The 124,120-nt window shown below is 43.9% G+C and overlaps 1 protein-coding gene across 1 annotated transcript; it reads right to left on the minus strand.

The window, feature by feature from the left end:
• Nucleotides 1-52,640: 52,640 nt before the first annotated feature.
• On the minus strand, nucleotides 52,641-100,083 carry LOC137527417 (transforming growth factor beta activator LRRC32-like). The gene is made up of 3 exons (XM_068247928.1): nucleotides 100,022-100,083; nucleotides 65,807-65,967; nucleotides 52,641-55,604 (listed from the first exon to the last, which is right to left on the minus strand). The coding sequence occupies exons 2-3, from the start codon at nucleotides 65,942-65,944 to the stop codon at nucleotides 53,613-53,615; spliced, it is 2,130 nt and encodes a 709-aa protein (XP_068104029.1). The 5' UTR covers nucleotides 65,945-65,967; nucleotides 100,022-100,083; the 3' UTR covers nucleotides 52,641-53,612.
• Between the last annotated feature and the right edge of the window lie 24,037 nt (nucleotides 100,084-124,120).

Raw genomic sequence — 124,120 nt, forward strand, 5'->3', positions numbered from 1 at the left:
AGGAGTCGGGGCCCCCCGTGGGAAAAAATCAATAAAAAAAAAATATATATTAAAAAAAAAAAAATACTTAATGGGCCCCTGAAGAAAACGGAACTTCAGGGGCCCTCGTGCGGCGTCACGGCCTGCACGACCGTATGTCCGCCACTGAGTAGGATATCTAGACAAATTCACATTTCTCTTGTCCATTAATCCAACCAGGTAGTTCAAATTTAGGCAGTATGATATTTTTAACATATATATCTATCTAATTGCTCTACCAAATGTGAGAATCTGCTCAGCTTTTTGACCACTGTTCAGGTCTGCATTCTGCAGGTCTCTTTAAGAGAGACTTTTTGTCAGTATTGCAGCTTGCTGCTGAGGAATTTGCATACATTCGTTATGCAAATCCCCTACCTGCCTCCTGTGATGACTGGCAGTATAAAGGTTGGGATTACCCACAGTCCTTTGCTGGTCATTCCTTCAGGGTTTGTAGTAAACACTCCTAGAGAGTGTCAGCCATGCTACTTCTTGTTGAAGTTATCTTAGAGTAATTCTGGGGACTGCACTAGGCAGTTTCTTTAGTGCCGTTAGGATTGCTTATCTGTTTGTTTGTCTGTTGCGACTGTCCTGTCCCAGCGGTGGTCGATAGGAAGTCGTTCTGTGTGTCTGGGTGCTAACCGGAACAGCGGTTGTTACTGGTAGCCCCTTCTGATCTGTCTTCCCTGGATCGCACTCGCCTTGCGCTAGTGCTGTGGATCCTTCTGTTCTGTCTACCTGGATCACACTCGCCTTGAGCTGGTGCTGTGGATCCTTCTGATCTGTGTTTCTGCTTGGATCACACTTGCTCTGACGGAAGAGCGGTGGATCCTTTCTGCCTAGTTCCTGTTTCACGTTTGTCTGTCTTGTCTGATACGAACGCTTGCTGTAGGCTCGGTGAGGTAACCGTTAAGCAAGCGCTCGCGTTCTCTGTTTCGTGTTTGTCTGTCTTTGGTTAGTTAGGCGTGCTTGTCTCTGTTGTGTGTAACACGCGGAGACCGCGCACGAACGCGTGCACTGTTGCGAATGAGTGCGGTGTTCGCTTTGAGCTAGCGTTTGTTATTTTCCTTATCTTTCTCTTTGTATGATTTGCTGTGTCTTTGCTACCCTGGTGCTCTGTCCTGCTCAGTCTTGTGTCGCTATTGGCAATCGCCATTCTTGCGATTGCGTTCCCTACTTCGTTTCCGCCGTTGTGTGTTCGCCGTTGCTGGGTGGCGACTTGTTTGGTGGGCACACATTGGTTCTGTCCCTTTGCTCTGTTCCCTGTGGGCTATCCAGCCCTGCCTGATTGTACCTTGTCCTGGATCTGTACAATTCCCATTTGGCATCTGTGGCTGTGCAGCGGCTGTGTTCGCCTGCACTCCACAGCGCCATCTGCCGGTGGGAATTGCCCTCTGCGGGTGCATAGCACCTAGCCTGGGTGTCCTCAATTATACACTTGTGGAGGAAATCCGCCGCGTCAGCGCACGTCTGGTGCGCTGACCACGGAGACGATTCCACAATCGTTACACCAAAGTAGTCCGGGTATAATTCCTCGACAAAGTATAATACTTAGACATGACACCGGTATTCCATGACAATGGTATCTAGAAGGAACGTATTTGCTGCAGTTATACAATATAGTAGCCGCTGCAATATCAGAGATTATGCGCAATAATAGCATGTAGTGTGTTCTGTAATTGCCATTATGCTTAACCAACCTATTACCAATTTTACTGGATTGCTGTAAGCAGGAGTTGGTAAAACTTCTAGCCACTGCAGAGAGTGGAATGCATCTGCAGCATCATTTTGAAGCCGAGGCCACATACAGCGGTGTGCTGGGTGAAACAGAGAGCAGCAGAGGCTATGTGCTGAAGGTGCAACACTGCTTGCCATTGTGTCATACTGAAATAGGGCGGTCACTCATAAAAGTAAAGTGTTTGGGGGCATCTTATTGTGGCTGCAATATACTGCTGTGTGTTTGTTGAAGCGGCCCGCAGCAGCGGTTATGTGCTATAGCCACAGCACTGTGTGCAGACCTACAGAGGCACAGCTGTGTGCAGGACTGAAGCACTCTGGTTGGTCTCCGTTCAGCTGGGTGCCAAAAGAAGTCAGGACACCTTCCTGCTGTTCCATAGCAGTAATGTGTTAGTAATGTGTTATGGTGTCATCTTCTTGCAGCTGCAGTGAACCGCAAAGTCCTCGGGTGCCAGCTATAAGTCACAGAACACAGACAGCGTAGTTAGGTGAAGCGGCCACGCTGCTTGCCGTAGCTGTAATGGGGGGGGGGGGGGAGATTGTATACTAAATAGTTAATAAGTCCTCCCCTTACGAAAAAAAAAAAGTTAAACTATGACAAGGAAACTATACTATGATGATGATCAGATCAGAAATTTCTATTACCACTGTTTGGCTGATAAAAATTGTTCTAAACCAGTGATGGCGAACCTTTCAGTTGCCGAGTGCCCAAACTGTGACCCAAAATCCACTTATTTGTCACAGAGTGCCAACATGGCAATATATACTGATTACTGCGATTTTAGTAAAAAAAAAAATAAAAAAAAAGAACGAAACATTAAAAGCCACTCTACATTTAAAATCCAGCAATTACCCCTATGTATGAAATGCAGAAATTTCCCCCCTATAAAAAAATGAAGCAATTAGCAACCCCCCCCCCCACACACATATATATATATATATATATATCAATCACTGTCACAAATGATATACAGCAATTACCCCACCTTCAAATGTGGAATCGGCCCTACAAATGAATTGCAGAAATTAACCTGCATTTAAAATGCATCGATCAACTCACAAAGGGCACTAAGGCAGAGCACCAAGACCCATGTTTTTTGCGCGCCGCGGCAAAAACATGGACATGGCCATGCAGCAGGACAGTGGGCATGCTCATGGGTGGGTCCAAATGTACATGAACCTAGCAGTGGTGTAACTTAAATATCATAAATAGGCAGCATTTCACATAAATAGGCAAAGTCCCCTCACCTGGCTTCTGTCTTGTCCTCAGCTGACTGGCCTGGGTGCTGTGGTCAGTGGGCATTTATGATGTACTGGGTTGGTGGAGATGCTATGATGCTGGGCTGCCTGGCTGACAATGATGCTGTGCTGGCCTGGCTGGCGGTGATGGTGTGCGGTCCTGGCTGGCGGTGATGCTGTGCTGGCCTGGCTGGCGGTGATGCTTTGCTCGCATGGCTGGCTGTGATGCTGTACTGGCCTGGCTGGTGATGATGCCGTGCTGACTGGTGGTAATGTTGACGCCTTGCTGGCGGTGTTGAGGCATGGCTGGCGGTGATGCTGTGCTGGCATGGCTGGTGATGATGCCGTGCTGACTGGTGGTAATGTTGACGCCTTGCTGGTGGTGTTGAGGCATGGCTGGCGGTGATGCTGTGCTGGCATGGCTGGTGAGGATGCTGTGCTGGCATGGCTGGTGATGATGCCGTGCTGACTGGTGGTAATGTTGACGCCTTGCTGGCGGTGTTGAGGCATGGCTGTCGGTGATGCTGTGCTGGACTGGCAGGTGGTGATGTTGAGGCCTGGCTAGTGGTGATGCTGTGCTGGCCTAGCTTGTGGTGATGATGATTTGGTGTTACTGGCCTGCCAGGTGGAGATGCTGGCCTGGTTGATGGTGATGCTGAGCTGGCAGGGTTGCTGGCTGTGCTGTGGCGTCTCCACTGTTTCCATGGCTGCGCACATATACAAGTGTGGCTTGCAGGGGGGGTGCCTCACTCCTCCCTCACTGTCTGCCTGGCTTCATTTGATCCCCGACTGGGCTATGAGCATCTGTATCTCTGCACCCTGCACGCCACATTTCTCTTCTCGTATACATGCCTGCACAATGAAAACTGCGCAGTGGTGTCTCCCAACAATCTGGGCACCTAAGCAGCAGGACAATAATTAGTTGGGTGACAGATTACCCCCTCTTTGGACAGTACACAGATTACCTCTGCCGCTCCCCAGGGACAGTTAAAGTAAACCCGAGATAATAAAAGTTAAAAAAATATATATACATACCTGGGTCTTCCTCCAGCCCCCTTCAGGCTGCCTGGTCCCTCGAGGCTACACTGACTGATCTGGGCGGCATTGGAAGATGTCAAGGGACCAGTCAGCCTGAAGGGGGCTGCCGGAGGAAGCCCCAGGTATGTATATATATTTTTTTAATTTTGTCATCTCAAGTACCCTTTAAAAACTAATTGGCCAACAGATTAAAAAAAAAAAAAACAGACACACACACCTCTGACCCCAATCCCCCCCTTCCTGCACCCCACAGAGAGGGTAGAAAAACACATGCAGACCTCTTAATCCCCTCCCCCCTCAGAGACAATAGAAAAACACACACGTACCTCTGACACCCCCCTCCCCCCCCCACAGAGACAGAAGAAAAACACACACACAAACACACACCTACCTCTGACCCCCTACCCTCCTGCTTCCCACAGTGACAGTAGTAAAACACACACACATACCTCTGCTCCCCGATCCTCCCACACCCCACAACAATAGTAGTAAAATACACACACCTACTTATGACCCCCCACCCCCTGCACCCCACAGTGACAGTAGTAAAACACACGCACATACACCTACCTCTGACCTCCCACCCTCCTGCACCCCACAGTCACAGCAGTAAGACACACACACACCTACTTATGACCTCCGCCTCCCTCCTGCATGCCACAGTCATAGTAGTAAGACAGACGCACTCCTACTTATGACCTCCGCCACCCTCCTGCACCCCACAGTAACAGTAGTAAGACACACACACCTACCTATGACCTCCTGCTTCCCACAGTGACAGTAATAAAACACACGCGTGCACACACACACACCTCTGACCTCCCGCCCCCCACAGTCACAGTAGTAAGACACACACACACACCTACTTATGACCTCCCCCACCTGCACCCCACAGTGACTGTAGTAAAACACATGCGCGCACACACACCTCTGATCCCCACCATCCTGCACCTCACAGTGACAGTAGAAAAACGTGTGTGTGCACACACACCCCTCCCCCCCTACTGCACCCTACAGCAACAATAGAAAAACATGAACACATACCTCTGACCCCCCTCCAATATCCCACCTGCAGGTTGTGATGTAGTCATAAAAAAGCAGAACTGCAAGGGGGTGGTGCTGAGCAGTGCACGGAAGATCTGTGCACAGCTACTCCTCAAGTCGCGACCCAGAGAGGAAAGCCAACAAGAACAAAGGGAGGGGTGCGGATGGAGCTGTGCAAAAGGATCTCCTTACACAGATGCTCCACTCCCTCACCTCAGGCACACGGCGCCATGCGACCTTTCCGGATCAGCGGTGGTGGCGGAAACAGCAGGCGTGCCCACAGAGACGGCTTCACGTGCCGCCTCGGGTAGGCATGCCATAGGTTCCATAGGTTCGCCCACACTGTTCTAAACTATGCTAAAGCAATAGTTCCTGAGATGACAAAGACCACTTTTGCGGCCTCGATTGCTGCAATATTTACTTGAGGATGTTGCATTAGCGATTTCAAAGACAACTTCTCATGCCTCTGATATTGGTATATTTTGTTACAAACAATTACGTTAATAATGCTGTCAAGCTAACCTTAACTACTTTAACCTCCTTGCCGGTCTAAAAAATCCGGCAAGGAGGCAGCGTGGAACTTTTTTTTAATTTTTATTTTTTTTAAATTATGTAGCGAGCCCAGGGCTCGCTACATGGTAGCCGCTTCGACGATCAGAGTATGCAGGAAATCCCGTTGAGAACGGGATTTCCTGCAGGGCTTCCCCGGTCGCCATGGCGACGGGGCGGGATGACGTCACCGACGTCATGGACGTCACAGGGAATCCCAGGCCACCCCTCAGCGCTGCCTGGCACTAATTGGCCAGGCTACGCAAGGGGTCTGGAGGGGGGGCGGCGCGACATTGCGGATAGCGGCGGATTGGCGGCGAGCGGCGGCGATTAGCAAAGTGCTAGCTGCTTGTAACAAAAAAAAAATTATGCAAATCGGCCCAGCAGGGCCTGAGAAATCCCCCTGCGCAGGTTACCCCGAGCTGAGCTCGGGATAACTGGCAAGGAGGTTAAAACCGCCTCACGCCAATGGGCGTGACCGCGGCGGCAGCCCCAGGACCGCCTAACGTGCACTTTGCAGGAGATCGCGCGCAGGCTGCGTGCACATCTCCTGCTCGGGGGCAGAGCTTTCCCCCCCCCCCCCCCCCGTCTTCACTCTCCGAGCGGCAATCGGGGCTCACATCATGTACAGTGCTGCAATCAGCAGCAGCACTGTACTGGGGACAGCCGTGTGACACGGCTGTCCCCTCCATGGTGTCAGGAGTGATTAGTTGTCATAGGCTGAAGCCTATGACAACCGATCACAGGGATTGGCTGGCAGGAGGAGGGAGGGCAGGGATACAAATTAAATAAATAAATAGATAAAAACATTTAACCACTTCCCAACTGAGGGGTTTTACCCCTTGACCACCAGAGCAATTTTCACCTTTCAGTGCTCCTTCCATTCATTCGTCTATAACTTTATTATTACTTATCGCAATGAAATTAACTATATCTTGTTTTTTTCGCCACCAATTAGGCTTTTTTTAGGTGGGACATTATGCCAATAATTATTTTATTTTAAATGTGTTTTAATGGGAAAATAGGAAAAAATGTATTATTTTTCAGTTTTCGGCCTTTATAGTTTTCAAATAATGCATGCTACTGTAATTAAAACCCATGAAATGTATTTGCCCATTTGTGCCGGTTATAAAACTGTTTAAATTATGTCCCTAGCACAATGTTTGGCGCCAATACTTTACTTGGAAATAAAGGTGCATTTTTTTCAGTTTTGCGTCCATCCCTAATTACAAGCCCATAGTTTATAAAGTAACAGTGGTATACCCTCTTGACATAAATATTTAAAAATGTCAGTCCCTAAGGTAACTATTTATGGGGGAGTGTGGGAGGTAAGGAGTTAATTTTTTGTGTAAAACGAATTTATTTGTATGTAAAAATGCTTTAGGGTGTAGTTTTACTATTTGGCCACAAGATGGCAACAGTAACTTCCTTCCGGACGCTTGCAGGAAGTACTAGGAGGCTGAGAAAGTTTTTTTTTTCACAATGATCGCGCTGCTTAGCGGAGAAGCAGCGGTTTCATTGCGGTTCTTAGGTCAACGAATGGGAATGTATTTTCCCGTTCATTGATCTCCGGGCGAGCAGCCGGCGGTGTGTTTACGAGTGGGAGTGCGCGCTAGAGCGAGCAGGAGCGCGGGCAGAGGCGGGAGCGCGGAAAGTATGGATTTCTCCGTCCCTGGGGGTGAAAGGATGGAAAAAGGGACGGAGAAATTTGTACGCGTGGGGGTAAAGTGGTTAAAAAACACGCATATAAATATTTACATTAAAAAAATAAACATCTGGGGGGCCATCAGACCCCACCAACAGAAAGCTCTGTTGGTGAGTGGAATCACTCCTGTGCTGTGTTGTGTGGCCCTGCAGCTTGGCCTTAAAGCTGCCGTGGCCATTTTAGCAATTAGCCTGGTCTTTAGGGGGGTTTACCACTGTGGTCATCAAGTGGTTAAAGAAACTTTGTAACAAAAAAAAAAAGTGCACCTGTGGGGTACTTACCTTGGGAGAAGGAAGCCTCTGATGTTATTGAGGCTTTCCCTGTCCTCCTCCGCCCCACGGTGGTCTCGCTGGGCCCCTCTGAAGCCACAGCTGACAATTTATCAAGCAGTGGTGCAGGCGCAGTAGTGCCTGCAATATTCACCTCCTCCGGTTCCAGTGTAGGCGCAGTAGCGGCTCCCAAATGGTCTAAGGCGGAAATAGCCGATCCCAATCGGGTCCGCTCTACTGCGCAGGCGACTTCCACTATACACATTTTAAGCTATATTTCTGCCGTCTATTATTCTAAACAGATTTCAGTCACAGTATTAGAGCCAGTGAAGATTGTTTCTGTATGCTGGATCTGCTGGACACAGTCCTCCATAGTAATGCCCACAGTGAGAACTGTTCTCTGTAAATGTCATTTTCTTTACATAAAACAAGAAAAAAAAAAGCCTTTGTATTGCTATTTTCTAGTAATTACTGGAAATATATGTGGCATTTAGAATTTTAGTTAACCTTGATAGTTGTCTTAATATGTAGTTGCAATTAACTTTTGTTAATTAACAATAAAATTCCCTTTTAAGGTACATGTCAATTCAGAAAAAGAAGGTTAACAGAATTTCAGAAAAATAATGTGATCATAATCATTATCAGCAACACCCTGCACCATAATTTTGTGACACTTTGGATCCCAGATGCACTGTTTTGTAGCCACTGGTAAGAATGCCTTAAGAGCTGTGCCTCCTCCTATGTACTGCTCCGGGATATGTCTAGCTTGTAGCCGAATCCACTTTTACTGATTATGTTATGTTTTGCGGTGAAGCTTAACGCTGTAGTGCAGCAGAGATAAAGATTTTAATTTTGCAAATTGCACCCACAAGAACACTGGAGATAGATGCGCCGCAGTTGGCTACATTGTAGCCAAACTATGGCTTGTTTATTGCCCAGCTGCAGGGAGTCTTGCTGTAACCAGTAGTCCTCCAGGGATCACCTACATTCCTCCTGCAATGGCAAGAAGCTCTGTGGCTTCGGCAAATAACAGCCGCTAATTCGGGCTGCTTCATCCAGCACAGAACTCTGCATGTGCCCTTGTGGTTCTCTGCAGCGGCTACGAGTGTTCCCCATTGCCGCCTTACAGCACAGCAAGACTAAGCCACAGTACACCACCCATTTATGGCAGCTACAGCAAGCTGCTCTGCAGCTTTAGAACATAGCTGCTGATGCGGCCGCTCTGCACAAAATGCTATGCGTGCTATACTACTTCAAGTGACCGGCGGAGGGCCTTACAGCTGATTTAATTCAATACAATAATTAAGTAAAAATGTCGCCATGTGATAAATGTCAGAATGTAAATGAGTGAGAGGAAAGATTTTACAATGGGCAAACATTGACAAAAACATTTATAAATTATTATTGTAAAAATTAGGCACTTTTTTCATTATATTATTTTCACGGCAGTTCCTCCTTAACTGCTAAGGTCCCATTTACACTTAATCAGTTACTCTCAGTTATAACTGAAAGAATAACTGATTTCCAAAGTAATGCCCATGTTTCCCAATGGCTCAGTTCACACTAAACACATTTTAACTGAAAGATTTTTCATAATGCACTGCTATGGAGAAAAAACAACAACACCACCACCACGTACCAACTGATTAAGTGTAAATGGGGGCCTAAGGGTGAGTGAAAGATTTCTGCAGGACACAACAGCAGCACACATGCCAGCAGGAAGTCCTAACTTCTTTGGCGCCCAGATGAACGGAGACCAGCTGGAGTGCTTCAGTTCTGCGGCTATAGCACATAACCACTGCTGCGGCCCGCTTCAACCAGCACATGATGCAGCGACTAATAGTTGCCCACTCATGCTTGCTTACAGCTATCAGGATACCATATTTCAGTAGGACATAAAACTAGCACACTGCCTGCTTATTTTTGCTACAGCTTCAGTACATAGCCGCTGCTGCGGGCGCCTGATCCATTTGCCCTCAGTCTGCTCAGTCATGCCGCTCCAGTCATGCGTAACAAGAGTGTCTGGAGGATGCCCCAAAGACAAGGGTGTAGAAACAGCAAACGCAGCAGTGTTTAAAGGACACTAAAACCAGTTCACTGAAATCTCACTGAATAGTGAAATTTGCTATATCGTCGAAGGTTTCTGAAGTACAGGCAGTCCTCGGTTAACGAACGAGATAGGGACTGTAGGTCCATTCTTAACCTGAATCCGTTCTTAAGTCAGAACGCTGTGCTATCTTTGCCTCCCATGTGCCCCCCTTTGGCTCCAGTGCCCCCCTATGTGCCTCTCTGTCTTCCCCTGTGCCTGATTGTCCCCTTCAGTGCACATTTGTCCCCCATCTGTGCACCTCTATGTCTCCACCTCTTATTTGTTCCCCTGTGCCTCCTATTGTACCCTCTGTTCCTCTGTACCTCCCCCCCCGTGCCTCCATTTTGACCCCCCTATGCCTCTTTCCCCCTCACTCTCCCTAAGGACTCACCTTCCAGCCCAAGTCCAACGCTGTCTGTCCTCTGCTCTCCGCCTTCCAATAGCCGCGTATAGCACCGCTAGATGCAGCATCGCACTGCTTCCTGTATGTCATGTGACATACAGGAAGCTGTATGTCACGTGACATACAGGAAGCGAATGGATGCTGCATCTAGCGGTGCTGTACGCGACTATTGGGAGCAGGAGGTGGAGAGCGGTCAACAGACAGAGTTGGAGTCGGTTCGGAGGTGAGTCCAACACTGCTGGGGACATGCGCCGGCACTCGGGGGAAGTTTGAAGCCGCCTCTTCAAACTTACCCCATGCGAAAATGACAACATCGCGACGGGATCGGGCCGATCATATGTCGGGCATACGTAACCCGAGGACTACCTGCATTACCTTGCGGAGAATAACTGCTCAAGGCTATGGCTGTAGTCACTGCCTGCAAGCAGCAGGGAATGCTGCTTTTAACTCTTTCCTTCATTTCTGAATGCTGCATGCCATCCTAATGACATGGAAAGTTTGATTCACAAAATAAACTTTTACTTTGATCACCAGGATTTGCCAATTGCAGTGGCCATTTTGGTTGTATGGCTACACTGGACCATCTATGATCACTCTTCCTATGCCAAGGCTACAATCTGCAATCGGCCCTGGAGACTCATGCCCAACACGTACCGATGTCTGGAATACCTTCTTGAGACTCCTGTACCTTTAAAAAAAATTCCTTGAAATCACTGACGCGGGCAAGCTGGTAAATATACAGAGGCTTGCCTCCTGACGGATCTGTGGGAAAAACTCAGCTCTCCCACTATTGTAAAGACTGATGTGGACAGCTACATAAAGTATTTCATAGGTTGCAAAGTTTTTGACAGTCCCTAAACTTCAGGAGGGCTGCCTGCTGCTTGTGTGAGAGGCTGGCAGGGACAGGAGACACATTACAGGCAAATAGCCTCTGTGTGATGTGGGACTGTCTGCAATACAGATATGCTCTCTGCTCTATCTCAGTCTCTCCACTCCTCCTCTCTGCCTCATTCACCCTTGTTTCCCCCCTTCCCCTAGTGCTGGCTGGATGTATCCGTGCTGCCATGAATTGCACCTTTGGGATAAAAAGTGTGTCTTCTGATCAGAACATTAAATGTGGATATATGTTTGCTTTCTATGCTGTGTTGTAAAGTTAGGTGTTAAAAGGCCCAGCACAACTGCAAGGGTTTTTTTTTATCTATTCATTGCTGAAGATACTATTTAGATGGCAGTATTGGTATTCCTTCCTTTAGGACTCATTCACACTATGTGCGGTGAGTCATCATGACAGACAGCACCACACATAATGCCTGCAATGCAGGTAGCATGAAAGTCTATAGACTTTCATGTTACCATTCACACTACAGTTTGCGTTATCGTGTTCTGCGTTTTAACTTAGCCGGGAACATCATCGCACACGACGTATGCATTGTCATGCATTTTTTTTTTATAGAATGGAAGCTGCCGACCTATGCGATTTAGCACATTGCAATGCATGTATGAAATTGCGTTCATGCATGCGTTGCCTTGTGTGAATAAGCCCTTTGTATCACTTTGAAAGTTTTATATAAGCGCGACATTTTGTGGAGGAGAGACACAATGTAAGTCAGCTTAGGTGGCAGATAATAAAAGTTGTGGTTTTCCCGGAGGGAAAATCCCATAGGAATACCCTTTTGAGACGGGAAGCTTTTTGGATGGAGCTGTTGGGAACTCAATCACCCAATGGCCTTAACGAAGACTTCAGTCTGAGATGTTTCCTTTAACAGGTATGCTGTTCTTCCCATTAAGAAAGGGTTAATTAAGTATTAAGCAATGTGCCCGCCCCCCATTGCTATGGGTGTGGTGAGAAGTGTGATGTCTATATATGTTGTGTGTTGAGTCAGAAGTTTTGAGCACTTGATAAAGGGCCAACGCCCGAAACGTCGTGCTGTCTGTATGCTGTATACATTTCTGGCAATAAATATGGATTTGATATAACATCCAAAAAGGGTAGAGTCTTATGGGAATTGTGAAGCAATTTTGAATACTAGCTGTTCCTTTTACAGAGTAACAGGTCTTTTGGTGCCAAATTCTTTTGTCCCTTTTCAAGCCTTGGAACTGATGTACTGATCTATTTACTGACAATATACAGTATGTACCCTTCTACTGGAATTGGTTTGTGAGAATTGAAATTTGTTTCTATCCTCTGAATTGATATGTAGCTTATTTACAGATGCTAATGTTATTATTATTTAATATTTATATAGCGTCAACATCTTCCACAGATGCGTATATCCCTGCATCATATGGTTATCGCTTGCGCTATGTGACACTATATGGCAAATTCCACTGAATTGTCCAAACTAAGTCTATCTCCCGTTACGCTCTCGGGGAGTTCCAGCGCTGTCCACCACTCAAATTTGCTGCTTCCAGAAGCCCTCAGAAACACTCGTGTCCTTGAGTACTTCTAAAGCTAGGCAGCTCTGTAATACACCAGCGCACTTTTGTGCATGGGCAGTATGGAGCCACCTGTATTTGGAAGCACTCGGAGACATAGGTGCTTCTGGATCTTTCAGGAATCCCCCCCCCCTTAAAAATCCTGCGTTTGCCTCTGCATATAGCACTTCATAAGCAATGCATAAGACCCGCAACCGAGCGTAAATGCCAGAGCCAGTAATAAATGAATAATGGGAGTTTATTAACAAAGGCCTCGTGCACAGCAGTAAAAATACATGCAACAATATCCAGGTATAAATACAAGATAATAACCCTGCAGGCTATTATATATTATTTTTTGCGAGACAAACTAGGCTTTCTTTGGGCAGTACTTTTTGCTAAGAATTATTTTATTATATATGCATTTTACAGGGAAGAAGAAGAGAAAAATTGCAAAAATTCATCATTTCTTAGCTTTCAGCCATTGTAGTTTAAAAAAAAAAAGTGCTATTGTAGGTAAATCAGTCACATTTTATTTGGCCATTTGGCCCGGTTATTACAACAATTAAATTGCGTCCCTAGTACAATGTATGGCGATAACATTTTATTTGGAAACAAAGGTGTATTTTTTTCAGTATAGTTTTTTTTTATACTATGAACATAATTATAAGCTTTTCTTTACAAAAGCAACATTAATATACCGACATAACATACATATTTAAAAAGTCCCTAAGGTAACTATTTATGTAGGGTTTTTTAATGTTGTAATTTAAAAAAAAAATGTTTTACAAGTTTTATTTTGGTAACTATGGGTTAGGGGTGGAAGGGGTTAAATAACAGTAAATATTTATAATAAATGTTTGAATGTAAAAGTGTCTTAGTCTCCTCCATATGATCTGCCATTCAATTCACAGCCCCAGAAACCCATGCAGAGCCATATAACAGGTGCAAAAATAGCCTACCACCATGGTCTGATTTTAAGGTAATCACTGAAAAAGACATCTTGGATATCCTCTCAAACCTTCGCCAGACTACCTGCGATCTGGCCCCTGGCCCCACTAAGTTCATGTTGAAATGCCCTGAACTATTTACACCGGTATTTCACAAAATAGTCAACGGTTCCTTACAAGAAGGGTGGTTTCCCTCTACTCTGAAAGAAGCAATCGTCAGGCCACTACTCTAGAAACCCTCCTTAGACCCAGATGCTCTAAACAGCTACAGACCTGTCTCAAACCTCCCCTTTCTGGGAAAAGTTATTGAAAAGGCTGTCTACCTCCAACTTGAAGCCAGGCTCTCCAGAAACAACATCCTTGACCCTCTTCAATCTGGCTTCAGGAAATATCACAGCTGTGAAACAGCCCTCACCCAGATTTGCAATGATCTGCTCATTGCAAGAGACAAAGGTCAATGTTCCATCCTGATTTTGTTTGATCTCTCAGCAGCTTTTGACACAGTCGATCATGAAATCTTGCTCATCAGGCTACAAGAGTACTGTGGCATAGATGGCATTGTTCTCCGGTGGTTCGACTCCTTCCTGGCTGGCAGAACACAAAGGATAGCCTTAGGGCCCTTCCTCTCCAACCCTGTACCACTGAAATACGGTGTACCTCAGGGTGCAATATTATCCCCTTTACTTTTCACCATATACATGCTGCCACTTGGAGAAATCATACAAAAACCTGGCCTGACATATCATTGCTATGCTGATGACACCCAGCTATATTTGTCATTCAAACCTGGCGTCACAGATCCTACTCCAAAAATAAACGCATGCTTAGCTGAGCTTCAGGAGTGGATGAATAATAATTAGCTAAAACTTAATGCTGACAAAACTGAGGTTCTTGTTATCGAGAGCCAGGGCTCAACAGCAAAGCAGCCCCAGTCTCAACCAACACCGCTAAGGATAGGGAGCTCAGACCTGAACAACTCAGACTGTGTGCGCAGCCTGGGAGTACTGATTGATGGGAAATTAAGCTTCAGGAATCAAATCTCAGCTGTTGTGAAACATTCCTTCTTTCACCTTAGGAATATTACAAGGATTAAACACCTAATTCCTTCAGAGGATCTTCCAACCCTAGTTCATGCCTTCGTCACATCAAGGTTAGACTACTGCAACGTCCTGTACACAGGCCTGCATAAGACAGACTTACGCCGCCTGCAATCAGTACAAAATGCCGCCGCAAGGCTGTTAACGAGCCAACCCTGCCATTGCCACATAACACCAACCCTGTGCTTACTCCACTGGCTACCGATAAAATGGAGAATTCTGTTTAAGATTGGCTTGATGACATTCAAATCCTTGCACAATCTGGGCCCTGGATACCTGAAGGACTTGTTGCAACTGCATCACACCCCCCACAATCTTAGATCAAAAGGACGTAACACCTTGGTCACCCCCAGAGTCCACCTCAAAACCTTTGAAGACAGAGCCTTTTGTCATGCTGCCCCTACACTTTGGAATTTCCTGCCACACCCAATCAGGACAGCTCTATCCTTGGAAGCAGGGGCGTCTCTAGCCATTTTGTCACTCCAGGCAAGAAAACCTGTGGTGCCCCCCCCCACCTCCCCCGTGTAGTGCCCCCCTGATGAAAATAATCGTAATGCAGCAATGTTTCACCATGAGATAAAAGTAATGCGGCAATCTTCCACCAGAAAATAATCATAACGCAGCAATGATTCACTTAAAATAATCGTAATGCGGCAATCTTTTACCAGAAAATAACCATAACGCAGCAATGATTAACCATAAAATAATCATAACGCAGCAATGATTCACCATAAAATAATTATAACGTAGCAATGATTCACCGTAAAATAATTATAACGCAGCATTGATTCACGATAAAATAATCGTAATGTTGCCAGCTTTCACCAGGAAATAATCATAATGTGTCCAGCGTTCACCAGGAAATATTCATAATGCGGCAGCGTTCAGCAGAAAATAATCATAATGTGGCCAGCGTTCACCAGGAAATAATCATAATGCGGCAGCGTTCACCAGGAAATAATCGTAATGCGGCAGCGTTCCCCAGGAAATAATCGTAATGTGGCCAGCGTTCCCCAGGAAATAATCGTAATGTGGCCAGCGTTCCCCAGGAAATAATCGTAATGTGGCCAGCGTTGCCCAGGAAATAATCGTAATATGGCCAGCGTTCCCTAGGAAATAATCGTAATGTGGCCAGCGTTCCCTAGGAAATAATCATAATGCGGCAGCGTTCACCAGGAAATAATCGTAATGCGGCAGCGTTCCCCAGGAAATAATCGTAATGTGGCCTGCGTTCTCCAGGAAATAATCGTAATGTGGCAGCGTTCCCCAGGAAATAATCGTAATGTGGCCTGCATTCCCCAGGAAATAATCGTAATGTGGCAGCGTTCCCCAGGAAATAATCATAAGGTGGCCAGCGTTCCCCAGGAAATAATCGTAATGTGGCCTGCATTCCCCAGAAAATAATCGTAATGTGGCAGCGTTCCCCAGGAAATAATCATAATGTGGCAGCGTTCACCAGGAAATAATCGTAATGCGGCAGCGCTCACCAGGAAATAATCATAAGGTGGCCAGCGTTCCCCAGGAAATAATCATAATGTGGCCAGCGTTCCCCAGGAAATAATCATAATGCGGCAGCGTTCACCAGGAAATAATCATAATGCGGCAGCATTCACCAGGAAATAATCGTAATGTGGCCAGCGTTCCCCAGGAAATAATCGTAATGTGGCCATCGTTCCCCAGGAAATAATCGTAATGTGGCCAGCATTCCCCAGGAAATAATCCTAACGTGGCAAGCGTTCCCCAGGAAATAATCATAGTGTGGCCAGGGGAGGTGGGGGCGGAAATCAGGGCCAGCCAGGGGGGCATATAAAAAAATTATCAAGACAAGAACAGCAGAGGGCACTCACTGTGAGGTGTCGCCTCTGCAGATAGCTTGTGTAGAGAGCACCTGTTGGTCCGTGTGGTGCGTCACTCACAGTGCCTTCAAGCACATGTGAGAGGCGGGGGGCTGAGTTAGGGGTGGCGCCGACGTGCAAACTAACTAGCGTGCGGCGATCGCATGCTCTGCACAGAGAGGGAGAGGGAGAGGGGGCGGGGACAGGGGGTGGACCAGTAGGCGGCGGCACCGCACATATAAACTAACGTGCGTGCTGCTCGCTCTGAAAGGAGGAGAGGAAGGGGGCGGACCAGTAGGCGGCGCCGGGCACAGGCTGAGCTGCCTGTCACAGCCGGCGCCGACCTGGGTGAAAGAAAAATAAATAAATAAACACGCTCAGAGCGGCGAGAGAGCGCCCACTTCCACCAACGGCGCCATAGGCAAAAATTTATAGTTGCCTAGTGACTCAGACGCCCCTGCTTGGAAGCATTTAAGTCTAAACTGAAAACCTACCTCTTCAGTCTGGCATTCATTAACATCCGACTATCTCCTCTAACACAATCCAGCCTGCAACCCTGTATTAATCTGAGACACAACTATGCGCTTTGAGTCCTATGGGAGAAAAGCGCTTTACAAATGTTATTGTATTGTATTGTATTGTATTATGGTATATTGGGATGTATTTGGTTGTATTTTACCTTTTGGCCACAAGATGGCACTACACTTAGGTCACTTTCTACTGTTTACAGCAGATAGGAAGGAAACTGTATTCCTTGGGGTTATGAATGAGAGATGCTCTCTTCCATTCATAACGGCACGGGGATCAGGGCTGAGAATAGATTATTCTCATGCTCTGATTACAGAAAAACGGGGATGCGGCGGAAATGGCGCTGGAATCGCACTTCGCAGCGGTAAGTAAACAGTGCGTATATATACGCCCCTGATCTGCTAGAGGTAAACACAGAGGCCTTCTCAAAAAATTAGCATATTGTGATAAAGTTCATTTTCTGTAATGTACTGATAAACATTAGACTTTCATATATTTTAGATTCAAATACACACAACTGAAGTAGTTCAAGCCTTTTATTGTTTTAATTTTGATGATTTTGGCATACAGCTCATGAAAACCCAAATTTCCTATCTCAAAAAATTAGCATATTTCATCCGACCAATAAAAGAAAAGTGTTTTTAAAACAAAAAAAGTCAACCTTCAAATAATCATGTTCAGTTATGCACTCAATACTTGGTCGGGAATCCTTTTTCAGAAATGACTGCTTCAATGCGGCGTGGCATGGAGGCAATCAGCCTGTGGCACTGCTCAGGTGTTATGGAGGCCCAGGATGCTTCGATAGCAGCTTTAAGCTCATCCAGAGTGTTGGGTCTTGCGTCTCTCAACTTTCTCTTCACAATATCCCCCAGATGCTCTATGGAGTTCAGGTCAGGAGAGTTGGCAGGCCAATTGAGCACAGTAATACCATGGTCAGTAAACCATTTACCAGTGGTTTTGGCACTGTAAGCAGGTGCCAGGTCATGCTGAAAAATGAAATCTTCATCTCCATAACGCTTTTCAGCAGATGGAAGCATGAACCCACTTTTGAACCAGAAACAGCGGCAGAAGCACCTGACCTGGGCTACAGAGAAGCAGCACTGGACTGTTGCTCAGTGGTCCAAAGTACTTTTTTCGGATGAAAGCAACTTTTACATGTCATTCAGAAATCAAGGTGCCAGAGTCTGGAGGAAGACTGGGGAGAGGGAAATGCCAAAATACCTGAAGTCCAGTGTCAAGTACCCACAGTCAATGATGGTCTGGGGTGCCATGTCAGCTGCTGGTGTTGGTCCACTGTGTTTTATCAAGGGCAGGGTCAATGCAGCTAGCTATCAGGAGATTGTGGAGCACTTCATGCTTCCATATGCTGAAAAGCTTTATGGAGATGAAGATTTCATTTTTCAGCACGACCTGGCACCTGCTCACAGTGCCAAAACCACTGGTAAATGGTTTACTGACCATGGTTTTACTGTGCTCAATTGGCCTGCCAACTCTCCTGACCTGAACCCCATAGAGAATCTGTGGGATATTGTGAAGAGAAAGTTGAGAGACGCAAGACCCAACACTCTGGATGAGCTTAAAGCCGCTATCGAAGCATCCTGGGCCTCCATAACACATGAGCAGTGCCACAGGCTGATTGCCTCCATGCCACGCCGCATTGAAGCAGTCATTTCTGAAAAAGGATCCCCGACCAAGTATTGAGTGCATAACTGAACATGATTATTTGAAGGTTGACTTTTTTTGTTTTAAAAACACTTTTCTTTTATTGGTCGGATGAAATATGCTAATTTTTTGAGATAGGAAATGTGGGTTTTCATGAGCTGTATGCCAAAATCATCAATATTAAAACAATAAAAGGCTTGAACTACTTCAGTTGTGTGTATTTGAATCTAAATTATATGAAAGTCTAATGTTTATGAGTACATTACAGAAAATAATGAACTTTTTCACAATATGCTAATTTTTTTAGAAGACCCTGTATATGTAGCAGAAATCTGGAACTGGTTAATATATACAAAAGATATTTACAGATATATACACAAGACAATTCGCAGGACACAAGGAACAGGCTAACAGATAGTCATAAACCAGATCAAGCCATACAATTTAGTCGCTTTGGCTTGTTTTTTTTCAGACCCCATGGTGGAGGGCCGAAGGTTCTTGCTAGAGCCGCAGACACCCCCCCCCCCCCCCCACAGGAAAAAAATGCAATTAAAGGACAATTAGATTGGCAGCACTTTCCACAAGATGCAATTTAAGGTTTTGGTGAAGTTTTGTGGCAAACCATGAGGCGCCGCACCGAAAAATGGGTGTGGCCATGGACAAGAGTGTGGGTGTGGCCACGGGTGGAGACAAATTTACATGAACTTAGCAATGTGGGACATTAGATTAGGACAGTGGTGGCGAACCTTTTGGAGGCCGAGTGCCCAAACTGCAACCCAAAAGTCACTTATCTATCGCACAGTGGCAACAGCAATTTAAACTACATACAAACGTTTTAACTCATACATGAACATTATGGAAAATCCAAGTTGAAAATAAACTGTGAAGATAAACAATTTCATCCATCCTACTCCTGAAAAATGTCTTGTTTTTTTTAGAACCTCCCAGTTTTATTTTCCATTTTAAAAAGCTAAAAAAGTAGGTTTAATGCTATTGTCTCATGATGATGATTCAGCTTTTCCATAGTCTCGCAGTTCGCAATCATGTGACCCCCAACAAGACAAATTCAGCAATCATGAAGCCCCCAACAAATCAGGAGGCCCCCAACAAGACAAATTCAGCAATCATGAGACCCCCAACAAGACACATTCAGCAATCATGATGCCCCCAACAAGACAAATTTAGCAATCATGAGGCCCCCAACAAATCATGAGGCCCCCAACAAGACAAATTCAGCAATCATGAGGCCCCCAACACGACAAATTCAGCAGTCATGAGGCACATAAATAGACAACATTTCACATAAATAAGCAGAATGCCCCTTTAATATGGTAGACACCTCTCACCTGGCTTCTAAATTCTCCTCTACTGGCTGCTGTGCCTGGCTGGCCTGGCAATAGTGTTTTGGGCCGGATTGGGGATGATGTGTGGGCTGAAATGCCTTGCGGTGGTGCTGTGGCCGGGCTGGCGGTGATGCTGTGGTGTGGCCGGATTAGATAGTGACAGGTGCCCCCCCAGTTAGTGACAGGTGTCCCCCCCTCAGCTGAGGTAGTGACAGGTGCCCCCCCCGTTAGATAGTGACAGGTGCCCCCCCCCCCCCAGTTAGATAGAGACAGGTCCCCCCTCCCCTCAGCTGAGGTAGTGACAGGTGCCCCCCCATCTAGATAGTGACAGTTGCCCACCCAGTTAGATAGTGACAGGTGCCCCCCAGTTAGATAGTGACAGGTGCCCCCCTAGTTGAGGTAGTGACATGTGCCCCCTAGTTGAGGTAGTGACAGGTGCCCCCCCAGTTAGATAGTGACAGACAGGTGCCACCCCAGCTAGATAGTGACAGGTGCCCACCCAGTTATATAGTGACAGGTGTCCACCCAGCTAGATAGTGACAGGTGTCCCCCCAGCTAGATAGTGACAGATGCCCCCCCAGCTAGATAGTGACAGGTGCCCCCCCAGCTAGATAGTGACAGGTGTCCCCCCAGCTAGATAGTGACAGGTGTCCCCCCAGCTAGATAGTGACAGGTTCCTCCACCAGTTAGATAGCGAGGTGTCCAGTGCCTCGCCCGTTACCTCTCTCTCCTGTGTCCCCGCTGCCGCACAGCTCAGACCTCACAGATCGTGGCGACTGAAGCAAGCAGAGTGCGCATGGCACCTGCGCGGCTGAACGTCACATGCGGAATTGATTAATGATGTCACTTCCGCATGTGACGTACTTGTGTATGCGGGTACCATGCACACTCGGTTTACCTCAATCGCCACGATCTGTGAGGTCTGAGCTGTGGGGCAGCGGCAGCAGGGACACAGGAGAGGCCACTATAAGAGGGAGCAGGCATGGCGCCCATAGCGCAAGCCATGCCTGCATCTCAGGGAGACGAGCGGGCCGCAGCAGGCGGGCCGCCAGTTGGACAGCGCTGTATCCTATGTAGGTACAGGGTTGATTATAATGAGGTGACCTATGTTATGAGGGTTCTGCACTGGGGAGAGGGGCGGAATCATATGGTACAGTGGCGTAGCTGAGGAGCTTTGGGCCCTGATGGAAGTTTTACATTGGGGCCCCCCAAGCACTCTATACATAATTGATATGGCGCACCAAAACCTGCCAATTGCAACTACAGTATCAAAGGTGCAAGAAGGCAATGAGGAGCAGCTTGATTACCACTATTCAAAGTATCTATAGATGTAGTTATTATGAGCACAGGACCAATAGAGAGCTAATACTGCAGTTGCGGGAGAGCCCTACGGGGCCCTGATGCGGTCACAAACTCTGCATCCCCTATTGCTACGCCCCTGATACGGTACATAAGGATAACAAATAAGGGGTAGGTGGGAAGCGATTTTATGGTAATTCTCCTATTCTGAAGGTGAGAAAAACTTTGTTCCCAGTATTGAATTACAACATACCTATTCATTAATAATATTTATTTATCTATCTCACTTGTTCATGTAATATGGTGTAGTGGGCATCGAAATAATGCAAGGATCAAACCGTATGAACAAAGGCATCCTGTTTTGGGATGGGCATAACTTATACAGGGGAAGAGGTCATTGCACGGATCGATAGGCCCACAATTTAATAAGGTATCAAACTACACATAGGGGTGACCGTAATATAGAGGATAAAACCACCCCGATTATGTAGGAGGCATCTGTGCATAGATGTCCTCAAATAATCTTCCATGTAAGAAGGAGACTATGTGGGTTCTGGATGTGTTCAACTCACCTTGGTACAAGGCAGGATCAGTGAGCACAATTTCAAGCTGGGGAAATTAAATGTACATTAATGTTGGGGTCATAGATAATAGATTGTATTCACAAAATGGGACTTTGACTAATTAAACTATAAGGGAGGGGCTAGGAAGTGTTTACATTTAATTTGTGAAAATTAAGGATAATGCAATGGGAATGTGGTACTTATTCTGATGGCTTGATATGTTGATGAAAAATGTGTGTACTCTAGCTCAGGCAGGCTGGACCTGCAAACTTGTTATTAATATGAATATGGCATCTACCGTAATATGATTACCTGGCCAACTGATGAAATAGTGACTACTCACTACAATTGGGTTAGACAGCGCCTGCTCGTTTATTTTTTAATTTATTTGATTTCTTTTATCTGTATAATTTTATTTTATTCTACCAATGTGAATTGTATTATGCATATTGTTAGTTGAATGTGAAATGTTACGAATACTGTGTCCCTAATAGCAGACCATGAGATGGTTAAATGAGGAATGTAGCTTTCAAAATGTATAAGAGAATCTGATGGAGGTATGATATGCTGGATAATCTATAAACATTGAGCTACTGACAGCTCTGTCTGTTATAAATATATGCGGAAAAAACCAATCCAATAGCAGCATTAGAAACTGGGCAATCGCATTCGGGAGCATATGTAAATAGAGATGCAAGGTCCGCCCCGCTGCCTGGCAGCGGCATAAGACAGTATATGTAAAGCATCCTTGCATTCCTATGGCAACGTGGAGGGAGGAACCAATGGTATGGGGAGGTAGTGCAGGCAGGCCCTATAAAGAGAGACTGATGCACTGGCGACGTCAGCCCCTGATGAGTCCGCAGGATGAAATTCACACGGTTGGATCCAGTGCATCTGACGTTACCACGGAAGTACCAGGAAGCGTGAGTGGTGACAGGATGCCAAGACCACAGCGCATTAGCAGACATTGCTAGGCATTATCTGAGAAGCTTGATAACATCCATCATATGTGAGTACGCTAGATAGAGCAGGAAGCCATTGATGTTTTTATGTAGTACACTATGATCGATTTTAGGTTTTATATTTGCATACTCAAGTTAACTGAAAGACTGGACTTTAGCAAAAGTGACTAGGTTGCTGTGTGGTTTCATACACTTTAGACCCACCTGACTGTGAGGTGGCCAACATCTGGGGAGCCTGTACATAATAGGGGGTGTGTAGTGCTCGATGCACTTACTTGATGTCAGGTGTGGATCACTAAATCACTGGGTGGTGTGTCCGTTATGTATTGTGACAACAGTAATGCACTGTGCAGTATTCTCTTTTAGGATAATCTCAGGACGAGTGGAGAGCACTGACAGCTGGAACATTGACAGTGAACACACACTGTGGAGCTCAGTTGGAAGTGACTGTGTAGTTAATTGTTTAAGTGGCAGGGTCAGTTTTTTTATTTTAATCAATAAATGGATGACCTGAATTTAAAAAAAAAAAAAAAAAGATGATTAGTAATTTCCTGTACCCAGTAGAACTGAAGATGTTACTCCGTAGGAGTGATTAAACATCCATTTGAAGTCATTTTATTGGTTAGATAATGTTCCTGCACTGAAAATGACAGATTTATGTCTGCTCAGGGTTACAGCAGATTCATGTTTTTTTCCACTGGCCAAACATCTTCGTATGGCATAACCACCTTCTCTTCTTCCTCTCAACTCCTGTCATACATTATAGAAAAGCGAGTCCTATTATCTCCTGGCAACGCAATCTTATAACTTGTCTATATCGTCCCCCCAGATCTTCTTAGGAAAGGGTGTTCTTCCTCCTTATGTTTGTATTTTTTGTTTGTTGAACTCTTTTTCAACCCAACAAACTGCTTAACTATGTTATTTTTCTGGAGTTTGTAATTTGCTTCCTTTTTTAATTTAATGTATGCCCCTCCAATTTATATAGGTTTTTTAAATGTAAAGAATGTGAATAATTCAGAACCATAAAGTTCCTATAAGGACAATTGTGTATAGAAATAATGATTTACTTGAATTCTTTATGCATGTTTACAACTTACTTAGAACCTCAAACATTCCAGGCATTCACAGATTGAACTGCAACCAACAAATGCGGGCAGAAACCAGCAAATATTACACTTCCTCTGAGATTCTGTGTGTCCAGCCCCCAGGGTTGCACCAGCTGCCAGAATTCACTTTGTAAACCGCTGTTTAGCTTACTTAGAACAAGATGCTGAATTTGGCTTAAAAATCAGACCTTTTATAATAACTGATTTCTGGGTCTAAGACAATAAGTGTCGCCTCTTCTTTTTTTGTAGCATTACACATACATAAAATATGTCTTTTGAGAAATCTGAGTAATAAGCCCCAAAGTATAAGGTTTTTCATTGAAAACAGTGTCTGGTTTCACACACACACACACACACACACACACACACACACACACACACACACACACACACACACACACACACACACACACACACACACACACACACACACTGAAATTTCATTAATAGGTATAGCACCATGGTCAGTGTGTTTTGCATACCTTTTCATATCAAAGACATACTGGGCCTGATCCATTTCACTTTTTCTCCAATTTTTCTCAAGATTTCTCCTAGAACAACATTTTTTATTTTTCTGTTTAAAATTACTTCTCAGCATTCTGCAATTTAAAAAGTAAAAAATAGAGGAGTGATGGCAAATCCGACAAATTCCTCAAATCTTGAGAGAGATTTGGGATTCATGGATTTGACTCTCGACGTAATTTTGGCAATTCGAATCCAACGATTCCCGACCCTGCAGCATAGCGATGTTCAGTCCCCGTGCCTTACAAGGGTGATGTTGTCCCCACACCTAACGAGACAGACTGAGCCGCCAGAAAGATACACCCGCTTGCACTGTTGCCTGAGCCTCTTAAGATGCTGCCAAAAGTGGAGAGATCACCACAGTCCACAGACAGAGCAAGAGACCCGCTGACGCTGTTGCCTGAGCCTCACAAGCTGCCAAATGTGGAGAGAGAGACCACCACAGCCCAAATATATATTAACAGGGCCGGACTTACAGGGCATTGTAGGCGTGTGCCTGCAGGCTCCTGATAATGGAAAGGCGGCTAACTCCCCTCCCCAAGTGCCTCCCTCGCCTATGCAGAGTCCCAACTGGTGTGTAAATGAGAGGTTACTCACCCGGGTCTCAGCATCCCACTGACCACATCTCCCTTTAGTTGTGGGTACCTCTAACTACCTAATACTTGCAAAAAGGTCACAGACACAGAACATTTATATCGTGGACTCAAAGCGCCAGAGCTGCAGCCACTAGGATGCGCTCTATAGGCAGAAGCAGTGTTAGGGAGACTTGCCCAGTGTCTTCTACTGAATAGGTGCTGGCTTACTGACCAGGTAAAGCCAAGATTTGAACCCAGGTCTCCTGTGTCAGAGGTCAGAGGGCGGTGTGCTGGGCGTGACTGTTACATAATGTAAGACGTGTCATCGCTGAAGTAGCCTATGGGCAGTGTGCCTATGGTAGTGGCTGGATAGTGTACTGGTCAAGGGTACCGCCTCTGACATAGGAGACCAGGGTTTGAATCCTGGATGGGATAGCATATGAAACATATTTAACCACTTAGCAACTTCTGCCACGCTTTTCTACGTCCTTATTTACAAACACCTATAAACACATATAAATATTTGGTTCTGCTGTCTATTTTTAGAAAACTGAGTACGTATAGCACCATCTTGTGGCCAAAAAGTAAAACTACTTCCAAATACACCATTATTCATTTACCATAGGAACATTAAGCACATTTTCATTATTTTTGAAACTCCTTCACCCCTCACCCAAAATAAAATATTATCGCCATACTTTGTACTAGGGACACAAGTTAAACATTGTAAAAACCGGGACAAATTGGCAAATAAAATGTGTCTGTTTTATCTACAATAGCACAATTTATTTTTAAACTACAATGGCTGAAAGCTGAGAAATGGTGATTTTTTTCATTTTTTTCTTCTTCTTCCCTGTCAAATCATTATAAAATAATATAATTCTTAGCATAAAGTACTGCCCAAAGAAAGCCTAGTTTTTCCCGTAAAAAATAATGTATAGATCATTTCAGTGTTATAATTAGTGATAAAGTTATTACCGAATGAATGGGAAGAGCTTTTGAAGGGGAATAAACCTGTGGTAGAGAAGTGGTTAAATAAATAAAACATGAGAAACATGAAACATGCGGTAGCATGTGTGTAAGCTCTAGTGCGGCCCTACGCATGTCTGACTGTAGGGACCTTCATGTCTGACTGTGGGGACCATGTCCTTCTCTTTGAAATCTTCTTTTGAAATGTCATGTTTTTGTTTAAACTTTTTTTTTTTTTTTTGAGGGGGGGGGGGGGGGGGTGTTCCAGTGCAAACAAAATAAGTAAACATGACACTAATAAGGCATTTGTACTTGCAACAATTTTCTGGGAGAAGTGTTTCATTTTCTGACATAAATGCAAGAGTGCGAAACAAACTAATGGGATACTGTTCAAGAGAGCAAAATACTTGTTCAGCTTTTCCCTCATGTGACAAGGACTTGCTGTTCCTTTACTACGGCCCATACTGCTACACCTACTGCAACTGAAGGAGTGGCAGTGAAATTCATATGCAGCATGATAGAGCAGCCTTTTGGTGATACCACGCACTGACCCAGAGTTTCTTCAGATAGGGATATCGCTAACACTGGATCGGGTGAGATCTTTCCACATTATTGATTAGGCCCAAATTTGCATAACAGGAGCCTATAAGCACAGAGGTCCTGGCTTTGCCCTCCATGAACCTACAAATACACTGACCCGAACCGCAAGTGTGCTGGCTGTCACTTCTCCCTTATTTCCCTTGGCAGTCATAGGTAGCTTCTGGTGCCCCTTATTATTAAATAGCCAGAGCTATTATCATTATTAAGTAGCTAGAGGTGCCCCAAGTGGTGGCTGAATAGTGTAATGGTTAAGGGCTCTCCCTCCCTTCCTCCTGAGGAATTTTAAACGTTTTAGTACCTTTTATCCTGCTGGCGCCTCTGTTCACTCTTATATTACCAATATCCACCCCTGGTGGAGGGGTCGATCCCCATCTCTTTTTTCCTGATCTACAGAGAGCAATTTTTAATCCTGAGTGAGGACAGATCTAATCTCCTCACCTGCCTGTACAGTGGTTACCTAGGAGGTAACCCACTTTTGTTGAGTATATACACTTTTCAACTCCAACATATTGTTTTGCTTACTACACTATATTGGGCTCTCTGTGTCCCCACTTTTGTTTACCCTCCAGTAGACCTGAACGGTTCGCCGGCGAACTTCCGAGGGTTCGCAATCGCTGAGAACCGCAAACTTTTCCGGAAGTTCGGTTCGCCCCCATAATGCACCATTAGGGTCAACTTTGACCCTCTACATCACAGTCAGCAGGTACAATGTAGCCAATCAGGCTACACTCCCTCATGGAGCCACTCTCCCCTTATAAAAGGCAGGCATCACCGGCCATTTTACTCACTCGTGTGCCTGCAGTAAACAGAGAAGGGACAGCTGCTGCTGCTGCAGACTCTCATAGGGAAAGATTAGTTAGGCTCTTGTAGGCTTGTTAGCTTGCTCCTTGCTGATTCTTATTGCTAAAATGGCACCCCACAACGGCTCTTTTGAGAGCTAATCTTGTTCTTTTGATCTATTTCTTTGTGTGTGCGTGTCCCACTGACACTTGTGTTGCAAAGACAGCCTTGATAATTTATACTGTGTGTGTGTGCCACTGCCAGGCCCAGCACATTCAGTGACTACCTGTGTGTGTGACAGGTGCACATTGTAATACCCAGTACTGCATATACCTACCTACCTGTTCACATTGCACCCACCTACCTACGTGAGCTGAGCGCACACAGTGTCACTGTGCCTGTCCGCTACCTGTCTGTGTGTGACAGGTGCACATTGTAATACCCATCACTGCATATACCTACCTACCTGTTGTTCACAGTGCACCCGCCTACCTACGTAAGTTGAGCGAACGCAGTGTCACTGTGCCTGTCCGCTACTTGTCTGTGTGTGACAGGTGCACATTGTAATACCAATCGCTGCATATACTTACACCTAGCTACGTGAGTTGAGCGCATGCAGTGTCACCAGGGCCGGGACGACATATAGGCAGAAGAGGCCCCGGCCTCTGAGCGGCAGGTCATCAGGTCAGGATAGGGCGCTTTCAAAGGGATTTCATAGTCATGTCCCTGACTGTCCCCAGAGTAGCTCATAGTATAATCCCTACCATTCCGCCTCTGACCTTGAGCGGTTCCTGCTCCTCTGCCCACAGCTGCCAGGTGTCTGTGAAGGAAATCTTTGAGCGGAAGAAGCCAATGTCTGCCAGTCACCCCCTTGCTCGGCGTCTGACAGCTGGCGTGGCAGAACTGTTAGCTCGCCAGCTATTACCATACAAGCTGGTGGACTCTGAGGCCTTCTGTAAATTTGTGGCCATTGGGACACCGCAGTGGAAGATACCAGGCCACAATTATTTTTCTAAAAAGGCGATACCCAAACTGTACCGTGAAGTTGAAAGGCAAGTGGTGTCATCTCTGGCACACAGCGTTGGGTCAAGGGTCCACCTGACAATGGATGCCTGGTCTGCCAAGCATGGTCAGGTACATAACTTACACAGCCCATTGGGTCAAACTGGTGACCGATGAGAAGCAGGGAGTACGTGGTTGTGCAGCGGATCAACTTGTGACACCTCCACGGCTTGTAGGCAGGCCTCCTGCCACCTCCTCTCCTCCTGCTACATCTTCTTCTCTGTTGTCATCCTCCTCCTCCTTGGCTGAGTGGCAGTTCAACTCTACTGGTGCTGCGATCTCCTCTCCAGCTACACAGCCCCATCTCCCCAGGGCCTATGATGCATGCCAGGTACGACGGTGTCACGCCATATTAGACATGTCTTGCCTCAAAGCGGAGCGCCACACTGGACCAGCTCTCCTGGCTGCTCTTAAACAGGTGAATCAGTGGCTGACCCTGCACCAGCTGGAGATCGGCAACGTGGTGTGTGACAACGGCAGCAATCTCCTTTCCGCTTTGAATTTGGGAAAGCTGACACATGTACAATGCATGGCACATGTGCTGAATCTAGTCATTCAAAGATTTGTGTCAAAGTACCCAGGCTTAGAGGACGTCCTGAAGCAGGCCAGGAAGTTGTGTGGGCATTTCAGGCGGTCTTACACGGCCATGGCACGCTTTACGGACATTCAGCTGAGAAACAACTTGCCAGTGAGACGCTTGATATGTGATAGCCCGACTCGCTGGAATTTGATCCTGGTCATGTTCTCTCGCCTGCTAGAACAGGAGAAAGCCATCTCCCAGTACCTCTACAATTTTAGTAGAAGGACACAATCTGGGGAGATGAAGATGTTTTGCCCCCTGAACTGGACACTGATGCGAAATGCATGCAGGCTCATGCGGCCATTTGAGGAGGTTACCAACCTGGTGAGTCGCAGTGAAGGCACCATCAGCGACTTGATCCCGTACGCTTACTTCCTGGAGCGTGCCGTGCGTAGAGTGGTGGCCACGCTACTAGACCCTCGGTATAGGCACAAAGTGCCAGACATGTTACCAACTCACCAAAAGGCAGAAAGGATGCAGCACATGCAGAACAAGCTGGCAACTATGCTTTACAATGCGTTTAAGGGTGATGTCACTGCACAACGCAATAAAGGTACCACTGCCAGTAATCCTTCTCCCATGTCCACGCAGTCAAGGACAGGATGCTCCAGCGATCTCATGGTGATGTCGGACATGTGGACATTCTTTAGTCCAATGCCTCGCCTTAGCGCTTCCGGATCCACCCTCCACCAACTCCTGGACCGGCAGGTAGCCGACTACCTGGCCTTAAGTGTGGATGTAGACAGTGTGAGCAGCGATGAACCCTTGGACTACTGGGTGTGCAGGCTTGACCTGTGGCCAGAGTTGTCCCAATTTGCCATCCAAGTTCTGTCTTGCCCTGCCTCAAGCGTCCTGTCAGAAAGGACCTTCAGCGCAGCTGGAGGCATTGTCACTGAGAAGAGAAGTTGCCTAAGTCACAAAAGTGTTCAGTACCTCACCTTTATCAAAATGAATGAGGCATGAATCCCGGAGGCCTACTGCCCGCCCGGAGAATAAGTCAGTCCCCACACACAGCATCTCTGCCTGCACGCCGTGGGACTGCCTGCCCCATGACTAAGTCGCTCCCCACACAGCATCTCTGCCTGCAGGCCGCTTGACTACCTTCTCCGCCACCAACAGGGTCCAGGACTCCAGGCGGATTCCTGAATTTTTAAGGCCGCTGCTAGCAGCGGCCGCTATAATAATTTCTCTGGTGAGTATACATGCCTGCCTAATTTTTCTGGCTGCAGTGCAGCTGCAACAGCAAAACAAAAGGCATGTACATGTGCCCATTCCTCTTCGTGATCATTACCTTGCCGCGGTGAAGGGGCTTGTGTGTCACAATGAAGCAATGACCGCCGGCTATATGTGTGTATCGGGGGGTGGCACACCAAAGATAATAAGGTCGTTGCTTCATTGTGGACAGACCAAATTTGATCAGCTGGACAGTCACTGTTGTTCTATCATTGAGCTACCACAGCCCAGCGACCATATGGGCTTAAAAATCGCCATGGCCTGATCTCTGGCCATGGTGCGCACCAGTCCAGTTTGGTGTGTCAGTGTGAAGCAGTACTCTAATTACACTCCCTGATTGATGTATACACATGCAACATGTTTTAAAGCACTTTAGTCCTGCAATTTAGCATTCAATGTGATTTCTGCCCTTAAAAACGCTGCTTTACATCCAATCCGGATTTTTCCCAGGGACTTTTGGTGTGTACCCCACTTTGCCATGCCCCCCTCCAGGTGTTAGATCCCTTGAAACATCTTTTCCATCACTTTTGTGGCCAGCATACATTTTTCTAGTTTTCAAAGTTCGCCTCCCCATTGAAGTCTATTGCGGTTCGCGAAATTTCGCGCAAACCGAACTTTCGCGGTAGGTTCGTGAACCCGTTTCGTGAACCTAAAATCGGAGGTTCAGGCTATCTCTACCCTCCAGATCATTTTCAAGAGTGGGTGTACAAACGCTTTCTCCAGTCCCCAGTGAAGCAGGAATGCATCTAGACAAATTGGAGAGCCCCTGGGGTTGAAGGAGCAGAATCTGGGAAGAAGTGCATAGTTCCAGGCAGCAAACAGGTCTATGGATGGAAGACCCCACTTGCTGCAAATCATCAGAAAGACCTCTTTGTTCAGACACCAGTTGCTCTGATTTAGCTCCTGGTGGCTTAACCAATCCGCTAGAACATTGTCCTTTCCCTTGAGGTGAACCGACTTTAGGGAAAGAACCTTGTTCTCTACCCAGCGGAAAATTGCAGAGATAGAGAAATTAGCAGAGGGCTGTGAGTCCCTCCTTGCTTGTTTATGTTAGTCACTGACATCTGGTTGTCTGAGTGAACAATCACGTTTTGTTTACAAGCATCTCTGTAGAGATTTCCAGATCGCCAATAACTCTTTGTGATTTGATGAGAAGGTCTTTTCTATTGGAGACCACCTGCCTTGGATGTATTCTTGACCCAGGTGAGCTCCCCATCCCCAGAAGCTCGCATCTTTCGTAATGATCACTGGATTTTGCCAGATCCAACTTACACCTTTTTGCAGGTTTTGCCTGGAAGTCCACCAGTTCAGAGAAAGAATCACCGGATCTGACAAATCAATCTTTTGATCTAGATCCTCCTGTCTGCCCGACCACTGACATAGTATTGCCAGTTGGAAGATTCTGTAGTTTGCCTGAGCCCAGGCCACAGCTGGAATACATGCTGAGAACTTGCCTAGGAGAGACATAGCTTGTCTTACTGTGACAGACTTTGCTCTCAGAAGTTCCTGAGTACAAGTGATCACTTGATCCACTTTCCTTTGTGGCAGACAGGAGATCTAGTTCACTGTGTCTAGTGACACCACAAGAAATGATTTTCTCTGATCTGGTGTAAGGTCGTATTTCTTTAGATTCAAGATCCATCCCAGGTCCTTCAGAACTGTCGGAACTATCTGAATATGCTCTTGGAGAGTATCCTTGGATTTTGCAACTATCAGCAGGTAAGATACTATAATGATCTTCTGCATTCTCAGATGGGCTGCAACCTCTATCATGATCTTTATAAAGATCCTGGGAGCACTTGAAATCCCAAAGGAGAGTTCCTTGAACTGCATGTAAAGGACCTGGAATCGAATGCAAACTTCTGCTCTCAGATATTTCCAGTGAGACGGCAGAATGGGTACATGATAATATGCATCCATAAGATCTATGGATGCCATGAAGTAATCCTTCCCCAGAAGCTGAATTGTGGAAATAATTGATTCCATGCAAAACTTTTTGTATTTTACAAAACTGTTCAAAAACCCGAAGACTTATCAGGCGAATAGCTGTTCGGATTTGGAACCAGGAAGAGAGTGGAGTAGAAACCCCTTCCTCTCTCCTGAACTGGAACCTCTTCCACAACTCCCTTCTGGAAAAGATTCTCCACAGCTTTTTCCATAGCAGACTGCTTCACCGAGGACTGCAAAAAACTTGGAGGTTTCCTGGAAAATTTAATTCTGTGACCTTCCCTGATTGTTTGGCAAATATATTTGCTTTTTGACATTTTTTTCCAAGCCGTGAAAAATGCTTTCAACCTGCCCCCCACCTGAACATAGTCATTGTTCAGTATTGGGTTCTTTGGGGGTATTTGAGGATTGTGGATTGAAGAGGAAGCTTTTGGCTTTGAGGCCTTTTTTCGCCTTCCAGTTTTTATTCGGTTCTTTATATTTCAAATTTTTCCTAGGGCCCCGAAATCTCTTTCTGGGAGCCTGTTTTTTCTTTAAAGGAGGCAAAGTCTTTTTCTTTTCAGCTGGACTTTCTAGAGCTTGCTCAAGAGCTGAACCAAACAACAGGTCTCCTTCGAATGGGAGGCCACAAAGTTTGACTTTATTTGCCAATATCACCTTCCCAATTTTTTAGCCATAAAAGTCTGCGAACAGAATTGATTAAAGCTAGACTCCTAGCAGAAATTCTGACAGCCTCACTAGAAGCATCCACAAGGACCTTAACGGCTAGTTTTAGGGTGGCAACCGATAGGGAAATGTTTTCAAGTGGAGCACCATCTTTTAAACGTGCCTGCATCTCCTGCAGCCACAGAATTAAACAATGAGGTGACAGGTGGCTCCTAAATTAGGAGATAATGAGACAGAAATTGCCTCCCAGGCCTTTTTGAGCAGAGCCTCCATTTTCCTATCTGAAATATCCTTTAATAATCCCGTATCCTCAAAGGGAATAGGGGAGTCTTTAGATAATTTTGAAATGGCAGCATCAATTTTAGGACATTTAGACCATTTTATTACCTCCTCCTCATTAAAAGGATAACGCCTTTTAAATGATTTTGAGAGAAGCAGCCTCTTAACGGGCTCTTTCCACTCACCAACAATCAAATGCACCATTGTTTTGTGCACTGGAAAAACCACCTGTTTCTGAACAAGCTGTTCTGAATACATATCATCCTCAATAGAAGCAGGTTTAGGCTTATCAATAGGAATATTCAAAGACGTACAAATGTACTCTAACAATTCACTAGACTGATCAGGTCGCAGTTTAAATTTGCCTTTATTAGAGCTTCTGGGTGTTGCCTCTTCCAGAGTGGAAGAATACCCAACATGCTCTATTTCCCCAGAGGAGGAATCCACAACCCTATGTGCCCCAAATATACTAGTTAAGTCTGAATCCAATGTTGGTGGGACTACCTGAGGAGTGGATGGTAAAGTGGGAGCTTCCTTTGCAGCCAAAAACCTTTCTGCTAATTGCTCCTGAAATTTAGATAACATATCAATAACCACTTCACCACTGAGGGGTTTTACCCCCTGAGCACCAGAGCAATTTTCACCTTTCAGCGCTCCTTCCATTCATTCCTCTATAACTTTATCATTACTTATCACAATGAAATTAACTATATCTTGTTTTTTCTGCCACCAATTAGGCTTTCTTTAGGTGGGACATTATGGCAAGAATTATTTTATTCTAAATGTGTTTTAATGGGAAAATAGGAAAAATGTGGGAAAAAATTAATTATTTTTCAGTTTTCGGCCATTATAGTTTTTAAATGCATGCTACTGTAATTAAAACCCATGAAATTTGCCCTTTTGTCCCAGTTATAAAACCGTTTAAATTATGTCCCTATCACAATGTTTGGCGCCAATATTTTATTCGGAAATAAAGGTGCATTTTTTTCAGTTTTGTGTCTATCCCTAATTACAAGCCCATAGTTTATAAAGTAACAGTGTTGTACCCTCCTGACATAAATATTTAAAAAGTTCAGTCCCTAAGGTAACTATTTATGTATTTTTTTTAATTGTACATTTTTTAATTTTTTTTTAATTACAAAAAAAAAGGGGAGTGTGGGAGGTAAGGAGTTAATTTTTTGTGTATAAGTAATTCATTTGTATGTGAAAAATGTTTAGGGTGTAGTTTTACTATTTAATAAGGAGAAAGAAATACCGGTGAACTGGTAGTTAATGAAGCACAAACCCCAACAGGGGAAGCAGCTGAACCAATAAACAATGTACACAAATAATAGGAATCAACTTCTCACAGTGCATGTCAATTTATTATTCCAAAGTACATAGAAAAAAAAACCATAACCAACTCCCTCCTCCCTAAAAAAAAAAGTGCTAGCTGCGTGTAGGAAAAAAAATTATGAAGATCGGCCAGGGCCCGAGCAATCCTCCTGCGCGAGTTACCCCGAGCTCAGCTTGGGATAACCGGCAAGGAGGTTAAGGAATATGGCATCTCATAGATTGTACACGTCATTCAAGAAGTGTACAAATTCTTTGAATGCCAAGTCTCAGATGAGTTGTACAAAGGAAACCCAAACTAGAGCAGTCGTAAGAATTAGTCCAGTTGCAAGTAGCTCAAAATCCTAAAAAAAAAGTCTCACCATACATGCCCTCAAACTAATAGTCTCACCTGGTTTATTGGTTAGACCAGGGGTGGGCAAACTACAGCCCGTGGGCCATGTCTGGCCTGATGTCCCCTTTAAAGAGTAACTGTTAGCCCCCAAAGTGAAATTTAAATCTGTACTACAATGTTTTATTTAGTATTAAAGTGATCAAAAAAGCCAATGCGTTCTGCAAAAATCAATATAATTTTGCTACTATGTAGCCTTTTGCCCACGCTTACGACGCAAAGCCACATATCAGATACTGATGACGAGCATGCAGAGCATGCCTATGTTTGCCCGACCCCCCCTCTCCCCCCCAGGACCAGGTGCCGATCTATTTGCACCACAAACAGCTGACCGCTCTGACACGGAGACAGAGCGGCAGCACTTCCAGCGGGAGCACCGCAGAGCAGCCGCCGCCGTGCATCTCTCACATGTGATTCTCTCACATGTGACTCGGCGGCGGCTGCTCTGCGGTGCTCCCGCTGGAAGTGCTGCCGCTCTGTCTCCGTGTCAGAGCGGTCAGCTGTTTGTGGTGCAAATAGATCGGCACCTGGTCCTGGGGGGGAGAGGGGGGTCGGGCAAACATAGGCATGCTCTGCATGCTCGTCATCAGTATCTGAAAAGCGGCTTTGCGTCGTTAGCGTGGGCAAAAGGCTACATAGTAGCAAAATTATATTGATTTTTGCAGAATGCATTGGCTTTTTTGATCACTTTAATACTAAATAAAACATTGCTGTACAGATTTAAATTTCACTTTGGGGGCTAACAGTTACTCTTTAAACCATCCCCCCATTGCTGCCAATGCTCTCCTCATGCACAACACCCTGCATGTGATATGCATGAGACTTCCCGGCCTCTATTGGCCAAATGGTGGCTGCATATGTATGGGCAAGTGGTTGCTGATTCGTGTGGGCATATTGTGGTGTGTTAAATGGTAGCTACCTGTACATATGCGCGGCCAGATTGTGGGAATATTTTGCCTGCTTTGTGGGCATATTGAGAGAATGAAATGGTGACTACATATGTGTGGGCATACTGTGGGGTGGGCTGCAAATTTTGGCTGCATTATGGGTAAATGATGGCTACAATGTGTGGACAAATCGTGGCTACAGGTATGTGTTGTCAGGAGTCCTTACTCTGTCTGCTTCCCTCATTCACTGCTTGGGTTGGCCAAGTCGCGTACTGCTGTGCTGTCCTGGAAACTCACTCTCATGCCTGTTGCGGGGAGTGCTCTGCAACATGTGCACTACGTTAATACTGGTAGCTGTGCATGCAGTTAAAGAGGTGTGCCAATGGGCCAACACATGCGCAGTAGTGTGCGACTTGGCTGACACGCTCGCACTAACTGACCGCATTAACTAACTTTTACAGACACACTGAGGTGGACAGAAGTAAATGAGAGATGCAGAAAACATGAGGACTCCTGTCCGCACATGCCTGTAGCCACCATTTCAAAAGGTCAGTCCACCTCGGATATCCTATACGTGCTATAAAGTTGTCATTACACAAAATGGTGCTTCATACCAGAAGCGTGGCTGTTTTAATATGTTAAGGGCCTGGTTGAGTAAGATTGCTTTTTTGCTGCTCTGCTACGTGTTCTTCCTTGTACTGTATATAAAGTTTTCATGTTGGTCAGTACATAGGGCTTTATACCAGAGTACGGTTATCAAAAAAATATTCTGGTAAAAAGCACTGTGTTCTGACCAACATGACAACTTTATATACAGTACGTAGAACACAAACATGTAGCTGAGCATGGTTAATTTTTTTAAAATTTTAGTCTGCTGTCTACTTGCTATCGGAGAGGGTCTGCCTCCTGTCACTGGGCTTGTGTTGTTTGGCGCCAAAGAGGTCTGGCTGCTGCCATTTACTGTTTGTGGTGTCGGACATTTCATCACCCAAGCTAACCATTTGGTTATTCAAATTTTTGATTAAAAAAAAGTGTTTTAATATGTTGTGTCGCTTAGCTATATGTTTTTCTTCCACATATATACGCAATACAGTACTCATCTAGGTTAGTACACGGAATGGTGCGTTATATTAGATTTTTTTTTTTTAATATTCTGGAATGTGTACTGACTGTGTACTGACCAATAGGACACCTTCATTATTGCATATATATGTGGATAACAGACGTAAAGCTGAGCGTGGTTATTTTCACTTTAGCCTGCTGTTCACTTGCTGTCCGAGAGAGTCTGCCTGCTGTCCCTGAGCCTGTTGTTTTGGTGCCAAAGAGGTCTGGCTGCTGCCATTTGCTGTTTGTGGGTGTGGGGAATGGTGTCTAATTAGAGTCACTTTGGCTAACTGTGTTTTGGGAGAAAACTTGGGCCCATTTTCTTTGCACGACACTGTTACATTACGGATAGCTCTGTCCACATCCTGTAATGGCCAAACTCATTTTTGGCGTGCCGCACTTGCTCCTTTTCTGGGGCCCTTTGGTCAAACCTGAGAACTCCATGGGGCCCTTGAGTCAAAAAGTTTGCCATGGGCTAGACTCACATCTGTAAAATCTAACAAGGAAGCTTAATCCCCTGTAAAACAGGTCTACAGCTCTGCTTATCCGTCATTCATTGATGAGATAAACTGCACAACTCTCTCCTTCTCATCCCAATAGAAAATAGTGATGCAGGTGGATCACCACACCAGCATAGCTCTAGTCCCAGCTTACAGGCTATCAAGCTTCCTTGCAGAGTTTTCATATGTGTGAGTCTAGCCGCTATATCTGGTGAGACCATTCTTTTACTGGTAATATATCACTAATACTTTTATTCACAGAAATGATTTATCCACTCTCTTTAAACTCAAGAGTTTGACAGAGCTGCAGTCTCTTATTTGTACTTCTACTGTAAAGAGCAGTGAAATCTCTGCTGAGATTAAAGGGAGTTATGTGGCATGGCAGTAACTAATCAATACCAGGAATATATCATTTACCAAATCTGCTATATGTATAACAAGCATAACACAAAGGACCCAAGTAATATTCTGGATATTGGTGAGAAAACAGAAATATTGCTGAAAAAGCAGTCAATGACTTCCCTTAGCAGTAAAATGTAACATTAGATGTTAAGTTTAATTTGTACACTATACTTGGGGATTAATCAAGGAATGCAGTAAGATATTGATGTGCAAAAGCAACAACATTTTGAGGCAATTAACTTTAAAGGACACCTGAAGTGAGAGAGATATGACATAAATATTTCCCTCAAATAAAGCTAATTGCCTGGCTGTCCTGCTGATCCTCTCCCTCTTAAAGGATACCCGAAGTGACGTGTGGCATGATGAGCTAGACATAGGTATGTATAGTGCCAAGCACACTAATAACTATGCTGTGTTCCTTTATTTCTTTCTCTGCCTGAAAGAGTTAAATATCAGTTATGTAAGTGGCTGACTCAATCCTGACTCAGACAGGAAGGGACTACAGTGTGACCCTCACTGATAAGAAATTCTAACTATAAAACACTTTCCTAGCAGAAATTAGCTTCTGAGAGCAGGAAAGAGAAAAAAAAGGTCAATAGTTCATAGCTTTTAGCTCTGGCATACTTTAATGGATGTGTCTTTGAGCAAAAACAATAAAACAGTTAAAACTTAAAAAATAGATTTAAACATAAAATAAAATTGCAGAATATATTAAAAAGTAATTTTTAGAAGAAGTAAGATAAATTCAAGCGTTTATTTCATTAGTTTATTTTTGCTTCGGGTGTCCTTTAATACTTTTAGCTTTTAGACCCTGAATAAGCATGCAGATCAGATGTTTCTGACTGAAGTCTTACTGGATAAAATACATAAATGTTACAGGTTTGCGATTCACACTACTAATGTCAGATAGATCTACAAGACTCCCAGGCAACTGGTATTATTAAAAAGGAAAATATGGCAGCCTCTGTATCCCTTTCACCTCAGGTATCACGTAAGTGAAAATAGCAGTTTCCATGGAATGGGCACATTGCAGTTAAACAATTTGGTTTCATACACATCTATGCATTTGGATAAGCAAGTTCACAATGCACATTCTATAGGTGCATACACACATCAGACTATAGTCTTTGGAAAATGAAAGATCACAGACCAATCTTAGCACCCTTCATGTAGTATGAGAGCCATACTCTACACAGTCTTTTCGATGGAGCTGAACTCCACATCAGAAAAAAATCTTTGCAAGATGCTGCACACAAAGATGCTGTACAGACACAAAAGATCAGTATCTGCAAAAGATCTGTTCCTGCCAAAAACCCATTCCTACAAATTGCAATGAGATCTGCAGATCATCATACACACATGATTTAACTGACATTCATCTGCAGATCAAGCAATCATCCACAGATCTGAAAATCCATCCTGGTGGATCTGATCTGCAGATGAATGTCAGTTAAATCATGTGTGTATGATGATCTGCAGATCTCATAGACTATCATTGCAATTGTCTGATGTGTGTATGAGCCTTATGTATCTCATTCATTTCTCTGTAGCTAGTTCACTCCTGTGCACGCATAAATGGGATTTTACCCTGTACATAAGTGCATCATGTAATTAATGCATATATGTTAGCATATAAATGAGAATGGGTCTATGTTAACCTTGTTACTAGTTCTAATTCTAAAGCTTGGCATGTGTTAAGAATTACTAAGACTTGTAGTTTTGAATTGCATATGACTGCCATTGAAACTTTAATTAAATAGAACCTAGATATCATTTGTTTCTGTACTTGCAAATACAATGTAGCTAAAACCACACAGATAAAAACTTGTATCTAAGCTGGTGATAGTCAAGAATTCATGTAGATAAAAACATTCACAGTGCAAGTTGAATGGGTAATAGCAGTGCTGTAGACGCCTGTTGGAAGAACTTTGTGGTGTAATCTCAGATGGGAACAGTAGATGTCACTCAAGAAGCAAGAACAAGTTCCCAGGAATACTGTGGGAAAATATATGGCAGTACTGGATTTACAAAAAGAGGAAAAAAAATCTTCCTGCCCATGAAACATTCCAAAAAAATATGTACGGTGGAAATTTAATTACAGTTAATCTTATCCATTTGCATGTTAACACCAGAGCCAGATTAAGACCAGGCTGGGCCCCAGGCAGAACAATGGCTTTGGGACTCCTGCCCCCAGTATATTGATTAAAAAGGTGATCAGGCATGTTGGAAAATTTCAGTCAACCAAGTGACTGGAGATGCATTGTTCTGCTGCATAGGTGGTTTGGCTTTTATCTGCGGGCTGTAATACAGTTACTAGACAGCTGTGTGTACAGGAGGTTCCCAACAGAGAAGGAGGAAGACTTCTGCCTCTGGGATTGGCATCAGCAGTTGCCATAGAGAGTGGAGGCCAGGTAAGTGTGGCAGGGACTACATTTTATAATTCTAAAAGAAAATGTCTATTATAGCGGTGGCCATAGCTTTAGAGGACTTCCACTTCTTGATATAGAGGCATATGGGAGCAGTAGTAACTCCAGTGTCCTGAAGCACGCACTATTTTACTGGAGAATGCAAGACAGTTGTTTGGATTTATCACCACTCTGCCTTCAACATGGTACAGGTGATGAGGCTTTTGCGTTGGGACTCAACTTCATGCAAACTAATTCATCATACCGACTCTGAATGCTCTTTTGGAATACTAACAACCAAGTGACTTTTTTTTATATGTATGTCATGAGGGTATATTACTGTTATTTTTGCAAATAAGGGCTTGTAATTAGTGATAATTAGTAATATAGACTCTAAAGGAATGCATGATTGACAAAAGACAACTTTATTTCTAAATAAAATATTGGCACCTTACATTGTACTAGGGAAATATTTCCAACATTTTAATAACGGGGACAAATGGGCAAATAAAATGTGTGGGTTTTAATTATGATAGCATGTATTATTTTAAAACTATAATGGCCAAAACTGAGAAATAATGATTTTTTTTTTCAATTTTTTTTCTTATTTTTCCCATACAATGCATTTAGAATAAAATAATTCTTAGCAAAATCTACCACCCAAATAAAACCTAATTGGTGGCGAAAAAAACAAGATATAGATCATTTTGTTGTAATAAGTAGTTGTAATGCCTGGCAGATCTCCTGCTTTCTTTCAGCCGCTATACCCCAATCTATCACCACCTTCTTCACCCTATGTGGCACGTCCCCGCTTGAATGGAAGGTGAGGAAATAACACCTGCACGACTTCGGTTACACACAGCCCTTGGAGGTGCAAGGTATAGCAGCTGAGGCCGAGAAAGCCAGAGTACCACCAGAGGTCACTACTGGGACTAGTTACACAGTTCCGAAGTATCACATACACAGTTTAGACAGAGCAATCCAAGTATAATATCTTCATGCAAAACTATACAACAGCAATAGCAATTGTGATCAAGGTTTATGATGCAGTTCCAGTAGACTTGCATGCAGAAAAGAATAGCAACAGATGATAATAGATGTGATATGACACAATTCCTTGAGCCTGCATGCAAGATTATGTGAACAACTAACAGAAGCTCCAGATGATATGACAAGTTTATGCAAGAGTATATGCACACTGTTTAACTAAATGATAACGAGAGTAGACCTTATACTCATCGTTCAGAGTAGTGGCATACAGGGATATCCAATAACAGTCCAAGTTCGGTCCAGGCGGCAAGCAATGGGTGTCCAGTAACTTAGTAGAGGTCGGTCCAGGCAGCAAACAAGGGAAGTCCAGTAACTAGCAGAGGTCGGTCCAGGCAGCAAACAAGGGAAGTCCAGTAACTAGCAGAGGTCGGTCCAGGCAGCAAGGCTAATCCAGGAATCAAGCAGAGGTTAAACACAACAGAGTAGTCAAATACAATCCGAGGTCGAAGTCCAGAATATCAGCAGAGATCAGAGTGAGCACCCAGCAACTAGCCGAAGCTATGCTTATCACGGGCGATGACTGGGAGCACTCTGCACATTTAAATGGCAATCATTCTCCAATCAGTGGCCGGCCACCTTCCACACAACCAATCACACCGCAAGGCCCTGATAGGAAGAGATCAGCTGACCGCGCTGCAGTCAGCTGAGCGGGTCAGCCGACTATTGTTTACTCTTGCGGAGGGCGTACTGCGAACGCGCCCTCCGCCTATCAGCTTTCGCAGACTGTGAGTCACCGGCAGGGCCGGCAGCGGGGAACAAGCGCCAAGACCCGGAAGTGACAGCTTCTGCCCAGGTCTCAGCGCCATTTTGAAGATTTCTGCTTCATGCATCCGATTCCCATACAATGATCGATAGAAACTACCAGAAATCTGGATCCAGAAAAACCGATGCAGAATGCAACATGCTAGTGGAAATAGACCCTTAAAGTGGACCTGAGATGGTTCACTATCGCTAATTTATACTTACCTGGGGTTTCCTCCAGTCCCAAGAGCAGCACTGAGTCCCTCACCTTCTCTTAGGCCCCTCCTTTCAGCCGCTACAATTCCCGGTAATGCAGTCTGTCGTGGGTTTCTGCACATGTGCAGCAGGGCCGCTGCCCAGCTAAGCTTTGTGCAGAAGCCCTCGACTGGCGGCGACTGACCGGATTACCAGGAGTCATACCACCAGAACGGAGGGGATGGCAAGGGAAGCCACAGTGCTTATGGCGCCGGAAGAAACCCCAGGTAACTATAAATTAGTGATAGTATACCATCTCTGGTACACTTTAACCACTTGATGACCCACCCTTTACCACCCCTTAAGGACCAGCGCTGGTTTGATTGATCTGTGCTGGGTGGGCTCTGCAGCCCCCAGCACAGATCAGGGTGCAGGCAGGGAGATCAGATTGCCCCCCTTTTTTCCCCCCTATGGGGATGATGTGCTGGGGGGGTCTGATCTCTCCTGCCTGCTGTGGGTGGCGGGGGGGGCACCTCAAAGCCCCCCTCCGCGGCGAAATTCCCCCTCCCTCTCCTACCTGCTGCCTCCCCCTGGTGTTCCGGGCTGCACAGGACGCTATCCGTCCTGTGCAGCCAGTGACAGGATGTGGTCTGTCACATGGCGGCGATCCCCGGCCGCTGATTGGCCGGGGATCGCCGATCTGCCTTATGGCGCTGCTGCGCAGCAGCGCCGTACAAATGTAAACAAAGCGGATTATTTCCGCTTGTGTTTACATCTAGCCTGCGAGCCGCCATCGGCGGCCCGCAGGCTATTCATGGAGCCCCCCGCCGTGATTTGACAGGAAGCAGCCGCTCGTACGAGTGGCTGCTTCCTGATTAATTAGGCTGCAGCTGGCGACGCAGTACTGCGTCGCTGGTCCTGCAGCTGCCACTTTGCCGACGCACGTTATGAGTGTGCGGTCGGCAAGTGGTTAAGCAAAAAAAAAATAAATATAAATATATAAATATATATATATATATATATATATATATACCAAAATGTAATGGTTACTTCCATCTCTAGTGTATGTATAAGAATTAAAAAGATTTTTATCATGCATTTCTAATTTCTAAGCATTACTTGCTTTCCCTTTTGTTCTGCCTTTGACCTAGCTGAAACTGAATTAACATTGTTTGCACATGAGCTGAGCACTAATTTGGCACAATGAATTCCCCGCAGCTGTGAGCACACGGCCCTGTGTGAGTGGCTGAACTGGGAAATAATGATGAAAAAATGAAAGATGCTATGAATGCTAGAAAGCGTAATTCAGCTTGGCTCAGATTATCACTGTATACAAGATAAATCAGAAAGGTAATATGGTAATTTTAGTAACGTGATTTTACAAACTACTTTGCATATAAATGCAATTTGTGATTACACTTTTTTTTTCTTTTAATAAATGCAAATATATGCTTTAACCACTTGCCGACCGCCTTAAGCCGATGGGCGGCGGCAAGGGCTGGGCCCAAACGACCGCAATATGCCCATCGCCGGTGGCGGTGGCGGGCGTGGTTATGCGGCGATCGCGTCATTCGTGACGCGATCAGCCACCGGCGACTGGCTCCGCCCCCCCGCGCTGTAACCCGCCGGCCGTTCGGAAGCGCCGGCGGGTTACTAGCACCCGGATCGCCGCATACAAAGTGTATAATACATTTTGTAATGTTTACAAAGTGTATTATACTGGCTGCCTCCTGCCCTGGTGGTCCCAGTTAGAGTTAAGCCGAAATTTTCGTAATTTCGCATTACTATAATTACGCATGCGCAATTTGCGATTACGATGCGAAATTACGAAAGCGTAATTGCCATTAAAATCGTAATTGAAAATACCGTAAGCGTAATTTTCAACGCGTAATTTCGCGTTTCGTTCATGCCGTAATTTCGCATTAAACGCTACCGTAATTTCGCGTTAAACCGTAACGCTCCGTATAATGTAAAAAAGCCGCCGACTTTAAGGGTTAATAGCAAAGCCCCCTTAAATGCCAAGAGCCTCAAATTTGGAGAGTATATTAAGGAGATCAGGGGGAATAAGAGGAAATTTTTTTTTTTCAAAAAGACCTTATAGTTTTTGAGAAAATCGATGTTAAAGGTTCAAAGTAAAAATGTATACATTTAAAAACCCGCCGACTTTAACGGTTAATAGCAAATCCTGCTTAAAGTTTAGGAACACCAAATTCCCAGGGTATATTAAGGGGATCAGTGGGAATAAGAGGAAAAATTTTTTTTTCAAAAAGACCTTATAGTTTTTGAGAAAATCGATTTTTAAGTTTCAAGGGCAAAAATGTCTTTTAAATGCGGAAAATGTCAGTTTTTTTTGCACAGGTAACAATAGTGTATTATTTTCATAGATTCCCCCAAGTGGGAAGAGTTTTACTTACTTCGTTCTGAGTGTGGGAAATATAAAAAAAAAACGACGTGGGGTCCCCCCTCCCAGACCTCTTTAACCCCTTGTCCCCCATGCAGGCTGGGATAGCCAGAATGCGGAGCACCGGCCGCGTGGGGCTCCGCACCCTGACTATACCAGCCCGCATGGTCCATGGATTGGGGGGTCTCGGAAGGGGAGGGGCAGCCAAACTTTCCCCTCCCCCTCCGAGCCCTTGTCCAATCCAAGGGGCTCTTCTCCACCTCCGATGGGCGGTGGAGGTGGAGGCCGCGATTTCCTGGGGGGGGGGGGGGGTAACTGATAGAACATTTCCGAGGCTATTTCGAGGGATCATTTATTTAAAGGGACAGGTAAGTATTAATGGTTAATTAAGAATATTAAAGGACTTTTTTCGTGGTTATGTTTTTTGTTCAATTAAAATACTTTTTCTAAGTGTTTGTGTGTTTATTTACTTTTAACTCTTAAAGGAAATGGGTAAGGGGTACAAGTACCTCTATACTCATTTCTCCTGGGAGGGGGGGTGGGCATCTGGGGGACCCCTTTTTAAAGGGGACTCCCAGATTCCACCATGAACCCCCCCCCCCAGGAAATCGCGGCCTCCACCTCCACCGCCCATCGGAGGTGGAGAAGAGCCCTTGTCCTTGGATTGGACAAGGGTTCGGAGGGGGAGGGGAAAGCTTGGCTGCCCCTCCCCTTCCGAGACCCCCCAATCCATGGACCATGCGGGCTGGTATAGTCAGGGTGCGGAGCCCCACGCGGCCGGTGCTCCGCATTCTGGCTATCCCAGCCTGCATGGGGGACAAGGGGTTAAAGAGGTCTGGGAGGGGGGACCCAACGTCGTTTTTTTTTTATATTTCCCACACTCAGAACGAAGTAAGTAAAACTCTTCCCACTTGGGGGAATCTATGAAAATAATACACTATGGTTACCTGTGCAAAAAAAACGGACATTTTCCGCATTTAAAAGACATTTTTGCCCTTGAAACTTAAAAATCGATTTTCTCCAAAACTATAAGGTCTTTTTGAAAAAAAAATTTTTCCTCTTATTCCCACTGATCCCCTTAATATACCCTGGGAATTTGGTGTTCCTAAACTTTAAGCAGGATTTGCTATTAACCGTTAAAGTTGGCGGGTTTTTAAATGTATACATTTTTACTTTGAAACTTTAACATCGATTTTCTCAAAAACTATAAGGTCTTTTTGAAAAAAAAAATTTTCCTCTTATTCCCCCTGATCTCCTTAATATACTCTCCAAATTTGAGGCTCTTGGCATTTAAGGGGGCTTTGCTATTAACCCTTAAAGTCGGCGGCTTTTTTACATTATACGGAGCGTTACGGTTTAACGCGAAATTACGGTAGCGTTTAATGCGAAATTACGGCATGAACAAATACCCATTGTAATGCGAAAATTACGCGAAAATTACGCTTACGCGAAATCCTTTTTCATTACGATTATGTACTTACGGCCATAATCATAATTACACTAATTACGCGAAATTTCGCGAAATCGTAATTACGTCATTACGCTCATCTCTAGTCCCAGTGTCCGAGGGACCACCAGGGCAGGCTGCAGGCACCCTAGTCTGCACCAAACACACTGATCCTGCCCCCCCTTCCCTCTGATCGCCCACAGCACCCCTCAGACCCCCCCCCCCTGCCCACCCCCTAGACCCCTGTTTGCACCCAATCACCCCCCCTAATCACCCATCAATCACTCCCTGTCACTATCTAAAAAAGTGATTTTTTTTAACCCTAAACTGCCCCCTGCTCCCTCCTGATCACCCCACCACCCCTCAGATTCTCCCCAGACCCCCCCCCCCCTGTGTACTGTATGCATCTATCCCCCCTGATCACCTACCAATCACCTGTCAATCACCCATCAATCACCACCTGTCACTGCCACCCATCAATCAGCCCCTAACCTGCCCCTTGCGGGCAATCTGATCACCCACCCACACCAATAGATCGCCCGCAGATCCGACATCAGATCACCTCCCAAGTGCAGTGTTTACATCTGTTCTCTCCTCTAAACACCCACTAATTACCCATCAATCACCCCCTATCACCACCTGTCACTGTTACCCATCAGATCAGACCCTAATCTGCCCCTTGCGGGCACCCAATCACCTGCCTACACGCTCAGATTGCCCTCAGACCCCCCCTTATCAATTCGCCAGTGCAATATTTACATCTCTTCTTCCCTGTAATAACCCACTGATCACCTGTCAATCACCTATCAATCACCCATCAATCACCCCCTGTCACTGCCACCCATCAATCAGCCCCTAACCTGCCCCTTGCGGGCAATCTGATCACCCACCCACACCAATAGGTCGCCCGCAAATCCGATGTCAGATCACCTCCCAAGTGCAGTGTTTACATCTGTTCTCTACCCTAAACACCCACTAATTACCCATCAATCACCCCCTGTCACTGATACCCATCAGATTAGACCCTAATCTGCCCCTAGGGCACCCAATCACCCGCCCACACCCTCAGAATGCACTCAGACCCCAGCCCTGATCACCTCGCCAGGGCATTGCTTGCATCTATTTCCCCCCTCTAATCACACCTCGAGACACCCATCAATCACCTCCTGTCACCACCTGTCACCCCCTAGCACACCTACCCATCAGATCAGGCCCTAATTTGCCCCGTGTGGGCTCTTGATCACTCGGCCAAACCCTCAGACCCCCTTCCGATCACCTCCCCAGTGCATTGATTGTATCTATTTTCCCCTCTAACCACCCCCTGAGACACCCATCAATCACCTCCTGTCACCCCCTAGCACTCCTATCCATCAGATCAGGCCCAATACAACCTGTCATCTAAGAGGCCACGCTGCTTATGACCGGTTCCACAAAATTTGCCCCCTCATAGACCACCTGTCATCAAAATTTGCAGATGCTTATACCCCTGAACAATCATTTTGAGAAATTTGGTTTCCCGACTACTCACGGTTTTGGGCCCGTAAAATGCCAGGGCAGTATAGGAACCCCACAAGTGACCCCATTTTAGAAAAAAGACACCCAAGGTATTCTGTTAGGTGTATGACGAGCTCATAGAAGATTTTATTTTTTGTCAACAGTTAGCCGAAATTTATTTTTATTGGTTTTTCTCACAAAGTGTCATTTTTCACTAACTTGTGCCAAAAAATAAAATCTTCTATGAACTCACCATACACCTAACGGATTACCTTGGGGTGTCTTCTTTCTAAAATGGGGTCACTTGTGGGGTTCCTATACTGCCCTGGCATTTTAGGGGCCCTAAACCGTGAGGAGTAGTCTAGAAAACAAATGCCTCAAAATGACCTGTGAATAGGACGTTGAGCCCCTTAGCGCACCTAGGCTGCAAAAAAGTGTCACATATGTGGTATCGCCGTACTCAGGAGAAGTAGTATAATGTGTTTTGTGGTGTATTTTTACACATACCCATGCTGCGTGGGAGAAATCTCTCTGTAATTGGACAATTGTGTTTAAAAAAAAATCAAAAATGTGTCATTTACAGAGATATTTCTCCCACCCAGCATGGTTATATGTAAAAATACACCACAAAACACATTATACTACTTCTCCTGAGTACGGCGGTACCACATGTGTGGCATTTTTGTGCACCCTAACAGAGCTAAGGGGCCCAAAGTCCAATGAGTACCTTTAGGATTTCACAGGTCATTTTGCGACATTTGGTTTCAAGACTACTCCTCACGTTTAGGGCCCCTAAAATGCCAGGGCAGTATAGGAACCCCACAAATGACCCCATTTTAGAAAGAAGACACCCCAAGGTATTCCGTTAGGAGTATGGTGAGTTCATGAAGATTTTATTTTTTTTGTCACAAGTTAGCGGAAAATGGCACTTTGTGAAAAAAGACAATTAAAATCAATTTCCGCTAACTTGTGACAAAAAAAAAAAATCTTCTATGAACTCACCATACTCCTAACGGAATACCTTGGGGTGTCTTCTTTCTAAAATGGGGTCATTTGTGGGGTTCCTATACTATACACACGTCAGATTTTTGCAAACGACCGGTCCTTTGGACGTCAAATCGGGCGTGTGTACAGTCTGTCGTTCAGCTGATAAGACTGGACTGATATAATTAGTGAACTGGGGATTCCCTAAGCCACTAATTACATCACTTACCTTGGGGACCGTATTCCCAGAGACATAGAACAACTTTACAAACTATATTTTACCCCTGTTAACAACGGGTCGCTTGCGCAAATCCGACGTGTGTACGACCCTTTAGACTCAACTGTGTGCTTTTAATAGCTTTAGATCTATTAGTAAATAGGAATACCATTTGTAATTTATGTTTTTTTATTTTTAGCCTTTATAAAGTTAACAGCTGGAGGATTTTAATCAGTTTTTCTAGGCAGCTGCCTGCTTCATTTATGAGTCTGGAGAAAACAAGACACAAAATGATATGCATTCCAGCTGCAACAAGAAAGGGTCATATTTAACCACTTTCCTACCAAGCCGTATATAAACGGTGTACGGCTGTCAAATCTCAGCCGCAGCTCAGTTTATATACGGAGCTCAGAAGCTGCAGCCTCATGCGATCACTGCAGTCATACCTCTCCTCCCAGCGATATTCTACAGGACCCGGCTCTGTACTGTAGCCGGGTCTCGTAGCTAGCAGCTGTAGGCTGTATGTATTGGGAGATTAACCTGTTTATTTTTCCCTTATTTGTGTCTAATCACAAGTTGTAATTTGATTTCTCTCCTGTGCCACCTGACTGCCACAGCAGAGATGGCAGACAAGCTCATTTGAAAGCACAGGCTGTTAACAATATGTCTGCTTCCATGAAAGCAGGAAGTAGAAACTGTGTAGATTTATTGCAGAATTACTATTAACTGTAACAAAGAAATGTGAGTACTCACCACCCAACAGGTCCTGCGATGTCCCCTTGACGACGGTCGTCAGAGACACCTCTTCCTGCCGGCGGGTGTGCATGACATCACGTGATGCTAAAATCGTGGTACATTGCGCGGGGGTCATCTGGGATCTTAGTGATCTGCCATGACTGTCATTATTGCGGTGCAACATTTGCGTGGTCTTGCACCTGTACCCATGTCGTGATATCGTGGAAACAACCACTTGTCGCTCAAAGAAATCAGTCGGCGGGAAATTCGCGATGTGGTACATAGCTTTAAGGTTATTATGCTGTTGCTTATCTTTTAGAGCAGAGAGGTAATTCTGAGTTCAGGTCAGTTTTAAAAAATAAATTTAAACAAAATAAGTTAGGCCGTACATCAGGCGATTTGGCGGCCAATTGACCATCCAATTTTATTATTATAATTGAATCGGATGAAAGTCCGTGCCACCAATGTCATATCAAAATTGGTCACATAAATCAGTCGGATATGCTGCAAGATGTCATCCTTCGTGGTCTGTCGGGTGCGCGGTGGTATCTACGAGCAATATTAGGACAAGCAACAAAACCCTGATGCTGCCCCCCCAATGCTCAATGTGCCCCTCCCCCAGTGCCCTATACATTACCTGTCCACATCCACCGCTTGCTCTGGGATTCGCCTTTCATCCATACACACAGCCCACGTGGTTGCCAGACTAACATGGGCGTGCGTTTGATTTCACACACACACCCACACGCATGCCAGCAACCACGTGGGATACGTGTATGAATAAAGGATGGATCCCGGACCCAGTGGGAGATAAGCTGCATGCGCGGAAAGGTAATGTATAGTACATTTGGGCACAAGGAAGGGGTCGAGGGGCACAGTGATCATTAGGGGGGCAGCGTTGGGACAGCGAGGCAGTGGATGTGGCGTCACAAGGCTGATTCTGGATCGATTTCAGCATGAAATCAATCAGGAATCAGCCTGTGGTGTATAGGTAGGCAACAGATTTCTCTCTGATCAAATGACTGCGCAGGTGCTGCCTGGCAACGCATGTCCTTGATCATGCACCCATGCAAATTACATTGTTGTGACAGAGGGCATGTGCAGAGTGCTCCCGGCAGCGGGCTGTCCCCAGTACAGCGCTGCTGTAGATCCCAGCACTCTACACGGTATTTAGACGGCGGTTTTGCCGTTTAACAGTCTCCGAGTGTCAATCGCCGCTGGGAGGCTGAAGGCAGAGCTCCGCCTACCAAGCAGGAGATGCGCACGCAACCTGCGCACGATCTCCTGCAAAACGAAGCCCCAGGACTTTCCGCCGATCAGCGTTCGTCGGCCCTGGGGCTGCCGCCGCGGCCACGCCCATCGGCGTGACGCGGTCGGCAACTAGTTAAACACATAGGGAGTCTGAGATAAACAGCTTATCTGCATGGGAAATGTCCAGTTAACTCCCTCCATGAATACAGTGCTTTCAAAATAAAAATACTGTTTTCTGCAATTTGAAAGCATCTTATAAGCAAAGGGAGGAAAAACAGAGCTGAAAAAGGAATTACAATAACTAATATTCATAGTAGGATATTGTTAGCTATAATGGTAGAATCCTAATTTGAAACTTTCCACAATAACTGGTACTTTTAGTAAAACGTGCAGAGTTCTCAAATGATTTGTCTTAGCAGATTTATGAATTACAAATGTTGATGCTTGTTTACATCCCACCATTACGTTTTGAAGTTTTATAGGTATGAAAAGGTTCTCAAAATGTTCGATAGCAAAGTTATGAGAGCTCCGCAGTCAACATATGCTATATATATATATATATATATATATATATATATATATATATATATAATGTTGGAGGACTCATTTACTGCAGCAGGATAATAATACTTTTTCTGTTTTCAATCATTTACCAAACCAGCAAGTGAAGCATTAAGAAATAAAACATTATTTGTGAAATTTCACATGTTCCCAATAATATTGTTTTAGTTTTTCTAAAACTAAACACATCAAATAAATAAAACAACTGTGCTAACAGTCTGCCTTATCTTCATCAACAAATTGTCTGAACCAGCTGGAGAAAGACCAGAGCTGCGGGCAGTTTGTTGTGGTTTACTGACATAATACATAGAACAATCCACATCTGAGTAGAGGTGGACACACCCAATGGGAACTTTCCTTCCAACCTATACATTTATCAATTCACGCAGAAGTTCTGAAAGTTAAATCATGACTGACTGTATAGCATCACACAAAAATATTTCTGTCAAACAATTTTTTATTGTTAGATTGCTCAGTTTTGATGAAGAGAAATGTTGTTTTCGATTCTACAATCAATTTCATCTTATTATAGAACTAATTATTACAATCAGATTGTATTGTGTGTGTCCTCCATAAAGGTCCATATGCACTCCTGACTTAAGTCGGCTGAGGCAGCCGATAACGACCACCACCGTGAGCTATCTGAATAGCGGATCTACTCACCCCGAGTGACAACGATGCTCCACCGATCCTATTGTTCGCATGGCTCCTCTGCATGATGTCACGCACTCACTGCTCGTCCCCCCCCCCCCCCCGAATAGCAACACAACGCGTCATCAGCTACACAGCCTACAGCCTGGCCCAACAATGTTGCCCAAGGGGATCAGCTACTGATCCGACGGGCACCATCCATCAAAGGTGTGTACACACTTTTTTTTTTAAACTGAATTTTTATTGAAAATTATTTAAAGGGGAACTACAGTGAAAAACTGTAAAATTTAAAATAAGTACAAACATATACAAATAAGAAGTACATTTTTCCAGAGTAAAATGAGCCATAAATTACTTTTCTACTATGTTGCTGCCACTTACAGTAGGTTGTAGAAATCTGACAGAAGTGACAGGTTTTGGACGAGTCCATCTCTTTATAGGGGATTCTCAGGAATATATTTATTTTCAAAACCACTTAGTAAATGGCAGTTACTCTGTCCAACTGCCAAAAAACTGTGTAGGGAGCAGGGAAGCTAGCCAGCATCTTTGTATGAATTCTTTTTAGGGAATATCTTTATAAACAATAAAAGCCTTACTGAGAATCCCCTATGAAGAGATGGACTAGTCCAAAACCTGTCACTTATGTCAGATTTCTACTGCCTACTGTAAGTGACAGCAACATAGGATAAAAGTAATTTATGGCTCATTTTACTCTGGAAAAAATGTACTTCTTATTTGTCTATGGTTGCACATATTTAAAATTGTACAATTTTTCGCTGTAGTGCCCCTTTAAGAATACAAAACCATGTAAAGCCAAGGTCATAAATCTCATATGAGGTCCAAATACAAATTAGATCTTGAAATATATTGCAGACAATGAGAGGTTACGACCCCTTGCATTAACATAATAAGAAGCAAATAGTACACTACTAGAGCAGAATGATGGATCCAATATACACAAACTAATAAAAATATAACGAAATCCAACTTGTTTCTCAATTTACGTGACCACTCTGGGGAGAGAAAACAAAGGAGAACCTCATCTCAGAACTGATAAAATGATAAACACAAAAATAACAGGAGAACTAACAAAAACAATAACAAGTTGAGAATTCTGGTAAATCTAAATAAAGTGGAGATCTGATAGATTGTATCACCACAAGCATAAACTGACCTACTGCTTTGTGAAAATGGTAAGTTAAACTTAGGGACACTGACATTGAATGGTAGCGGACTTCCAATAAAAATGTTCTTACAGACAGGAAGAATGGAGGAGATAACTCAACATGCCCCTTATTGTGGGAATGTGTGTACGCACCTTAAGACCTGCACACATATACTCCTTATCACTTTTCTGGATACCTTAGCCTCCATTGTGTGGATTCCATTTCACTTCCTTACTGCTGAGATAATATCAGGTCTGCAGCTGGGACATAACTTTTCCTAGTATTCTTGACTGTTCAAGACTTCACTGAGACAGGAAATCAAGTAGGTTCACCCAACACCAATGGTTCTGGATGTGTGCCTGGCTTTTAGGGGCATAAAAAAATGATTTGTATATTCAGCAGTTATGCATCATGGGAATTGAATGTACACAGAATTGTGTACAAAGTTATGATTTGGGCAATGCCAAGTTAGGTGTGCTCTCATAACTGGATGGTGTCAACAATGTTCAGTTGTAGTGAATGAAAACTGAGTTTATGGTCTGCTACTCTTACTTACTGTAGACATTTACAGATACTTCTTATACTGTATCTGTAAGTAGATGCATTTGGTGGGCTCATCTCCTTATACCTCAAAACATCAACAAAATTCCTTATTGCTGACAGTAAAGCACACTTGTTTGCCCTCACTTGTGCTTGTATTTGCTTGCTCAGTTGCTTCCGGTGCTACCTTGCCTCTCCGAAGCTTGCATATCATGCAGAATTTCTCCCTTCTTTTTTTAGAAATGTAACATAAAGCTGAACAAAGGGTCAGGAAACCTGAAATAATTATAATCCCAGTTCTGAGATAGTAATCTTTCCAGTGGATGCAGTATTGAGAGTGCTGAGGGGGTTGAGTAAGTGCCTCACTTATATTAGTCTCCACATAGACACAATATGCTTCCTCAAGATCCTTAATGTGTATTTTAGCAGCTAACAAATGATCCAGCCATGCAAGTGAGCAGCAGTCAAATGGATTGCTGCTAATAGTCATGTGTTTAAGACTATACCTCCACAGTGAAGTTCTTCCTTCATCCAGAATCTGAAAATAATTGATTTGAAGATCTAAACTCTCCATTGGTGAACATTCTAGATTGGCTGGAATCTCAGTGAGCCTGTTGTTGGATAAATCCAGAGACTTCAGCCATTTCAGACATGGAAGTCTGGTTTGAGAGCTGGTCATCCAATTGCTATTTAGGGAAAGTATTTGCAGTGATTGGGCCACTTCTTGTAATGCCCCTTCCTGTATATCTAACCCTGTGTTATGTGAGAGATCGAGGTAAGCTACAGATGTCTGGTCAAATACACGTGGTGGGAGGTGTCTTATTCCATTGTTTTTCAAATTTAAGTAACGAAGATTTTGAGCACCAGAAAAAGTACTGCAGGATTCTTCCCTTGCTGTAGCGCTCTCTTTTGTAGTATGGTGGCTTGGGCACAACATAATATTGTTGCTTTTAAGATTAATATACTCTATTCCAGGCAGTAAATTAAACAGCCCTTGTGGAATACAACAAATTTTATTGTCCTGAAGGTCTAGAACTTTAAGTGAGGATATGTTCAGGCTCTGTCCACCTTTCATAGGACCTGAGATCTTTGAAGTAGGAGTAAAAGTAATATTCTGAAGATAGTTTTCAGCAAGGTTTAAGTGCTGAAGTGTATTCATCTTGGGTAGAAAGTACCAGGGAAACACAGTCAATTTGTTGTTCCTGAGATTCAGATCTACTATATGCGATAAGTGAGAAACAGCATGTTCAATATCACTGGCAAAATCCACTTCTGCAACTGATTCATACCATGATAAAGCCTCCCTGTGTTCCTCTGTAAAGTTTGGTGAAGGAATCAACTCAGCTATACAATTTCCTGAGAGGTTGACATGCTGCAACCTGTGAAATCTTGGCAGAGCTGGAAAGAACAGTAAATTGTTTTGGCTAAGGTCTAAAATTTGAAGCTGGTAGTGTTCTTGAGAACTGTTGGTGAGGAAGAACTGGAGGACATTGGAACTTAGGTTCAGTGAATGCAGATGGAAAAGATCAAAACTTGAAATGCACTGCATTGTGTTTGCAGCAAGGTTCAGAACTCTCAGATCTTTCAGTAAGTAAAATGTACCACTTTCTATCCTATCTATGAAATTGTTGGAAAGATTTAACTCTGACAGCCATGGAACGCCATCAAACATCCCAGAAAATAGCTCTTTAATTGCATTCCATGACAGGTCTAGATGAACCAATGAAGTAGCGTTTGATAAATAACAGTGCACCATGTCACTGTCCAAGTTATTATTTGCTAAGTTTAATATTTTTAGGTTTGGTAAGCAGTTAAAGGCCCCTCTTTGAGATTTGAAACACTTATGCAATCTATTTGAGGCAAGGTTCATCGACTGAAGATGTGATAAAGCATCTAGTGTTCCAGTTTCAATGGTTTCCAGGTGATTATCATGAACATCCAAATATTCCAGGTTGTTCAGGCTTGACATGGATAGACCTGCCAGAGTTTGAATGAAGTTATGAGATAAATCTAATTTCTTAATGTTGGCTGGCAAATTTCTGGGCACAAAGTACAGAGAGAGGTGCTGGCATTTCATTTCAGACAAGCTCTGGAAAAAAAAACATTTTTTGTTAGTAATTCATTAAAAACACAATGCTATTGGTTTAAACAAGTCTTATATTGAGGCATATACAGTTCAGAACAACAAAATGCTGGGCCTTATTGTTTAAAATACCAATAATAAGAACCATCTGTAATGCACTACAGAAATCCGTTTAAAACCTATAGCAAAAATAAGAATAACTGAACCAATGGACGTCACATTGTTGCTACCCCATTTAGCAGTATTGTCTAGCGTGGGTTACTATTCCCATGTCTGTGGGCACTGGAAGTCCCTGGACAGCTAATCACAGGGGAAACGGAGATTGGTCGGATTGGTTCCTTTCCAGTGAATGCTACGCCTAACATCAACAATTTAAGAATTTGAATGGAATTTGTTGCTGGGGGCAATAAGTAGTCCCTATTACGATAGATAAACATGTACAGTACATAAAATGCAATATGTAAACAATGTTCTGCAACTCACCATCATCTTTAAGAGCAAAGCTTTATTGCAATCTTCACGGTATACAGTAAAAAAGTTTACACATTTTCGACCCACAAATATTACACAGACTAAACTTGGCCGAGGCACCAGCTAAAGACTGCCTCTGCAAAATATTTAGTGTGTGCATGGTGCCACTGATATGTCAAGCAAGAGATTCGGCATGGTTTCTCCCACGCTCCGCCCCCTCATATCAGCTGCCCACTGCCCTTCATAATGACAGACTGCAACTAAAGCCTGTAGGTTAGCGACATGCTTATACTGTCTTGTCCACAAAATGTGGTATGAGGGATCATGCCCCGATTCCTGCCAGACGACTTAAGTCAGAGTGTGTATGAAGCCTAAATCATACCTCATGAATAATGACTGTTTGTTGATCTGAAACAAGTGTGTCCTGTGAAGATGGTAATAAAGCATTGATCTTATTACAGGTGGTGAGCTGTAGAGAATTGTTTGGACAAATACAGTGTTTGGCTCCAGCACACCAGACAACGGGGTGTGATTGAGTGGCGTTTTCTCGTGCTCTTCCATTTGCATATAGATATAGAGAGATACACATGTACCAATTTAGGGGATCAGGACATTTTGGTGTCGTGACAGGCAGGCTTATGTTAGACACCTATGTTAAATATGGGCAATTGGATGCCCAGTCGGTCATTTAAGTTCCAGATGCGAGTAGTAGCCAATCGGATACTACATAGAATTTAGTGGTGGTAGCCGACCGGCTACTACTATCGCTAGTTTTGCAGACGATGTATAATTACTTTTAGTGGGGTTAAGGTTAGGTACCTCCAGGGGGCATTAAGTTTAGGCACTTTAAGCGGGTGGTTAAGGTTAGGATAGGTGCATGAAAGGCGATATTTTACTACTACTATAAATTATGTTTGTCATTTGTCTTGTCTACTACTGGCTTATCTTGGCACCCAACTAATACGGTGCTGTGATAATATGTATGCCCATTTTTATTCTATGATTCTGCTAATCATATCTAAATGCTGTCACCGATTTAGTTTATGGTTACGATATTTGATTTAGAAATATTTTTCTCTGGTTTGCCTCTTTGTACCATATAAATAATATTCAATAATAATGGTAAAAATTGTGGTAGAAAGGGTTAATTAGAAGATCAAATGGTAAAAACCCTAATGAAGATGGGAAGTAAAAAGAACTAAGTTTAGTGTTATTGGCTAGTCTAGTACTGTCTAGTACTAAACTCTTCTTTCTTTGCCCAGCGCTAGCCTCCTTCTCCATGTCTATCACTATCCTAATCCACAAATAGCCAAACCCGTTCCTATCTTCTCCCACTAACTCTCCGACCCTGCTGCTTTGCGAGACCAACTACAATATAGTTAAACTCACTATCAAGCCAACTGATATCTCTACCACTATATCAGTTCCGCTACAGTGTAGTCAAACAGATGATGGGTCTGTGAGCCGTCCATACTGCTGTATGAGTTATTAGTTCAGCTGCGGTGTAGCCAAACTCTTAACTGCTGCATGCACTCAGCTATAGGATAGCTAAGCGCCCAAGCCCGAAGTAAACACCATGGTGCACCATAGCGGCAATTTGCATTTGCACCAGAATGTTGCACTTCAAAACGGTAAATTACGTTTACCGTGCTTTTCAATGGTGCACCAGAAAATTTCTATTGCGGTATGCGTGATTTTTCCTGCTCCAGGGAGGGTGTAGAATTGGGAGGGTTAGTGTTTGGCAGTGGGGTGGGTGTAGTCTGGGTTAGGTAGCATGCATGGAGCTGTTAGGGTTTGAGCGGAGGGTTCAGTGTAACAGGCGGCAAGGATACATTACCTGCTCCTGGACGATCGCTTTTCCTCTTCACTTGTTAGTTTGAATGAGCCCGGCAGCCAGCCAATTACCATGCGACTTCAGTCCTCGCATGGTGATTGGTTGGCTGCAGCACTCTTTAAAACTAAACAGGAAGTGGAGAGGAGACGGGATCGCCGGGGCCAGGTAATGTATCACAGATGCCGGTAATTACATCTTATTGCTAAGGTTATCTAACATTTTAGGACATTTATAAAATGTTAGATAACCTTAGTAGCAAGATGCAATTATCGGCATAACCCTGCACCATTTTTTCCCGGCGCCTGTTATGTATGCATATGGAGGGCTCATGCATTATCAAATAGCTAGGTCTTCAATGGTTTCTTTGCCAAATATCAACATGCACCTATGAAAAAAAAAAAAAACAAGGGACATATACCGGTACACATGATACAAAAGGGAAGTGTATGCTACCTTGACCAAGCTGCTTCTTCGGGACTGCAGCTCTGAATAGCTGGCTGCGTTTTGCCCTGGATTTGGCCCCAAGGACACGAGCATACAATATATTCACTAAACTTCTGTCCTTGAGAATCACAACAGTCACCTGCAGCAGCACCCTGAACTGTGTCAATCTGCAGATATGACACTTGGAGCAGAATGGAAGGGTGACATCAACCTTGTTCCTTGTGCCAAGCAAAATCTGGCCTCGTCACACATTGTGCTGTATGAGAAACAGTGAAGGAAGTTTGCCTTGGAGCACAGAGTGACTCCCCCCCCCCCCAGTGCACCTCCCACCGCAACACGAAAATCTTTAACTCAGTAATCAGTGTCTGCGCAGTGTCCACTCTCCACCAGATATCCAAAGGAGGGGTCCGCACACAGTCTTAGTGAAGCAAAAAGTGCAAGTTTTTATTGCTCCATTACACACATACAATGTTCATCTGACCGTTTTGGCCGACAATCGTTTCGGGGCCTTTAGGGGTCCCCTTTGTCAAGGCATAGGCAGAAAAAAATATATACAACCTCACCAGTGAAAAGACGTGCAATAAATACCATCTTGTTGACAATCTCAGACCAGACAATCAAACAGTCGTTTGTTATGCAAATTATCCTTTGAATTTAAAAAATGCTTGCTGGGATTCAAACAATGCAATCAGTGTCAAAATACCTGCGAGAAAATGCATCTCTCGGCCCACTGGGCCGTACAAAAAGCGGTTCAAAAAACACTGCAGCGATATCCAGCTGACTCTTGAGGCTTAGATGGAAGGCAAGCCACCAGACGTGAGTAAGCCTGTAGCGGTCCATTTTGTCAAGAAGAAACATCCCACGCACACATTGCAGGGGATGGATACTTGTTTATGCTGCTTAGGAGTCCTGCACCAGCACAATAAGGTGTGCGGTTCTTTTTTCACATACACTCTTGAACAGATGCACGCCTCGCATTAAAGTACACACACAAAGGCTTGCTTCGGAGGCCCCTCTTAAGAAGAGTGGTGCTTACAAAAAGAAAATGTGTCTGGCTCAAGAAAGTGTTTACACTTTCCCCCTCACAAGGGGGAGCCGTAAATCCATTACTTCTTCCTAGCAGGCCTGGCTTTCCCACGTAATGACTCCTCAGACCTTCTTTGATACGGACTTCACAAGAATACCGATAAGGAAGTCAGGGAACCAGAAACCAGATTCCTGTTGTAAACCACTTACTGTCAAAGCAACATCCCCCTGTCCTGTCCACAGGAAGATCAGCTCGAAAATGTGCCATAATTCACCCCTACTATATGTAATTAAGCATTGTGACATCATTTGAGGAATATTTTGAAGTAGCATGGCCGTAGCAGGTCACAGCTAGAAGTTAATGATTCTTCTAGCTGGTCCACAGCCTGAGATATCAATCTCAATCCCCTAGACAGTTAATCTGGTAGACCAGGCATGATTGTGATCCACGGTTCAGGAAATTATGATAGAGCCTAAACTGTTTATTATATAGTTTGCCAGACTGACATTTAATGCCAAAACGCTCTTCCCGAGGCAAGGGGCTGAACCCAGCCTGAAGTCAAGTTGCGAGAGGTGGAATGATCTCTCATTACAATCTCCATCCCTACGTAAAAGTAAAGGAAAAAGGGGGTTAGGTGGACATGTGCGACAGATCATAGCCAACTCGTTGGTCTATTGAAAAAATACAAAATTTATTAATATTATATAAATTCTCGATCCCCTAGCAGATGTCTGGACACAAAGGCTGTCAATGGTCCTTCAATGCCAATCCATACCATCACGGATTTGCTAGCCCAATGGGCTTTTATCTTGGACTATTAACAAAGGACTTCTACCAACATTCTTGATCTTATAATCAAGGACCACGGTAATTCCAAAGACTGCTCAGACTTTATCCAGTTATTTCAACTTTTATTCCTAACATTCTATTATATCAATCTGTTCAATGTTATGTAAATTTTGTCATTTTTATGTGATCTTTGATGCATTTATTTTATAATAAAATAAACCATAAAAATTGTTTGTCTAAGTGCTTGTTCTGAATATTTTCTGCAAAGAATCCTGCCTTTTGGAGAGAACTTTACCATAACTGTTTTATTGATATATATATTGTTATATCTAGAGAGGATGTTGAAATAACCCTTTTTCCTACAGGACTAGCTAGGGTTAGAATTGCATATTTGCACGCTAATGCAAGTTGGTGACAGCTTACCTGATCACTACAGGAGATCGCAGATTGTATAGATTGTACATACAATCAAAATTGTAATGTGTGTAGACTCACCAACCAATCAAAAAGATTACTTTGTCTGCAGTGTTGAATCCCTTCAGAATACCCTCAGTGCCTAAAAGCTGAATGGTAATCTGCAACAAAAGGAACAGGAATTGGAGGGTAATGTCACATACACCACTAGATGGGGTCATAGCAAAGAGACTGTGACTGACAAGTTGCAGAGGAATCTTGGAGTGGACCGGGAACCACTGAGACAAAGATGCAACACCACACTGCATATCCTGGGGTCGTTCAGAAGAAGACAGCAGAGTATGCCCAAAATCCCGCTCTGACAGGCGGGGATCAACATGGCCACCGCACTCTTCCCATAGCAAGGAGGGGGGACACGGTGCAAACACTGAGTTAAAGATGCACAACCGCTCTGTGAATGCTGCTCCTATTTACATGTTGCAGTGGAGGGTGCACTTTGGGGGGTGTTAGTGTGCTTATGACTCAAGTATAAGCCAAGACCCCAACTTTTGGACAACTTTTTTGGTCTTAAAATCTTGGCTTATACTCGAGTATATATGGTATATAGGTGTTTCCTTTTACAGACACAAGTTATGGGAGAGATATGGTTCCAGATGTTTGTGAGCGCCCAGACTTATTGCCTTTCAACTAGGATGGCGGAAACTCCTTGAAATAAACTACAAGGGAATGTATAGTGTTATTAACATATTGGTTTAATTTATGTATTGTGTTTGGCACAAAAAGTTAAAATCAGTTTTTAAATTAGAAGCATGAACTATTACAAACACAAATAAATGTTTCATTTATTTCTTGGAGTTTCAACTGCACCTCCGCCTGGTGATGTTTTATGAGCAGAAGAGAGCGTTAGTTTAACTGTTGCAGCAAACAAAGCGGTCTCATATATTACAAAGGCCAAGTCATCTCCAGGCCCCATTGGAGCTATTTTATCTTTACTTGGAGGCCTCACTGGAACTCACAAAACTTGCCAGCCATACCAACAGGTGCAATTCTAAACAAACACCATATTTTCATTGTCTGAAATAGAGAAACATTTATTTTTTTACTTATGTAGGTGGGTATAAAATAAAAAATAAGTATGAAAGTTTCACATTTATATCGTATCTAGCTGATAAGTGGTGGAGTCAAATTCTAGTGAAAGATGCCAATTTTTAAATCTTTTGGGATGTGCCACATACACATTGCAACTGATTCAGTGAGAACCTCGCCTCAAAGTCTATACATTTGTGGCTTGCATTGGGGCTTATTCCCCCCCCCCCCAACATTGTTCCACAAGGCATGGCCACTTGTGCTGCTTGGTTCGGTACTACTGACTGCATTTGTCTGAATTAAGTAGTGCATCAACACATGTACTACAGTGCAATAACATCACACGGTATAACACTAGTATAGTGGAATTGGAGGACAATGCTTTCTATTCGTATATCTGACATTCTCCAAATAATGATGAGCTTATATTTCATACAGTAGTAATTTAGCAGAGAAATTCAGAATTATGATGTGAAATCGTAATGCAAAATGTCAAACTACTGTATTGAGAAATTAATTTTGCACATGGTTGTAATTAGTATATGTAATTTGGCAATGTTTAATTTGAGAAAATATAACTTTCTCATGCCCATAGACTTCAATACATGTGCGGGAAAATGTGTTTTCTTAAACTCACATCAGTTGATTTCTTGAACGCAATTTTGCAAAACTTGTGAAAATGATGTGAAATAAAGGAAGCAGGAGAAAAGGGCGCCATTGGCTAGTGGACGATTTGAGTACTGCCATAGGCACTAATGCAGATATTGTTAATATGGCGCCCAAAGCAGAAATTAGGGCGGTCACAAAAGAAATATCATTTTCAACATTAGAATATTAAGGTTTTTGAAATATGTTTTGGTTTTGTTGAAACTTGCAACGTTATAGTTTTTGCCATATTACTTTGTTTGTATGTACAAATTTTACATGATCAAATATGCTAGCGTTTCTATGTTTGGGCATCAGGAAAGGAGGTTTTAGGGTTAGGCACCACCGGGGGGGGGGGGATGTCTTAGGTTTAGGTACCACCAGGGGGATCTTAAGTTTAGGCACCACCAGGGGAAGGTTCTGTGTGAGGGTAGGGTTAGGTTAAGCTGCATTATTGAATAAGGAAGCGGTGTTCAGTAAATATCTTTTCGTTTTTATTTCCAGTCTGTTTTACAACAATACTTATCATTTACATGTTTTCGGCTTCATTTCACACCCAGTTGAAAATGATCTCGATTGTTTATTATAATTTTAATATTCACCTGTGCCCTTTTTTCCTCGCACCTTTATTTTATGCGCACAAAATAAATATTACTCATAAAATCATAATTTTGATCAGAACCATAATAGCGACAATTACGTAAACACAAAAGCTAAATTACCCATAGCAGTCAACCTTTCTCACAAACAAAACCTGAGAGTTATTGGATTACTTGATGATGAAAATAACATAAATCACCTCCCACACCCATGAAAGCATATGCTTGGGTTTTTACTTTTGTATATAACCTTTAAAGAGACTCTGTAATTAAAAAAGTTCTCCTGGGGGGGTACTCACCTCGGTAGGGGGAAGCCTCCGGATCCTATTGAGGCTTTCCCTGTTCTCCTGTGTCCCCCGGCAGTGTCGCTGCAGCCCAAGGAATGCACAGCCAACAATTTGTCAGGCTGTGCAATATTTACCTTTCCATGTTCCAGTGGGGGCGCTGTTGCAGCTCTCTGCTCGGAAATAGCTGATCTCTGTCATGTCCGCTCTACTGCGCAGGTGCATGAGACTTGCACCTGCGCAGTAGAGCGGAACCGACTGCGATTGAGTATTTCTGCCTATTTCGGGACTGAATGTTGCTACTGCGCCTGTGCTGGAACCTGGGAAGGTAAATATTTATATCCCCGCCATTCGGGGAGCTCGATCGCTGCCGCTGTGGGACGGAAGAAGACTGGGGAAGCCTCAATAGGATCTAGAGGCTTCCTCCTACCGAGGTGGGTATCCCCCAGGGGAATTTACGTTACAGATTCTCTTTAAAAGGGAACCTGAGGTAAGAGACATATGGAGGCTGACATATTTATTTCCTTTTAAACAATTAGCTCAAGTAGCAGCTGACTGGGGGCTGCTACTTCAGCCGACAGGCTTACTGAAATGTGATAAATGTGTGAATGTACTGTTTTGTAGATAGCTTTGCTCCCTAGCACTAGGCAATTTTGGCAAGTATCACTTTGTTCCACTGATGAAGAACCCCTGTTTTTTGAGGTTTCAAAACATGTAAGGTTGTATAGTGGGTGTATTTACTATGCAGTGTGAGAGGTTAGCCTAAACCCAATTGTCAATGTAGTGGATTAATCCAAACTGCTCATTACCTCCATACTGCTTCACTATTAACATTTTTGTATGTTAGCAGCACTACTTGTCTGTGTCCTCTCGAGTACTTTTTAAATATATTAAACGTTATATTTTAGCCTTCATTGCATTCCTCGCATGCAAGGTTATTCAGTTTATTTTGAATTCAGGTGTGTAATTTATCTTCATTTCCATATAAACAATGCAAGTTACCTGGCTGTAATGCTCAGTTTTTGGCTTTAGTTGATTTTGACAGACCTGTAACAACCATGCAGTCAGTGGAGTGAAAGCATCTGCTCTGCATGCTCATTCTGGGTGAGTGACTTAAAATATTAAGAGGTAGAGGATCAGCACAGAAGTCAGACAACTGGCATTGTTTATTAGAGCATAAGGATGGAAGCTTTGGTATTCCCTCTAACTTCAGGTTCCTTTTCAACAGGCCCTCTTTGTGAACCCATTTTGTACATCAAACAAAGAAAAGTTTTATTGTTTTTGTAGGTTAGTAAAATATACATGACAGTTATGAAAATTACTTTAATCCACGGAGTATTTCAAAGGACTCACAAGGTGAGTAAAAAAAACAACATTTTTTTTACTTACCTGGGGCTTCTTCTAGCCCCTACAAGTCATGTATGTCCCTCGTCACAGCTCTGGTCTTCTCCCATCTCTCACTGTCAGCCTCTGAAGACTTCCGACCCTCAGGTGGGTCTTCTGCGCATGAGTGGGCTTTCACCCACGCCCCCGCGTCACCAGGAGTGTACTGCCCACCGTACATTTCCAATGACGCAGGTGCGTTCGTGTGTAGAAGACGCCGACCCATTTGGGGGTCGCCCATCTTCAGAGGCTGCCAGCGGAAGTCGGGAGAAGACCGGAGCTGCAGTGAGGGACACACGTGACTTGTAGGGGCTGGAAGAGGACCCAGGTAAGTAAAATTAGTTTTTTTAAATCACTTTGTGAGTCCTTTAAGATCGGTAAGTAATAAAATAAGAACCAAACGATTGACATAACTAAAAGCCATTGGTGGAGCTACAAAGCCATGGGACCCAGTGCAAATTATATATTGGGGCCCCTTCTAGCACTGTTTTGTAAGATAAAGCACACCAAAAGGGCAAGGTAGCCACTTTGTGATAGAGTAACAGGAATGGCTAGTTAATGATTACCACTATTTAAAGCATCTTTAGCACTACAGCCCATGTGGCCGCTTCAAGTCCAAGGTCTCTGGTGCAATCATAACCCCTACATTTCTTATTGCTTTGAGACTGCTTAGAGCACACTTATACTACAGGTTGACAACATACAGTCCCCCATTCATCTCACAATATGTGCTGCAATGTAGAGTGACAGAAAATGTTTTGTCTTCTGCATTGTTGCTCCTCTTAAATCAAAGGGGCCAGTAATACACCATGTAGTCAAGTGTATTTTATGGTATTGCTAAGATCAACAGGCCTTAAAAATAAACAATAATTTAGGTCACTCTCGGCTTCAGAAGTGCTATGAGTGTTCCAGCCTGCTTCCTCCAAGCTCTGCAGGAAGGGTCATAAGCCACAAACTTGGGGAGCAGAGCCTCTTTATCAAGCTGTGGGAGAGAGTTTATGGACATCTAGATCATGTGTGTGTTTAGAAGGGCTATATTTAATTGTAACTGTGGGTATGTAGAATTCTCCATAAGAATATGTAATGTAAATGTTCTGTAAGAATATGTAAATCATACTGTAAATTTTTCATGCAAAATTGGCAAAGTTGAGGATCTTACTAGCAAATAGCTGCAGGTTTTACTTCTAATTTAGTGAAAATATCCTAGAAAATTGAGGTTGGTGAGCACTTACCTGGAAGCAGGGGTGGGCTGGGTCAGCATTGACATGCCAAAGCCCCATGAAAATGATATGAGCTAGCCATAGAGAGCATCTCAGTGACTTTCGCACTGAAGCACCAAGGAAGATCATGGTTCTCTGTACACAGTACATGATCGTTTGTTCTATTTATGTGCCTAGTTGGAGGAAGGAAATAAAGATAATCACCATATGAGCAAAAACACATAGCAAATAGGTCATTTCTACAGAACTTTTGCAACATAAAAGTTAGTTTGATGCATAGACAACACAGAAGACAGAAACATCTGACTGGACTTGTTATACTGTAAACAAAAATTACAAGTATTGCGTTAATTATGAAGTCACTGCTTAGCATCTGTTCAGTACTTCCCAGGCAACAAAGGATTGTCACCAAACCAAGACAAACTAATGTCACTGTGCCCCAATGTTTAAGTGTAGCTAGGAATGCCACAGTGAATGCTTGACAGTGATGCAGGGCTTCCCAAGGCATGGCCTCTAAGGGACATATATTGGTCTTTGCTAAGGTACTTAAAGCGGAATATAACCCTGCATTTCAACTTTGCTCTAAAACATTATTTACAGCATATTATATGCAACCAGCATTTTTTTTTTTACTAGACCAGCATTGGAAGGGTTACACAGAGTTTTAAAGTTCCTGGAGATTTCTGCAGACGCATCCCAAGCAGAAATAGATACATTTTGTTTACATAAATGTATCTAAGTGTTGAATGTGACTCATCTCTCTGACTGAGCTGGAGGACATCCAAAGTGTGTAACATTCAACACTTAGATACATTTATGTAAACAAAATGTATCTATTTCAGCTTCACATGCGTCTGCAGAAATCTCCAGGAACTTTAAAACTCTATGTAACCCTTCCAATGCTAGTCTAGTAAAAAAAAAATGCTGGTTGCATATAATATACTGTAAATAATGTTTTAGAGCAAAGTTGAAATGCAGGTTTATATTCCGCTTTAATAGTGGATGATGGACCAGCTTCTGGATTGTTTTGCTGCAAGATGCCACCAGGCGATGGTCCATAGCATTGGTTAAAAATGACAGGAAGAGCTGGACTAGCCTTCAAGGTATGCGGAGTAACACAAGGCAGGCAGATACTGACGTTAGCCAGAACTGAAAGCACTGTTTCCAGGAGTGCACTATAAAAACAACTAATCTGCCACATAGTGGAGTGCACCAAAATACATGGGCAAAGGCTCACATATAGCTGTATGCTTGGAGGTGCACATAGACAAGTGGTGCAATTTTATGCCCATGGACAGGATACCTAGTCATGCCACATTGCCTCACTTAGAAAAAAAAACAAAAAACTTTACAAATCTAGAGACAGGTGGACCAAAGGTCCTGTAAAGGGTACTTCCAAATCTTGGAGGATGCATGTTGTGAGCAGTTTTCTTCAGGTTCGAAACCTTTACACTTAATGAGATATTGTAGAATGCCAGCTTTCTTATTAGATTTTATATGAGCTTCAACTTCATGCTCATTGTTGTCATCAGTCAGAATGGGTGCAGGTATAGAAGGATTTTATATGGAGACAGAGTTCAGAAAAAGTTCTTTGATATACGATACATGGAATACAGGATGGAGACTTCAGAAAGGTGAGCATATAGGCAACTGGACTGAGAACCTTTTGTTGTGGAAATGAACCAATAAATATATTTCTGAGATTTCTCTCACAACAATTTCAAGCTGTGTTAGATGCAGGTGAGTGGTTAGGGAGGGGACCGTGTGGGAGATGTGCCTACACGGGGCGTTCCTGTAAAATACATAATCTATGACTGTGTCCAACCGAAGCCTCTCACCTGAATGCTACCTAATTTATGCAATTCCTGCTAGATTTGGTATGGAAGGCAAAGGGTGTATGACAGTACACCTGATTGGCTGACTGGCGCCTGCTGACCAGATAAAGGTAGGAAATTGCTTTAGCTGGGAGTGAGCAAATTGTGTGTTTGCACTTCTTTCCTTTTAAACAATACCAGTTTTCTGCAATCCTGCTTATTCTCTTTGGCTGCAATAGTGTTTAAATCTCACAGCTGAAACAAGCATGCAGCTAATCCCGTCAGAGTACCTGATCTGCATGATTGTGCAGGGTCTGTAGCTTGGTGTAAGAAGCGCAGGACAGAATTGGCAGTAGAAGTATGGAGTGGATAATGCGAGTTCAACGAGTGCCTTAAAAAGGTAGGTACTTTATATTAGTCAGATGCTCATTTCTTTGTTCACTAAGTTGTAGTGTGGTGGTTCACCTTGATGTAGGTTGCTAAGAAAAATACAGGTACAGTAGGTACTGACTTCTGTCACCGTAGAAGTAATGATGAAGCAGAATCTTATCTTCAATTGGTGGTAAAGTTCGAACAACTATAGCTATGGTGAAGTTGCCGATACTGGCAGGTGACACTAGAGACAGGAGCTGACAAACTAGTTGGTAATATCCTATTGGAATTCTTAGACCGAGATCATTAGCTCAGAAATCTGTTTACATGGTGCACCTAAAGGTGATCAACCTCCAATGGCAAGCACATTTCTTGAATGCCATTAACTGCTACATGCCTGCCAACAAACCAACAAATGTTGCAGCTTCTCCCAAGGTTTGGAGTTTAAGTGACATCTAGGTCTTCAACAAAGCACCTCACAAGGGTTTATATACCTCCAGCCCTACTGACTGCTGCATAGTTTGTTGCAGGAGTCTACCAAGTTGCTGCCCTCAGAATTGTGCTCCTGAACAAGTCCCGGCGGCGTCAATTACTATTCCGCCTCCAGGTCGACGTGGATGGTAGGGAATGATGCAATTCGGCTTCCAGCTATTGCTGGCGGCCGAATTGCAGTGTTTCAAAAGTAACTTAAGCTCTGTATTCTGACGATGCCGAAGTTACTCACTGTGCGCCACTATAGCCGTAATTCCTATTATGGCCTAAGGTGGCGCCGGCTGCGCCCCATATCTCCTGCGCTGTTATTACTAAGAATTGCCCCACCAATGGAATGAAGAACTTGGGCTGCTGTGATTGCATGTACCTCTGTGCAAGATAGTTGAGGCCAGATGAGTAAAAATGAAAAAGAGCAGGCCTCTTTCAGGGCAGACAAAGTTCATACAAATGAGTATGACCAGTGTACTTCTCTGCTGCTAAGAGCCCTCTGCCTGTCTGCCACACGTGTAACAGTTTTTTCCCATTCATTCTCCACTACTGGGATACCAGTGAGAAGCTCCTCCTCCCTAAAAGAGAAAGGAAGCACAGAAACATTTAAAAAATACCCCACCCAGCCTTGTACACTAAGTGCTTTCCTGTCCCTTTTAGGGACTGGTCACGGAAACAATCCCTCTGTTATTCCCTAGATGGGGAATGACTTGGGTAAGTAAGGCCCTGACAAAGAAAAACGGTAAACCGAGAGCTCAATATAGTGTAGTATTTAATGCAGTCATCTGGATTGTGTAAAAAGCAACAAGGTTTATACTCACAAACAAGTGTTACCAAACAGGCAACCACTAGTAATGCAGGTGGGGAGAATTATAACCTGACCCCACTCAGGTTAAGAAGTCTCTCTGTAGATAGGAAAAATATGGGGATACACCCCTCCACCAAGGGTGGACTATACTAGATACAAGGTTTTTTAACAGTGGTGCCAACTAGAATAAAAAGCATCTAAAAACCGTTTAAAAAGGGGAAAGTTTAGGTGGACTTACCACCCTTGTAGACAAACAGACTGAAAGCAGTTATTTTCAAATCAAATAACATTTATTTAGTGCTCCAAATTACAATCTGTTTCACAGGTCACAACCCAGCTTCATCAGGCAAAAAATGGAGAGAACAAAAAAGGTCTGTTACTGGGCCATTAAACAGACCTTTTTTTCCGATCCATTTGATTTGACAATAATTGCTTTCAGTCTGTTTGTCTACAAGGGATGTAAGTCCACCTAAACTTCCCCCTTTTTAAACTTTTTTAGATGCTTTTATTCTACTTGGCATCTCTGTTACAAAACCTTGTATCTTTGGTAAATAAGGGCCCAGCATGTTACCTCTTCAGGGGAAGCTGTGCGGTGAATCTTGGCATGTGGTGGTGACATGTGGGCTGTTGGACGCATTGTGCTCTGTTTGCCTCATGTGCGGCCACAGGACTCCTAGACTGGAGCCAAGTATGGCGCGCGAGGACACAGCGTCTTCTTATTTCAAAAAGTCATGCGATGGTATCACCTGACCTGGAAGTTGAATGCAACCCGAAAACCGGAATTAAAGCGCACAAAGACACCGAAGGACTCATTAAGCCTGTTACTTATTTAAAGAAAAAGCAAGAAGTTATAAATCGGGATGATACCATTTATTGGCTAGCTAAAAATGAATAAAAATAAGCAAGCTTTCGGCCTTGCAGCCTTCGTCGGGCTTATAACCTGTTAGTTTGCAGGCTGGTGGAACAGACAGCTATATACATGTAACATCAAAAGAAGTTATAAATCAGGATGAGACCATTTATTGGCTAACTAAAAATGAATAAAAATAAGCAAGCTTTTGGCCTTGTTTTTATTTTTATTTAAAGTAGTGGGTGGGAGAGCTCATTGCTGACTGTGCTGTTGCAATGCAAGGAGATCCTTCTCAGGGCAGGGACCAGGCTCCAAAACCTCCAGCAGACCAGGTAGGATGCTGTAAAACTTATTTAAGAGGATATATTGATTGATAAAGCTTATGTCTTTACTAGCTTGGGACTCCTGTATTGTGATTTATTTTAGGAGGAAAGTACTTCATCTCTTAAGGGGCCCATACACTGGTCGATTTCAGCCATCGATCAATCGGCCGCAAATCGACGCATGATCAGTTGGCCGATCGATTTCCGGACGATTTCGATCGATTTAATCTATCTGACAGGATAAAAAATCGAGGTCGATCTGCTACTGGCAGCAGATTAATGGCCCATAGAGTTGCACTGGATTTAATGGTGCAATAATGCATTTAGATCGATTTTGAATAGCTTTCCAATAGATTTCAATCGGAAATCTATTCAAAATCTGTTCCTAGTGTGTGGCACGCATATGACAGATCTGATGGTTGAATCTGCTGCAAATCTATCAGGGTACGGCCACCAGGGAAATTATATCTTCCTTTCAAAAGGAAATTATATATTTTCTTGTTTAAGAGATTCTCTTTCTATAGCTGCCAGTCCCCCACAATAAACTAACGAGTCTTAGGTGGGGGAATTAGATATATGGCACCCATGTTGGGTGTCCATGTTCCAATGTTTGTATCTTTTATAATACATACCTGACCCTCGGGCCTAATAAAAGATTTTGAAACTAAAAAGATACACAACAGCATAATAACCTTTAAAGAAAAAACATTTCTTTGTTACCCAGAGGTGCCTGGCTCTTCTACTGACCACATATGCTATTGCTCCGTTGTTAGTGCCTGATGAAGCGGGATCAAACATGCAAAACGCATTGCATATTTGGAGTTCATAAATAAAATATATTGACTGTCTTTACTACAGTCGTTGTGTGTCGACTTGGAGGAGGTAAGTCCACCACTACCTCCTCTATTTACCAAGAATTTGGTTTTTAAGCTCATTTAGCTTCCTTTTATCCTTTTGGCGTCTCTGTTCTGCATAATAATGAGTCCACCCTGGGTGGAGGGTTGAACCCCCTTTTTCTCATCTACAGAGAGCGACTTCTTCCTGAGTGAGGTCAGGAAAATCTCCCCACCTGCCTTTACAGTGGTTGCCTAATGGTAACCCTGGTTTGTGAGTACTAATATTTACTTTATCTAGTAACCATTTACCAGTACATATTACACTATTGGGGCTCTTGGTGTTCCTTGTTTTTATTTCTTTGTTACAGCTGAGATAATTTTATTGGGACGCAGTTTGGAATTTTCTCAAACCTACACCCACAGTTTTTAGGAGGTTAGGACCTCACCCAGAACAATCAATACAGAAAGAGATGGAAATATTAGTTCTAACTTTATTCCAGAAGGAAGTGGTTGCTGGAGTCAGAGAAAGGCAGGGGTTATCACTTCAGACCTTTTCTGTTTCCCAAATTAATAATTGATCTCAAGTATCTGAACAGGTATCTCAGATACAAAAAGTTCAAGATAGAAACAATTCAATTAACCACCCTCCTTCTAGGAAATTATTGTTTTCTAGCCACTCGATCTTTTAGATGCACATTATCACATACTCATCCACTCTCAATTCAGAAAATTTCTCAGAGCGTCTTTTTGGGCAAATCAACAATCTGTACATTTGCAGTTTACAGCTCTTACTTTTGGAATTGCAGCCACTTCCAGAATTTTCAAAAAAGTTATGGTAGTGGTTTATCTTAAAGCGGATCAGAGATGAAAAACTAACTACAACAAGTAACATGTCTATATATCTTATCTAACGTTTAGATAGTTTACACAGCAAATCTACAGTAGCTGCAAACAGCTTTAATAGAATATGATCATTTCTTCCTGTGATACAATGACAGCAGCCATGTTGTTTGTAAACATTACACAGAGGCAAGCTTATCTGCATCTTGAGCAAAAAAACCTAATCCCCCCTCCTCCTCTCTGTCTCTGAAATAATACAATACAATACAATATACAATAACATTTCTATAGCGCTTTTCTCCCATAGGACTCAAAGCGCTTAGGCTCTCTCAGATTCAGTAATTAGTAGGATGAAGTATTCACACAACAAAAGTTATATTTCTGCAAATGCCAGACTGAACAGGTGGGTTTTCAGTCTGGATTTAAACACGTCCAGGGATGGGGCTGTCCTGATCTGTTGAGGTAAGGAGTTCCAAAACGTAGGGGCAGCATGACAGAAGGCTCTGGAACCAAAAGTTTCCAAGTGGACTCTGGGTATGACTAGATTATTAGAACCTGTGGATCTGAGAATGCGGGGATTGCTACGCAGCTGTAACATATCTTTCATGTATCCAGGGCCTAGATTATTCCGGGATTTAAATGTCAGTAGGCCGATCTTGAATAGGACCCTCCATTCTATAGGTAGCCAGTGAAGGGAATGCAGGACTGGCGTTATGTGGCAGTGACGGGGTTGGTTGGTTAGCAGTCTGGCAGCAGTATTCTGTATCAGCTGTAGGCGGTACAAGACCTTTTTTGGAAGGCCAGTGTAGAGAGCATTGCAGTAGTCCAGTCGGGATGTGATGAAGGCGTGGACTAAGGTTGGCAGATCTTCTGGGGGTATGAGGTGCTTGATTTTTGCAATGTTCTTCAGGTGAAAATAGGATGATTTCACCACAGCAGAGATTTGAGTTCTGAAGTTTAAATCCCCATCAATTAGAACTCCCAGGCTACGCACATGATCATAGCTGCGTAGATCCGTGCCTCCTATTCCCAGTGGTGAAGACTGCAAGTTAAGTTGTTTTGTTATCATGCTCTGCCCTCCAATCAGAAGGACTTCAGTTTTGTCTGCATTTAGTTTCAGCCAGTTGTCATTCATCCATTGCTGTAGTTCACGTAAGCAGGCGTTTATAGTTAGAGTTGGGTCTGTCACACCAGGCTTGAAAGAAATCTCTGGCTAGTAATACCTCCCCCTCCTCCTGGCCAGACTGAGCTCCCATGAGCCCTTGCTACTGTCTGAAAGTGCCTTGGCTCTCTGAAAACCTGTGGGCGTGGCTTGTTTAGTTTATAGGGAATTAGAGTATTAAAACAAAAACAAAAAAGTATTTGTCTTGAGGAATGCCCTATAAACAATAGGAAAGGAACAAAATTATGCAATGTGTAAAAGTTCATCTCGGATCCACTGTAAATTACAGAAATTTCTGGTAGTTCCATATTTAGATAATTTGCTATTGATTGCTCAGTCCAGAGAGACTCTGGTTTCAAAAACAGATGGTATTATCCACTCTAAAGAAATTTGGATGGATGATAAATCTGTAAAAGTCTAATGCCAGAACGAGAAAAAGTATTTCTAGGAAATCTTTTAAATTCCCAGATTAAGACCTCATCCCTTCCTGGGGAAAAACAAGTGCGGTTGATCCAAAAGAAAAGTAACAATATGGGAAGCCATGTCCCCCCTTGATGGACAGTTCCCTCAAATCTAGAAAGAGGTGTAGAATGGTCAGTGAGGAAACAGGTGATTATCACCACGTATGCAAGAGGATGGGAGGCCCATTTGGGGTCTCATCTGGTACAGGGACTTTGGTCCCCCGGTACAAAGCACATTTTTGTGCAACCCCAGAGAATTGCTGGCAATTCTGTTTGCATTAAAGAAGACACTGAAGCGAAAAAAAAATGATGATATAATTAATTGATTGTGTAGTACGGATAATTACTAGAACATTAGTAGCAAAGAAAATAGTCTCATTTTTATTTTCAGTTATATAGTTTTTTTCTTATAACATTGTATTATTCTCTAATATTTGCAGTTTACACACTAGGCTAGTGCTAGTGGACTTTTGAACCCTTCTCCGCAGAGAAAAAAAAATACATTGACAGACACTTGAGATAATAAGCTTCAGAAGACAGAGCTCTCAGCGACTTGGGTTGTGGAGCTCAGTGGCTCTTTTGCATAGATAACAACTGGAGTTTCTTAACTCTTCCTGTACTGGAAGCAATATTATACTCATGTCTCTGCTCTAATGTTTTATTACTTAGCTGTAATACACATACAAATCATATCAGTTTATTTTCACTTCAGATTCCCTTTAAAGACGTGGGAGGACAAAGTGAAATCAAGATGTACTAATCATGACAGACAACATAACGGCTGTGGTCTTATGTGAACAGACAGGGAGGCACAAAGAGTCCTCCTCTAATTGTGCTGGCATTACACCTGTACCCTTGCCCTTAACAAGACTGTTGTTCCTGAGAGCTCTTCATTTGAAGGATATACAGAATGTGTTAGCGGACTACCTAATCTGCAAAAGGGGTAATGGGGTCTGGATTGTTCTAACAAATCTGCAGAAGGTGGGGTCTCCCATCTGTAAATATGTTTGCAAACCATTAGAATGCGCTGCTGCCACAATTCTTTTCCCTGGGCCCTCTGGTTATTCCAGAGGCAGTGGATATGTTTAGCCAAAATTGGAGTCTATAGATTGATTATGCCTTTCCACCTAAATTCCCAGGGTTCTAAAAAAAGAGGATAGCAAATCAGGCGCAAATAATCCTAATAGCACCTTTCTGGCCAAGGATAGTTTTTTTCCTCTTCTGTTCTGACTCAGCCATGGAAACTACCTCTACCATGGAATCTACTGTGACAAGGGCTGGGCAGGCGTATCATCCCACTCCTCAACGTATTAAGTTGAGAGGAGAATCTTGGTAAATCAGGGTTTTTAATCAGAGAAAGTTATTTCTACTCGTTTTCAAGAAAAAAATTACCTCAGATATTTACCTGCAGTCTGGAAGGCGTGCTGTAAATTCAACAGATAATGTATTGTGCGTTGAACAATTACATATTCCTAATGTGCTAGATTTCCTAATGTGCTACAATTCCTAATGTGCTAGATTTCCTTCAAGAAGGTCTAGAAGTAGGCCTTAAATGGAATACTTTTAAAGTGCAGTTGGTGGCGTTATCTGCAGTTTTTGGCACTTCGATTTCTTCAGATCACTTGATCAAAAGTTTTTTTTAACCCATTAGCAGCTTAACTCATTAGCAGCTTCAAAGGATTTATCTCATTTGAGATAGCGCACTGCTTTTGGCCTCAGCTGGCAGAATTTGTTGTGCCTTAAGAACTTGGAATGCTTTGATGTCTCTCTGCTAGCAGAAGATATAGAAACTGCCCCTAGTGACATGTGTCCATAAATACACATTACAGCAGTAGTAATTAGTAGCAAGGAAATATAGCAAATAAGAAATAAAAAAAAAAAATGTGCTAAAATTGCAAGCCTCTAAATATTGGCTGCTGAAGGGTTAAGGGCAGTTAAAAGGAAATCAGCAGTCCGTAGAAAGAATGTTTCTTCCTAGGATCTAAATTTAGTGGTTTTGTGTATTTTTTATGTTCACATTTTTTTCAAACCGCTGCAGGATTCGTTTGTCAAGAACCCTACTTTTAAATGATGCTTCCTTCTAGCTATTAATATGGCTAGATGCATTGGAGAGATTCAAGCACTAATCATATCCCCCTCTATACATGCAAGCTCTAAATGATCGAATTGCCTTTAATCACACTTCACCCCACCCCCTGCCGCCCAAGGGTTTTTACCGTAGCGGAGCAGAGCAATTTTCACCTATCAACCCTCCTACCTTTCATTCGCCAATAACTTTATTGCTACTTATCACAACAAAATGAGCTATATCGTTTTTTTCAACACCAATTAGGCTTTCTTTGGGTGGTACATTATGCTAAGAATTATTTTATTCTACATGCATTTTAACAGGAATAATGAGGGGGAAAAAATTGAAAAAATTAATGATTTCTCAGTTTTCGGCCATTATAGTTTTAAAATAAAACGCGCTACTGTGAATAAACCCCCACATATTTTATTTGCCCATTTGTCCCAGTTATAACATTTAAATTATGTCTAGAGATGTTGCGACCATCAAAGTTTCAGTTCGCAAACGCAAATTTGACGCAAATGTTTGCGAACTGGCAAACCATCATAGAATTGGACAAATTCTTGAACCTATAGGGACAGTTTCTGGTGATGGAAAATTTGGCCTAAAACTTGGACGATGGCATGCCGGAGGGGAATCCATGCCAAAAGTCCCACGGAAAATTACTTACTTGACGCAGAGTTGTGTTTTAATCTCTAAAGAGCAGAAATCACATTAAATTCCTACATTTGTGGAATAAAGTGCTTTTAAAACGTCTAGCGTGTGTACACATCATTGACGCAGAGTTGTGTTTTAATCTCTAAAGAGCAGAAATCACATTAAATTCCTACATTTGTGGAATAAAGTGCTTTTAAAACGTCTAGCGTGTGTACACATCGATTAGGTAATGTAAGGGTTAGGCCCGGTTCCCACTGATAGATGAAACGCCACCTTTACCACACCACAAACAACCGCAAAGAACATTAGTGATAACCTCAGGTGAGCCAATCATTGTTTTTACTAGTCGACACCCTCAGGACATAAATGTTAGTCCACTCAGTGGCAATCTTGAGGCGGGGCAGGCCGAAAGTTCAATGGCAAATTGTGACAGCTCTGACCACAGGTCAAGCCTGTACACACAGTAGTCCAGGGGTTCATAGCTCTTCAGAGTGTTATCTGCAGATACTGCCAGGTAGTCCGCTACCTGTCGGTCGAGGCGTTCTCTGAGGGTGGATCCCAAAGGGTTGTGCCGATGCGTTGGACTAAAAAAAACAAAAAAACTTTTGCATAGTTGACATTACCAACACATCTGTTAAGTGTCCTGTCCTTGCCGGCGTGGCTGTGGGAGGAGGAGGATTCCTGGCACCTCTTCCCCTGTTATATTCCCTTCCTGCTATGAAATCACCCTTAAACGCATTGAGCAGCATACTTTGCAGGCTGATTTGCAAATGCTTCAACCTCTCTGACTTCTGGTAAGCTGGTAGCATTTCCACCACTTTGTGCTTATACCAAGGGTCTAGTAGCATTGCCACCCAGTCCTTCTCCTTTAGCCTTTTTTATATGGGGGTCCTTCAGCAGGCAGGACAGCATGAAAGACCCTATTTTGACAAGGTTGGATGCAGAGGTAGCCATCTCACGTTCTTCAAACTCACTGATCTCATTAAAGGTCCCCCCCCAGTCACGTATAATACCAAGCGTCCCCAAGAGGTGACAACAAGCTCCTGGAACTCCTGCTCTGGCTGGACTTCCACCACCACAAAGCCACCTTTCTCCTCTGACTCCTCTTTCTGCATTGCCGCAGGTACAGCAGGTGACGACAAAGCTCTTGCTGGTGGTGATGGCGACCACAACTCTTCCTTTTCCTGGTCATGCAAATCTATGGCCTGATCAAGCACTCTTCACAGGGCATGCTCCAGGAAGAAAGCATATGGTATGAGGTTGGTAATGGTGCCTTTGGTGCGACTGACCAGGTTTGTTACCTCCTCAAAAGGACGAATGGGCCTGCAGGTATCGCGCATGGATGCCCAGTAACGTGGCAAAAAAAAAAATACCCAGCTGTCCTAGCACCTAGGTCATACAGATACTCATTGATGGCTTGTTCTTGTTGGAGCAGTGTAACGATCGGTGTAACACAGAGAGGATCTGATTATTGGTGATCTGCAGTATCACCAAAAATACAGATATATACCTGTTCATTGATGATCTGCAGTATCACCGATAATCAGATATATTACTAACCTCTGGACACCTGAGGGATATGAGTGTTTGGTGCAACAGTAATACTTTGAGAACAATATCAGGAGGACAGGTACAAGGCAGTAAGGAATACTGCTAGAGTATGAGTACCTTCCAGCAGAATCTCCCGTCGGGAGGAGTCAGACTGGGAGAGGAAAGGACCAGAGCGTGAGTGACACCAATAGGAGGATGTCACTAACTGATCTGTGAACTATCTCTTAACTGAGGAGATAGCTCTCAAGGTCGGACAAGCCAGGTCGGCAACACACGGACATACAAGGTACAAAGACAGGAGGCTGATTCGGTAATCCTAAGGCAAGCAGGGTTTGGCAACAGAGTATCAGATATAGTGAAGTACCGAATCAGGGAACAGAAGAGTGGTCAGAAAAGCAGAAAGTCCTAACAGATAATAAACAATGCCTAGTCTTGGGTGTGAGCTCCGTGATCATCAACACCCTGGAACTAGTCTGAAGTATAACAGAATGATAACACAAGTCCCTAATCTTGGGTGTGAGGTCCTTGATCATCAACACCCTGGAACTAGTCTGAAGTATAACAGAATGATAACACAGATTCTGACAATAAGGTCTGAGTGCTTTCACGTAGTGATCGCAACGGCAGACAACCAGCGAATGACCAGCACCCAGTAAATATAGCCCAGCGCTCTCCAGCGCCTCCCCTAATTGCTGGACCAATGGGAACTGGTACAATCGTCAGCTGACCGGCTAGGTCAGCTGACTCCCTTCTGGCTGTCATAAAAGTTCTGCCTCTCAGCGCGCGCGTGCGTCCTTCTGAACCTGTGTGGACTATCAGTCCCAGCCACACCAGACATGTCTTGCGTACCACCCGCCGCGCTGGACGCGGAGCCAGCCGCACCGCTATCAGGGCATGTGGCGGTTTCTCCGCATTCAGCCATAATGGTAGATGTAGGCCTACGCGTGCAAACCGCCGCGTTGGATGCGGAATCAGCCGCCTTGTTCTGAGCACACGCGGCGGCTTTTCCGCGTTTTCTCACAAGCAGGTGTTCAAACATCATGAGCATGGAATTCCAGCGAGTCCGGCTGTCACAAATTAAGCACCTCACTGGCATGTTGTTTCGCGGCTAAATCTCAGCAAGGCACACGGTGGCCTTGTATGAACGTCTGAAATGGGCACACACCTTCCTGGACTGCCTGAAAATGTCCTGAAATCCTGGGTACTTGGAGACAAAGCGTTGGACAATATGAGTGAGAACATGTGCCATGCAGAGCACATGTGTTAACGTGCCCCATTTCAGTGCTGCCAACAGATGGCTTCTGTTGTCACACGCCATTTTTCCAATCTCCAGTTGGTGCGGAGTCAGCCACTGATCGAACTGTGACTTCAGAGCTGACAGGAGTACTTGTCCAGTGTGACTCTGATTTCAGGCAAATCATCCCCAAGACAGCATAACAACGTTGTACCTAGGATGTGGAATAGGTTTTGGGAAACTGGGGGTGTGCAGTTGTAGTAGAGGATGGCACAGCAGCAGCAGAGGAGGACTCAGCCAAAGACAATCGTGAAGAGGATGGAGGAAGTAGGAGAAGAGGAGGTGGCAGGCCTGCATGCAATTTGTGGCTGTGACACCAACTTTACTGTAGAGTCACACATTCCATGCTTCCCTGCCGTCAGCAGGTTTATCCAGTGGGCAGTGTAGAGGATATACCTGTCCTGACCGTGCTTTGAAGACCAGGTATCAGTGGTCATGTGGACCCTTTCCCCAACACTGTGTGCCAGAGATATGGTGACTTGACTCTGCACATCACGGTACAGGTTTCATATTGCCTTTTTGGAGAAAAAGTTTCTGCTGGGTATCTTCCATTGTGGTGTCCAATTGCTACAAATTTTTTAAAAGCTTCAGAGTCCACCAGCTGGTATGGTAAAAGCTGTTAAACGCCAGGCAAGGGGGCGACTCTGAGACATCGGTTTCTTATGCTCAAACATTTCCTTCCCAGAAACTTGACCGTGGGCAGATGAGCAGGAACTGGTCAAGGTGAGAAGAAGAGTGGAGGGTGGTTGAGAATGGACAAGGAGAACAGAGGTAGATGTCACTGAAGAAGCTGGACCAGGAGGAAGGTGGCTTTGAGTTTGTGTGCTGCTTATGTTCAAGTGTGGATCCCATTGTCGTTTATGATGGGAGAGAAGGTGCCTTTGCAAAGCAGTTGGATTTGTTATCCAGGTGGTGTTTGGCCTTTCTAATGGCACAGGTTGCAAATGGCATCACTGTTGTCAGAGGCACACACACAAAAAAATGCATCACTGGTGAGCCTTGTGATAACGGCATTGTGGTGGTGAGAAACAGCAGAAGTTGATGGGCGTGTTGGCTGGCTGACCCAAGGTGCAGATACATGCGGTTTGCCACCAGCTCCTTGTGAGTTCTTACTGCTTCGGACTAGTCTTCTGCTCCCTCTGTCTGTCTCCCCATCTGATCTGTCCTCCTCTTGATGGCACTTATGTCACCTCCATTGACACATAGTCAGCATCAGCTGCTTCACTTGTATTTGACAACTCACAAAAGGCAGCAGCAGTGGGGACACCATCATCACACCTTACGCCCATCTGTGTAATGTCGCCTGAGACATATCAGGTGTAACATCCTTATCTCCATCCTCTGGCAATAATTAGTGCACATCACTAATTTCCACGAACTGATGTGTAAATTACTCCTCTGACACACAAGTGAAGCGGCTGTGGTGCTAGTGGGGCGAGTGTTAAGTTGTGGGTTGCCCATATAAGAGCAGGATGAGGCTGTTGTGACAAGGTTCCGAGCAGAATCGGTAGAAGATGGGGTGTGCTGTGTAAGCCAGTCAAGTACGTCATCAGCATTTTGGGATCAGTAATGCTTTGAGGGTACATGGCTGGGAGGGGTCTTTTTAAACGTTTTTGTGCTTCCTGTCCCTTTTAGGAAGGAGGAGCTTCTCTCTGGTATCCCCATTGTGGAGAATTTCAAGGAAATGTAATTACCGATAAAAGTAATTGATACGTTTTTTGTTTACCATAGCAAGCTCTATTTCGCAGGTGAGCTCTTCTTTACTGTTGCTATACAAAGGGAAGAGAACACCACCACAGATCTTCCTGCCAGGGTTTTTTTGTGTTTAAGCTCCTGGGTGTGCACAAGATGAGATCTTCTTAGCTTTAGAAGTAATGTGATTTTAAGATTTCACAGGTAAGTCAGGTGCTGCATACCCATACAATGTTACATTAACTATTAATGCATCATACACGCCTCAGTGGAGTACTTCCCTGGCCACCAATGAGCACAATGCGCACTATAAGAAAATCTATTCTTATATATCACCACCCCAGTGCAGTCCTTTCCCCATAGCAGCAGTTGTACAGCTGCTTCTCAGCTAAGTTTGCATTTACTTTTAATGAAGACTAAACAGCTGAAGAATGAATGGCTGGCAACTATTTACCCTAACCATTCACTACTTAGAGTACCAGACATGAAGTAAGGTGTTCTAGTGCAGGGACATGTGTTGTCCACTCCGTGTGCCCCCATGGATCACGCTCCTGAACAGCTGTGCACAGTAACCACAGCCAAGAGAGTATTGGCCAAGTGCAGTTCTTAAACAATTGGCAACAGCCAATACACACAGCCGTGCGGAAGCGCGTACCGAGAGGTCTGCGGATGGACACAGTATGCACCCTGGAGATCCCATCAGAGTTACAAATGGGTTATAGCGGCAAGACAGTAGGCTGGCCACAATAAGGAACCTAGGGACATTACACATTGGCAAGAGTGTAGTTTCTTTCCCCTCAGATGTGTGGGATGCAAAAATAATGCAGCAGACTGTCAGTTTTTTTATTTTTTTTATTTCTGCAGCAAAACACAAATAAAAATTGCATGTAATGTAAATATGCCGATTGACTCATTATCTTGCAAATTTTCTTTTTGGAAAAAGGCTAACAAAACGCATAAATGTAAATGAGGCCTTAAAAAAATATTTTGTGTGGTTGGCATAGGAAACAAATCCTCAATTATCCGCTTTACAAGGCCAAAAACCTCTTTATAGCCTTTCTTCTCTCCCTCAGCAGTCATGTATTCACCTCCTGCTCACCCTGCATATTTGCCCCTTCAGATTTACAGGAGAGACAGTCTCCATTTGCTACTTTGGGGCAGAAGGTTATATACAGATTAATGTACTTTGTGATCCTAATGCTGGGTGCACACTATGAGATTTTATGGTCGATTTACTGTCAGATCGATTATTTTCAACATGTCCCATTTGCTTTCTGATCGATTTCTGTGCATTTTCCGACTGATTTCCTATTAAAGTTAACGGAAATCAATCGGAAATAAAATCGAACATGTTGGAAATAATCGATCGGATAGTAAATCGATCATAAAATCTCATAGTGTGTACCCAGCAAAAGAAGCTCTCTTACAGCAGTTGGCTACTTAGGTATAACTTTCAGCCTTGTAGCCAACTAAATGTCTTCGCAAATCCTGATAATGAAAGTTATAAAACATTCTGAGACTCTTAGCTCAAGTCTTCAGCATACTTTTGTACATCCCAGTTGTTTTGATCGTCTTTAACTTAAAGTTCAAATCCATGTACAAATTTTCCACTATTTGCAGCTTCACAGGAGCTAGAAAAAAGACAGATTGTTCTGCACCCAGTACCGACTATGAAATATATCAAAGCAGAATACATAACCAAAATACGGGCTTGGACCAACAGGCACAAAAGCAATTTTTCAGCGAATTTACTACCCAGAACAAAAAACAAAAACAAAACTAAGGAAATTGTAATTGTACTACAAATCGCTGTATTAAATTCAAAAGTGCTTAAAAATCAACAGAAATCATTCTGAAAAATGTTGCGACAATCGCTACAAAAAGCTCTTAGCAGTTGTGTTGTGTGATTGCTACTGGACTGCAGCCCTAAAATGTGATCAAGAACAAGACACATTTATTCACTATTTTATGGGTCAGTTAGTACATATTTCCCAAACAAATCAATAACTATTCTCACAAGTATTGTCACACTGTTATCTGTTCTACTTTGTTACTATCCATTTCAGTAGCTAAGGTCTCATGGGAGTATTGTGTATAGAGTTGATAATATTAATGAAGTGTTGTAAAACCCCTCTTACCAGCACTCCTAGTGTATATGTCCAAACCCTGAGACTCATCAGCTCACTTGTCCAATCCAGCACCACAGGGCAAGACCCCAGTGTAGACTACCACTAACATTGAGATATGTAAGGGTTGCACTGAAAGTAATGCCTACCAGGTCATAACTCTGTAATTAACAGCAGGAGTTATGTGCAGCTACATATACATGTAGAGTAACGGTCTACAACATGGTACTATTCAAAATAGTCTCAAAAGTTAGGTAAAACTCTTTTAGGCATTCTCTTGGTGCAGCATCTGATATCTTCTTCCACATCACCGATATGATCAAAGCATTATTCCTGAAGGCATTCCATTATCTAACTGAAGACTGGCAGTGCTCTGCACCTGACTCATACTGGCTGCAAGGACTCTTAAAAAACCTGAGATAAATTGACTTAAGCTATTGTGGGGGTTATACTGGGGGTTCTTTGTAAATATTGTGTATAGCATTGTGTATATATTGTATAGCACCTTCTGAGGAAGCCTGTTAGGGTGAAATATGTTCATATTAGGGTGATCCACTTTTGTACAGCACTGTGCACTTTTGACCCTCCGTGTATTCCCCCATTTGGGGATTAGCAGTGCCGTCAGTATTCTGGGTACCCCACTGGCCATTATCAGTATACGGGTGGCCAGTGGTGGTATCTCATTTCGTGCACTGCTAGATCCAGTGTGTGTGCACCCGCCATCTATGAGATAGCTACACCCCGCTATGTTTTAAGCGGGGGGGGTCAGCAAAGACCCTCTATATTGGCACGGGTGCCACCCTGTTACGCTATTAGGGTAACACACCACATGTGACCCCGTACTGTTGGGTGTCCCATTTTTTAGCACCAAGTGGTGTTTTCACTTCGGAGTTTATTTTATCTCCGATTTTTACCCATAGGGTTTGTCTTTTTAGACTGAGTGTGTGTATCTATTACCCTGGTAAACCATTCGGATAGTGTTTGTTCTATAAATTATACATCTCAGGTTCTATACTAACCTGTAGCTTCGTTATGCCCCCTTGAGGCTGCTCAGCCCCTCGTTGAGGCATGTGCACCCTAGTCACGCTCCTGTAGTGCAGGTGCAGAACACTCCCAGCTGAAGAAGCGTGAAGTAGGAGTGCGCTCAGCCGGGCATGCACAAAAAAGAGTGAATCGGCCAGGCTTTTGGTCCATATATACCGGCAACAGGAGCCATCCGGGGAGACAGCGAAGGACTGCGCATCCTCAAGGGGGACTTAAGGAAGCCCCAGGTAAGTATGGTACCTGAGATGTTTTTCATCTCAGGTATACTTTAAGGACACATTGCGCTCACTACAGCTATTACTGGTGCTGAAAACTAAGGGCTCGATTCACAAACCTGTGCTAACTGTTAGCACGGGCTTGCTAAACAGTTAGCACGTGAAGTGCCGCTCGTGGAATTTTGCGCGCACAAAGTGCCGTGATCGGGACTTCACGTGCTAACTGTTTAGCACCCCTATGCTAGCAGTTAGCACAGGTTTGTGAATCAAGCCCTAAGACTCTCACTACAACAACCTTAAAAAGGAGACCTCACCTCGCTGATCATTGTTGTTCTGCACTCAAGGTATTCAAGAACACTCACCCCTTATCATCCCTGAAATGTCTTTTTCATTCTCTCACTCCAACCAATACTGTGGCTTAGGGCATTAACCACCTTAGCGGTATGGACGAGCTCAGCTCGTCCATTACCGCCAGAGGGTGCCGCTCAGGCCCTGCTGGGCCGATTTTGATGAAATAAAGAGCAGCACACGCAGCCGGCACTTTGCCAGCCGCGTGTGCTGCCTGATCGCCGCGAGCAGCGGCGAAAGAGGGTCCCCCCAGCCGCCTGAGCCCTGCGCAGCCGGAACAAATAGTTCCGGCCAGCGCTAAGGGCTGGATCGGAGGCGGCTGACGTCAGGACGTCGGCTGACGTCCATGACGTCACTCCGCTCGTCGCCATGGCGACAGGAGAAGCCAAACACGGAAGGCTGCTCATTGCGGCCTTCCGTGTTACTTTTGGCCGCCGGAGGCGATCAGAAGAACGCCTCCGGAGTGCCATCTAGTGGGCTTTCATGCAGCCAACTTTCCGTTGGCTGCATGAAATAGTTTTTTTTTTTATTTAAAAAAAACCCCTCATGCAGCCGCCCTGGCGATCTTAATAGAACGCCAGGGTGGTTAATCTCTGATCCTCTGTTTCATCCCATAGACACCCATTCTTTTTGTGTTTTGAGCAGAGATCAGAGGGGAAGTCCTGTGCTCAGGCCAGGCACCCTATTTTGCAGAGTGAAGATCTAACCTATTGAAGTGTAAAAGTTTCTAGATCTGACTGCTGAGCTTTCCACCTTTCTTCCAGCTTCTTGTGGAGACCCAAAAGCTTTCTAAAGGGGCCCATTCATTCAGAGTCCTCATGTAAGGAAAGGAAGTAAGAATTTGACTCTACTGGAACTTGTAGTTCACCCACTTTCCTGAAGAGAATGTGGATTTTGGAGACTTTAAGCTTGCTATTGAGATTCAGGAATGCTGAGCTTTGTGATTAATCCTGTACCCTACTACAGTATTCCAGAGAACTATTCCTACTTAGGGCTGGTTCACATTGGGGCGATTCTTCAGCGCTTTGCTGATCGGACACATTCACACTGCAACGGTTGCGATTTCGATCAATTGCAAACGTGATGCATGCAGCGTTTTTTTTGGGGGGGGCGATTGCTCTTATTGCAAATCGCAGGCAAAGTGCCGAGTCTGAACAGGCCCTTAGACTTTTGAGGCATCAGTAGTTAATTCACTGTGTAGTTGGGATTTGTATTTCATCAGATGTTGGAAACTGTGGTAACTAGCTTGTTGTATAACCATTTTTTGGCCCGTTTTAGGTGCAGTTTGTACACTATAAACACCCTGTCTGTGAGGTTAGGTTCAAACTGCATACACACATGAGATAAAAAAATCTTTGAAAAATAAGGAATTCTGCATCGGTTTGGCAGAAAGGTTTGAACGATGGATCGCTCTATCGATGTTGTACACATGCTAAGAACCATTTCCTGCAAACGATCCAATAAATGCTTTTGGTTTCAAATAGTTTTATTGACAAAAGTCAAATTATTTTACAAACAGAAAGCCAAGACAAGCCCCATTGGGGCAAATTTTAGTATTGGCTCAAGTAACACAGTAACAGAACGAACAGTATGATCAACTGGTGCAAGATCGACAATCAGTAATAGAAATAATACCTCTTGACTTGGCATAGGAGACACAATGCAGTTTAACACACATCATTATAGCATCTGGTAACAACTGCTAATTATATAGAGTGTTCAAACAGAGGACTGAGGCACGTAGGCCTGCTTCACCGTGTAGCAAGCCAAGGCCAATAAATGCTTTTGCAGTCAATTTATTTCCTTCTTCTAATGATCTCATACATACATACACCTTGTGGAAAGGCCGATTATTGGCAGAACATTCACCAACAAAATTGTCTCCATCCGTCAGGAAATATCGAATCTTCAATATTCACCTCCCACCCCCTCCCAACCAGCTCCTCCTCCACCCTATCCTCCCCTCACCTCCTTCACTCCGACTACCACTGAGGAAGTCAACAACCTAATGCAGACTTCCCATACCACTACTTTCCCCCCTTGACCCCATCCCTTCTGATTTACTCCAGCCTCACTTCACAAATTTGGCCCAAGTCCTCACTACCCTGTTTAACCTCTCCCTATCCACAGGAACCTTCCCCTCAGACTTCACGCAGGCCACTGTACTACCCCTGCTCAAAAAACCCTCCCTCGACCCCTTTCTACCCTTCAACTCCCGCCCGATCTCCCTCCTCCCCTTGCCTCAAAACTCCTTGAGCGTCTTGTTCACAAACGCCTGACCCAGTACCTCAATGCCAACTCACTGCTAGGCCCACTGCAATCTGGCTTTGGGTCTGCCCACTCAACCGAAACAGCTCTCACCAAAGTGGTCAATGACCTTCCCTTCGCTAAAGCTGAATGTAAATACTCCATTCTCCTCCTCCTTGACCTTTCAGCAGCTTTTGACACAGTAGATCATCCCTACTCCATTCACGATCTCGCCCTGACCAGGCCTCCATCCTACCTCTCCAACCGCTCCTTCAATGAGTCCTCGTCCACCCCAACCACCTCTCGGTGGGAGTCCCCCAAGGCTCGAGCCTTGGCCCCCTACTCTTCTCCCTATACACATCCTCCATTGGCAAGGTTATCTCCTCCATGGGTTTTAGCTATCATCTGTATGCAGATGACACCCAGATCTACCTCCACACCCCTGACATATCCACCACTACCATGGACAAGGTCTCCTCCTGCCTATCAGCCATTTCCTCCTGTATGTCCGCTAGGTTCCCGAAACTAAATCTAGACTAAACAGAATTTATGATCTTCCCACCCTGGCCATCCCTGATCCTCCCAGATGTGCATGTCACTGTTAACCACACTACCATTCGCCCTACCTCTCAAGCCCGCTGTCTGGGTGTCACCCTGGACTCTGCACTCTCCTTCACTCCCCACATCCAAAACCTCACTAAGTCCTGCAACTTCCACCTTCGTAACATCTGTAAGATTCGCCCTTTCCTGACCTCTGCCACCACCAAACTCCTCATCCATGCCCTTATTATTTCCCGCCTTGACTACTGCAATACCCTTCTGTCTAGTCTCCCTATGACCCGAATAGTCCCACTGCAGTCCATCATGAATGCAGCAACCAGAATTATCCACTCTTCCCATCGCTCCACCACGGCGGCTCCTCTCCATGAATCCCTCCACTGGCTTCCTATCCAGTCTAGAATCAGATTCAAGATACTGTGTCTGACCTACAAATCAGTCCACAAAACCTGTCCAACCTACATTTCTTATCTTAAGCTGGGAATACACAGTGAGATAGTTGCGCCGGATCGAGGCACTGGCTCGATCCCGACACATCCCTGCTCATCCCCGCTGGTGCTTGGATCGATCCCCGCTTGTCCCCGCGGGCGTTTCTTATCCTTCGCTCGATTCCCTGCTACTCTCCGCCCGCGGGGATCGAGCAGGGTATCGATCTGGCGGGTCATCGGACCTGCCGGAAATTATCAATCGAGCCATCAGCGGCTCGATTGATAAGGGGGAAACGTACCGTGTATCCCCAGCATTACTCAGAGGTACACATCTAGCTGCTCACTCCGCTCCTCCATTGAAATTCGCCTGACCGCCCTCCGCACCACCCAGTCCCATGCACGCCTCCAAGACTTCTCAAGAGCTGCTCCAACACTTTGGAACTCCCTACCTCCACCCATTGGGGCAGCCCCCTCCAACATCTTCAAGAAGGTGCTCAAAACTCACCTTTTCACTCTGGCCTACCACCCCTCACAAGTGCTCTAAACCCACAGATCCCCTACCTTTCGTGTCCCTACCTCTCCCTCTAGATTGTAAGCCTTTGGGCAGGGTCCTCCTCGCTTTGTGTCCTACCTGATCACGCACCTCCATTACTGTGAACCCATGCTATGCATTTGAGTGAACCTGACTTGCCTAATCTCCATGCTCCATCCAGTGACTGACTAAGCATTACCTTGTACTCATATTGTGCTGCGTGATCTGGTTTTTCTTGTATTCCTGTATTGTCATATTGCTGTATGTTACTGTCAATACAATAAATAAATAAATAAAATAAATAGAACATATTAGTTTGGATGGATCTGAGTAGAGATGGGACACGTCCCAAATTTCCTGGAATCCGAATCCCAAATCTTGAATATCTCATACATTTCGTACATGAGAATTGTGTGATCTGTGGAAGAGACGTAGTTAGAAGTTATAATTCATAACTCTTATGAAGAATAAAATGTCCTTACTTCTTTAAAAAAGTATTCTTACACAGAAAGAAACACAAAGCACATGAAGTGAGGGGGATTTGGAGGCTGACATTTTACTAAACAATACCAGTTGCCTGGTTGTCCACCTGATCCTCTGTCTCTGATACTTTAGCCACAGACCCTGAACAAGCAGGCAGTTGGATTTTATATTTTTTCAGACGGACGTTTGACTGAAATTTTAAAGATTGTGTTTGCTACTGATGTGTGATTAAGAGATGCATGAAAGATCAACAGGACATCAGGCAACTGGTATGGTTTTTAAAACATGGCACCCACCATATTCTTCAGACTTACTTACCAAAGTTGTACTTTCAAGATTTTTATTCAGGAAATCTAACATACAAACTAGCTCTAGGTTCTTTGTTTCCTATCAACTACGATGCCTGATGTGCTGAATAATTTTTCTGAGCTTACAGTTGAAGGAGGTGTGATTAAGACATTTTAGAGTGTTTTCTCAAATTCTGATTTTTTTTTGTTCTCCATACAGTATTTGAAAATATCAGAGGATGGTTGAAGGAGTGGTTCTGCTAAGCAGGCATTTTGTCCTTCTTCCGGTTGAGTTGAGTTAAAGAGGAACTACAGCCTAAACAAAAATCCTGTCATTAAGATACATTAGTTATGTTAATTAAAATAGATAGGTAATATAATCTCTTACCCGCCCTGTTTTAAAAGAACAGGCAAATGTTTGTGATTTCATGGGGGCAGCCATCTTTTTGGTTGAAAGGAGGTGACATGGAGTATGAGACACAGTTCCAACTGTCCTGTGTCTTGAGCACCTCTCCCAGTTGCTAGGCAACGTTAACAACATAGGAAATCCCATCATGCTCTGCACAGCATCAGGGAGCAAAAGCCCGGGCTTTTTTTCTTTGATGGGTGGAACTTAAATAAAAATGCAGCTAAAAATGAGGCTTGGGTAAGAAAAACAAAGTTCTGATGCTGTGAAACTGTTAAAGAAACACCAAGCCTTTTCAGTGCTACTGAGTAGATTTTTAGTCCGGAGGTTCAGGCTACTTGCACACTAAGACGTTGCGTTAGGTGCCACGTTAAGGTCGCATAATGTGCACCTAACGCGACGCCTGGTGCTCTTCTATGTGGATGTCAGAGTGAGCCGCGTTGTGCAGCTCACTCTGGCGTCCGTGATGCGTACTCTTGTGCGCATGCGGCATCACGTGGTCCCGCCGGCCGCTCCAGGAAGTAAACACTGCACGTCACAACGTGCAGTGAATATTAATTAGCCATGTGCCTGGCCGCTCTCCGCTCTTCCTCAACATGACTGCGCATGTGCAGACAGTCTAACGCGGCTTAAGCCGCTCTAACGCCGTAGCATGCTGCACTTTCGGGAGAACGTGCAGCGTTACATGTAACGCAACGTGGGCTGTGTGAACAGCCCACTTGTGTTACATTGCTGTGCGTTGGGGGAGCGTTACATCCCTGTGTGTAAGCAGCCTCACTTTAAACAGTAACTCCACTCACTGCTGGAAGATGATATCAACAGAGAATAGTAACTGAAAATAGTAGCTATGACCTCCTTGTTGGTCAGTTTGTGATGCTTGACTGGTATCTCCTCCTAGTCCTTGCTTACATACTGTAATTTCAATGGCCAGTGTTGATTTAGCTGCCTCAAGATTTTCTCTGTTCAAAAATACATTTCCTTTGAATCAGGGATCCAGTATAGTACAAAGAGCATATAATTGTTTGGACTTAAAGAGACTCCGTAACAAAAATTGCATCCTGTTTTTTATCATCCTACAAGTTCCAAAAGCTATTCTAATGTGTTCTGGCTTACTGCAGCACTTTGTACTATCACAGTCTCTGTAATAAATCAATGTATCTTTCCCCTGTCAGACTTGTCAGCCTGTGTCTGGAAGGCTGCCAAGTTCTTCAGTGTTGTGGTTCTGCTATGAACTCCCCCTTCCAGGCCCCTCTATGCACACTGCCTGTGTGTTATTTAGATTAGAGCAGCTTCTCTCTTCTCTTTTACAAGCTGGATAAATCGTCCTCTGAGCTGGCTAGGCTTTCACATACTGAAGAATTACAGACAAGGGCAAAGCTGTTTGCAGGAAGAAACGATCAGCCTGAAACTTCAGTGCATGAGAGATGCAGGGGGAAAGAAACACACAAATGATCTCTTGAGATTCAAAAGGAAGGCTGTATACAGCCTGCTTGTGTATGGATGTATTTTCTATGTGTGGACATACTGTACATCAACCTACTTCCTGTTTTAGTGGCCATTTTGTTTGTTTATAAACAAACTTTTTAAAACTGTTTTTAACCACTTTTAATGCGGCGGGGAGCGGCGAAATTGTGACAGAGGGTAATAGGAGATGTCCCCTAACGCACTGGTATGTTTACTTTTGTGCGATTTTAACAATACAGATTCTCTTTAAAGCTAATGGGAACCCGGGAAAAAAAAAAAAAAAAAAAAAAAAAAAAAGAGCCAGATACTCACTGTAACGATCGGTGTAACACAGAGAGGGTTTGATTATTGGTGATCTGCAGTATCACAAAAAATGCAGATATATACCTGATTGTTGATGATCTGCAGTATCACCGATAATCAGATATATTACTAACCTCTGGACACTTGAGATATATGAGTGTTTGGTGCAACAGTAATACTTTGAGGACAATAACTGGAGGACAGGTACAAAGGCAGTAAGGAATATTGCACTACAGAACGAGTACCTCTCAGCAGCCTGAGAATCTCCCGCCGGGAGGAGTCAGGCTGGGAGAAGGGAGGACCAGAGCGTGAGCGACACCAATAGGAGGATGTCACTGTCTGATCTGTGAACTCTCTCTTAACTGGGGAGATAGTTCTCAAGGTCGGACAAGCCAGGTCGGCAACACACGGACATACAAAGTACAAAGACAGGAGGCTGATTCGGTAATCCTAAGGCACGCAGGGTTTGGCAACAGAGTATCAGATATAGTGAAGTACAGAATCAGTGAACAGAACAGTGGTCAGGAAAGCAGTAAGTCATAACAGTTAATAAACAATGCCTAGTCTTGGGTGTGAGCTCCGTGATCATCAACACCCTGGAACTAGTCTGAAGTATAACAGAATGATGACACAAGTCCCTAGTCTTGGGTGTGAGGTCCGTGATCATCAACACCCTGGAACTAGTCTGAAGTATAACAGAATGATAACACAAGTCCCTAATCTTGGGTGTGAGGTTCCTCGATCATCAACACCCTGGAACTAGTCTGAAGTATAACAGAATGGTAACACAAGTCCCTAATCTTGGGTGTGAGGTCCGTGATCATCAACACCCTGGAATTAGTCTGAACAGAATGGTAACACAGATTTTGACAAAAGGGTCTGAGTGCTTCCACGTAGTGATCGCAATGGCAGACAACAAGTGAATGACCAGCACCCGGTATATATATCACAGCGCTCTCCAGCGCCTACCCTAAGTGCTGGACCAATGGGAACTGGTTGAATCGTCAGCTGACCGGCTTGGTCAGCTAACTCCCTTCTGGCTGTCATAAAAGTTCTGCCTCTCAGCGCGCGCGCGTCCTTCTGAACCTGTGTGGACTATCAGACCCAGCCACACCAGACATGTGTTGTGTACCACCCTCCGCGCTGGACGCGGAACCAGCCGCACCGCTATCAGGGCATGTGGCGGTTTCTCCGCGTTTAGCCATACTGGCAGATGTAGGCCTACGCATGCAAACCTCCGCGTTGGATGCGGAATCAGCCCCCTTGTTCTGAGCACACGCGGCGACTTTTCCGCGTTTTCTCACACTCACCTAAGGAGAGGGAAGGCTCAGTCCTAATGAGCCTTCCCTCTCCTCTCCCGGTGCCCGGTCCCGCGCAGGATCACCATAGCAGTATTCGCCCGTTTCGGTCAAATACTGCCACTTCCGCCGCCAAAGGGAGGTTTTGGAAGTCTTTTGGAGCACTCGGGCTCCTGAAGACAGGCCACTGCATACTGCGCATGCGCGATTGCCCTCTAAGACGCACTTGCACGTGCGCAGTATGGAGCCGCCGGCCTTCGGGAGCCCGAGTGCTCCCGAAGACTTCCAAAGTCCCCGCGGCGGCGGATTTGCACGGAGGATCCACCGGGCGAGGAGAGGCTCATTAGGACTCAGAGCCTTCCCTCTCCTTAGTTGAGTATCTGACTTTTTTTTAATGGTGTTACATTAGCTTTAACTGACTGTTGGCAGGGTGCTTTTTATAGATGTAAGCAAATAATTTTGGAATCCCCCTATGGAATCTACAGTTGATTTAAAGTTCTGCAAAGCACGAATTGTACTATTTACTAAAGGAATTAATTCAGACATTGTCAATTGAACTGGCCACTAAATTAGCTCTATCGAACACATCAAGGATTCATATAACTTCTATAATTGTCCACTGCCGAGCACTAAGATCTACCTGAAAATTTAAGAAAAACAAAAGTTTGCTTTCTTAAAACAGAAAGAATTTGCGATAATTCAGGTTGGAGTGAGCTTGAGATGTCTCCCAGTGCAACACTGCTGAATATATGCAAATTAACCATTGTACCCTTAGAAGCTAAACACACCTCCAGAACCACTGGAATGCAATGATGTGTCAGTTTGTTAATTTGTACAGAGCCATAATAACCCAACATGCATACAGACTGTTTCGGATTGTTTGATCCTCATCAGTGCATGGTATGGATTAATTTGGCTCTATGCAGTAGGGCTTGTAACACCAAGAGGCACAGACTAACCAGCTGGCTCATGGTGACCCAGAACTCATTGGAGTGTGTAAGGGACTACAATGGTCCTAAAAGCCCCTTTATTAAAGGGAACCAGAGAGGATGAGATATACATACCTGGGGCTTCCTCCAGCCCCATACGCACGGATCGCTCCCACGTCGCACTCCTCCGCTGCCTGCATCAGCCGCCACCGGGTCCCGTCATTGCCGCGAGTCGGCAAGTCGGCCGGCGGACGCGGCCAATTCTCCGCATCACAGGGTGCTCTCCCCATACAGATACGCATGTGGCTGCTTACTGCGCAGCCGCATGCGTACATGTATGGAGGGAACCCCTGTGATGCGGACAATTGGCCGCGTCCGCCGGAAGTGACGGGCCCGGTACCGGCGGATCCAGGAAGCTGAGGACGGCGGCGTGGGAGCGATTCAGGCTTATGGGGCTGGAAGAAGCCCCAGGTATGTATAAAATCTTTTTCTTTTTCCACCCCCCGTTCCTCTCTGGTTCCCTTTAAGATGTTAAGAAAAACAAAAGTTTGCTTTCTTAAAACAGAAAGAATTTGCGATAATTCAAGTTGGAGTGAGCTTGAGATGTCTCCCAGTGCATCACTGCTGAATATATGCAAATTAACCATTGTACCCTTAGAAGCTAAACACACCTCCAGAACCGCTGGAATGCAATAATGATGATGATGATGATGATGATGATTTTCATGGCTTTAGAATAGTGTTTGTAATGTCCTACGATACTTCAGCAGGGTGCCACAATTTCCTGAATTTTAATCTCGTTCAGTAAACCATCCCGTAGAAGTAATTTAAATGTATGAGCTAGGCAAGGCAAGAGCAGAAGTGGACTGTGCTGTAAAGCCGCTACCACATTAGGATTATGGTCTCTCATGAAAAACACAACTTTTTGTGAGGGATTCCATTCTTTCATAGTGCTGGTAATGAAAGATTCTATTGTAGATGCTGTATGTGAAACAGCAAAGGGAATACATTCCAGGTACAAATGATGATACTCAAAGTTGTCATCAAAGACTTGACATGTCAAACTGAGGTAATCATCAGAAGATTTAGATGCCTACATGTCTATTGTGACTCCAATAAAAGTTTTTCCCCAAAATGTCCTCAACTTTCGTGTTTTATGCTCTCCAGGTTTAAACCTCTGCGTTTTCTCAAGAAAGACTGCCATAGTCCATTGGTTAGAAGGTGGTGGTGCTGCTTTGTGTTTCACTGGGGGTAGTTTGAACAGACATTCTGTAAAAGATGAATCAGCTGATCCTGGTCTAGGAGCTGGACAACACATTAATGCAGGGCTCTCAACAGAAGCTAGTTAATCTAGGGCTGGGCAGGCTTAGTCTTTGGATGGAAAATCCGCACTGAGACAGAGGGCTTAAGATTGAAGCTGGAGGCATTACTGGCAATGGTAAATGTGTAACTTCCAGTTCCTGAAATTTGGACAAATGTTTGGCTTTAAAAGGTTTCCACATTGCTGAAGTTGTATGCAACTCTCTTCCTCTGGATATAATTTCTGAACACAGGACGCAATTCGCACAATTTTAATTTTGTGCAATTTGAAAATGGTTCCAGATATTGGATGCTGGTGTAGATTATGCCATAATATTAGGTGATATTGGCACATTCTGCCTGAAAGTTAAACAAAAACAATTTTTTTTACTCCTACATTTGTATAGCTCCCTGTCACTGCTTTCTTCTCATGCCTGTCCCCTAAGTATATAGTGCCCCCTTAGTTGACTAGGTAATACCCTTTCAGTAGTGCACCCCTAAAGGGCAGCTGTAGTGAAAATAAGGCGGCTGCCGAGACTTCCGGTTCCGGCGCCTGGATGAGCGGACACTGAGAGCGGAGCTCCGAGAGTGAGACCCAGGAAAAGCGGGGAAATAGCAAGTAAAGTGCCCCCAAACTGCTCACCTGCCACACTGGGAGGCTCACGGAAGAAGTCGGGCAAAGCAAGCAGGCCGATGGACCGCTATCTACTGCTGGCGGAGGAGAAGCGTGATAAGTGCGGAGGCCGCTCGCCTACACCCAAGATGGCCGCCGGACGCAAATCACACGAGGAGACCCCCCGGAGCTCCCAGCACTCACAGCAGTCGCAGGAATGGGAGCAATCTAAGAGGAGAGACAGGGACTGGGGCACAGAATCGGAGGATCAGCAAGGTGAGGACTGATAGCACCATTGATCCAACACATTTGCACAGTCTAGCCACCGCGGTGGTGCAGAAACTCACTCCAGATTTACAAACTATGATACACACAGCTGTGACTCAGTCCTTGCACAAAGTTCATAAGGACATTCTTGCACAAGCCACCAGAATTAAGCAGGTTGAGCAACGTACCTCATCGATAGAAGACAAACACATAATATATAAAACGAAGATTAAGAAACTAGAGGCAGAGAACACCTCCATGAAAGAGAAAATACAAGATCTGGAAAACAGATCAAGGAGGAGCAATGTACGGGTAGTAGGCCTACCGGAATCACATACAGCAGCCACGCTAATGCAATTCTGTGCAGAAACGCTGCCACTACTGCTAAACTTACCCACAACATATAAAGTGAAGCGAGCCCATCGGGTAGGCCCACCGAGAGATGGATCTAACAACAAGGGACCTAGGATGATCATGGTCAAGTATCTGGATTACGCGGATAAAGACCTTATAATGCGTACTTACAGACAACTACAGCAACCCTTAACATATCAAGGTACTACTCTTCATCTGTTCAATGACTATTCGATTGAGGGATCTAAACAGAGACAGGGCTTTACTACCGCTTGCTCCCAATGCATCAAATGGCAGTGGAAGTTTGCACTACTTTACCCAGCCGTTCTCAGAATAACTGACGGTGCCGGTAAGCAACACGTTTTTAAAAGCCCAGAGGAAGCAGAGACCTTTCTAACAAAGTCAGCAGGGCTAGCAACCACCCAAGACCAAGGCTCACTGGAGGAACAGGACAACGAGCAGGAAGGCGAGTGACATGATCAGAAAGGTTCATCTTACAATAGAGGGGCACTGAACTGAACTGCAAATAATATCTTACAAACCCGCTTTACAGGGGTCTATGAGGAAGAGAGATGAAGAAAACTAACTTCACTCGCCAGGAAAAAAGTGAAGGCATTAACAAATCTAATTCAGGGGAAACCTATGTTAACTATTAAAGCTCTAGTTACACCAAGCAATCTAAGGGGGGGGGGAAGGGGGAGGGGTTAAAGGGGAAAGGGGGTCTCTCTGCTGCACACTTAGGCAAGGACTGTCTACATATATAAAAGGGAGTTGTGAGCCAGATCCATGTCCACTCTCATTGACATGATGTCGTTAAAAATAGTCTCGTGGAATACCAAAGGGTTACGTACCCCAGCTAAAAGATCACAAGTACTGAGGCATCTTAAAAAACTACATGCAGACATTGCATTTCTACAGGAAACACATCTTAGTGCTTCCGGGGCTAAGTTTCTAAAAAAAGGGTGGGTAGGAGAAGTATACTGTGCTGGTGCAGACGATAGGAAGGCAGGGGTAATAACATTAGTACATAAGGGAATAACCCAAAAAGTAATAAACTCAGACTCAGATGTCAATGGGAGATGGGTACGAATCCAGATCCAACAAGGCTCTGAAATTATTGATTTATATAACATATATGCCCCTAATGACGATAATGATTCTTTTTTAAGGGAACTAAGACATAATGTGATGGTGATGAATACTGGTAATGTAATTGTGGGAGGTGACTACAATGCTGTACTAGACTTGCAAGAGGACAGAACAACAAAAAAACGGGTCCAAGGGCTGTATAAAAAAAAGGCCGGACATTTCAAGGAATTTGTAGAAGAGCTGAATTTACTAGACTCCTGGAGAATATTGCATCCAAGCGAGAAACAATTTACATTCTATTCACAGCCCCATGATATGTGGTCCCGCTTAGATTACTTATTAGCATCTCCTAGTATATTCAATAAGATATTGACAGCCGAAATATGTGACATGGTTGTGTCAGACCACACCCCAATATCAATAGAAATCCGGGAACTCACTCCCAGAGGCCCAGAAATAATATGGAGATTTCCAACACAACTATACGAAAATGAGGAATTCAGGGCTGGTGGATGCAATATTCTGAGGATAACAAATCTAGCAGAAGTAACCCCTATTTGTTTTGGAAAGCATCGAAGCCTGTGATGAGAGGCCATATCATTTCATATTTAGCGGGGAAAAAAAAAACAAGCGAACAATGCCTATATGAAAGCAATAGCAAAAGTCAGAGAGGCAAATAAAAAATTCCAAACATACCCAACAGATGTGAATAGGAAAAACTGGATAGACACAAAGGCGGAAGTAAATAGATGGTTGCTAGAAAAGGAAAAATTAAACCAATCACATCAGGCCCTACGTTTCCATAGACTAGGGAATAAAATGGGCAAATTATTGAGCAATCTAGTTAGAAGATCCAATCCTACTACACAAATACCTGCCTTGAAATCCAGTCAAGGGATAATAACTAATGATCCTAAAAAGATAAACGAAATATTTCAGCAATTTTACGCTGACTTATATAGTGATAAAGGGGGCCCTTTAAGTAACAGCAAAATATAAGAATTACTAAAAGAAGCAGCCCTTCCACGAATAAAAGAGGAAGATCTAGAGGAATTAAACAGGGAAATATCTCAAGCAGAAATTACGGGGGTCATCAAAGGATTGTCCAATGGGAAATCACCAGGACCAGATGGGCTGAGTGCAGAATATTATAAGCTTCTCAAAGAGTAAACAATCCCTTATCTGCACAAGTTATTTAATAAAATAATTCAAACAGGCAGCCTCCCAGATACAGCCAATAATGCTTACATCAAAGTATTACCAAAAGAAGGCAAAGATTTGCAATTACCAGAAGCATATAGGCCTATTTCCCTAATGAATCAGGACCTTAAGTTACTAACAAAAATAATGGCAGACAGACTGGCCAATATCCTCCCTACATTAATAGGCAAACATCAAGCAGGTTTTATTAAACATAGATCTGCAGTGGCAAACATAAGGAAAGTGTTGACAGTCCTAGACTATGCTAAATTATACCCAAAACCGTCAAAAAACTACGCCCTACTATTGTTAGATGCCAAAAAGGCATTTGACAATGTAAGATGGCAGTGGCTACGAAGCGTTCTTTCCAATATGAATTTTGCGGGCCCTTTCATGACTCTGATTGAAGCTTTACAAAAGTCTCCAACTTCACAAATATACACGACAGGTTTCCTATCCCCCAAATTTCCTTTACAAAAAGGGACAAGACAGGGGTGCGCTCTGTCACCCCTGCTGTTCAACCTAGCAATAGAGCCCATGGCTCAAATCATCCATAAAAGAATCAAAGGCATTCAGGTGGAAAAGGTAGAACTGAAACAAATGTTATTCGCAGATGACATAGTTCTATTCATGGCTAAACCCCAAGAGCAGATTAGAATGATATTTGAATTAATTAAGGAAATAGGGAGAGAAAGTGGTTTCAAGGTGAATCAAAATAAAAGTGAGTTGATGATGCTCTCATCGCAGGCTTCATATGACAAACAGTTAAAAGAAACGGGGGTGAAACTCAGTTCCACAGTTCGATATTTAGGAATCACCCTTACACGGTATCCAGTCTCTGTATATGACCTAAATTATCTCCCCCTATTCCAGAAATTAAAACAACAGATGACACTCTGGAATTCATTGCCAATCAATATAATGGGCAGAGTGGCCTTAATTAAGTCGGTGATCTTTGGACGCATACTATACCCATTACAAACGATACCCCTATTGATCAAACACAAACATGTGAAAGAATTGGAGAAAGCGATGTCACACTTCATCTGGTCGGGTAAAAAAATCTCGGATAGCTTTACACAAGCTATAGTTCCCAAAAGAAAGGGTAGGCCTAGGCCTTCCAAATCTACGTAGATATAACTTGGCCTGTATATGCCGACATATTAGAGATTGGTTGTGCAATTCCAGTGTGTTCTCAAATTTAGCTTTAGAGAGATCTTTTGCCGAGCCGTGGTCATTAGCAGCTGTCTTACACACAAAATATGGCCAGTTACCTCAGAAAGTCAGACATAGTGGTATAATGAGAGATACTTGGGTGACATGGAAGGAAATTCGCAAGCTCTATAAAGTACCTATACAAATTTCAAAATATATGCCATTCTGGGGGCACCCCGGGTTTCCAGCAAGTTTAGCACACGAGGGGTTTGGTCTATGGGAAGATAAGGGGATAAATAAATTGGGGCATCTATTCCATCTTGACACAGGGAAATGGAAACAGTTTTTGGAGATAAGACAAGAATTCAACTTACCGCGAACGCACTTTCTATTCTATGCGCAAATAAAGTCCTATGTACAAACAGCAGTGACTGATCTCTCCCAGGAAGCAAAGCCCAATAACTTTGATGCTTTTTTAAAGCCAAAAATATATGGTCTTCCTTTATCCTCAATCCAGCAACAACTACAGGAAAAACAACAGGGAACATTAGCACAGTTACATTTCAAAGCATGGCTGAAAGACATACCAGATGTAGATCTACCACAGAAAATAAGAGGGTTATCAAGTCTATAGAAATTTCATAATAAACGAAGGCTGGAGAGAATCCCACTTCAAGATGTTACATAGGGCAAAATACGCTTTCGATATAAAATATAAGACCCCACCGCCTAACTACAAAGCCTTCTGCCCGAAATGCCAGCTGCCCAAGGCTGGTCTATTCCATTGTCTATGGGACTGTAACGTAATAAAAGAATTCTGGGGAAAAAACCACATCCATGATTAAGAAAATGTGCCGAAAAGATATTCACATGACTCCTCAGCTCTTTTTGTTTCACTATGATCAGCAGTCTGAGAGAAGGAGGGGAGAAGAGGGTACTCAATCCAATAACCCATTACCACATCTGGGCCATATCATATTAGCAGCAGCTAAAAAGGTCATATTCAATAAATGGATCTACCCATCAAGCCCAACAATCTGGGATATAGAACAGGAATTGTGCCATCTATTCAACTTAGACAGAACACACACCTTGCACCATAAAGGGAAATTTACAAAATCCTTCTTTAAAAAGTGGAAGAAGTATATACCGTATGCTTATAATAAAGTGGAGATTCAAGACATAATGGAACCATTCAGTTATACAGACTGGTATGCAACCATGGACTTACTAAATAAGCTAGGACCACTCAAGATAACAGCATAAAGCATTTTTACTGAATTAATCTATATCTTCAACGCAAACTAGATTATATGGCTACAACGAAGAACAAAAGAAATAGTGGCAGCAGAGAGAAGGGAAGAGGGAGGGGGAGAAATTATAGGGGAAGGTGGTGGTGGGGGGGGACTGTAAGGGTTGAAGGTTTTATTTTGTGTTTGCTTTGTTCACTGGACACTGTACAAACCTCATACTTTAATTCATAAGTAATACCTGTATATAATGTGTCTGCCATGTATCCAATATTATGAGACATTTGACATGTTGGCCCTGCGCCCTAATGTCTCAGACATTCGTATCGGTTTTATGAAAATATAAAAAGCAAATAATATGTTAAAAAAAAAATAAGGCGGCTGCCATATTTATTTCATTTTTAAACAATACCAGTTGCCTGGCAGCCCTGTTGATCTATTGGGTTGTGGTTGTGTCTGAATCACCCCAGAAAAAAAGCATGCAGCTAATCTTGTCAGATCTGACAGTGTCAGAAACACCTTATCTGCTGCATGCTTGTTCAGGGTCTATGGCTAAATGTATTAGAGGCTGAGGGTCAGCAGGACAGCCAGTCAACTAGTATTGCTTACAGTTGTCCTTTAAATCTGATATATAGGCAATATGCCCCCTTACTTTACTACTACTAGATAATGCCACCTCATTACAGAGCCCCCTTAGTAGTAATACCCCCTTAATAGTAGAGAATCTCAATACGATAATGCCCTTTATAGACAAGTAGGTAATTCCCACTCAGTATAGAGCCCCCTTAGTAGTAATACCCCCCCTCAGTACATAGTGCCCCTCAGTAGTGCCCCTTTAGTAGAGAATATCAATCTGATAATGCCCCCTTTGTAGAGAACCACGTAATGCCCCCTCAGTATAGAACCTCCTCAGTAGTATTACCTCCTCAGTACATAGTGCTCCTCAGTAGTGCCCTTTTAGTATAGAATCTCATTCTGATAATGCTCCTTTGTAGAGAACTAGGTAATGCCCCTGGACCCTATTATATAGTGGCTACTTCTTACTGTAAGATGAGGCAGGTGATCTCGGTGGTGATCTCTCTCCAGTTGCAGTGCAGCAGCTCTGTTGGCAGCAGTGGGTCTCTGGGTCTTTTTGGCACGTGGGTGGTGGTCTCTCTCCGGCTGCAGTGCAGCAGCTTTGGCAGCAGTGGGTCTCTTGCTCTGTCTGGCAGGTCAGTGGTGGTCTCTCTCCAGCTAGAGCACAGCAGCTTTGGCAGTGTCTTCTGAGGCAGGAGGGGGTCTCTGGGTCTATCTCGCTGTCTGGCGGATCAGTGGTGATTTCTCTCCCGCTGCAGTGCAGCAGCTTTGGTGGCAGCTTGGGAGGCAACAGTGGGTCTTTGGGTCTATTGCTCTGTCTAGCAGGTCAGTGGTGGTCTCAGCGCAGCAGCTTTGGCGGTGGCTTGTGAGGCAGGAGTCTCTGGGTTCTCATGTTTGTACACGGCTTACAGTAGATTAAATAAGAACAGCCCAACTAAGTGGTGCCTTCTCTTCCAAGAGAAGAAAAAGAGGATTCGACATATTTTTGGGTAAAAGACCTATTACACCAGAGGGCACAGCAATAAGTATATTAAGAAGGAATCCCCTCCAGTGATCAAGAAATGTAAAAAAATATTGTGCGGAAATATTGCTACAAAAAGTGCAATGGGTGTATTGTAAGCGAGTAGTGGGCAAACACATACAGCCAAAGTAAAGAGGCAGCAAAGCAATTTAAAGTGGAAAATACGGAACTGCGTGGAATGCAGTTATAGCTTCATAAAGTATGTTGCTCTGAGCTGTTAGCATTAGAGGACCCTACTACACTGTCTAATATTGATTAATTTGCTACTAACATCAAGTATTATGTTTTTGTTATTTTACCTGGGGTGACCTTGTTTCTCATACATTTTTACTTACTTTATTTTTTTAAATAAATGAATAACAATCTTTCTGTGCTTACAATACCTGTCGTCACTTGAATCTCTGCACTTTTGGACAGATACCATAATTTCCTGTGATTGTACAGTACTTATTTACCATACTTCATGGACATAGATTCATTCTTTGTTGTATTGTGTACAGTAGAATCACTTGATAGTAAACTTCAAGGGACCTCATCAATTAGTTTACTATACCATAATCAGTCATACATTGTATATTCCTATAGGCGCATGGGCCGGACCTGGGAACTGAGTTTATAGCCAGAGGTTTACTATATCAATGTTTACTAATATCAAAATTCTACTGCATTTGTTCCTGGGGTTGTTTTGCCCTATCTGCATCCGCTCAATACTGATCTATATTGATTTAAATAGTGCTTCTTAGCTATTCATTATTTCCAGGTAAAAATCTTTTAGGACGCGGCTAGTACTAGATAAATATTCTTTAGCTTTGTAAGCTTCAGTCAATACAAGTGGGGCGCCTTACACCCTAAAAGCACATCTTCTTAACCTTACAAAACTGATATTATCCTTACCAAGGAGTTCAAATCAGTCCTTCCATGTATAGCAAACATCTTGAAAGAGTTGGCAAGTAGGAAATGTCTAAGATCAAAGGCACACTTTTATAAAGAATAGAAACTTTGGAAACCCCCCCCCTGAGGAAATCTTAAATTAGAAATGAATATGATTTAGCAATTACAGCACATACTTCCTGAAGCATTTTTTTTAATGACTGCTCTATGACTTAATAGCAGATATCATTTTCTTAATAAAAAGTAGATCTCACTGGATTAAAACAAGCATGCAAAACTCATCAAAACACAATTATAGAAGACCCCCACCCTTTGGGTGCAAAGATAGGGAGGAATTTCAAGCAAACCTGTCTTCAATATAATAAATCAGGCAGGTTTAACGTATATAAGCCACCCCTTAATTTTTTAAGGTAGGGTTTTTAGGCCCAAGTGATGTCAAACAAGTAAATAAGACTTAGCTTTCAATTGCAAATGTCCATTAAAATGTCAGGTACGACAAGAATAATAAAAATCCGTAAGTCACAAAATTATGCAGAAAAAGTAGAAAAAAAAAAAAACTGTCTCTCTCCTCCAGGACAGTGAAAGGACTAGAAAAGGAAAGAAAAAACAATTGAGAGCCCCCAATAGTGTATTACTGTTGGACCAGTTGCGTATTAAATAATAGATGAGATGTATACTCACAAGTGTGGGTTGCCAGCCCAGGCAACCACTCCCAATGCGTATGGGGAAATTAGACCTGTCCCCACTCAGGCTAAAAGAAGTCGCTCTCCGTAGAAAAAGAAGGGTATAATCACCCATCCACCAGGTGGATTCCAATGTATAAGAAAGGAACAGAGGCGCCAACAGAATAAATAGTGACCAATTAAAACCAATTAAAATGTTGGTGGCGAGGGTGGACTCGTCTCCCCAACAAAAAACACAACCGCTGTGTACGTTACATCAATTTTAATCAATTTAGTGAGTACTCCAAAATAACTGCAACGCGTTTCTCGGGTCTCAAGCCCGCTTCATCAGGCAAAAATACAAACAGGAGTAACTGAAACATAAACATATATGAGAAAAGATACATACAATATATATAAAAAAAAACACAAAAATACAGTAGATTAAAAAATATAAATAAAACAAATGAAAAAGATAAGAGTAGTGAAAAGCGCAAACGCAGCATAGTATTGAATTCTGTTAATACAGACAAGCTGCAGCAAATAAAACCAACAGTACATGACAATGAAACAAGTGTTTAGTTGTTCCTATAAGATATGTCATAATGACACAAGCATAAATAGTAGTTCATCACCTGTATGTATTGGAGCAGATATTATGTGCTCCATACCATAAACTATACTAACCCCCAGTGTAGCCCTCATAATTAATATGTCCCCCTGAGAAAAACGGCAGCCAGGTCCCATCTCCCATAGCTACATGTATCCACTTCCGTGCAGTAAAAGGGAAGAAGCGAGACTTACCAGCGCAGTGGTGTGTGCTAGTGTAGCGTCTCTGCACCGAACGGACGCCACACCGGCTATTTAAATACCCTCCGTCCACCGAGTGATGATGGACGGAACTTGTAAGGGGGCGTGGTCTTACGGGGCGGAGGCCGTCATACGGATTCCCCTTTACGTGGGCCAAACCCCTAGCTGCAATGTGTGTCATGTATGGGGGCGTGTTCTGACAGCAGGGAGGCCGTCATACGCAACCCCCTCTCCTAGGGCCAATCCAACCATAGCGGAAGCGCGTCATGTAAGGGCAATGACTGCCCGGGCGCCATCTTTTGTCCTGGTAACTTACGTATGTAGCTATAGAGGGTATTGTGAGGAATTAGATGTAGGTAGGCGTAGCGTAATTGTAAGGGCATGTATGCCTATCCAACAACTTGTAGTGATGAAGTATAGGGATTGTTTAGTAACAGCCATGAAAATTCTTGTCTATATTAACCCCCTGTGTTCCATGGGTTATTTGAGATAGTGTCCCTAAAGCATTAGTATAATTAGTATAATACAGGTATTCATTGCCATAGATAATAATTAAGGAGGGGACATCTCCAAAGGCATATTAAAGCTAGAAAGGGATATAGATGTGCATATATATATATATATATATATATATATATATATATATATATATATATATATATATATATACATGTACTCATACATGCATGCATACACACACACACACCTCTTTTACACACACACACACACACACACACACACACACACATGCCCACACGTGTGTGTTACATTGCATCATGTCAATACTAACAATAATAAGTTGTTGAGATAGTGATAAAACTTCAGGGTAATATTCCAACCCTGCAATCAATAATTTTGATGAAAAATATCAGGATCGAAAAATATATAGAAAAATATATAGAAAACACGTGGAAAGTACGTAAAAAAAATCATAAAAATATATAGCACATATAAGAGAAATACATAAGATTCATGAATAATAAAAAATTACATTATAATAATAAAAGAGAGCGACTTTTCAAAATGATCTCCCCTACCCTCAGGGCCCGGACATATGTGCATATACACATACATATATATACACACACACACACATATACATACGTGTCCATATATGCGTTATTAATTAATTACAGTCCCCAAAATATATCATTCCACATTCCCCAAAATATATCATTACGTCTAAAATTCCCATATATAGTACCGGGTTTCAGTCCTCAAAAGGTTTTTTCCAAGAGTTCATTCAGACCCATAGGGACCAGTGTTTTAAGGGTCTGAATCCAGAAGGTTTCCCTATTTTTAAGGATTTGGAATGCATTCGGTAATGTGGAATTAATAATCTCTAATGCTGTGAAAGAAACTTCAGTCACATTCCTATTGTGGACCTGGTCGAAATGTCTCGACAGACTGTGTTTTGGGAATCCTCTTAGGATGTTGCGTTTGTGTTGCCCTATCCTGTCTCGCAGGTGTTGGCTGGTACGTCCCACCTATTGTGTTCCACAGGACATGCCGCCACATATACGACAAATCTGGACTCACAATCTATGTGTTTTTTTATGGGATAGGTGACTTGGTTATGGTGGGCTACTACGTGGTCAGTGGTTACTATAACTATATTTTTCATCAAAATTATTGATTGCAGGTTTGGAATATTACCCTGAAGTTTTATCACTATCTCAACAACTTATTATTGTCATGATGCAATGTAACACACATGTGTGGGCATGTGTGTGTGTATATATATGTGTAAAAGAGGTGTGTGTATGCATGCATGTATGAGTACATGTATGTATATATATATATGCACATCTATATCCCTTTCTAGCTTTAATATGCCTTTGGAGATGTCCCCTCCTAAATTATTATTTATGGCAATGAATACCTGTATTATACTAATTATACTAATGCTTTAGGGACACTATCTCAAATAACCCATGGAACACAGGGGGTTAATATAGACAAGAATTTTCATGGCTGCGACTAAACAATCCCTATACTTCATCACTACAAGTTGTTGGATAGGTATACATGCCCTTACAATTACGCTACGCCTACCTACATCTAATTCCTCACAATACCCTCTATAGCTACATACGTAAGTTACCAGGACAAAAGATGGCGCCCGGGCAGTCATTGCCCTTACATGACGCGCTTCCGCTATGGTTGGATTGGCCCTAGGAGAGGGGGTTGCGTATGACGGCCTCCCTGCTGTCAGAACACGCCCCCATGACACACATTGCAGCTAGGGGTTTGGCCCACGTAAAGGGGAATCCGTATGACGGCCTCCGCCCCGTAAGACCACGCCCCCTTACAAGTTCCGTCCATCATCACTCGGTGGACGGAGGGTATTTAAATAGCCGGTGTGGCGTCCGTTCGGTGCAGAGACGCTACACTAGCACACACCACTGCGCTGGTAAGTCCCGCTTCTTCCCTTTTACTGCACGGAAGTGGAAACATGTAGCTATGGGAGATGGGACCCGGCTGCCGTTTTTCTCAGGGGGACATATTAATTATGAGGGCTACACTGGGGGTTAATATAGTTTATGGTATGGAGCACATAATATCTGCTCCAATACATACAGGTGATGAACTACTATTTATGCTTGTGTCATTATGACATATCTTATAGGAACAACTAAACACTTGTTTCATTGTCATGTACTGTTGGTTTTATTTGCTGCAGCTTGTCTGTATTAACAGAATTCAAGACTATGCTGCGTTTGCGCTTTTCACTACTCTTATCTTTTTCATTTGTTTTATTTATATTTTTTAATCTACTGTGTTTTTTTATATATATTGTATGCATCTTTTCTCATATATGTTTATGTTTCAGTTACTCCTGTTTGTATTTTTGCCTGATGAAGCGGGCTTGAGACCCGAGAAACGCGTTGCAGTTATTTTGGAGTACTCACTAAATTGATTAAAATTGATGTAACGTACACAGCGGTTGTGTTTTTTGTTGGGGAGACGAGTCCACCCTCGCCACCAACATTTTAATTGGTTTTAATTGGTCACTATTTATTCTGTTGGCGCCTCTGTTCCTTTCTTATACAGTGAAAGGACTAGGGTAGCCAACCCAATTTCAGATAGAAAATGATGGTTGACAAAACCGGCTTTCAACATATTTTATACAGCTGAAGGAAGCAGGCAGAACAGGTGCTCTTACTTTCCTGCTGACTTTTTCCAAGGGGAAAGAATAAACATCTTATAAGTTAATAGAAAACACATTTGAAGTGAACTAGAGCTGTAGCTTAGATTAAAAAGAAAATACTAACCCAAAAAGAAAGAAGCCTCAGGATCTTATAGAGGCTTCCAGGTCCTCTTTGCTTCTGCTTACTGGGACCTTCCAGAAGTTACCGAGTGCATTCTTCTTCAAGCATGATGCACCCACACAAGCACAGCTGCGCATGCATCAGCAGCTCTGGCTTATGCGCAGACGTATCTGTACTCACACAGACGCAGTACCGCTGCACTTGTGCTTAAAGAGGCATGCAGCCTTGATCAGATTTCAGACAAGACCTTGTTGGAAATCTTTGGGGGGTCCACAAGCAGCAACTGGGGGCCGGAGGATGCCGTGTGATGCCTCTACAGGATCCAGAAGCTTCTCTCTTATGGTGGCCACTAATATCCAATCTTTTTATCCAATCATACCATTTCTATGTAATATTGTAACGATTGGCCATGCAGATCGTGGTCGTGACTGGAACCAGACTGGCAGATCCACGATCTCTGCATGGCAATCGTTTTGGTTTAACAAACAGGAAGATCACAATGGAAATACTGACGTCTGCACAACAGAGTAGAATGATAAATGTGTTTTATTTACAATAATGCAAGTGAACAAATGCAGATCACCATACACATACAATATACAATCAAACAACGCGTGGTGCACCACAAATACCAGAACCCTGACTATCTAACTATCTATACAAATATATACAGCAACACACACAATATTAGAGTATATACAATAATACCATATATACAGACACGTCTCAGCAGAATCAGCACACGGAAGAATAGTCGTACAAGCCAAGATCAATAACCAGAGAATACAAGGTACAAGGGCAGAAGACAGAGAATAGTCAGACTAGCAAGGATCAAATACCAGGAGTACAGAATATCAGAGCAGGGTTCAGGAGCACAGGACTGGATGGCCAGAGTCACAACTGCAGCGAGCAGACAAACGGAATGACCTAGCAATGTGCTGCTAGGAAGTCCGGCCTTAAATAAGCAGCACATTGCTCAGGTGACTGGCCAGAATCTCCCACAGTTCCATCTGCTGGTGAGCCGAGGAATTGCCCCGCTCCCAGCAATATGAGAGCCATCTGCTGGTAGACAGCGGAAGTCCACCTCAGTGCTGCCACCAGCAGGATGACACAGGCACAGATCCTCACAGTACCCCCCTCTTTAGGAGCGGGCTCCGAACGCTCCATACGATCTCCAGAGTTAGCCCCACCTGGGTCCCAATAGAAAAACCGAGGCTGGGTGGGCAGGGAGGGAGAGAAATCGAAAAACTTCTGGAACCCATCAGGATCAAGAAGAGCCAGAGCAGACTTGAGATCCGCAGGAACACCGTACTTGGAAGCAACAACTGGAACCGTGGACTTGGAAGCAACAACTGGAACCGTGGACTTGGAAGCAACAACTGGAACCGAGGACTTGGAAGCAACAACTGGAACCGAGGACTTGGAAGCAACAACTGGAACCGAGGACTTGGAAGCAACAACTGGAACCGAGGACTTGGAAGCAACAACTGGAACCGAGGACTTGGAAGCAACAACTGGAACCGAGGACTTGGAAGCAACAACTGGAACCGAGGACTTGGAAGCAACAACTGGAACCGAAGACTTGGAAGCAACAACTGGAACCGAAGACTTGGAAGCAACAACTGGAACCGAAGACTTGGAAGCAACAACTGGAACCGAAGACTTGGAAGCAACAACTGGAACCGAAGACTTGGAAGCAACAACTGGAACCGAAGACTTGGAAGCAACAACTGGAACCGAAGACTTGGAAGCAACAACTGGAACCGAAGACTTGGAAGCAACAACTGGTACCGAAGACTTGGAAGCAACAACTGGTACCGAAGACTTGGAAGCAACAACTGGTACCGAAGACTTGGAAGCAACAACTGGTACCGAAGACTTGGAAGCAACAACTGGTACCGAAGACTTGGAAGCAACAACTGGTACCGAAGACTTGGAAGCAACAACTGGAACCACAGACTGGATACCCTCAGAAGCGGCAGCAGACTGGATACCCTCAGAAGCGGCAGCAGACTGGATACCCTCAGAAGCGGCAGCAGACTGGATACCCTCAGAAGCGGCAGCAGACTGGATACCCTCAGAAGCGGCAGCAGACTGGATACCCTCAGAAGCGGCAGCAGACTGGATACCCTCAGAAGCGGCAGCAGACTGGATACCCTCAGAAGCGGCAGCAGACTGGATACCCTCAGAAGCGGCAGCAGACTGGATACCCTCAGAAGCGGCAGCAGACTGGATACCCTCAGAAGCGGCAGCAGACTGGATACCCTCAGAAGCGGCAGCAGACTGGATATCCTCAGAAGCGGCAGCAGACTGGATATCCTCAGAAGCGGCAGCAGACTGGATATCTTCAGGAGCGGCAGCAGACTCACCAACCTTGGAAGCAGCAGCAAAGTCACCAGACTTGGAAACAACAGCAGAGTCCTGTGACATCTGAGCAGTTAACTGGAAAGCTTCAGGTAGTGCTGCAGGCAGATTAGCAACAGACTGAATAGTCTCGGGCAGGGCAGCAACAGGCTGGATTGTAAACTGGGTGCCCTCAAGTAGTCCAGCAGACCAGGCACTACCAGGAGAAGCAAGAACAGTAGCAGGCCGGGCACCATCAGGAACATCAGTCTGAGCACCATTAGGAGCAGGATCATCAACAGACTTGGCACCTACAGGAACAGCAGCAACAAAAGTCTGTGAAGGCTGGGCAGCAGCTTGCATAACCTCAGGCAAAACAGAAGACGGGATAACTTTAGGCAAGTTAACAGGTTGGGATGCTTCAGACAGGACAGCAGGCTCAGTAGTTTCAGACAGGACAGCAGCCTGTGTAACCTCATAGATCTGGACCTTTGGTTGAGCTCTTGGCTGGACCGTTGGCTGAGCGCTTGGCTGGACCGTTGGCTGAGCACTTGGCTGGACCGTTGGCTGAGATCCCGATACAGTTTGTGCGGACTGGCACTGAAACGGTGTGATCTGAGTCTGTGCGGACTGGGAGCAAAGTTCCGCAGGCAAAGAGCAAAGTTCCGCGGGCTGGATGCAACACTCTGCGGGCTGGATGCAACACTCTGCGGGCTGGATGCAACACTCTGCGGGCTGGATGCAACACTCTGCGGGCCTGGCATGCTGACCCACTGTCAGCAAACCTAGTCCATGAAAGAGTCCACAAAGAAAGGCGAAGGACTGCTCAGGACAGACTGGAGATTGCTGAGGACACAAATCACCTGGAGTCTGCATGGACATGGTTGAAGTCTGCATGGACATGGTTGAAGTCTGCACGGATCGGGGTGAAGTCTGCACGGATCGGGGTGAAGTCTGCACGGTGCTGGATGAAGTTTGTATGGAGCTGCATGGAGTCTGCACCGACCTGCATGGAGTCTGCACCGACTTGGATGGAGTCTGCACCGACTTGGATGGAGTCTGCACCGACTTGGATGGAGTCTGCACCGACTTGGATGGAGTCTGCACACGACTTGGATGGAGTCTGCACACGACTTGGATGGAGTCTGCACACGACTTGGATGGAGTCTGCACACGACTTGGATGGAGTCTGCACACGACTGGAATCAGCTGGAGGCTGCACACGACTGGAATCGGCTGGAGGCTGCACACGACTGGAATCGGCTGGAGGCTGCACACGACTGGAATCGGCTGGAGGCTGCACACGACTGGAATCGGCTGGAGGCTGCACACGACTGGAATCGGCTGGAGGCTGCACACGACTGGAATCGGCTGGAGGCTGCACACGACTGGAATCGGCTGGAGGCTGCACACGACTGGAATCGGCTGGAGGCTGCACACGACTGGAATCGGCTGGAGGCTGCACACGACTGGAATCGGCTGGAAAGAATTTCTTTTTCTTTTTGGATGATGACTTGTTTTCTAATGATTTTTGCCAGGACCAAGGTGTGGTTCTGACTGCAGTTTGCAATGGAGTTTGTACAGATAACTGACATGCAGGTTGTGAACTCTGGACATAAGGGTTATCAGAGAGAGGGTGAGATTGAAATTTAGAGGAAAGAATTTCTTGCCAGATGGCAATCAAAGCAGAGGCAGATTCATTCTCACACAAGGCATTAACCATCAGAGATCTTACTCCACAGATACAATTCCTAATAAACTCCTCATTTTGTTGCGAATAGAATGACATAAACTGTTCCCTATCATTCTTCAAATAGCCATAATAAGCATTGATCTCTTCTGCAGTAAAATCAAAACTGACTCGATTGCTGCAATCTCTCCACTCATTTGATTCCTCAATCACATGCATGCATGCATCTGCATCAAATGACAAGATTTCCTCCCAAACTTGGATCAGGGCAGAGGCGGCTTTCTGCGGACACAATTTGTAACCACTCATCCTTTTCACAGCATGCACATATTTCAGCAGACAAGAACTTTCCATTTTAGAATAGTGGTTTACAAAACTTTTCCTATCCTTCTTTAAATGATCAATTCGATAGTTAATATCTGCTGCACAAAAGACAGGCTCTAAACGAGATTGGTTCCTAACTGGCAGAGAATTTATTTGTCTATTAATAGAACTTGACTGAACTACATCAGAAACAGAATCAAGACTGGACTGGATAGTAACAGACAAAGAACCAGTTTGTATTTTATTCTTTGCTGTCACAGAACAAGGTTTGCATTGGGAAATTAACATCTCTTCCCAGGCAGACATTAACAAGGAGGTTTTTTCAAATTTGCATACTCTTAAATCAATCAATGATTGAAGGGATTGGACACAAGCTTGCATAATATTTTTGTCTTTCTTGGAGTAGAACTGAAAGAAAGATTCCCTGTCGTTTTTCAAAATGGACGTCAAAACGGTAACATCAGATGGGCTAAATGGAGGATCAAGAAAATTATCCTTGGATAATTTACTTTTCAGCAACCATTGAAGGACTTGCAGCAAGTCCTGCACCTCTTCTGCAGACAAGATTTTCTGATTAACATAGTTTTGCACTAACTCCAATAACTGCTGAAGCTGCTTTCTGGAGTAAGCTGCAAAATACATGAAGGAATAACTTTTGCTATCCTCAGCGAGCAAGACATAGTAGTACACATCATCAAAACTCCAACTCTTTGTACAGATAGATGAATCTGCAGTATTTCTGTGATCAATATATGGGTAGGCTAGGTCATTCTGTAACGATTGGCCATGCAGATCGTGGTCGTGACTGGAACCAGACTGGCAGATCCACGATCTCTGCATGGCAATCGTTTTGGTTTAACAAACAGGAAGATCACAATGGAAATACTGACGTCTGCACAACAGAGTAGAATGATAAATGTGTTTTATTTACAATAATGCAAGTGAACAAATGCAGATCACCATACACATACAATATACAATCAAACAACGCGTGGTGCACCACAAATACCAGAACCCTGACTATCTAACTATCTATACAAATATATACAGCAACACACACAATATGAGAGTATATACAATAATACCATATATACAGACACGTCTCAGCAGAATCAGCACACGGAAGAATAGTCGTACAAGCCAAGATTAATAACCAGAGAATACAAGGTACAAGGGCAGAAGACAGAGAATAGTCAGACTAGCAAGGATCAAATACCAGGAGTACAGAATATCAGAGCAGGGTTCAGGAGCACAGGACTGGATGGCCAGAGTCACAACTGCAGCGAGCAGACAAACGGAATGACCTAGCAATGTGCTGCTAGGAAGTCCGGCCTTAAATAAGCAGCACATTGCTCAGGTGACTGGCCAGAATCTCCCACAGTTCCATCTGCTGGTGAGCCGAGGAATTGCCCCGCTCCCAGCAATATGAGAGCCATCTGCTGGTAGACAGCGGAAGTCCACCTCAGTGCTGCCACCAGCAGGATGACACAGGCACAGATCCTCACAAATATAAGGGACTGCCTTAAAGGGACTCCGAGCAGTGCAAAAACTATGGAAAGATGCATATCATTTTAAAGCTCTCTTTCTCCTCTTTCCAATGATATATAAACCACCACCCTACCCACCACCCGCGGCCGCGATTTCGATCATGAAAATAGAGAAAACTAAAAGGCGTAGGGCGACGATTTAGGTGTCGCCAGAAAGAGAGCTTTAAAATGATATCCATCCTTCCATAGTTACATTGTATTACACAGGGCGACTATACGCTGTATTACACAGGGCGACTATACGCTGCCCTATACAGGAAGTGATCTTTGTTTACTTTCTGTATAAGGCAGCGCTCTTATTGGATACATTAGCTGCCTTTACCAGACGTCACCGCTAATCTGCGGTGTGTAAATTATGCCGGCAATAAATCAGAGGATGTGGATTTTCTGCAGAACGGGGCCAGGAGCGCTATCAGCTGGGAGGTAAAGCGAGGCTGCGGGCGGGCAGGCGGGGGGACGGGGAGAACAGGTCTGCTGCTTAGGACTACTTTTAGAGGGATGCAGGCTAAATTTTACTATGGCTTGTTTTTGGAGTAGGTCTTATTTTTCGAGCACACTCTAAATATTTACTAGGGCTTACTTTCAGAGGATGTCTTAAATTCGGGGAAACACGGTACGTCAGGAATGGGAAATTTGCGATGTCCTGCTATGCGGGACATATGAGTGGAAAGGGTTAAGGTATTAGGAGTTTCCTGGCCATGGACCCAATACTTCAATGGTTTTGTTTCCTTCACCAAGCCACTTAGTTATCACTTTGGCCTTATGAAATGGTTCCTCATCATGCTGGAAAGGCATTGTTCTCCACCAAACTGTAATTGGATGGTTGGAAGAAGTTGCTGTCGGAGGATGTTTTGGTAACATTCTTTATTCATGGCTTTGTTCTTAGGCAAAATTGTGAGTGATTATTTATATAGCGCCAACATCTTCCGCAGAGCTGTACAAAGTATATATTGTCTTGTCACTTAACTGTCCCTCAGAGGGGCTCACAATCTAATCCCTACCATAGTCATATGTCTATGTATGTATTCTGTAGTATAGTGTATGCATTGTAGTCTAGGGCCAATTTAGGGGGAAGCCAATTAACTTATCTTTGTTTTTGGGATGTGGGAGGAAACCAGAGTACCCGGAGGAAACCCACGTAGACATGAGGAGAACATACAAACTCCTTGCAGATGATGACCTGGTTGGGATTCAAACCGGGGACCCAGCGTAGCAAGGCAAGAGCGCTAACCACTACGCCACTGTGCTGCCCACTCCTTTGGGTGAGAAGCAGCCCCACACATGAAAGGTCTCATGATGCTTTACGGTTGGCATGAGACAGGACTGATGGTAGCACTCAACTTTTCTTCTCCGGACAGTCATTTTGTCAAGATGCCCCAAACTTTTGGAAAAGGGCTTCATCAGAGAAAATAAATTTACCCCAGTCCTCAGCAGTCCAATCCCTGTACTTTTTGCAGAATATCAGTCTGTCCCTAATGTTTTTTCTTGGAGTGAAGTGCCCTTCTTTACACCAGGCCATTCCCCAAGTCTTTTCCTCACTGTGCGTGCAGATACACTCATAGCTGCATGCTGCCATGGCGCTTGCTGGACTTTCTCGGGTGCCCTGAAGCATTCTTCAGAACAATTAAACCTCTGTAACTGAAGTACTTGATGATCCAATGAATGGTTGATTTAGGTGCAATTTCAGAAGCAGCAATATCCTTGCCTGTAAAGCCCTATTAATAAAATGCAACAATGACTGCATTTGTTTCCTTGCAGGTGCCCATGGTTAACAGGAACAACAATGGTTTCAAGCATCACCCTCCTCAAAGCACCCAGCCTGCTATTCTAACTCAATCAGCACGACAGAATTCAAGCCTTGTGCTAGTCAAGACTCTTACCTGTGTTAACAATTAGATGACTATATTTATTTCAGCAGGTCATTTTGTGGCAGGGCCAAAATGCAGTGGAAATGTTTTTTGAGGAGGATCAAGTTCATTTCATGGCAAAGGACTTTGCGATTTATCTCATCACCCTTTATAACATTCTGGAGTATATGTAAATTGCTATCATAAAAACTGAAGCAACAAACTTTGAGAAAACAAGTGCTTGTGCCATTCTCAAAACGTTTGGCCATGATTGTACTGCTAACATGCTGCTTGCACTTTTACTTTGAAGGCAATGCCACCCTTCACTGACCAGTCCTGCGCACCACTGTTCCCCCTTCCAATCAGGTAACAAAAAACTGTGGGGTGGGCATTTTCCTCTCTGATAGATCCTCCTTTAAGCCGCTCACTCCTATTCCTTCTCTTTCTCTGCCATCCTTTGAAGTCCATGCAGTCAGACTATACTCTCCCTCTAACCTCCATATGGCAATTATTTACTGCCCTCCTGGCCCTGCTTCTGTCTTCCTCGATCACTTCTTTGCATGGCTCCTCCAGTTCCTTTCCTCCAAATTCCCTACCATCATTACAGGTGACTGTAAAGGACAACTGAAGTGAGAAGAATATGGAGGCTGCCATATTTATTTCCTTTTAAACAATGCCAGTTGCCTGGCAGCCCTGCTGATCTATTTGGCTGCAGCAGTCTCTGAATCACACCAGAAACAAGCATGGGCTAATCCAGTCATATCTGACAATGTCAGAAACATCGGATCTGCTGCATGCTTGTTCAGGGTCTATTGCTGAAGGTATTAGAGGCAGAGGATCAGCAGGCTAGCCAGGCAACTGGTATTGCTAAAAAGGAAATCTCCATAGCCCTCTCTCTTCAGTTGTCCTTTAACATTCATGTCGACACCAACAATTCTGTCACCACCAAACTTCTGTCACTCACTTCCTCCTGTGGCCTTTCTCAGTGGTCCACTGCTCCAACTCACTTTAATGGTCCTACACAACCTCATATTAACTCATCTCTGCTCTATCACTGGTTTCACTACTGCTCCACTCCCACTCTTATCACAACTTACTAAACTTCTCTCTCTCCCCCTCCCTTCCTACTATGCTGCCACAAGCATGCTCACACATACACAGAAACTACCGCAACATTGACATGCAATTTGTATCTGATGCCCTGGCACCTCTCCTCACACAATCTTTCACTGACCCAAACTCAGCTGCTACACACTACCACAGCTCCATCACAAAAGTCATGGATTACTTCGCCCCTCTTACAAATGCCCGCCCTCATCGTGTCAGTCGCCAACCCTGGATGACCAAAGCTACTAAACAGCTAAAGGGGTGCTCTAGGGTAGCTGAATGGCGGTGGAGAAAAAAAATACCAAAGAGGACTTAATTTCATACAAGAGAGCCTTGAACAATTTTAGAAATGCTCTCTCTTCTGCAAAGCAGTCATATTTTTCCTCCCTCATAGCCTTCCACTCACATAATCCAAAGCGCCTATTTAGCACTTTCAACTCCCTCCTCCATTCACCCCCTCCTCCATGCTTATAAGCTGAAAAATTTGCAACAGATTTCACTGACAAAACTGCCAAAAACCGAAGTGTTTTTTCCATCCAGACCTCAAATACCATCTCCACCCCTCTTGTTGATTGCTCTCTTTCTGCATTCTCTCCACTCTCTGAACATTCTCTCTCCTCTCTAATCTCCAAATCTCATCTAACCACCTGTTCTTTGGATCCTATCCCCTCCCATCTCATTCCGCAGCTATACTCATCCCTACCCTAACATCGCTGTTTAACCTATCCCTCTCCACTGGTATTTTTCCATCCTCACTCAAGAAGGCTGTTATAACACCACTACTTAAAAAAAAAAATCTGTAGATCCCACTGCACTCGCCAACTACCGCCCAGTGTCACTTCTCCCATTTGCATCTAAATAACTTGAACACCACATTCATGCTGAAATAAGCCATTATTTATCTGCTAGTTCCCTGCTTGACCAGTTCCAGTCTGGCTTCCAGGCAAACCACTCCACAGAAACAGCCCTCACTAAAGTGGCCAATTATCTTATCACAGCTAAATCCAAAGGCTATTATTCCATACTCATCCTTCTTGATCTGACATCAGCTTTTGATACTGTCGTCCACACCTTACTTCTACAGATCCTTTCATCTATAGGCATAAAGGGCCTCGCTCTCTCCTGGATATCTTCCTATCTCTTTGGAAGGTCTTTTACCTTTTCTTACTCAGATCAGACCTGCTCTCCACATCCTTTGCCTGTGGGAGGTACTCAAGGCTCTGTCCTTGGCCCCCTCCTCTTTTTCATCTACATGCACGACCTCGGTAACTTAATCAACTCATTTGGCTTTCAATACCACCTATACGCAGATGATAAAAACTGTACCTCTCTGCCCCAGACCTTAAACTTCCTTCTCACACGGGTTCCTGTCTGTCCGCAATATCCTCTCATGTCTTCTCGCTTCTTAAAATGAATAAAACTGAACTAATCATCTTTCCACCATCTCTGGCCACCTCTCCACCTGATATTACAATAAATGTTAATAACACCCCTATAACTTCAGTTCCCAAAGCACGGTGCTTAGGGGTAATATTTGATTCATCTCTCTCATTTATTCCTCACATTATCTCCCTAACCAGCTCCGGTCATCTTCAACTCAAAAACATCTCACATCCGACCTTTTCTCACTCAGGACACAACTAAAATGTTAATACATACTCTTATTATACAGTGGTTTGCAAAAGTATTTGCCCCCCTTGAAGTATCCCACATTTTGTCATATTACGGCCACAAACATGAATCAATTTTAATGGAATTCCACGTGAAAGACCAATACAAAGTGGTGTACACGTGAGAAGTGGAATGAAAATCATACATGATTCCAAACAAAAAAAGATAACTGCAAAGTGGGGTGTGTGTAATTATTCAGCCCCCTTTGGTCTGAGTGCAGTCAGTTGCCCATAGACATTGCCTGATGAGTGCTAATGACTAAATAGAGTACACTTGTGTGTAATCTAATGTCAGTACAAATACAGCTGCTCTAGGACAGCCTCAGAGGTTGTCTAAGAGAATATTGGGAGCAACAACACCATGAAGTCCAAAGAACACACCAGACAGGTCAGGGATAAAGTTATTGAGAAATTTAAAGCAGGCTTAGGCTACAAAAAGATTTCCAAAGCTTTGAACATCCCACGGAGCACTGTTCAAGTGATCATTCAGAAATGGAAGGAGTATGGCACAAGTGTAAACCTACCAAGACAAGGCCGTCCACCTAAACTCACAGGCCGAACAAGGAGAGCGCTGATCAGAAATGCAGTCAAGAGGCCCGTGGTGACTCTGGACGAGCTGCAGAGATCTACAGCTCAGGTGGGGGAATATGTCCATAGGACAACTATTAGTCGTGCACTTCACAAAGTTGGCCTTTATGGAAGAGTGGCAAGAAGAAAGCCATTGCTAACAGAAAAGCATAAGAAGTCCCGTTTGCAGTTTGCCACAAGCCACGTGGTGGACACAGCAAACATGTGGAATAAGGTGCTCTGGTCAGATGAGACCAAAATGGAACTTTTTGGCCAAAAATGCTATGTGTGGCGGAAAACTAACACTGCACATCACTCTGAACACACCACCCCCACTGTCAAATATGGTGGTGGCAGCATCATGCTCTGAGGGCGCTTCTCTTCTCTTCAGCAGGGACAGGGAAGCTGGTCAGAGTTGATGGGAAGATGGATGGAGCCAAATACAGGGCAATCTTAGAAGAAAACCTCTTGGAGTCTGCAAAAGACTTGAGACTGGGGTAGAGGTTCACCTTCCAGCAGGACAACGAGCCTAGACATAAAGCCAGGGCAACAATGGAATGGTTTAAAACAAAACATATACATGTGTTAGAATGGCCCAGTCAAAGTCCAGACCAAAATTCATTGAGAATCTGTGGCAAGATCTGAAAACTGCTGTTCACAAACGCTGTCCATCTAATCTGGCAAGGATTTCAGTCTCTAGATGTGCAAAGCTGATAGAGACATACCCTAAAACAGGGGTCCCCAACCTTTTCCAGCCCAGGGACCACTTTCTGACCAAATTTTTCTCCGGAGACCACAGGGGAGGGGGGTGTAGGTCCTAGTGGGCAGTGTCGTGCGCAGCGGGTTATGGGGGGGGGGGGGCTGGGGAGCGGCGGCACAGCTAGCATTGTTGCCCCAGTATAGGTAGTTGCCCCAGTATGGCTAGTATAGTTACCCCAGTATAGCTAGTATATAGCTAGTATAGTGGCCAGTATGGGTAGGTAGTGCCCCAGAATAGCTATTATAGTGCCCAGTATAGCTAATATAGTGCCTAGTATGGGTAGGTAGTGCCCCAGTATAGCTAGTAAAGTGCCCAGTATAGCGATTATAGTGCCCAGTATGGCTAGTATAGTGGCCAGTACAGCTAGTATAGTCCCAGTATGGGTAGGTAGTGCCCCAGTATAGCTAATACAGTGCCCAGTATGGGTAGGTAGTGCCCCAGTATAGCTAGTATAGTGCCCAGTATAGCGCCCTAGTATGGGTAGGTAGTGCCCCAGTATAGCCGCCCCCGCTGCTGTTATTATATTGTCCGCTCATGCTTGTATTATTGTGATTCCCAGCAGCGCGCCCGGCGGCTGCTGTGATAAGCAGGAAGCAGGGCAGCGGCTTCCTGTAGCGGTGATGTGTATCGCCGTTACTATGGGAACCGCTCTCTTCTGCTCATCACAGCAGCTGGCGCGCTGCTGGGAATTACAATAATACAAGCATGAGCGGAGAATATAAGGAAGCGGCCGCCGGCTAAGGTAACAGCAGCGACCTATGCCCTAAAAGACTGGCAGCTGTAATTGCAGCAAAAGGTGGTTCTACAAAGTATTGACTCAAGGGACTGAATAATTACGCACACCCCACTTTGCAGTTATTTTTTTTTTTTTTTAATGTTTGGAATCATGTATGATTTTCATTCCACTTCTCAATTGTACACCCCTTTGTATTGGTTTATCACGTGGAATTCCAATGAAATTGATTCATGTTTGTGGCAGTAATATAACAAAATGTGGAAAACTTCAAGATGGCCGAATACTTTTGCAAACCACTGTATCTCGCGTGGACTATTGTAATATATTGCTTGATGGACTTCCAACTAATCGACTAGCACCCCTCCAATCTGAACTCAGCTGCTCGTCTCAATCTCTCTTTTTGGTCTTCCTCTGCGGCTACTCTCTGTCAAGCTCTTCGTTGGCTACCAAATAACCAGAGGATCACGTTCAAACTCTTAACACTAACCTACAAAGCTCTCCACAATCTCTCTCCTCTGTACATCTCCTCACTAGTTTCTAGATACCAACCCAACCACAATCTCAGATCTGCACATGAGCTTCTTTTATCTTCTTCTAGAATTACTCCCTCACATTCACGTATACAAGACTTCTCAAATGCCTCAACCTTCCTCTGGAATGCCCTTCCACAGCACATCCGTCACTCTCCCATCTATGCAATCTTCAAATGCTCTCTCAAAACTCATCTTTTCCAACTAGCTATGCTCTTAGGCCCTTCACCTTTCAACCTCACATCTAGTTTACCTCCTTACTAAATAACCTAATCATGCACTCCCTGTATGTATACTGTAGACTTATCCACCTCTTGTTTTCCCCTATCCCTTTAGGGCAGGGCTCTCTTACCCTTTTGTGTCTTGGAATTTTATTTATTTAACCTCTTCAGCTGTAAGCCCGAGCTGAGCTCGGGCTAAGCTGCCGCAGAGGATTTCTCAGCCTCTGGTGGGCAGATTTCCACACTTTTTGCTTTGTTACACGCAGCTAGCACTTTGCTAGCTGCGTGTACAAGCCGATCGCCGCCACTCCGTGCCGTTTCGCCGCGTTAGAGGGCCCCCCTGTCCCCGTGCGCAGCCTGGCCAATCACCGCCAGGCTGCTCTAAAGGGTGGATCGGGACTCCCCAAGACGCCATGACGTGAATGACATCATCCCGATCGCGACGGGGGAAGCCAAACAGGAAATCCCGTTCTGAACGGGATTTCCTGTTTGCTCTGATCGCCGGAGGCGATCGGAAGTAGTAGGTGGATGCCGCTGCACAGCGGCTATCATGTAGCTAGCACTAGGCTAGCTACATGATTTAAAAAAATTTTTTTAAAGTGCTGCACCGCCATCCTGCCGGTTTTAATAGACTGCCAGGGAGGTTAATAGCTTGCTCGCTGTTATAAATTTTATTCATCATGTTACATCTGTCATTGTTATCATCAGTTCTGTTAATATTTGATGTATATCATTGTCTGTATCATTATGTACCCCTTGTTTGTTTTCCTATTTTGTACAGCGCCACGGAATAGGTTGGCGCTTTATAAATAAATAATAATGCACTTCCAGCATACAATCACAGGTATCAAACAAGATCCAATAAGCTTCAGCTCTGCCAAGGTTTTTACGTGGCCTGTGTCCTTTACAAATCTCTGAGTTGAGGTAATGCGGTGTATGGGGTGTAGCCCAGAGAAAATAGCATTGGCTCCAGCAGCTTCTGTGCAGCAGCCTCTCCACTCTGCAACACACGCTGGCCTTCTCAGCCACTCACTCCCAGTTTGCACCTGCTCAAGTTAAATGAAACAAGCTGTCCAGGCATTAACAAAACCTGGTCCATGGAATTGGGAATCCACCCCACCCTACTCGTGAGGATTCCCAGTGAAGCCAGCCCCAGTGCACGTTTTAAAATTAGATAAAGAAACTAGGTTTTCTTTTTCCCACATTGACATGCTGGTTTCACCTTAAACTGAATGCTTAAGAATCCATGGAGCCATATATCTTCCATTACTTTTCCTGAAAAATAACATGGTGTAATAGCCACTCTGTCACAATGGACTCTTCACAAAACTTCTCATAGGTTATCTGTCAGCACATTTACAAGCAAAATAATCACTCAAACTAAGTTGTTCCTCATTAACTTAATTTCATATATTACTTTTCTTACCCTATATTGTTTTTACTTTTTGAGAGCTTAAAAAAAGTAACAGATACAAACAAACAAACACAGAACATTTTTATCGCGCTTTTCTCCTGGCGGACTCAAAGTGCCAGAGCTGCAGCCACTAGGACGCGCTCTATAGGCAGTAGCAGTGTTAGGGAGTCTTGCCCAAGGTTTCCTACTGAATACTAAACAGGAGGAGCCGAGATTCAAACCCTGGACTCCTGTGTCAGAGGCGGAGCCCTTAACCAGTACACTATCCAGGCACAGATAAGGTGAAAACAGAGGCAAACAGGTGAAAAAAACTTTGTGAATCATGCACAATATGTTTAAACAGACGTTTTGTGAAAAAGTATGATGAAACACACTGACACAGCCTGTAAAACAAAGCTTTATTTGTAAGTAAAATATAAACCAATTTACATCCTAGATTTATTTACATTGTATTTCCAAATGACGGAATGTGCCATTTACAAAGCAGCTTCAGTATTGCTTGCAGCCCACTGTAAAGCGTGGTATACACCATACAATTTCCCATTAGATAGATGGGTCGAATAGATAATTTTCTACAGGTCCGAACTGATTTCCGGTCGTTTTTCTGACCGATTTGCAAAGTGATCAGTAAAATTGATCAGAATCTGTCGTAAATTATCTATCTACTGGGAAATTGCATGGTATGTACCAGGCATAAAGCGCAAGGCTGGGACTTCTAATTGTAGAAAAAACTTTCACCATTTTGTTTGCAAACAGCTTCTCACTTGATGGTAGAAGGCGGCTAGGTTCCCGCGTAAGTCAGATCTTGAACGTCCAGCTGGAGCAGACAGTGTGTGCTCCGATGATCCATTGTGGTCTGGTTAATGCGATTCAACCATAGGCTATATGAAAAACACATTCACTCTCCGTGAAAAATCACAGACAGCACAAATGTGTGGTCCACTAACCGCAACAGAGCCAACGGATGCAGAACATCAACGGATCCCATTTATAAAATAGGATCTGTCGTCCTAGTGGCTGCTGCTCCGGCACATTGAGTCTGCCTGGAGAACAGCGCAATATAAATGTTCTGTGTCTGATGCAGTAAAACATACAAAAAAAGTCAGTTTTCTGCTGTAGTGGGAGCACAGTCTAAATGAAATCCTATGCAGGGTACATACAGCCAATTACTTGGTAATGGGAACTGTATTTGATTATAAACCTTATATGTAAAAGAAAATATTACAAAAAAATTT

Source organism: Hyperolius riggenbachi, chromosome 8 (genome assembly GCF_040937935.1).
Source record: "Hyperolius riggenbachi isolate aHypRig1 chromosome 8, aHypRig1.pri, whole genome shotgun sequence".
In the NCBI taxonomy this organism is placed as follows: domain Eukaryota; kingdom Metazoa; phylum Chordata; class Amphibia; order Anura; family Hyperoliidae; genus Hyperolius; species Hyperolius riggenbachi.

Excerpts from the sequence above, each read along its gene's own strand:
- LOC137527417 (XM_068247928.1), bottom strand. The coding sequence starts at position 65,944 with ATGTACTGTGTACAGAGAACCATGATCTTCCTTGGTGCTTCAGTGCGA. Across the intron at positions 55,605-65,806 it reads CAGCCCACCCCTGCTTCCAG|AGCTTGTCTGAAATGAAATG; the intron begins GTAAGTGCTCAC and ends TTTTTTTTCCAG.